Below are 144179 nucleotides of genomic sequence, written 5' to 3'. Positions count from 1 at the left end.
CTCTCACACCCACAATGTGTATGCCCAACTCGATTATCTCCTTATTGATAGGCACCTGTTCTCCATGGTCACTAGATTGATCTATGAAAGCATGGTGTTAGACCACGCCCCCATTAGGCTCTCCTTGATGCTGGTGCCTACTTGCAAAGTGTCGTCTTTGAAACTGTCCCCTCACTTATATACTGATCTGGATTTTTGTGCTTTTTTTTTTTTTTGAGGGTGCGCAGGGTGGATTATCAGCTTACCAACGATACTCTGGATGTGGGGCCTGTCAACTTCTGGTTTGTGTCAAAGGCAGTGCTGTGCAGGCATATTATTGTGTACATGGCTGGCAAAAGACGGGAGCGAGACTGGGAACTTTTGAGGCTGACCCAGAGACTTCAGGTCTTTCAGCGATCTCATATCCAAATCTTGTCTGAACCGGTTTGCCTGGAATACCGGGACCTTCGACGCCAGGTGGAGGAATTGCTTAATACCCATGCAGAGCATTCTTTTTTTTACCAGCGCTTCCAGTTCTATCACTGGGACAATAAGACGGGGAAGCTGTTGGCTAACCTGGTGTGACCGCATAAAGAGGCAGGTTATTACCACTATTCAAGATGTTGGGGATACTAGAAATTGCTGAGCAGTTTGTTCATTATTATTCGACCTTTAATGGGTGTAAGCCCCTGGACAAGGATGCCCTGGCTCATTTTTTTTAGGGCCTTGGCTTACCCTGGTTGATGGCCCAGATAGCAGCATTAAATGCCCCTATTACTGCCACTGAAATGTCTGTCACGATTGGGTCCCTCACCCTGATTAAGGCCCCTTGTCCTGATGGTCTTGGCCTGGAATACTATCGTATTTTGCATGACCTGGTGGCTCGACCGCTTAGTGAGATTGGCAGAGGATGAGGGTGGTTTCTCAGAAAAATTTGGCCCATATTGTACTGTTGCCTAAGCCAGGAAAGGTCCCTGAGTTGGTGGGCTCTTTCTGACCCATCTCCCTCCTAGACCAGGATATTAAACTGCTAGCTATGACCTTGGCCCGTCGCCTTGTTTCTTACCCGATCTTATTCACCCTGACCAAGTGGGCTTTGTGCCAGGAGACACGCGTCTATGAATCTTCTGAAGGTTTTGGGGGCTATCCATGAGCAGGCCGGTAAGGGGGGGGGGGGGGTCAGTCAGCAGTGGCAGGCCTAGATATGGAAAAAGCCTTCAACAGTATCTCGTGGGAGTACTTATTCTGGGTTATGGACAGGTATGGCTTTACCGGTTTCTTTCTGGGGTTGGTACGGGCTTTATATCATAAACCTAGATCTCAGTTATTGATTAACGGGGGGCTAACTGATGCCTTTGGACTACAGCGGGATTTGAGGCAGGGGTGTCCGTTGTCCCCGCTACTGTTTCTTCTTGCTATAGAATCCCTCGCCATTAAAATCAGGAAAGCAGATAACATCAAGGGAGTGTGAGTAGGGGGCATGGAATGTAAAATCACCCTGTTTGCGAACAATATTCTGCTTTATTTGGAACAGGCATTGGTAGTTGTGTGTGATTCAGTGAGTTGTCGGGCTTGCAAGTGAACTGTAGTAAATCAGAACTCTTATTGTTGGCTGGTGGTCCTGCAGAGCCGTGGCACGCTCTTCTACCAATTGTACCTTCAGCTAAACCTATCCACTATTTGGTAATCTATTTGAGCACCAATCCTGCCACGTTTACACAGCCAATGTTCTTCACCATATAGAGGCTATCGTGAAACTGTGTCAGGTGTGGCAGGATCTTCTGATTGGTTTACTGGGTCGGGTGGCCTTGGCTAAAATGGTTTTGCTACCAAAGCTGTTTTATCCACTCCAGACGATGCCGCTTTGGTTTTGCCTTAAGGATGAGCTCCGGTTTAAATCTTTAATTACCAGATTTATTTGGAAATCTAAAGCTCCCAGAGTGGCGTGTGCCAAGCTTTGTTTAGCAAAGGAGGTTGGGGGCCTCAATGTCTCTGATATCTGACTATATAATGTAGCAGCCTTTCTACGTTGGATCCATGAGGGATTCATGGGCAGCACACGTTATTTTCCCCTGGGATGGGTTGAGGGTTGGAGCCACCCTTTCAAATTTCTCAATTTGTTACACTCTAAATCGGATCACGCAGTTCGCTCTGGCAATAGGTTGCGGTTTTTACTGCCCTTAAGGCATGGGTGGCGGCATAGATAGGGTTTGTGCCCTGACGTCTCCCCTTATGTATTGTTTGAAGGTAGCTCCCAATTTCTGCTGGGATGGGGGTGCTCTGTCTTTTGAGACTGGGCACAGCACGGTTGTACTTGCATGGCACAGTTACTGGACCTTTCAGACCCCTCTTTTCCATCCTTTCAACAGGTTCAAAAGAAATGGAATTTCCCTCACAGGTATTTGTTTTCTTTTCTCCAGCTTCAACATTATTGGGCATCCGAGCGCTGTGGACAATTGGGGGTGTAGGAGCTGGGGCCTTTGGACAAGATTTTTTCTGCCACTCCGGTGCCGCTCAACAAGCTATCTGATTGGTATGGAGTATTGTGGCTCTCTGCCCGGGTGCCGGGCATGAGCGCCCTTTAGGAGAATTGGAAGGGGGATCCGAGTCAGAATTACTCTGAACATCAGTTTTTTGAGTGTTTTAAGACACTCTATCTTTTCTCCAAATCTGCTGATTTTCAAAAACGTCAGTACAAGATTTTACATAGGGCTTATAACACTTGGCATCGGGGGGCCCAGCTTGGGATGTGGGAGTACAACCTCTATGTTAAATGTAATTGTCACCCTGGCATCTATATTCACTCCTTCTTGAATGTTCCAAGCTTACAATGTGGCAAGAGCTGTTGCCCCTTCTTGGGACCACTCTTCACCGCTCTGTGGAATGGGATTATGGGGTTCTCCTCTTGGGCGTGCAGGAGCCACTGCTGGAGCAGGGACTCACTGTCCCTCATTAGCAATTTCTTTGTAATGCTCTATTTATGGCTAAAAAAATAAATTCTGACTTATTGGATTTTGGAGGATACACCCCCAGCGCTCTAGTGGCAATGTCGGTTGTGAGAGATAGCTCACTTCGAGATTCACTCTTAAAGGGTCCCGACATTCAGATATGCAGTATTATGTTTCCTTCTGGAGGCGGTTGCTGGATTTGCTCTCCATCTGAGTGCCTTGCTGTTTGGTTTGATTCCCATCTGAGTGACCTGTTGCTTGGCCTGATGCCCATCTCACCTTGCTTCTTCATCTCTTTCTCTTTTTCTTCCTCTTCTGTTCTTTCTGGTAGCTTCTCTTGAAACTTCTGGGTCCTTACTGTACTCCAGGGGGTGGGGGTGCTTCTGTATGGGCTGTATGTTTGGTTTGCTGGTTGTTGTGTGCGTGTTGCTTCGGTCGGGGTGGATGGCTGGGGGTTAGTGGGCTGTGTGGTGGAGTGTTTGCTGGGGTTTATACTGTTAAAATGAACAGTTGGGTGGCAGCCTGACCTTTCTGTTTTGTTACAGAGTGGTGGTTCACTAATGGACTTTCACCTTTTATGGTTGACCTTTTTTCTTGAGAGTTCTGGTCTTGTCCACATTGCATTTTGTATTGCTGCTTTTGATACCTGTTGATTTTGTATTCTGCTGTACATGCCATCGACCATTTTCAATAAACATATATTTTTAAAAAAATAAAATAAGGCAATCAATTTTGCACTCCAGCAGAGAGATTTTCTATCCATGTTAATCAAACTTGCTTAACACTTACTGGCAGGCATCTTCCACAGAGGAAGCATTACATCAAGGGATCAAGATAGCCATAAAAACTGCATGGAAAAGTGGCATGAAGACTCCATAGGCACTGATGGAGGAGTACAGAAGTGCTAACACTGGCAAAAAACAGCCCCAAAATATCAGGAAAAGGGTAATGTAGCACCAACATTGGAGTCAATTCTCCGAATCCTACTGAAATATCTACTGTACATGAATTGGGGGGAGGAGGGGGAACAGCCCATGTTACAAACTAACTCTGAACGGCAGCACCATAAAATCATCCAAGGGGGGAGTGAGAAACCTATGAGTATGGGTAGACCCAAATCTGGACATGATAATACAAATCCAATGCATCATGAAAAACGTTTATGGCACACTCTACTGGGTCAGAGGGCTAACAACCTACCTAACCCATCAAACAATGTCCAACGTGGGAATAACCCTGGTACTCTCAGTCTTCAACTACTGCAATGCAATCTTGCTGGGTGTTCTTCAACCTTTTTACACCTATGGACCCACGGAAATAAAATAATTATTTTGTGAACTGGCAAACTACTAAGACTGAAATTTTTAAAAACCCGTCTCCGCCCCATCCCTGCAAGCTCGGTCCCCGCAATCCATCTGATCCGATCCTCCCAAGCCTCAAATAGTTATGATTTTATATTGAACGTATTTTATTAAAGTATAAAAAGAAACAATATTCTGTGCAATTGTCATTTTATAAATGCAAATAATACAGAGCAAGGATAAACAAAACTCTTGTCTCCCCTTCCCTCCCTCTACTATCATGAAAACTGAATAAGCCATATTATTACAGAATGCTACACAGAAATATCACGCTATCAGAATACCGCAGTCATACATGACAGGAATAGTGTTAGGGGAGTGTAACTAGGGCAACTGCCCCCTGGTCAGAGAGAGCCCTAAGCCAGCTGGAAGCTAAAGAAGCACTACTTGGGCTTTGCAGTCCCCAGTTATATCTAACATCAGCTCTAGCAGGATACATATTTTAAATCTGATATATTCTAATCACAAAATAGAAATAAAATTATGTTTTCTACCTTTTGTTGTCTCTGATTTCTGCTTTCATCTTCTTTTTACTCTCTTCCTTCCAGCGTCTCTTCAGTCCAGCATCTGCCCCTTCCATCCATTGTCTGCCCTCTTCTCCTTCCATATGGTATCTGCCTTCTTTCTATGCTCCTCTCCCCTTTCCATCCAGCCTGCACCCCCTCTCTCCTTTTTACATGATTCATTCCAGTTTCACTGCTCTCTTCATTTTTACCTCTCCTACACCAGATCTAGCATCTTTGTCCCTCCCTCCTTATTTCTCTGCTGACCCCCTTCCCAGCATCAATCTCTCTCTACTTTCTCATTCCTCTGTCTCTCCCCTTTCCCTCATCTGATCTCTGCATTCCACCCTGACCCCTTCACCTCCTCTAATCTCCCTGCTATCTGTTTCCTTCCTTTTTTCCTTCTCCCTTCCCTCCTCCCCCTATCCAACAGTAACTCTTCCCTTCCCTTTCCCTCCTCCCAGCAGCATCTCTCCTTCTCCCTCCCTCCAGGTCCAATAGCAGCTCTCCCTTTATTTTCCCTTGTCCAGCAGCTTCCCAGCCTCCAACAGTAGCTTCCTCCGCTCCCCTCCCGGCAGCTCTCAGTACTTGCCTGCAGCAGCGCAGTGATTCACTTAGGCAGCCTTGGGTCCTTTAATGGGTTGCACCAGCCTCTGAGGAAAGAGGAAGTTGCATCATCAGAGGCGGGCTGTAACTCATCAAAAGCCCCAAGGCAGCCTAAGTGAATTGCTGCGCTGCTGTAGGCAAGTACTGAATCGGGTCCCCCTGATCTCACCAGCCCTGCACAGACCGGCAGAAAATTTTTGTACACTGATCTCGCTGTCCCTGCATGGACTGGCAAGAAATTTCTGCGAACCGACACCGGTCCACAGACCAGCGGTTGAAGAACACTGTTCTAAAGTACATGATCAGACAGATCCAAATAGAACAAAATGCAGCAACTAAATTTCTGCTGGGAAAATCAAAGCAAACGAGTGTCACCCTGCTACTGAAAGAGTTACACTGGCTCCCAATTGAAAGCAGGGTGAAATTCAAGATCATGTTGCTGACACACAAAATCATTCATCTCTCAGAACCGCATCTAAATTAGACAACCATATACCAACACGCACTCTACGCTAGAGCCAAGAATATCTACTGGAAATACCCTCCTTCAGAGACATCAAATACAAAAGCATCAGGAAAAGAATGTTCTCAGTGATGGCACCAATATGGTGGAACTCCCTTCTGAAGGAATTAAAACTAGAAAAGGACACCAAAAAATTCAAGAAAGGAATAATGACACTACTCTTTACAGAACACTTTATCAAATAAAGTAACATTTAGGGGGATTAGCAAAATAGAGGAAACAGCAGGCTACACCCCACTTAGAACACAAAAGGGTGAACTCACAAATAATACAAAGAAAGACAAGTACAGTATATGACAATGCAGAAACAATAATTATAGTATATGTATAAAGATCAGGGGTATCAAACTCAGGCCTGTGGGCCAAATTTGGACTGCAGGGTAATTAAGATTTGGCCTGCAATTTGGCCCGAGACTTGGCCCTCGGTTCCTTCCTTCCCTCCATCCCAGCTTCCTTGTCTCACATTAAAGCAGCCTGCAGAGGATCGCTGGTCAGCTGTAGTGATCCTAGCTGGCTGCCATAGCCTCAGAAGCACGTTCCCTTTGCCGTGGTTCCATACGTCAAAGGAGAGGCGGGACCGCGGCAGAGGGAACATGCTGCAGAGGCCAATGGCAGCCTGTTAGGATCGCTGCAGGCTGCTTTAATGTGAAACCAGGAAGCCAGGATGGAGGGACAGCAGGAACCAGGGCAGGATTAATTCTTCGAGGGCCCCTAGGCACACAAGTACACTGGGCCCCCTAGCTCTGCCCTGCCCACACCCTACACCTGTGCCCCGCCCACATCCCACCCCCATTTATTTACCTGTTTTATTATTTCCACTCGTATTTCTTTTTTCTTTTATTATAAAATTCAAAACAAACAACAAAGATTATTATACCAGTGCACAGTTTTAGTTCTATGCAAGCCACACACATCTCTGAACAAATCCCCCCTTCCTTCCCTTCCCACCTACTTGCCCATGACTTTAACTCTGAACCCTTTCCATACGTATATAAAAGTGTTCAAATGCATTGTAAAGTAGTAATACTATCCAAAACATAAGTCTATATTAATAACCAAGTTTGCAACTTGTCTCAACTGCCTCACTCTATCATCCAACTTTAACCCATATGTATAAACAACCTAATCTGTAATTCCTCTGGTTCGTTCCACTCCATGTATGCTAATTTGTAACAAACAAGGCAAGCAGTCCACCAAAGAATCCAATGTGGAACAAAAGAAGATCAGCAGACAAGGAGATTCAAATCACTTTACAAATTAACAAATAAAACAAAAAATGGAAAATAAGATATCATTTTATTGGACTAATACATTTTTTAATTAGGTTTCAGAGGTCAAACCCTCTTTCCTTAGGTCAGTAAAGTATTCTGCTGTTACAGTATCCTGTCCTGACCTGAGGAAGAAGAATTTGGCCTCTAAAAGTTAGTAAAAATGTATTAAAATTAGTCCAATAAAACGATCACCGTATTTCCATTTTCTATTTATACACATTTAGCAACACAGCTACAATACTACTTTATCCTATAACAAAAAAATATAATTTTTTTCTACCTTTGTCGTCTTGATTTTCATATAGGCTTTCTATAAGCTGAATTATGTGTTTGGGTATTCCCATTTGCACTAGAGTTCTCCATAGTCTATTGTAATCCACAGTCAATACCTTTGCTGTAGTCAATGAAGCAAAGGTATAGAGGGTTTTCGTGTTCTTTGCTCTTCTCCAATATTCATCTAACATTGGACTAGGACTCAAGCACGAGTTGATGGCACCTAACAACTTTTGTCTCTCAGTTTCTGCTTTCCTCATCTTGTCATTTTCTTCCTTCCATCCACTGTCTGCCAATCCCCTTCCATCTTTCCATTTCTCCTCCTGCCCCTTTGATCTGGCATCCATCTTCTTCCCTCTGTTCCCCTCATGGCCTGGCATCTCTCTCCTTCCATTTCCCTTTCTCTTCTCATTTCTTCCACTCAGATCTGATATTTCCGTCTCCTTTCCCCCATGCTCTGGCATCTCTCTCTTTTCTATTTTCTTCTTCTGTCTAAATTAAATTCTCTCATAATATTCAGTCCTCAGTTTCCCTCTTTTCACTGTGCCTACCTATAGATTGCCACCCCTTTCTTTCACCCCTCCACTATCTCACTAACTCTCTTCTTCCCCCATTCAGCATATGCCTTTTTCTTTCTCCCCGCCTTCCATCCTGTATGTGTTCTCTTTCTCCACATCCATTCAGCATCTGCTCTCCCATCTCAACTGCCCTCTTCTCTTTCTCCCTTCTCCTCACTTCCATCATCTGAATAACTGCCCCTTTCTCTCTCCCACTCCGAGCCTTCACCCCAGACCCATCTTCTTCCCTTCACGCAGGTCACCACTTACATTATTCATTGGAGGGTTTGCGGCCTGTAACCCTCCCCACCATCACCTTCTCCTGTTCTTCCGAGGGTTTACGACCTCTGCTCCTCCACTTCTCCCCTTCAGCTCTTCGAGGTACTTGCAGCCTGCCCTCCTCTCCAGCTCCTTCTTCCCCACTGCATCCAGGCCCTGCACCCCCCTCTATGACTTCTCAGAGGACCTGCAGTTTGTAGTACCCTTGGCGCCACCAGCTACTCCTCTTCATCTTCCCTACGCCCAACACCTGCAGAAAACACCCCCCTCCCTGGAACTCCCGCTTCACGCATCCTGGAGCTGCTCCTTCCATGACGCTCACCTGCTGCAGAGGCTCCCGCTTCCATCGCATAGACACAGCGAAGAACACTCTTACAGATAGTGGATAGCAAGATCATTCACAGCACCTGCAAGCGGTGCTCAGCCCAAAGCTTCCCTCTGAAATAGGCAGAAACAGGAAGCTGCGTCGGAGGAGAACTTTGGGCTGAGCACCACTTGCTATCGATGCTGTGGCTGATCTTGCTATCGATGCCGTGGTGGGGCCCAATCTTGCTAGGAGGGGGGCCCGATCTTGCTGTCATGGCCGTTAAAAAAAAAAAATTGGAAAGGTGATGGTGAGTGGGCCCCCCTCACAATTTCAGGCCCTAGGAACATGCCTACTGGGCCTATCCGTTAATCCGGCCCCGACAGGAACAGAAGGACAAATCTCGGGCCAAAAGGAAAGGTGCCAGACCTCCGGGGGAGGAAAAGGAAATGGAATGGGGAGGACAGAGATGGAAGATGGATGATTAGCATGGAGAAAGAAGAAAGAAGGAGACCCTGGCAAGCGAGTTATCCGAAGACAACCAGAGCCTGGGACCAACATGATTTGAATAATGACCAGACAACAAAGGGTAGAAAAAAATATTTATTTTCTATTTTGTGATTACAATATGTCAGATTTGAAATGTGTATCCTGCCAGAGCTGGTGTTAGCCAGCAAGCGTGAACTAGGACCTAAAAGAGAGATGAAAAGTCTTTTTATTTACACTTCCCCCTCTGTATTCGTGAATTCCATATCTACGGATTCGCTTATTCACAGTTTTAGATCAAAAAATACATTTTCATTCTATTTTAAGCCCTGTAAGCCCCCCCCCTTAAGACTTACCTGGTAATCTAACAGATTTTCGGGGCAGGAGCAATCTTCCCATGCTCCTGCCCCTTGCAGATTGCTCACATGAAATGTCTCAAGAGACTACGGGAGCTCAAGGCAGCCATTTCCTATGAGCAGTCTGAACAAGGAAGGAGCGTAGGAAGATCACTCCTGCCCCGAAAACCTGTTAGACCACCAGATAAGGCTTAAGAGGGGGAGGGGGCTTTCAGGGCTTAAAATAGCCAGGGGAAGTGAGGGTTAGGAGCAGAACTGGCCCAAATATTATTCGCAGTTTTTTTAAATATTTGCGGGCCAGCTCTGCCCCGAACCCCTGCACTTCTTATTCAATCCTGTAACCCTATGAACCTTTTAGCTTTCATATTCTTTATTATGTAAGACTGTATTGCTGACTTCGATTATAACCTCTTCGCTGATTTTCCAGCGCCTCTTGCTGTAAACCACCTCGAACTTATATGGCTTTAGCGGTATATAAGAATAAAATTATTATTATTACATCACAGAGCCGATGTGGGGTTGGAGAGGTTGTACTTCTAAGACTAAGGGGTCCTTTTATTTTTTATTTTTTTAATTATTTATTTAATTTTATAAATATACATTCATACAGTATGTATATAGGAAAGAGAGATTTAAACACATTAATTAAAAAGAAAAAGGAAAATTAAACAACTTCCATTACAGTATCAATCATCTCTCAAACAAAAGTCCACATTATTGGAAATGCAATTCACATTAGTAGGGTCTTATATTGTACAGAATTTTATAATACAAAAATGCAGTGTTACTTCTAAAAATAAATGAAAACTAGATCTTATTCCACTGTGGGAGCACTGGACAGCGTTACCCCTTTAGCCTCAAGAAAAAATCGTAGTTGGGGGGGATCAAAAAAAATATATGAATGTTGATCCAACAAGATCAAACATTTGCAGGGATATCTGAGTTGAAACTTAGCCCCCAAGAACAATACAAATTGTCTCATTTCCAGGAACTCTTTCCTTCGGGATTGAGTTAATTTGGATACATCCGGAAACATAGAAATCTTAGAGTCCATAAAGGTCACCTCTTTAAGCCTAAAGAACAGCCTAAGAAGTGCCTCTTTATCTTGCTGAAAAACAAATGTCACCAGAAGTGTAGAATATGAGATGACTTCATCCTCTGAGGTTTCCAAAATTTTCGTAACATCCATAGGGCTTAAATTTATTGAAGCCTCAGTTTTAGAAGCCTTCTTTGAAACTGGAAGGTAATAAACTTTGTGTAATGGAGGAAAACCATTCTCAGGGTATTTAAATATCTCTTTCAAAAATTTGTAGAATAAATCTTTGGGCGTCATTGCTAAAGTTTTAGGAAAGTTTAGTAATCTTAAATTCAACATTTTAGTATAATTTTCCAAGTTTTCTACTTTCCTAACTAATAGCAATTTGTCCTTCATTAAGGTAGTCTGTGTTAATTGAATGCCTTGAACCCGTTGATCCAGGCAGTCCATCTTTTCCCCCTGAGATTTTATTTCCTCCTGCATAGAGTTAATCCTTATATTATGTGCATTTACCAAAGGAAGAGTTCCTGCACATAATTTATATAATGAGTCTAAAGCAGTCCAAATGGATTCCAGAGTGAATTCAGTTGGCCTTACCAGTGGGGGGACTGATGGAATTTGTCCCCCAACCTCTGATGCCAACTCTGCCTTCTCCAACGCTGAAGTCTCTGCCTGAGCAACTAGGGATACCGGTGAGACCTCCAGCTCTCTCGGGGTGGATCCTTCCTGTCCCTTCAGAGCCGCCGTAGTTCCCTGGTCTCGCGGCTATTGGGGAGGCTCGGGTCCTGCAGGGCTAAGTGAAATATCACTCCCGATGGCCGAGACTTCCCTCTGCCTCGGCTCAGCCGGTTCGCCCCAGAGTGAAGAAGTAAAGAAGCTCAGGATCGTCTCCTGTCTTCCGGGGGTAAGTTCAGCCTGCCGGGCTGTGGCAGCCGCTCTTCCCCTTCTTTTCGGCATGTCGAGCTAAAGAAAATTAACCCGACTCTCGAGGAAAATGGTTAAAGCAGGAGAACCGATACTGAGCGTCCTCACTGCACCGCGGCCATCTTGCTTCTCGGGTCCTTTTATTAAGGTGCACATTTAGCGTGCACTAAATCGGTTAGCGTACCTTAATAAAAGGACACCTAAGTATCTTTTTCAAAAAAAAAAAAAAAATAAGATTTACAATAATTATCCAAGAATCAACTCTTGTACAGAAATAATGGAAATAGTCATTAACAATTGTAACCAGGAAAACACAAAGTTACATACATACATCCTTCTAAAGTCCACAAGAACAGGATCCAAGAGTAAAATAAAGCAAATTATTCTTTATCAGAAAAAAAATATAGGAAAACAAGGCTAACTGAAATACTGGAAGAAGGACCTAAATACCAACTAAGACCTAATTATTACTCCCCTCAAGACATTTAGAAGATATGAAAGTTGTCAATTGTGCGGGTTCAAGAAACACATATTTAACAGAACCAAAATTAACTAAACATTTACATGGATACTTAAGGAAAAAGGTCCCACCAATTGAAGCGACTCCTGGTTTTAGGAGTAAAAATTGCTTTCTATGTTTCTGAGTTTCACAAGAAACATCAGGAAATACTTGTATACGAAAATCCAGGAAATCTTTTTGTCTGTTTGACACCTAAGTATCTTAATAAAAAATTTGGCACGCGACTTAGCCTATGTTTTTTTTAATGTCAATAATTCTTTATTAAGTTACATATATTTCTATAATAACAGAAATCATCATGAAATCAACAGTTTCCATGGGAAATATAAGTAGGAAAAAGATATAATATAGAAATCTATGTTAACTGCTTGTTAGTCCACAATAAATGAAGGAGGAGATTTAGAAATAAATTGGAGAGACATTGAGAAAAATCCATAGGAAACCTAGTGGACATCCTGAAGTGGGCCTAAAATTAATTAAAAAGTTTATTCTTGTCTATTGGTAGGGATACTTGCTGTTACCACACCCTTCTCAACAATAAATTTAGATAATTGCGATGAATCAAAGAAAATATACCTAGCTCCATTATAGTTAACCAAACATTTATAAGGATACCTTAATACAGGTCAAAGAGCTAGACAAAACATGGGAAAGAAAATGAAGTATAGGGGTTAAGGATATGAAATTCATGCAAGGTTATTAATAAATCTGGGTCATAAGGCTCATGCTGAAAATATAAATACGTTTAAATTGTGACCAGCCAGGCATTCTCCCTGCCAAGCTCCCAGTTAGATCCCAAGATCAGACCCAAAAGAAATCCCGGAGAGGAATCAGGAATGTACATGTGGTTCCTGATACTGATTATATCTCCGTTGACCACCAGAGGGAGCCTGAACTTGCTGACAGTGAGGCAGATGAGTTATATCCAGGTCACCACCGGGGGAGCCCAAGAGCCTCATTGCACACTGCTGACTCAGCCAGGGTAGGGCGTGTCCCTAGAGTATTTAAGCCAGCAGTGGAGAACAGACAAGTAGGCCGGTTAGGGAGAAAGTTTAGGCCTTGTCTCCCTGAGGTACTCCCTGGGCCAAGCAGGTGCACTAACCCTACACCGATGGAAGTGGAGGAGTCAGGACCAGCTGAGGAGCTGTCTTTGTTGGACGCTGAACTGCCCATGGAATGCCAAGAGAGTTTTCCTGAAGGGGATACCAATTTTCCTGAGGCCATGCAGGTGGGCCTGACTTGCGGCTGCAAGCAGTGAGTTCTGGTTTTCAAGTGACTGTTTGCCTGTTTTTGGACTATTTGGTTTTCTGTAAAGCTAAGAGTGTCATTTTGGGGAGAGGTTTTGTTGTCACCCTGGGTGGGAGTTTTGAAAGCCATTCCTGAGGCTTTAATTTGCAAAACCTAAGACACTCTCCTTTCCTGGCAGTGGACTAAATCTGCCAGAGGCTTTATTTAAATTTGAGCACTGTGAATTGCTGGAACCAGTGCACTGAACTATATTGGGATAAATTGAACAACCTGTTTGGGAGCAGGCTTGTGCTGACTCTGAGGAGAGCTGAAACCTCAGCTGCCATTTTGACTTTATTTTGTGCTGCTTTATTTTCCTGCCTTTTTTGCATTTTGGCTTTGCTGTTGTTTTGCCTACTGACATTTGCATTTTTATGTATGAACTGCTTATCTTTGTGTTTGGAACAAGTAAAGCTGAATTATGTTCCTATAAACCTAGTTTGTGTGACTTTGATTTTTGGTTCCTGCCTGGAGTCCAGTCTAGTCCAGTCCTGCAGGGTGACTCCATCTCGGGTCACACGCTGGTGTACTATTTAGGTGTAACCACTTGGTGGAGCTGTGGAGTCCCAGTTGGGCCACAGTCCCGGTTACAAAATACATAATGAAGAATTTAAGGCAGTAAAGGCTATTCAACGTAAACCAGTTTTAGTGTAATGTATCAAGTCCACTGGGACGTTAGGGAGACAAGAGAGAGATTTAGAAATTGGGTTAGAAGGTTCATAAAATATGCAGTAACACAAACCGCTTCACAAAGGGGTAAGATAACATAATTCATCTACAGCAAGTCATATCTATATATTATAGATAATAAAATACAAAGTAGGATTGAAAATAACTAAGAGAATATACTTTGATGACAGAACATATTCGCACATTAGATTAAGGGAGGATCTATAGGTTAGAGAGGAACGATAGTAAGGACACTAGTAGGTAGGAACTAGGGAAATATGAAGTGAATCGACAGAGAAATTCAGTATTGGAACTAATGCACTATTCAACAGAGGAGAGGGGAGAGCAGCCTAACGGGGATCAAAGGGAAAATGCATAGTTAAAATCAGGGCAAAAATTCATTTAAACAATTATGAGATGATAATAGAAATACAAGGTAGATACAGACAAGAAACAAGAAACCTTTGAGTAATGATAAAAAAAAATACAGCAGTAAGACAGCATGGAGTATTGCTTGCGCGGGAAAACACCAGGCAAGGCAGGAGCCATATTTAAGTAGCAGTAGCATGATAAAAAGGGGCAGAAAAGAAAAAAGAAAAAGTCCTTGAAGCACGGAGCATACTGTGCAGGAGTTCAATACGAGGAGTAGCAGGGAAATGTCGGCATCAGGAAGCAGAGTTAGCAATGTAGTGGAACAGTGGAACAACAAAACAGTTTTAGTTCAGAGGCAAGAATCGCTGAGCCGTCTGCATCGGCAAACTACTGGCAGCTGCAGAAAGAAGGAGCCTGCAAGAGCTGAAAGGACAGTCACAGTCCCAAACTTTTCATTTGAAGTTGATCCAGGTAGGCTTGCAGGAGCTCGGGTGACTCAAAGACTTTTGTAGAGTTGTTTATGGTAACAACCATCCGTGCTGGATATTGAAGACAAAGGGTGCGTTGAGGGACTTCAGTCGCGGTCTCAATGCAAGGAAAGACTTTCTTTTCCTAGCAGTTGTTTTTGCAAGATCGGGTACTATTAAAATCTTCTGTCATAAGAACATAAGAGTTGCCTCCGCTGGGTCAGACCAGAGGTCCATCGCGCCCAGCAGTCCGCACACGCGGTGGCCCATCAGGTCCACGACCTGTTAGGTGGGTCCTGCCTTTTCCTATAACCTATCTCTAAATCTATCTGTACCCTCTAATTCTATCTGTACCCCTCAATCCCCTTATCCTCAGGAATTTATCTAAACCTTCCTTGAACCCCCGTAGCGTGCCCTGCACTATCACAATCTCCGAGAGCGCATTCCATGTGTCCACCACCCTCTGGGTAAAGAAGAACTTCCTAGCATTCGTTCTAAACCTGTCCCCTTTCAATTTCTCTGAGTGCCCCCTTGTACTTGTGGTTCCCCACACTCTGAAGAATCTGTCCCTGTCTACCTTCTCTATGCCTTTCAGGATTTTGAAGGTTTCTTCATATCTCCTCTAAGTCTCCGCTTCTTCAGGGAGAAGAGCCCCAGCTTTTCCAACCTGTCAGCATATGAAAGGTTTTCCATACCTTTTATCAATTTAGTTGCCCTTCTCTGGACTCTCTCAAGTACCGCCATGTCCTTCCTGAGGTACGGCGACCAGTACTGGACACAGTACTCCAGATGCGGGCGCACCATTGCCCGATACAGCGACATGATGACTTCCTTTGTCCTGGTCGTGATACCCTTTTTGATGATACCCAGCATTCTGTTTGCTTTCTTGGAGGCTGCCGCACATTGTGCCGATGCTTTCATTGTTGTATACACCAACGCACCTAGGTCTCTTTCAAGGTTACTTACCCCTATCAGTGATCCCCCCATTTTGTAGCTGAACATCGGGTTCTTTTTCCCTACATGCATGACCTTGCATTTCTCTATATTGAAGCTCATTTGCCACTTTTTTGCCCATTCTTCCAGTCTCGCAAGGTCCCTTTGCAGGTCTTCAGTCTTCCGTGGTTCTAACCCTACTGTAGAGTTTGGTGTCGTCTGCAAATTTAATAACCTCGCATTTCGTCCCGGTCTCCAGGTCGTTTATGAAGATATTGAACAGGTGCGGTCCCAGTACCGACCCCTGCGGAACTCCACTCGTGACCCATCGCCAGTCTGAGTATTGGCCCTTCACTCCAACCCTCTGTTTTCTGCCCTCCAACCAGTGTTTAATCCATTGGTAGACATTCCCTTTCACCCCGTGGTTCCCAAGTTTCTTGAGCAGCCGTTCATGGGGCACCTTGTCGAAGGCCTTTTGGAAGTCAAGGTAAATGATGTCAGTGGATTCCCCTTTGTCCATATGGCTGTTTATCCCTTCAAAGAAGTGCAGTAAGTTCATAAGGCATGACCTTCCCTTGCAGAAGCCGTGTTGGCTCGCCCTCAGCTGTCCATTGTTTTCTATGTGCTCGCAGATGCTGTCCTTTATCAGTGCTTCCATCATCTTTCCCGGAACTGAGGTCAAGCTCACCGGCCTGTAGTTTCCTGGGTCACCCTTCAATCCCTTCTTGAAGATAGGCGTGACATTTGCTATTTTCCAGTGCTCCGGGATCTCACCAGTTTTTAAGGATAGGTTATATATTTGCTTGAGTGTTTCCGCTATTTCGTTTCTAAGTTCTTGGGTGGATTCCGTCCAGGCCTGGTGATTTGTCGCTCTTCAATCTGTCTATCTGTCGGAGGACATCCTCTTGGCTTATCTCTATTTGCTCCAGTTTTTCATCTTGATCCCCACTTATGATCTCCTCGGGCTCCGGAACATTGGATGTGTCCTCACTCGTGAAAACCGACGAGAAGAACTTGTTTAACCTGTCGGCTACATCTTTTTCCTCCTTTACCATTCCCTTTCTGTCTCCATCATCCAGCGGTCCTACTTCCTCCCTTGCCGGTTGCTTCCCTTTTACGTACCTGAAGAATGGTTTGAAGTTTCTCGCTTCTCTCGCCAGCCTCTCTTCATATTCTCTTTTTGCTTCCCTAACCACTCGGTGACATTCCCTTTGATGTTTTTTGTGTTCCTTCTGGTTGTCTTCCGTCTGGTCCTCCTTCCATTTTCTGAATGATATTTTCTTGTCCCCTATCGCCTTTTTCACCGCATCCGTTATCCACACCGGGTTTTTTTGCTTGTTTCTTTTTGCACCCTTTCCTAAACCTGGGGACATACAGGTTTTGTGCCTTGTGCACAGTGTCCTTGAGTATGGACCAGGCCTTCTCAACGGTCTCCAGCTTCCCTGAGCCACTTCTGAGTTTCTTTCCCACCATTTTCCTCATAGCGTCATAGTTCCCTTTTCTGAAATTGAGAGCTGTTTTCTGAAATTGATCAGGTTCGGGTGACTTTTAGCTGCAGTGAGGAGTTGTAGAGCTTGTGGAAAATGAAGGAATTTAACCACTACAGGGCGTGGAGAGGGTTGATTTAGACGCTTATGAGAGGGTACTCTGTGAGAGCGCTCAATATCCAGATCCATGTTTCATATTTTTGGTAGCCATTTTTTTAAGAAATGCAGTCATATCAAACCCTTCAGTATTTTCTTTTAAACCAATAATCCGTAAATTATTGTGTCTGCTCCGGTTAGCCAGATCCTGTTCAAGCTTCTTTATTCGTTTATCAGTAAAATCTTGGAACTGAACCGATTCTAAGGCAGCAGAGTCAGCATGAGATTCGAGTTGTTCTATTCTCAGCTGAAATTGAGAGAGAGAGGAGTTGATCCCAGCTAAATCTTCTTTTAGTTCTTTTGTGGTTTCAAAGTGTTTTGTAGTCAGTTCTCTGAGGGTTCTAAGCTCTTCTAGCATAACATCACTGGAGATTGCAGACTTTTTCTCAGCAGCCATTTTTTCTGGTGTCAGTGGATCCTGTTTGGTTCTTTTTAAACTAGCTGTTGAGCTAGGAGAGGTATCCATTTTGCATGGTTTAGAAGCTGACATTTTATTCTTTCCAAAAAGCAGTGAAAAAATATTTAAAAAAATGAAAATAGGCGTCTGGCAGACAATAATCTGAGCAAGGAAGGAGGAGAGTGAGAATTAAGTGTCCATCTCGTCTGTGGCTCAGACACGCCCCCTATCATAATGGCTGGCGACTTTAATTTACCTCTAGATATTTGGCTAGATAGACATTCTCCTTCCCTTATCACTCCAAATAAAGCTACCTCTACTCTACATTCTTTTATCAATCATTACAATCTGATTGAACCATGGAGGTTGCAACACCCAGATGACAGAGATTACACATACTTTTCTTCGCCACATCAAAGTTACTCGCGAATTGATTACTTCCTTATTTCCTCCTCACTAGTTCCTCAGATAACGACCACTAAGATTAATACTATAGTCATCTCAGACCATGCCCCAATATCAGTTACATTGTGGTGGTCTTCCGTTAGTTTGACCAAATCTCCTATTTGGAGGATGTCTAATTCCTTGCTAATAGATGAAACTGCTAAACAATGGTTAGCTAAATTTATTGACAAATTCTTTTTATTCAATATGACTGATTCAATGGACACATTAACGGTATGGGAGGCTTTTAAAGTCTCCCTTAGGGGTGAGCTAATCTCCATCCAAGCATATCAAACAAAACAAAATAGACGAGAATTCCTTAATATTGAATCTCAAATAAAAAAACAAGAACAAATCTTCTTTGTGTCCAATGATAAAACTAGTATACCGGAAATATACAAATTGAAATATTCATATAACAAACTAGTCAGCCTTGCTGCACAAAACATTTTCCTTACCTCTACTAAATACTACGTAGAAATGAATAAAAGCAGTAAAATGCTGGCTAACTACCTTAAGAGAAAACGGGTTAAAATTCAGATTCCAGTTCTAGTGGGCAGCTCCTCTCTACGCATTCTTCTATTTCTAATGCTTTTCATTCCTTCTACTCTCAGCTCTACTCCTCTGATACATCTTTATTTCTGACATGTCAGAAATAGTCTCCTCTATAAAACATCTCTCTTCAGGAAAATCACCTGGTCTGGATGGACTTGCAGTAGATTTCTACAAAACCTTCCAAAAACAATTGTCTCCTATACTCACTTCCCTATTTAGCTCTTTCAATCTTTTCAAACAGTCACTTCTTGGATGCTGTAATCACAGTTATTCCCAAACCGAATAAAGATCCCCAGCAAATTTCCAATTATAGGCCCATATCACTCTTAAATGTTGACTACAAAATTTATGCTACAGTTCTTTCCCACAGACTACAACACCATATAGCAAAATTGTTTCCTCTCATCAGGTCGGCTTCATGCCAGGCAGACTCATTACAGATAATTCTCGTCTTTTTTTCCATTTAAGTTCTATCGCCCACTCTTTTCCTAAACCATATGTAGCTCTCTTTAGATGCTGAGAAAGCGTTTGATAGAATAGAATGGTCCCACCTATTTCAAACAATGCATTGGTTTGGCTTTCATTCAAAATTCTTGGAATATGTTAAAATTCTTTACTCTAATCCTAGGGCCTCTATTATTACAAATAATGTTCTATCACCCTTTTTCACCCTACAAAGGGGCACTTTTCAAGGATGTCCCCTTTCTCCATATCTTTTCAATCTGGCCCTTGAATCTCTTCTTTTGGCCATCAATTCTCAAAGACATCTCAGGCATCTTACATAACAAAACGGAGTATAAACTTTCAGCATATGCCGATGATGTTCTCCTATATCTTACTAACCCAGATAGGTCTCTACCAGCTCTCTTTAACCTAATTCAGTCCTTCTCTACATTTTCTGGTTACAAAATAAATAAGCAAAAAACTGAAGTACTGCCCCTCAATACACACTCATGTCCTGATTTGATCCAGTCATTTAACCTCCTTTGGTCCCCGTCGCATATTAAATATTTGGGAATCAACCTCTATACATCCCTCCCTGCTACTATTAAACATAATAGTGACAACCTCATTAGTATCCTTAAATCATTAATACAATCCTGGCACCCTCTTCACCTTTCCTGGTGGGGTAGAGTAGAAACTGTTGATGGTAATAGCGCCTAAAATCAATTTTGTGCTAAGTATGATCCCTCACCTCTTTTCGCCACATTTTTATAAAGTGGTAGATAAACACATAAATGCTTTTATATGGAATAATAAACCACCTAAAATAGCTATTAAAAAACTTAAAGCTCCAAAAGAAAAGAGCGGGGTTTTTTTTTCCAGATTTTTTACAATATCATAAAGCATTTATTCTACAGCAGTCTACCCATTGGTTCTCAACTTCAGATGCCTATGTTCCTCTATGGCTTCAATTGGAACATGCTCTTTATCTGACTCTAATATCATTATCTTCTCTATTAACTTCTGATGCCTTACTTTCCTCTGCAAATCTCATCATCTCTCAATCTATTGCCTGTCTCCTCGAATTCGATAACCTGTTGGAAGCACCGGCTAGAAATTCAACATATGTCTCTCTCTGGTATAATTCATCTTTTCTTATTGATAAAAAAACCAATATTCTGGTCCCAATGGGCTAAGCTTGGAATACAATACTTGAAGAACATCTGTACCCCCTCTCTACATCTTTTGACATTTTCGGAACTGCAAGACAAATTTGCCCTTCCGGACTCGCTCTTTTACCAATGGCTTCAACTTTCTTCCATGATTAAAAAAACTAAAGCCCTCCAAAAGAAAACTACTGGAATTCCCACTAAATTCACCCTATTCCCCAAACTTATCACTATAGGTCATATCGCTTCTCACATTTATAAAATACTCCTGAACTCCAGATCTGATGTTCATACCCCCCTGCGAAAATCCTGGGAGTTGGACTTAAACTGCCATTTACATGATAGACAATGGGAAAGTTTTTGGTCAAAAACCATTCGCACTATCCCATCTGCTAACTCTATGCAGTCCATGTTCTTCCTTCACCATAAAACCACCAGGACACCCCAAAAACTACATGTATCAGGACTGATATCCTCTAACACAGTGGTTCCCAACCCTGTCCTGGAGGAACACCAGGCCAATTGGGTTTTCAGGCTAGCCCTAATGAATATGCATGAAGCAAATTTGCATGCCTATCACTTCCATCATATGCAAATCTCTCTCATGCATATTCATTAGGGCTAGCCTGAAAACCCGATTGGCCTGGTGTTCCTCCAGGACAGGGTTGGGAACCACTGCTCTAACAAATGCTGGAACTGTAACTTACACCCAGGTACCTTACTCCATATGCTAGTGGAATGTCCCTGCTTACAGAATTTTTGGACAAATATATGGTCAACTATCCAAAGAATATTTAACTTCACTTCAGACTTTTCCCCTTTAGTAGTCATATTAAAATCAGAGACTCCTTTTCTCAATCTGCCAACATCTCATCATGCCTTATTCAATACACTTCTCATTGTCGCTTTGCGACTCATACTATCTAACTGGAAAACATTCGGCTCTCTAAATGTACCCTTTTGGTTTCAATCTGTCCTGTTACAACACAAACGTGAAATGTTGATCTCTGCTGCTATGCCTCTGACCTCTAAAGTACATGTTAAATGGGCTATTTTCAACGATTACTTGAATTCTCTTTATACCTCATTACCAATACGTCCATACTTATATATCATGTTTCTCTCTCTCCCTTTTCTCCTCTTCTTCTCTCTTTCTATGGCCTCTGGGTGACTCTTTTCTCTCTCTCGTTCCCTTTTTCTTTCTTACTCTTCCTCCCCTTTCCCTCTTTAACCTCCTTTTTCTTTCCTTCCTCATCCTTTTCCCGAAATTTTTTATCTATTTAATTTTTTTTTATTATTATTTTCATATACACTACAATATTTAGAAGATATTTTCTTATCTTTCTATTATATGTATCTCAACATTTCTTGTTGTAATAGATTGCTAGTTTTCATCCGGTTGTTGTTATATAACTTTGATATTAATATGGATTGATTCTTAATTTTCTTTTACTGTATTTGATAAAATCTTTAATAAAATTTCATGGAAAAAAAAAGGATACCTTAATACAAAAGTAGCTCCCAGTTTTAAGACCTGGGGTCTCAAAAGGAAAAACTGTTTTCTCCTTTTTTGTGTTGTTCTAGATATGTCTGGGTACATTCTAATTTTTTGATTCAAAAAGAGTACATCTTTTTTCTTTTTCAATATTTTTATTGAAAATTTTACAAAATGAACAAGACATACATAACAGAGTATAAAGCCGAAACAATTATACAACATGGTATAACGGTCACAGAATGAGCCTGTCAGATCAAGTATATGAGAAGGAAAGAAATATACATGACATTACATATGTTATTCGGTTACAGGTAAAGTCTGAAGATGGAAATCAAGCCAAAGTTACTAGTTGTCACAGTATTTAACTAAAGGTGCCCAAATAGACCTATAGTTAGAAGGGAGAACAGATCTTTCAGCTATTAATTTTTCATATTTATGTATTATACATAGGGAATTCCACCATACATGAAATTCAACTTGCTACAAATCCTTCCAACAATGGAGCACAGTCTGGATAGCTGTTGATAGCATGATAGTTATTAATCTGCCACCTGAAGTGTCCAAAGAGCTACTTAAACCTTTGTCCATGAGTATAACTATCCGGAAGGAAAGTGGCTCAGAGATATGTAATATTTCACTTATAACCTCCCATACTCTATTCCAGTATACAGTGAGGTGGGAACAAGAATATAACATGTGTTCAATCGTGCCTGAGTGAAGCCCACATGACCAACAGTTGGGAGAGGCAGATGGGTCAATTTTATGGGATAGTATGGGTGTCCAAACTGCCCTATGCATGAGAAAAAACATAGATTGTAACAGGGAAGCAGAACAAATGGATTTGAACAGCATGGCCCAAACTGTGGACCAATCAATGGCGCCCGATGGTAGGTTCAATTCAGCGTTCCATTTGTTTTCAGTTGTGTTAGCAGGTCTACCATCAGAGTATAAAACAGATCTGTACCAAGTAGAAGCTCTGTTATTCCGTGTGGATATTTTTTGATTAAACGTATAGAGACTTGGTAAAGGTGAGGACATTGGGCAGAGCTGACTTTACACAATGTAGTAGTTGCAGCCATTGATATCTGTGCTGATTTGAAAGATTCCATTTGAGCATCAGGTTTTCAAAGGACAGCCAGTCATTACCCTCCATCAGGTCTTGGACAGATCTTATATCACATCTCTGCCATTTACTCCATGATATGGTGGTATCTTGAATTTGAAACAATGCGTTATTCCATAATGGGATCAGGCTAGAGTCAGCCCACTTGATAGATAATGTGGATTCAGCCATTAGAAGCGCTTTCATGTATGAAAAGAGAATTGGGTCAGCTTTTTCTTTCTTAGACAAGAGTGACCCTGGTAAGAGCGATAGGCGGGATTCTCCATATAAAGACCGCTCGAGTTGAAGCCAAGCCGGCATGTCTGCGTTCCTGTTGTCATTGTGTGTCTGGAACCACTGACGTATTAAGAAGGCATTGTGATACCGTAAAAAATCTGGAAATCCAGCTCCACCATCTTCCCTGAAAGCTTTCAATTTCAATAAAGCAATATGGGGTTGCTTCTTGTTCCAGAGGAATTTAGAAAGGATACCATCAATATCTTTATAGAAAGAGGTTGGTAAATGAAATGGAAGCATGCTTAAAACATATGTGATTTTTGGTTGAATCATCATTTTGATCGTTTCCAATCGACCCCACCAAGACAGATTTAGCAGAGACCAATTGCATCTTTATGTTTAAAGAACATCTTTAGAAGCCAATCTCTATCTGAGTCTAATACTAACTGGACAAAAAGTGTAGCTACAGTGAGTTGGTCTATTCCTGATGACTCTAATAAATTTGTTAAATCCAATAAGTCCATTTCTGGTTCCTGTTGTTCTTCTGAAGTCTTCTTCTTTCCCAAGGAAATATAATAAATCTTTGTAATAGGCGGAAAAGAATTTTGTGGGACCTTCAGAATCTCCAGAAGATACCTTTTAAACATATCCAGAGCTGAGATATTAGATGATTTAGGAAAATTAATCAATCTTAAATTCTGTTTTCTTGTTGTATTTTCTAATACTTCAAATTTAAAATTAATGTTGCTATTTTCTCTCATTCCAATTTTTTCCCTGTTCCACAGCTATATTCTCTAATTTATCCACTCTATTTTGCAGTACTGCTGTCTCCGATAGCATTCCAGAGCAATTTGTAGCTAGCACTTGCAATTGAGATCCCAGAGATAATTGTAATGTTGAAATAGCTTCCCAAATAGAATTTAAGTCTATAAGTGGGGGCTTCTGCAATGGAGCTATTACAATTTTAAAGTCCAAATCTTTAGCTTTCACTGTACCTGAGAGCAAACTGTCCAATGTGGGTCCTTGAGTACCTTCTGCCAATTCCATGGGAACACTCGGTGGCAGTTGTACTATTGAAGCAGCTGAAATCCTCCGCACTGCTAGTTCTTCCATCTCCTCTTCACAGCCCTCAGAGGCTGCTGCTGAATTCCCCTCACTCCTCACTAGTGCAGCACTAGTCGGGGGAGTGGCCGCACTGGCGTTCTCCGCTCTTCTGGAAAGAGGCTAGCCGCCTCAAGAGAGGTTAGAGAGCTCTCAGACATGCTCTCCCTCTGAGCCGAGGTCTTCTCTTCCGGATCTTATTTAGGCCTCGCTCAACAAAAGTGTCCATCAGGCCTGTTAGGTGCAGTTGTGACCCGGGATCAGAAAGAAAGACCCGGGTCTTCGATTTCCGTTTTACAAAAAAAAAACCTCGATGGCGTTCTGGCAAGCTCCTTCAGGACACCATCTTAGTTAAGCTCCTCCTCCGCATAAGCTTCCTATGTTTTAGATTTTGGCCCCTTATGTGATTGAGTTTGATACCCTTGATATAGATGGTATAAATAGGCAAGATACACAGTACCTATCTTATTTATTTAGTTTTTATTGTATCTTTTAATGCATTCATTTTTGTAAACCGCTTAGAAACCTCACGGTTATTAGCGGTATATAAGAATTAAATTAAATATATTTAGCTCAAGTGATGTAACACTATAACTGAAGCTCATATATTGTAACATCATTACTAGAGCTCATGTATTGTAACACCACTACTGCAGAATTGATTCCACAGTCATTAGTAGCGGTATAGAAGCTTCCAATAAACAATAAAACAATGTAACTCATCTTGACCTACTACTGGAAAGGCATAAGTGAAATACTAACATTAAATAAAAAAAACATCTGAGCACTGGGCAAAGAAGCATCAACATAGAAAGGTTAGAGTTAAAGTTTTAAGGGAAAATGAGCATATTAGATAGGTTTGTCCCCCTCCCCCCCAAAAAAAAAAATTGACAGCAGCTTACTTTTAATTATACTGCCAGAAAGATGGTATAAAAAGACCTAGGTCTCCTACTTTTGAAGGAAGATTAGAAAGCAGCATAAACATTCTTCTGTCACCAGTCCCCAAGTACAGCTTCTAGGGCAATAGGACCATAACAAGTGAAATCAATTTAAAAAAAGAGTGGCATAAAAACCCAAAAGCACAAGAAGAGAGGTAAAACAGCACCTACAAAAATTTCTAAATGTATCTTTTCAAGTAATGAAAGCTGATCCTCTAACTCTGTGCTCCATTGCCCAACTTGAAACTTAGCTAAAACAAGCCAGTTTGCTGTACTTACATGGGTATACCACATTCTTACAGTAATTTGTAATTTTTTGCAGTATATGTTTACTTTTTGCCATGTCTAGTATGGATGTGGTTACCCGATGTCCGGATTTCCCTGGACATGCCTTCACCTTGATCCTCCCAGTGAGAGACAAGGGGAAAGCCAGGGAGGAGCGCATCCAGAGGACTAATGAGTGGTTACAAGGATGGTGCAAGGAGATGAACTTTGGATTCCTTAACCACGGGGAGGCACTGCAGGGTCTTCAGGGACCAGACAAACTACACCTAACCAAAAGAGGAAAGAACGTCTTCGGACATCGACTAGCCCGCCTACTTCGTAGGGTTTAAACTAGGTAAGTTGGGGGAGGGTACCCACTCAGATACCAGCGCAGTAAGGAACTACCCTGCGGAGGAGAATCGCAACTCCACTTCTGAGTCCGAGGTAAGTGCATACACCGACAATAATACTCTAGGAGTCCCACTAACTCAGACGGGGAACCCCCCACAGGGACTTAGCAAACATAAGGTATGGAGGGCTATATATATTAATGCACACAGTTTGGGCAATAAAATTCTGGAATTGGAGACGGAAATAATGAACGCCGATCTAGACGTGGTGGCGATATCCGAAACTTGGTTCACGGACTCAATGGGTGGGATATGCTTATACCAGGTTACAACTTACTTCGTCGGGACAGAGAGGGCAAGTTAGGAGGAGAGGTAGCACTATACACTAAAGAAGACATCAAAACTACCAGAATCACAGATGTCAGATACACTGGGGAATCCCTCTGGGTGAACCTGGCCAGAGGGAACGAAAAATGCTTGTATCTTGGTGTGGTATACAGACCTCCAAGACAACAAGAAGACAAGGATATAGAATTAATCAAAGACATAGAGAACATCACATTGCGTGGTGTCACAACCCGCAGGCTCCTGATCCTTGCAGCGAGCCAGGACCTCAGTGATTGTACCTGCACACAGCGTGTTCCCTCTAACCAGGGAATCCTTCAGGCCTTTTCTGGCAGATGCCCCAGGTAAAAATAATAGAGACACTGTCCTTGGGAAAAAATCAGGCAAGGGAAACAAAAAGCCACACCACTGCAAGCATGTCCAGAAACTAATAAAGGTGCATTTTATTCTTATACTTGTGATTTCTTTGTCAAAGTTCTTATAGTGAGAGTAGCAGTTATGTTGTACAATACAAGGTGTAGTACAACATAAAACTTCAGGCCAAATTAACCCCTCTGGCTTAGCAAACACCAGCTTAGCTCTAATGTCCAAAACATTAAACCAAATAAACCCGAGTAGGCTGGACTCTAGTCTTTTATATCACAGTCCTCTTCACCAGCCTTCTGGGTGCTAGGATAACCTCAGCAGAATTCCCTCTCCAGAAAAAAGGCAGAAGGAAAAACAAAACAATATTCCTGCAGTTCAGGCAAAATAAAGTTTACAAAAACAGAACATACAGCTGCTGCGTTGCTGCCCTGCTTCAGAGTGTCTGTAGATAAGGAATTCCTCTAACAGGAGCTCCCCTGTGCTTGCCGTTCTAGCTAAGCCTTATCTTCTTTAATTAATCACCAGCTGGGCTGAAAGGGAACAAACAAACGCTCAGTGCTACAGTCAAATTCCACAGTTCAATTATAGCAGTGCTTCTGGGAACAGAGCTGACAAGCAACTTCAATCTCAAAACTATCAAGCAGAAAAAAGAAACAAAGGTAAGAAGAAAATTAACAAAACAGCAAAACACTTTCAAACCTCTGCTTAGTTTGTATCCATTGCCTCCAAGCATTCACTAGGAAGACTAGATACTCCAATGTCCCTTGTTCCCAGTTTGGTAACTCTGTCTCAGCTTCAATATCCAGCACATCAGACATGTCCACCATGTCCCAGTCGTGGCTTAATTCACCAGGCTTCAGTTGAGGAGGAGAGTGTTCTCTTGCGAGCTCACCCTGGAGCCTCCCCCTTTCTTTGTCTCAGCTGCTCTGTTTTAACTCCCTCTAACTCACCCTTCCCTGTCCTGAAGAGGGGGAAGGGAAAAAAATATCTGCAGCTGAGCTTGCTTCTGTGACCACTTCCTGCTCTGAGCCTGGCCTTCTGGGAGCTGTAGTTTCTTAACCCCTAACAGCTCTTTGGCAGATACTATCTGGCTCAGCAGAAATAGCCCAAGGGAAGTCGGCGTTTCATACTCTGCAGGGCCAACCTAGTCAGCTCTCCTGCCTCGGGGACTACCAATCTTCTCCAACCCTGTGTCAAAGCTAGGGAGAGAGCTAGGTTTGTCACAGTGGGAACACAGTTCTGTTAGGGGATTTCAATATGCCCGATGCAGATTGGAACACACTTTCCACGACAACCAGCGGCAGCAGAAGGCTATTAACCTCCATAAAGGGAGCACGTCTCAAACAATTGGTATTGGAGTCCACTAGGGACCAGGCTATACTTGGCCTGGTACTCACAAATGGGGAAAGCGTCTCGGAAGTTTCGGTAGGTGATACGCTAGCCTCTAGCGACCACAACATGGTATGGTTCAACCTCAGGAAAGGTTTCACTAGATCGAACACAACAAAGGTCCTCAACTTTCGGGGTACTGACTTCAAGCGCATGGGTGAATTCGTCCATCGGGCGCTACAAGACCAAGTTGAAACCGATAATGTAGAAACTATGTGGTCAACCCTGAAATCTACCTTGCACGAAGCAACAAACCGCTATATAAAAATGGTAAGCAAACAACGGAGAAACAATAGACCCAATGATTCACTGTGGAGATCTCAGAAAAGAAAAAGGCATTTATTTCCTACAAACAATCAGGAAAAGGGGAGGCAAGAAAAGACTATCTGGCCAGGTCTAAAGCTGTCAAAATGGCAGTCAGAGGCCAAGCTTCGAATAGAAGAAAATCTAGCAAAGAACATTTAAGAAGGGGGATAAATCCTTTTTCAGATATATTAGCGATAGAAGAAGAAACACGAATGAGATAGTACGCCTTAGAACACCAGACGGGAATTATGTAGAATCGGATTCCGATAAAGCCGAACTGCTAAATGATTACTTCTGCTCGGTCTTTACCTGCGAGGTGCCGAGGTCCGGTCCACAGCTGCAAGCAAGGCAATGCACGGAAGACCCGTTTTGGAATTTCAAGTTTACACCCAGCAGCGTCTACTGCGAACTATCAATACTCAAAGTTAACAAGCTATGGGTCTGGACAATCTACACCCCAGGGTGCTTAGAGAGTTGTGTGATGTTCTGGCAGAACAATTATCAGCACTCTTCAATTTTTCCCTGAACACGGGAAGAGTCCCATTGGCCTGGAAAACAGCTAACGTCATTCCACTTCACAAAAAGGGCTGCAGGACGGAGGCTGCAAATTATAGACCGGTGAGTCTCACATCCGTAGTGAGTAATCTAATGGAAACACTAATTAAATGTAAACTAGATACGGTCCTGAATGAGGAGAATCTATGTGATCCCCACCAACATGGATTCACCAATGGTAGGTTCTGCCAATCCAATCTGATTAGCTTCTTTGACTGGGTAACAAGGAAGCTGGATGTGGGGGAGTCCCTAGACATCATGTACTTGGACTTCAGTAAAGCTTTTGATAGCGTCCCACACCGCAGGTTATTGAGCAAGATGAAATCAATGGGACTGGGAGAAACTTTAACTGCATGGGTCAATGATTGGCTAAGCGGTAGACTTCAGAGGGTGGTGGTAAATGGTACCCTCTCCAAAACGTCGGAGGTGACCAGTGGAGTGCCGCAGGGCTCGGTATTAGGTCCGATCCTATTCAACATATTTGTAAGTGACCTGACTCAGGGGCTTAAAGGTAAAATAACATTGTTCGCCGATGACACCAAACTCTGCAACTTTGCCCTACAGTATGATGCAAGACCTACTTCTACTGAAACATTGGTCCTCGACTTGGCAGCTCGGCTTCAATGCAAAAAAATGTAAGGTCATGCACCTTGGCAGCAGAAATCCGTGCAGAACTTACACACTAAATGGTGAGACCTTAGCCGAGACTGTAGCAGAACGGGATTTAGGAGTGATAATCAGTGAAGACATGAAAACTGCCAATCAGGTGGAGAAGGCTTCATCCACGGCTAGACAAATGATGGGTTGTATCCGCAGAAGCTTTGTCAGCCGGAAGCCCGAAGTCATCATGCCGTTGTACAGATCCATTGTGAGACCTCACCTGGAATATTGTGTACAATTCTGGAGGCCACATTCCCAAAAAGATGTGCTGAGAGTCGAGTCGGTTCAAAGAATGGCCACCAGGATGGTCTTGGGCTTAGGGATCTCCTGTATAAGGAAAGGCTGAATAAATTGCAGCTGTATTCACTCGAGGAACGTAAAGAGAGAGGAGACATGATTGAGACATTTAAATATATCACAGGCCGTATTGAGGTGGAAGATGATATCTTCTTTCTTAAAGGACCCCCGGCCACAAGAAGGATCCGCTAAAAATCAGAGGAGGGAAATTTCATGGCGACACCAGGAAGTATTTCTTCACTGAAAGGGTGGTTTATCATTGGAACGAACTTCCACTGCAGGTGATTGTGGCCAGCAGCGTGCCAGATTTTAAAAGTAAATGGGATACGCATGTGGGATCTCTAGGGGGGTAAAGTCGAGGGGGTGGGTCATTAGAGTGGGCAGACTTGATGGGTTATGGCCCTTTTCTGCCATCATTTTCTATGTTTCCTTTTGGCAGTCTATCGGGGCATCCGGGCAGCTTTTGTTCGAGTTTCAATATTTAGGGGGGGTGGCAGTTGCAGTGGTGATGGGCGGCTTTGTGGTAGTCAGTGACTCGCCAATTGACAACTCCCTCTCCTTCCCCCCTTCAATTTTTGGGCCTCCTAAAAGCAGCGGTGAACAGGCTGCTCTTGGTCTGCTCGCCAGGGCCTTCCCTCTGCCGCATCACTGATGACATCACTAATGATGTCCTGGTGGGTAGGCCAGGAGCAGCCTTATCTTACCATGTAGCGGTATTGGCAGCAATTCCCATACTGTCTGCCACTATCCCAGAAGTCTCTCCGCGGCAGAGGAGAGACTTCCGGGTTAGCGGTAGGCAGCATGTTAGAGTCACTGCCAATTCCACGACCCGAAGAAGCAAACCTGGAGTACAGGGGAGGAGAGAAAGGAAAGCTGGTGGCACAGGGGGAAGGAAGGGGTGAAAGGAACTTCAGGAAGGAAAGCTGGTGGCACAGGGGGGTGGAGTGGAGGAAGAGGAAAGGAAGTTGGTGGCATGTGAGAGGGAAGGGGTGAAAAGAACTTCAGGAAGGAAAACTGGTGGCACAGGGGGAGGGAAGAGGTAAGAGGAAGGAAAGTTGGTGGCACAAGGGGAGGGGAGAGTGAGGTTTTGTGGCCCTTATTTGGTGTGCTTTCCTATATATGATTTCAGGGATTGTTTCTCAGCGCCATTCAGGTGCTTTATGCCTCTCCGGTGGCGAGTGTATTGGTAAACGGTATTAGGCCTGCCCCTATTTCCATAGCATGGAGCACTAGACAGGGATGTCCTCTTTCTTCCTTGCTTTTCCTCTTAACTCTGGAACCTTTACTTAGATGTATAAAACAAACTACTGAAATAGCTGGAGTTCCCCTACCTACTACCCCTGAGTATTGGCTTATGCAGATGATCTGTTGGTCAGTCTGACTGACCCTCAGCGGTCCCTTTCTACTTTATTGCACGCTATTTCTCTTTTTGGTACTCATTCAGGGTTCACACTGAATTACAGTAAATCCTATGCCCTTCCTCTGTTATCTGATGTGCAAGCTTCTTGACTAGGGCCCTTTCCTCTCCAATGGGTTTCTGACTCTATACATTACTTGGGGGTTATTGTTCAGCTAAGCTCTCTGCTTTATATGCATTGAATGTTAAGAACATAAGCAGTGCCTCTGCTGGGTCAGACCAGAGGCCCATCATGCCCAACAGTCCGCTCACACAGCGGCCTATCAGGTCCAGGACCTGTAAAGTAATCCTCTATCTATACCCTTCTATCCCCTTTTCCTTCAGGAAATTATCTAATTCCTTCTTGAACCTGTCTTATCACACCCTCTAGGAGCGCATTCCAGGTGTCCACCACCCTTTGGGTGAAGAAGAATTTTCTAGCATTGGTTCTAAATCTGTCCCCTCTTAATTTTTCCGAATGCCCTCTCGTTCTTGTAGTTTTCGAAAGTTTGAAGAATCTGTCCCTCTCCACTTTCTCTATGCCCTTCATGATCTTGTAAGTCTCTATCATGTCCCCTCTAAGTCTCCACTTTTCCAGGGAAAAGAGCCCCAGTTTCTCTAATCTTTCAGAATATGAAAGGTTTTCCATATCTTTTATCAGTCGTGCCACTCTTTTCTGAACCCTCTCGAGTATCGCCATATCCTTATGGTACGGCGACCAATACTGGATGCAGTACTCCATATGCGGGCGCACCATTGCCCGATACAATGGCAGGATAACTTCTTTCGTGTGAGCTGTTTAGAGTTTTTTGCTGGCTATTCACTCGATCCCAATTTGATATAGCCATTTTTCACTCTAGTTGTCGGCACTTACCACATGCACAACGATACGCTTAGCTAGTTTCATTATCCTTTTTTATCATGCAATTCCAGGCCTCCTTTAAGTTTCTTAATTTGTTTTTAATTTGCTGTTGTTAACATTAGTTTTTTTTTTAATACATATTCAATATTTATTTTGGTCTTATTCATTTGTGATAAATAGTCTAACCCAGGGGTGCCCAACACGTCGATCGCGATCGACCAGTAGCTCAGGAAGGCAACGCGAGTCGATCGCGGAGCCCATCTCGGGCTCCGTGATAGACTTGTGTTGCCGTCCTGATCTACCTGGCTGATCAGCCTTCCTCTCCAGTGTTCTCTCTAGGGCCTTTTAGCTGGACGGTCCACCCAGCTGTCATCTGCTGCTGCCGCCGCTGCTGAACATTAAAAAAAAAACCCAAAAAAAACGGCTTGGAGATTTCAGCCCGTAGTGAACTTATGCTCCGTGGCTCTAACGTATGCGTGCCGGCTTCCCTTCTCTTCCCTCCGAAACCGGAAGTTATGTCCGGGAGGGGGGGGGAGAAGGGATGCCGGCACGCACATGTTGAGAGCCCTGAAGCAAGTGTTCGCTACGGGCTAAGGCGGGAGACAGGTTAGTGAAGCATTTGCTCTTCTTGCTGCCGGGTCCTGCCTACTTTCTGTTTCCGCGAAGGCAAGACCCGGCAGCATTTCCCCCAATAGGTCGATCGCGATCTTGGGCCAATCAGCCTTCCTCTCCCCGACGGCAGAATTGACGTCGTGGAGAGGAATGCTGGTCGGCTGAAGCAGGGAGAGCTTGGGGCGTCGTCGGCTTTCGGGCCTGTTATTGGTGGCGGTTTGGGTCCTTGTCCCCGATGGCTGTGGCTTGGGGGAGGGCAGGGAGAAAGAAAGAAAAAGGGCAGGCAGGGAGACAGAAGGAAAGAAGAGAAACAGGAAAAAAAAGAAAGGGAGGCAGAGAGAAAGAAAGGACAGGGAGAGAGGAAGGAATGAGGTCTGGAGGAGAGGAAGCATACAGGCTTAAAACAGCCACCTCAGAAGCAACAGAAATCCCAACCTTCTGCTGCACCTAAGGCTTCTCGGCCTTTTTGATTGTTTATACCAGAGCACAACCTCCACTGTTCTATCTCTGTCTCCTTTTCCCCCTATAGGAGGTCGTCTCCATCATTTTTACAACAGATGGACAATGATTACATCCAACCTCTGGGTGCTTACCATCATCAGGGAGGGATACTCTCTTCATTTTACTCAGGTTCCTCCAGAACTTCCTCCAAGAGAATATCCTTCGAATCCATCCCAGACCGCCCTTCTTTTTCAGGAAGCTCAAGCTCTGCTTCGCCTCCATGCCATTGAACCAGTTCCTTTGGACCAGCAGAACAGGGGCTTTTACTCCCGTTACTTCCTTGTTCCGAAGAAGACGGGCGATCTGCGACCCATTCTGGATCTCAGGGCTCTCAACAAATTTCTAGTCAAAGAAAAGTTTTGCATGTTGTCCCTGGCATCCCTTTATCCCCCTCCTTGAGCAGAATGACTGGTTATGCTCTCTGGATCTCAAGGAGGCCTACACTCATATTCCCATCCATCTGGCCTCCCATCATTATCTCAGATTTCGGGTGGGGAATCTGCATTACCAAAACAGAGTTCTACCCTTCGGCCTGGCCTCGTCTCCCAGAGTGTTCACCAAGTGCCTGGTAGTGGTAGCCGCAGCTCTAAGGAATCATGGTCTTTAGGTATTTCCCTATCTAGACGACTGGCTCATCAAAGATTCCACATCTCAAGGGGTTATTGTAGCGACCCAACAGACTACCTGGTTCCTACAAAGTTTGTGATTCGAAATCAACTTTCCCAAATCTCAACTTCAACTCTCTCAGAATCTACAATTCATTGGAGCTGATCTGGACACTGTCCAACTCAGAGCATTCCTTCCACTACAACGTCTGGAAGCTCTGCTTCACCTCTGTCACACAGTGTCTTCTCGCTCTTCCATCTCTGCGAGACACATGATGGTGCTTCTGGGTCACATGGCCTCCACAGTACACGTGACTCCTTTTGCCAGACTTCACCTCAGAATTCCTCAGTGGACCCTGGCATCTCAATGGATGCAGGGTTACGATCCTCTTTCTCGACACATCACAGTCACTCCTTCTTTGAAGAAATCTCTCCATTGGTGGATGCTCTCTTCCAATCTTTCCAGAGGCTTGCTTTTTCAAACGCTCCCTCATCAGAAGGTCCTCACGACAGACTCGTCGACCTACGCTTGGGGCGCTCATCTCGATGGTCTCCGTACTCAAGGCCTCTGGACCATTACGGATCATCAGTGTCATATCAATCAGTTGGAACTCAGAGCGATCCTCAAAACTCTCCATGCTTTTCAACATTTCCTTCACGACACAGTAGTCCTCTGCACAGACAACCAAGTCGCCATGTATTATGTCAACAAACAGGAAGGGACAGGGTCTGCCTCCTTTTGTCAAGAAGCTCTGGAAGTTTGGGACTGGGCAATCTGTCACAACACCTTCCTCAAAGCTGTCAACATTCAAGGGGCTCAGAATTGCTTGGCAGACAACTTGAGTCGTCTCCTGCAATCTCATGAATTGACTCTCCATTCCTCATCTCTTCATCCCATTTTCTCACAGTGGGGAACACCTCAGATGAATGAACTCCACCTTCTCAAGAATGAGGGAGAAGGGTGCGATTTGCAAACTGTTTACATTAACCGAGAGGACACAATAGTGGCCTTTTGGCTAGTTCCTGACGAAGCCCCCATACAATAACATTGGGAGCGAAACGGAGATCTTCCGTAGTAAGGGAGAGAAAGAAAGCTAAGTAAACTTAAAGCATTAATATGATATATGGAGTTTAATATTGAATTTTATGGACAAAAAAAGATAAAAAGGTACATAAAAAGTTTAAAATAAAGTCACTACTGAGGGGTTATGAGTACTTAGACGGGACCGATGATAGCTCACAATATCAGTCACTGGCAGTGAGATAAATATCAAACCTGTGGCTGTGAGCACTTGAGACCCCCAGTCTACTCTATAATCCTGTTTTTGAGAGTACAATTACATGCTTGTATGACACCATACGTAATTTATAGTCCACCATATCCTTATATGCCTCTCTTAAGGAGATATGCATCTAGTTTGCTCTTGAAGCCTAGGACGGTCGATTCCGCAATAATCTCCTCTGGGAGGGCATTCCAAGTGTCAACCACTCTCTGAGTGAAGCAGAACTTCCTGACATTAGTCCTGAACCTGTCCCCCCTTAGCTTCATTACATGTCCTCTAGTCCGTGTCAAATTGGACAATGTAAATAATCTTCTCTGCTCTATTTTGTCGATTCCTTTCAGTATTTTGAAGGTCTCGATCATATCCCCACGCAGTCTCCTTTTCTCAAGGGAGAACAATCCTAGTGTTATAAGTCTGTCCTCGTATTCCAGTTTCTCCATACCCTTCACCAGTTTTGTTGCTCGTCTCTGCACCCTCTCCAGCAGTTTTATATCCTTCTTTAGGTAGGGAGACCAATGTTGGACGCAGTATTCCAAGTGTGGTCTGACCATTGCCCTATAAAGCGGCATTATAACTTTCTCCGATCTACTTGAGATTCCTTTCTTTATCATGCCCAACATTCTATTTGCCTTCTTTGCCGCTGCCGCGCATTGTGCCGACGGCTTCAGGGTCCTATCTATCAGTACACCCAGGTCCTTTTCTTGTTCACTCTTCCCCAGAGTTGCACCTGACATTGTATACTCGTATTCCTTATTCTTATTGCCTAAATGCATTACCTTGCATTTCTCCACATTGAACTTCATCTGCCATTTCTCCGCCCATGTTTCTAACCGACACAAGTCGCTCTGGAGTTTCTCTCTATCCTCCTGCGATCTGATCGCCCGGCATAGTTTTGTATCGTCTGCAAACTTGATGATCTCACTGGATGTTCCTTCCTCCAGGTCATTGATATAAATATTAAAAAGGATCGGCCCAAGTACCGAGCCCTGGGGTACACCACTAGTCACTTTCTCCCAGTCGGAGAACTTCCCATTTATGCCCACTCTCTGCTTTCGGTTTTCCAGCCATTTGCCTATCCATCTTTGTATATCCCCCTCTATGCCAAGGCTTTGTAGTTTCCTGAGAAGTCTTTCGTGTGGAACTTTGTCGAACGCTTTCTGGAAGTCCAAGTATATTATGTCCACCGGCTTCCCACTATCAATTTGCTCGTTCACGGTCTCAAAAAATTGGAGTAAATTCGTCAAACATGATTTCCCTTTCCTGAATCCATGTTGACTGGGTTTCATCAAGTCGTGTGCGTCCAAGTGCCGGACTATGCTATCCTTGATCAGTGCTTCAACCATCTTGCCGGGGACAGACGTAAGACTCACAGGTCTATAGTTGCCCGGTTCCCCTCTCGATCCTTTTTTGAAAATTGGGGTGATGTTCGCTATCCTCCAGTCGTCCGGTATCTGTCCAGTTCTGATTGTCAGGTTTGCAAGTTTTTGCAATAACTCTCCGATTTCAACCTTCAATTCCTTTAAGACTCTCGGGTAAATTCCATCCGGTCCAGGGGATTTGTCACTTTTAAGTTTGTCGATCTGATAGTATATCTGGTCTAAGTCCACTTCAACTGTGGTGAGGCTGTCTTCTATTTCTCCTGCAAACACTTTCTCCGCTTCAGGTATTGTTGAGGTGTCCTCCTTCGTAAAGATGGACGCAAAGAAGGAATTTAGTTTGTCTGCGATTTGTTTATCTTCCTTGATGTACCCTTTTCTTCCCTGGTCGTCCAGGGGTCCCACTGCCTCTTTTGCAGGTTTTTTCCCTTTCACGTATCTAAAGAAGGGCTTGAAGTTTTTGGCCTCCTGGGCTATTTTTTCCTCATATTCCTGTTTTGCATCCCTCACCGCCTTGTGACATTTCTTCTGATCATCTTTATGTTTGTTCCAGGCTTCGGTTGTCTTTATGCATTTCCATTTTTTGAAAGAGTCCTTCTTTTCTTTTATGGCTTCCTTCACCTGTATGGTAAGCCATGCCGGTTCTCTTTTGCTCTTTGTTCTCCGATCTTTGGAAATCCTCGGAATGTAGAGATCTTGTGCTTCTGTGATAGTATTTTTCAGTAGGGACCATGCCTGATCTACCGTTTCAAGTTTGTCCACCATCTTCTCGAGTCATTTTTCTACCATGGCTCTCATGCGATCGTATTTACCCTTTTTAAAGTTCAAGGTGGTGGTTAAGGTTTTGGCATGTTTCCCTTTCCCGATGTCAAGTTTAAAGTTGATTACATTGTGATCACTCGTTCCCAGTGGAACCATGACTTCCACTTCTGATATCGGTCCCGTGAGGCCATTTAGGACCAAGTCCAAGGTGGCGTTGCCTCTTGCCAGCTCTTTTACCATTTGTTCCAGGAAGCAATCCCCTAGCACCTCCAGGAACTTGGCCTCCTTGCCGCAGTTGGAGGTTGCTAGTTTCCAGTCTATCCCTGGGAAATTGAAGTCTCCCAATATAATTATATTGCCTGTCTTGCATTCTTGTTTGATTTCCTCCATCATTTCTGAGTCAGTTTCCTCCGCCTGTCCTGGGGGACGATAGTAAAGGCCAATTTTCGTATCTGCGCCATATTGACCAGGAATTTTGATCCAGAGTGACTCAAGCTTCTCTTTCATTTCTGTTGTAACCATTTCAACAGAATCTATTCCCTCCTTAACATATAGAGCAATACCTCCACCTTTCTGCCCTACTCGATCTCTTCTATACAGTTTGTATCCCTGTAGTACTATGTCCCATTTGTTTTCTTCATTCCACCATGTTTCTGTTATGCCAATGATATCCAATATGTCATGTCTTGCTATTGTCTCTAGTTCCCCCATTTTGTTACCTAGACTTCTAGCATTCGTATACATACATCTAAGTTCCCTTCGTGTTACCTTTTTGGACCTTCTACTCTTGGCCGTCCCTGTAGTTTCAATTACGGTATCCTTTACTGCTCCTGTGTTATCACCCTTGTTTGCTGTGTGGTCATCCCCTCCTGTGTCTGAGTTGTCCCTTCCTGCTTTTTCTCCCTTATTGGCTGTGAGGTCGTCTTCTCTTGTGTAGGAGTAGTTTTCCTTGGCTTCTTCGTCGGGGCATCCTGCTATCCGTGCCATCGACCGGTGGTCGACTGTCGGCTTTCCCCTATCTTTCAGTTTAAAGCCTTCTCGATTGCCTTCTTCATGTTGCCTGCCAAAACTCTTGCTCCTTCCTTGTTGAGGTGTAGTCCGTCCCTTCTGTAGTACTTGCTTTTTCCCCAGAACGCTGTCCAGTTGCGCACGAAGTCGAAGCCTTCTTCTTCGCACCATCGTCTCATCCAGGCGTTGATTACTTGCAATTCCCCTTGTCTCTTTCCATCCGCTCTTGGTACTGGGAGGATCTCAGAGAAGGCCACCTTCACCTCCCTGATCTTCAGTTGTCTTCCGAGTGAGCGGAGCTGGCCCTTCAGCTCTTCCCTGTCATACTTCCGCCCGCTCACATCATTTGTTCCCACGTGGATAAGCACAGCGGTGTCCTCTCCCCCTGCGCCATCTATGATCCTGGAGATCCTGTTGGTCACATCCTTCACTCTTGCTCCAGGCAGACAGGTGACGACTCTGTCCTCTCTTCCTCCTGCGGTGTGGCTGTCCACATGTCGTATAATGGAGTCGCCTACGATGATCCCCATCTTCTTTATTTGGGAGTTCCTTGGGGGGCGTAGGTCCACGTCCTTGGAGTAGGGCCAGTCTTCTTCCTCCAATGATACTCTTGAAATTGTTTCCTGTTCTTTGGGTGGGGCGATGTCTTCCTGTGCTCTCACTATTCCTCCTGATGTGCGGTTGTCTCCTACCTCGTCTTCGGTTTCTTCTGTGTTTGCATGGGTGTCTTCTCTCCTCACATCGGTTTCCTGAGTACAGTTTTCCAGCCCTGGGATCTCTACGTGGTGCTGATGAGCTTCCTCTATGAACATTTCTAGTTCCTTGACCTCGTCGTTTGGGCTGTACTCCACTAGAATCTTCTCCTGTGCTCGGATTCTGTCTTCGAGTTCCATCACTGTTCCTTCCAATAGTCTTACCTGACATTTCAAGCTATCTATCTCCATGCATCGATTGCAAATGTATGCCTGGATCCCCGAAGGAAGGTAGTCATACATATTGCAGCCGATACAGAAGACCGGAAAGCTCACCTTCTGACTTCCTTGGGCTTCCATTTCTTGCTTCCCTTGTGTGTGCTTGTGTCCCTTGCCTGCTGCTTCCTTATGTTGCTTGCCTTGCTGTCTCTTTTGTGTGTGCTGTCTCCGCTCTACCTCACCTTGATTGTATGTGTGGGTTTGTTCCCTTGGCGTCTGTCTCTTCCTTACCTTTTGTGTTTGTCGCTTCCTTACCGTTCAGTCCTCCTCGGTGTTCTTGATAGTAGATACTCATCCCTTGCAAGGCCCTTCGCAAAGGCGCTCTCGCTAAGGCGAGCGCATTTACCGCTCGCCTTCGCCACGCGCCGAATGGCTGGGCGCCGTTGGCTCCGCCCCTTTTAAGGGGGAGTTTGGGCTCTGACCTCGCCGACGCGGTGGGGGTGGGCGGAGCTAACTCTCGCCGCTACCCCTAGCTCTGTCTCCTTCCTGCTCTTGCCTTCTGCCTCCTGCCTCGCTCTGCAAGTCTCCCCTCCTCCTTCTGCCTGCTCCACTGGTTTCAGCTGCTGCTGCTGGTGCTCTCCGATCAGCGAGTGCCTCGATCCGTTGGCTCCGCCCCTTTTAAGGGGGAGTTTGGGCTCTGACCTCGCCGACGCGGTGGGGGTGGGCGGAGCTAACTCTCGCCGCTACCCCTAGCTCTGTCTCCTTCCTGCTCTTGCCTTCTGCCTCCTGCCTCGCTCTGCAAGTCTCCCCTCCTCCTTCTGCCTGCTCCACTGGTTTCAGCTGCTGCTGCTGAAACCTTCATGAAAGGACTTTTCAATGTCAAACCTCCTCTCAAACTGCCTCCTGTGTTTTGGGACCTCAATGTTGTCCTTTCTCAACTCATGAAGCCTCCATTTGAACCAATTGATAAGGCTCATCTGAAGTATTTCACTTGGAAAGTGGTATTTCTCATTGCCCTAACTTCTGCTCGATGAGTCAGTGAGCTACAAGCTTTAGTTACTGACCCACCATTCACTGTGTTCCATCATGATAAGGTGGTTCTTCGTACTCATCCGAAATTCCTACCTAAAGAGGTCTCAGAATTTCATCTCAACCAATCCTTCGTACTTCCAGTGTTTTTTCAAAAGCCTCATTCTCACCCTGGAGAATCAGCTCTTCATATTCTGGACTGTAAACGTGCTTTGGCCTTCTACTTGGAAACCACCAAACCACACAGATCTGGTCCTCAACTTTTTGTCTCCTTCGATCCAACTAAGTTGGGACATCCTATTTCTAAGCGTACCATCTCCAACTGGATGGCTGCTTCTATCTCTTTCTGCTATGCCCAGGCTGGATTACCCCTTCACAGTAAAGTCACAGCCCATAAAGTCAGAGCAATGGCAACTTCAGTAGCTTTCCTCAGATCTACACCTATTGAGGAAATTTGTAAGGCTGCTACTTGGTCCTCGGTTCATACCTTCACTTCTCACTATTGTCTGGATACTTTCTCCAGATGGGATGGACAGTTTGGCCAAACAGTATTATAAAATTTATTCTCCTAAGTTGCCAACACTCCCACCATCCCATTTTGGTTAGCTTGGAGGTCACCCATATGTGAGAATACCTGCCTGCTTGTCCTGGGATAAAGCACAGTTATTTACCGTAACAGGTGTTATCCAGGGACAGCAGGCAGCTATTCGCACAACCCACCCACCTCCCCTGGTTGGCTTCCCTGCTAGCTATCTGAACTGAGGAGACGCACCCTGTGCTGGGCGGGAAGGTACTCGCGCATGGCAGTGCGGGTGACTCGAAACTTCTAGTTTCTTCAAGCAAGTCTGCTTGTGAGGCGTCCGCATCGGGGCTCCATCGGATGACATCACCCATATGTGAGAATAACTGCCTGCTGTCCCTGGATAACACCTGATATGGTAAGTAACTGTGCTTTTTGGTTTAAACTATTTATGTTGATTCATTTGATTTTAGGAATTGCCATTTTAATATGTTTATTTGCATTATTTTTCTTTATGTATCACAAGCGTAATCTTGTTTTAATATATTTATATATGTGTACTGATTTCCTGTATGTATTTTTATGATTCATTAGACTCTACAAAACACTGTCAGTATCGAGTCTACAAGTTCGTATGGTGTTGCCATTTAATAAAGTGCATTTGTGACAGTCCACTGCTGAGTGATCAACATCTTTTCCTCAAGACTTTCTTCCTTGGATTATTATCAACAATATTATACAGCAGAAATCGCACTAAATTATACATCTCATAGACACATACAGGCATTTTTGTAATCTGACAGGATAAAATAATTCACTTCATATTTCACAGAAGCAGTAGCAAGGCAGAAAACAAACAGGAATACAAACCAAAAGAGTGAGAGGGGAAATGGAAGTACATCTCATAAAATGCTGTTTAATTTTTCTTACAAGACAGTTGAGGAAAGTTAGGGACTTTGGTAGATCTTTCTCATTTCTTTCTACAAAAACCAAAGCTCCTGTAATTAGAAGGATGGCTGGGGAAACATCATAGAAACATAGAAAGGTGACGGCAGAAAAGGGCTACAGCCCATCAAGTCTGCCCACTCTACTGACCCACCCCATTAAGTCTGAGTGCTGCTCGACCCACGTAGGGATCCCACGTGGATGTCCCATTTATTCTTAAAGTCGAGCACGCTTGTGGCCTTGATTACCTGCGTCGGAAGTTTGTTCCAGTGATCTACCACTCTTTCTGTGAAGAAATACTTCCTGATGTCACCTCTAAATTTCCCTCCCCTGAGTTTGAGCAGGTGCCCCCTTGTGACCGAGGGTCCCTTGGGAAGGAATATATCGTTTTCCACCTCGACACGACCTGTGACGTACTTAAAAGTCTCAATCATGTCACCCCTTTCCCTGCGCTCCTCTAGAGAGTACAGCTGCAATTTGCCCAGTCTTTCCTCGTATGAGAGACCCTTGAGTCCAGAGACCTTCCTAGTGGCCATTCGCTGGACCGACTCAGCTCGAAGCACATCTTTACGGTAATGTGGCCTCCAGAATTGCACACAGTACTCCAGATGAGGTCTCACCATGGTTCTATACAGTGGCATTATGACTTCAGGTTTGCGGCTGACGAAGCTTCTATTGATACATCCCATCATTTGCCTCGCCTTGGATGAGGCCTTCTCCACTTGTTTGGCAGCCTTCATGTCTGCACTGATGATCACTCCCAAGTCCCGTTCCTCTGAAGTCCTAGCTAGTGTTTCTCCATTCAAGGTGTATGTTCTGCATGGATTTCCGCTGCCGAGATGCATGACCTTACACTTCTTAGCATTGAAGCCCAGCTGCCATGTCGTGGACCATTTTTCCAACTTGATCTGATCCTGCGTCATACCATCCGTGGGATTGCTTCCACCCACTATATTACACAGTTTGGCGTCGTCGGCGAACAGCGCTACTTTACCCTGAAGCCCTCGGGTCAAGTCTCTTATGAATATGTTAAAAAGGGATGGTCCCAGGACTGAGCCCTGAGGCACACCGCTAGTCACCTCCGATGTCTCAGAGAGGGTGCCATTGACCACCACTTTCTGAAGTCTTCCACTCAGCCAATCGTTGACCCACGCCGTTAGTTTCTCACCTAACCCCATCGATTTCATCTTGTTTAATAGTCTACGGTGTGGGACACTGTCAAAAGCTTTACTGAAATCCAAGTATACTATGTCCAGAGACTCTCCCGAGTCCATCTTTCCTGTCACCCAATCAAAGAAGCTGATGAGATTGGACTGGCATGACCTGCCCCTAGTGAATCCATGTTGACAGGGATCCCTCAGATTCCCCTCATCCAATATTGTGTCTAATTTCTCTTTAAGTAGAGTTTCCATGAGTTTACACACTATTGATGTGAGACTTACTGGTCTGTAATTTGCGGCCTCCGCTCTGCAACCCTTTTTGTGCAGAGGAACCACGTTGGCAGTTTTCCAGTCCAGGGGGACTCTCCCCGTATTTAGGGAGAGATTGAAGAGTATTGCTAATGGTTCCGCCAAAACATCGCATAGCTCTCTGAGCACTCTTGGGTGCAGATTGTCCGGTCCCATGGCTTTGTTCACCTTGAGTCTTGACAGTTCTTTGTAAACATCAGCTGGTGTGAACTCAAACTTCTGAAATGGGTCTTCCATGCTTTGCTTTGCTGCTAGCCGAGGCCCGTGCCCTGGTGCTTCGCAGGTAAAGACTGAACAGAAGTAATCATTCAGTAGTTTGGCTTTATCGGAGTCTGTTTCTACATAATTCCCGTCTGGTGTTCTAAGGCGTACTATCCCGTTTGCATTCTTTTTCCTGTCGCTAATGTATCTGAAGAAGGATTTGTCCCCTTTCTTGATGTTCTTTGCTAGAGTTTCTTCCATACGAATTTTGGCCTCCCTGACTGCTGTTTTGACCGCTGCAGACTTTTTCCTGTATTCAATGTTTGCTTCTTTTTCCCCCGTGCGTTTGTATGAGAGAAATGCTCTTTTCTTCTCCTTGACGAGGCACGATACCTCATCTGTGAACCATTGGGGTTTCTTTTTTCTTTGTTGTTTGGTTACCGATTTTATGTAGCGGATAGTTGCCTCATGAAGGATCGATTTCAAGGTTGACCACATAGCCTCCACATTAGTAGTTACTTCTTGAACCTGCAGCGTCTGATAGACGAAATCTCCCATGCGTGCGAAGTCAGTGCCCCGGAAATTGAGTACCTTTGTTTTTGTTTGTGATCTAGGAAAGCCTTTCTTAAGGTTAAACCATACCATGTTATGGTCACTGGTGGCTAGCGTCTCTCCCACCGAGACCTCTGAGACGCTTTCCCCATTCGTAAGTACCAGGTCCAGGATGGCCTGGGCCCTAGTGGGCTCTAGTACCATTTGTTTGAGCCGTACTCCCTTCATGGACGTTAATATCCTCCTGCTATCACAAGTTGTCGCTGATAGTGTGTTCCAGTCTACATCAGGCATGTTGAAGTCTCCTAATAGTACAGCCTCCCCCCGTAAGGTGATATTCTCAATGTCTTCAATTAGTTCTGCGTCCTTGTCCTCCGATTGTCTTGGAGGTCTGTATATCACACCAAGGTACAGGCATTTTTCTCCGCCTCTGGCCAGGTTTACCCAGATAGATTCCCCAGTATACTTGACATCCGTGATCCTGGTTGTCTTAATGTTTTCTTTGATGTATAGTGCTACCCCACCTCCTAACTTACCCTCTCTGTCTTGTCGAATCAGGTTGTACCCTGGTATAGTTATATCCCACCCATGAGAGTCTGTGAACCATGTTTCGGATATTGCTACTATGTCTAGATCTGCATTAACTATTTCTGTTTCTAGTTGTAGAAATTTATTCCCTAGGCTGTGTGCGTTAACATACATAGCTCTCCACTCTTTCTGTTTACTAACCTCCTGTAGTGAGCCTCCCATTTGAGTCAAGGTGTCTCCTAGCAATTCTTTTGCAATAAGGGTACTTACCTCAGACTTAGAAGCGTAGTGTTGGTTCTCCACATCAGGATAGTTACTTACTGCTCCGGTGTAAAAGTGGGTACCCACCCCCGACTTACCTAGTTTAAAGCCCTTCGAAGTAGGCGGGCTAGTCTGTGTCCGAAGACATTCTTACCTCTGTTGGTCAGGTGGAGTCCGTCTGGTCCCTGTAGTCCCTGCAGTGTCTCTCCGTGATTCAGGAATCCGAAGTTCATCTCCCGGCACCATCGTTGTAGCCACTCATTCGTCTTCAGGATGCGTTCGTCCCTGTCCCTTCCTCTGCCCCTAACAGGAAGAATGGAAGAGAATACTACCTGTGCTCCTGTCTGCTTCAGCCTCTTTCCCAGAGCTCCGAAGTCTCTAGCTATGTCCTCCAGGGTGTTCTTAGCAGTGTCATTCGTTCCGACGTGGATGAGCAGCATGGGGAAGTGGTCCTGGGGCCTGAGAAGTCTATCGAGACAGGTGGTCACATCTTTTATTCTGGCTCCGGGTAGACAGCAGACCTCCCTCGACTGCATATCCGGTCTGCATATTGGTCCCTCAGTGCCTCTCAACATGGAGTCCCCAATGGTTATTACTCTACGCTTCTTTTGGGGGTGTCGATCCATCGTCCCTGGAGATGGAGATATGCGTTGATCCTGGTCCATCTCCCCGTCGGTAGACATCATGTCAGCAAAGCCATGTTCATTGTTACTACTTCACTTCTGCCTTTCCCAGACAGATATCCTGATGTGCACAGATGAGCCATCTCTCCTGCCGCAATTGTTGCAGCGGGGATGGGGTGGGGGGTGGATTCTGTAACCGGTTACAGAATCCAGCTTTTAGGCGAAGGACTGGCTCCTACTTTGCCTAAAAGCTCTTATGTTGGGCGTTTGGCACTTAGGCTTTTTTTTTTCATTGATTATATGTGGTAAGTGTAGACGTTGTGGTGGTCTGGGCGTGGCACTTAGGCTTTTTTTTTTCATTGATTATATGTGGTAAGTGTAGACGTTGTGGTGGTCTGGGCGTTTAAACAGCTGAACGTAGAGGCAAGCCATTATCAAAATAAACCTCCTTTTGGATGGTCCGCACCGGGTGCACGCCTTGGGGGATGCACAGCCGGCCAGGTCAGGGTCCTCCTGCCCTACTGTGCAACTGGACTTGCACCTCCTTCCTTTCCCCCGGTCCACACCACTGCAGTCTTACCTACCTGCTGCTGCTGCTAATCGTTGACAAGAAGTCTTCTTTCTGACGTCAATTCTGACGTCGGAAAGGACGTTCCGGGCCAGCAAATCACTGGAACGTCGGAAAGAAGACTTCTTGTCAGTGATTAACAGCAGCAGCGGTGCGAACCGGGGGAAAGGAAGGAGAGAGGCTTTTTTTTCCACAGCAGGGAGGGAAGGATGTAGGCAGGCAAGCTGGATGGCTTTGGGGGTGAACAAAATCTGGAAGGCAGTGGGGGACATAAGGAGGCACTGGGGGCACTAAGGACATGGGAAGGGGCGTTGGGGCACTATGGACACAGGAAGGAGGCATTGGGGCACTAAAGACACTGGAAGGAGGCACTAGGGGCACTAAGGACATGGGAAGGAGGCACTATGAACACGGGACGGAGGCACTGGGGGCACTATGGACATGGGAAGGAGGCACTGGGGGCACTAAGGACATGGGAAGAAGGCACTAAGGAGACGGGAAGGAAGCACTGTGGGAACTATGGACACAGGACGGAGGCAATAGGGGCACTAAGGACATGGGAAGGAGGCACTGGGGGAACTAAGTACATGGGAAGGAGGCACTGGGGGCACTATGGATACAGCACGGAGGCACTGGGGGCATTAAGGACATAGGAAGGAGGCACTGGGGGCACTAAGGACACAGGATGGAGGCACTGGGGGCACTATAGACACAGGACGGAGGCACTGGGGCACTATGGACATGGAAAGGGAAGGATGTAAGCAGGCAAGCTGGATGGCTTTAGGGGTGAACAAAATCTGGAAGGCACTGGGGGGCACTAAGGACACGGGACGGAGGCACTGGGGGCACTATGGACACGGGACAGAGGCACTGGGGGCACTATGGACATGGGAAGGAGGCATTGGGGGCACTAAAGACACGGGAAAGAGGCACTAGGGGCACTATAGACATGAGAAGGAGGCACTGGGGGCACTAAGGACACAGGATGGAGGCACTAGGGGCACTATGGACACAGGACGGAGGCACTGGGGGCACTATGGACACAGGAAGGAGGCACTGAGGGCACTATGGACACAGGACGGAGGCACTGGGGGCACTATGGACACGGGAAGGAAGCACTGGGGGCACTAAGGACACGGGAAGGAGGCACTGGGGGTACTAAGGACACAGGAAGGAAGCACTGGGGGCACTAAGGACACAGGATGGAGGCACTGGGGCACTATGGACATGGAAAGGAGGCACTGGGGGCACTAAGGACACGGAAAGGAGGCACTAGGGGCACTATGGAAACGGGAAGGAGGCACTAAGGACATGAGAAGGAGTCACTGGGGGCACAAAGGACACGGGACTGAGGCATTGGGGCACTATGGACACAGGATGGAGGCACTGGGGGCACTAAGGACAAGGGAAGGAGGCACTAAGGACACGAGAAGGAGGCACTGGCGTACTATGGACACAGGACAGAGGCACTGGGGCACTAAGGACACGTGAAGGAGGCTCTGGGGGCACTATGGACACAGGACGGAGGCACTGGGGGCACTAAGGACACAGGATGGAGGCACTGGGGGCACTATGGACACAGAACGGAGGCACTGGGGGCACTATGGACACGGGAAGGAAGCACTGGGGGCACTAAGGACACAGGAAGGAAGCACTGGGGCCACTAAGGACACAGGACGGAGGCACTGGGGCCACTAAGGACACAGGACGGAGGCACTGGGGGCACTATGGACACAGGACGGAGGCTCTGGGGCACTAAGGACACAGGACGGAGGCACTGGGGGCACTAAGGACACAGGACGGAGGCATTGGGGGCACTATGGACACAGGACGGAGGCACTATGGACACAGGACGGAGGCACTGTGGGCACTATGGACATGAAAAGGAGGCACTGGGTGCATTAAGGACACGGGAAGAAGGCACTAGGGCACTATGGACACGGGAAAGAGGCACTAAGGACATGAGAAGGAGTCACTGGGGGCACTAACGACACGGGACGGATGCATTGTGGCACTATGGACACAGGACGGAGGCACTGGGGGCACTATGGACATGGGAAGGAGGCACTGGGGGCACTAAGGATATGGGAAGGAAGCACTGGGGGCAGTAAGGACACGGGAAGGAGGCACTGGGGCACTATGGACACAGGACAGAGGTACTGGGGGCACTAAGGACACAGGACGGAGGCACTGGGGGCACTATGGACATGGGAAGGAGGCACTGGGGGCACTAAGGACATAGGAAGAAGGCACTAAGGACACGGGAAGGAGGCCCTGGGGGCACTATGGACACAGGACGGAGGCACTAGGGGCACTAAGGACATGGGAAGGAGGCACTGGGGGAACTAAGGACATGGGAAGGAGGCACTGGGGGCACTATGGATACAGGACGGAGGCACTGGGGGCATTAAGGACATAGGAAGGAGGCACTGGGGGCACTAAGGACACAGGATGGAGGCACTGGGGGCATTATAGACACAGGACGGAGGCACTGGGGCACTATGGACATGGAAAGGGAAGGATGTAGGCAGGCAAGCTGGATGGCGTTGGGGGTGAACAAAATCTGGAAGGCAGTGGGGAACATAAGGAGGCACTGGGGGCACTAAGGACACGGGAAGGAGGGACTGGGGGCACTAAGAACATGGAAAGGAGGCACTGGGGGCACTAAGAACACAGGAATGAGGCACTAGGGGCACTATGGACACAGGAAGGAGGCACTAAGGACATGAGAAGGAGTCACTGGGGGCACTAAGGAGACGGGATGGAGGCATTGGGGCACTATGGACATGGGGCGGAGGCACTGGGGGCACTATAGACACGGCGCGGAGGCACTTGGGGCACTATGGACACAGGACGGAGGCACTGGGGGCACTATGGACATGGGAAGTTGGCACTGGGGGCACTAAGGACACGGGAAGGAGGCACTGGCGTACTATGGACACAGGACAGAGGCACTGGGGTACTATGGACACAGGACGGAGGCACTTGGGGTACTAAGGACACGGGAAGGAGGCACTGGGGGCACTAAGGACACAGAACGGAGGCACTGGGGGCACTAAGGACACAGAACGGAGGCACTGGGGGCACTATGGACACAGGACTTAGGCACTGGGGGCACTATGGACATGAGGAGGAGGCACTGGGGACACTAAGGACACATGAAGGAGGCACTGGGAGCACTGAGGACATGGGAAGGAAGGAGGGGGGACTAGAATGGGGCAATTGTTGAGCCTAAGTGCAGAAAGAAATGAAAGAAGGGATGCACAGTCAATTAATAGAAGTCCCCTTTTGATGAAAAAAATATATGGTCACGTTACCTCTGACTTACTTTCACTGCAGCAGAGTTGATAGCCACGCTGAGGTGCAGGAATGTCCCATGATGACTCGGCTGCCCACTCTGCTCCGGAAGAAGTAAGTTATGTCGGAGGGAGTGGACCCGGCAGAGCAGTCATTGAGGGACTTTGACGTAACTCCCTGCGTCTGCTGGGTCCACCCCCTCCAATGTAACGTACTTCTTCTGGAGCAGAGCCAGCAGACGAGTCATCATAGGACCTTCCAGCATGCGGCTGCCGAGTCTGCTCCAGAGCAAGTACGTCAGAGTGGGGTGGACTGGCGGCCGGCAGCTACAGTCATCATGGGACCTTGCTGCATGAAGGGAGAGAAAGGAGCAGGACTGCTGGAATGGAAGAGTGGTAGAGGGAAAGAAAGGGCAGGGTGGTATGGAAGGGTGGTGCTGATGGAATTGATGTACAGAGAAAGGGGAGACACATAAGGAGGAAGGATATTGGAGGGAAAGAAAGGGGGCAGATGCTGATTGAAGAGGGGTGGATGGAGAAAGAAAGGGCAGATATTGGATGGTAGTGGGGAGCCTATGCTGGATGGAAGTGCAGATGGGAGAGATAAGGGAGCAAATGCAGGAAGGAAATGGGAGGAGAGAAAGAGGGGAGCAGACGCTGGATGGAAGTGGACAGAAGAGAGAGGAGAAGGTACTAGATGGAAGGGTTAGAGCAAGAGGGTATATATATATATTTTTTTTTTATTATTTCTTATATACCGCTATACCGTGAGGTTCAAAGCGGTTTACAATGAAGATAGATTAAAGATACATTAAAATAAATAAAAATGGTACTTTGGATTTCCCTAGCTGTCCCGAAGGCTCACAATCTAGCTAAAGTACCTGAGAAAACAATAAATAAAAATAAAATTAATGAAATAAAGTAAATTCCAGTCAGACAATAGGATCTGATGTTAGAAGTTCATAAAACGATATGCCAAGGAGCGAAAGCTGGTATGCTCCTTGAGCCCCGATGTATGCAGCCAAGCCAACACAAAAAATTTCAGCCATGAGGTTTCCCAGGAAGTAGTAATGAGTGGAAGGAGGGGATAAATAAAAGGAGGGCATATGATGGGGAGAAAACGACTGAGTTAGGGAAACACTGGAGGGGTGAGAGAAAGAATTGGCGAGCTGTAGGTAGACAGTAAAAAAGGAAATTGATGAGAGGGTAGTAAGAACATAATCTAGACAGATGCAGAAAATAAATTGAATAGGAAAATGAAGTAAAAAAGGGAAAGGGGTTGCAGAGGAGAGGTGTGGGAGAGGGAAGGAGAGGAGAGAGATGCCAGACCAATGGGGGTGAAAGGAGAGATGGAAGGGGAGGCATACAGTTTCTGGAAGGGGCATAGAAGGAGAGTAGATGCCATATAGGGGAAGAGAGACGGCAGACAGTAGATGGAAGGAAGAGAGTTACAAGAAGATGAGGAAAGCAGAAACCACAGAAGACAAAAGGTAGAAAAAATATTCTATTTATTTATTGCTTTAGGAGACATAAGAACATAAGAAGTGCCTCTGCTAGGTCAGACCAGAGATCCATTGTGCCCAGCAATCCACTCACGCGGCGGCCCAACAGGTCCAGGACCTATGTAGTAGTCTTCTATTTATACTCCTCTATCTCCTTTTCCTTCAGAAATTTGTCCAATCCCTTCTTGAACCCTAATACCGTATTCTGTCCTATCACGCCCTCTGGAAGCTCATTCCAGGTGTCCACCACCCGCTGGGTGAAGAGAAACTTCCTAACATTGGTTTTGAATCTGTCCCCTTTCAGCTTTTCCGAGTGCCCTCTTGTTCTTGTAGTTTTTGAAAGTTTGAAGAATCTGTCCCTCTCCACTTTCTCTATGCCCTTCATGATCTTGTAAGTCTCTATCATATCCCCTCTAATCCTCCTCTTCTCCAGGGAAACTAGTCCCAGTTTCTCCAGTCTCTCAGTTTATGAAAGGTATTCCATACCTTTTATCAAACATGTCACTCTCCTCTAAACCCTCTCGAGTATCGCCATATCCTTCTTAAGGTACAGCGACCAATATTGGACGAAGTACTCCAGATGCGGACGCACCATCGCCTGATACAACGGCAGGATAACTTCTTTCATTCTGGTTGTAATACCCTTCTTGATTATACCTAGCATTCTATTCGCTCTCTTAGCAGCTGCTGCGCACTGTGCGACAGCTTCATTGTCTTGTCCACTATTACCCCCAAGTCCCTTTCTTGGGTACTCTCAGTCAATAACATCCCTCCCATTGTATAGCTATACCTCGGGTTTCTGCTTCCCACATGCAGTACTTTACATTTCTCTACATTGAACTTCATCTGCCATCTCGTCGCCCACTCCCCTAGCTTATTCAGGTCCCTTTGTAATTCTTCGCAGCACTAAATACTTTGGTATCGTCTGCAAATTTGATTATTTCGCACTTCATCCCTGTTTCTAAATCATTTATAAATATATTGAATAGCAGCAGTCCGAGCACCGACCCCTGCGGAACACCACATGTGACCCTCTTTCAGTCTCAGTAGTTGCCTTTTACTCCTTCCCTCTGCTTCCTTCCCGCCAACCAATTTCTGATCCATCAGTGTACGTCTCCTTCCACCCCATGGTTCCTCAGTTTCCGAAGTAGGCGTTCATGGGGTAACTTGTGAAAGGCTTTTTGGAAATCTAAATATACGATGTCTATGAGTTCCCCTTTGTCCATCCGTTTGCTAATTCATTCGAAGAAGTGCAGTAAGTTCGTTAGGCACGATCTCACCTTGCAGAAGCCATGTTGGCTTGTGATTATAAGTTTATTTCTTTCAAAATGCTTATTGATGCTGTCTTAGCACTTCCACCATTTTCCTCGGAACCGAGGTCAGACTCACCAGTCTGTAGTTCCCCGGGTCACCTCTCGATCCCTTTTTAAAGATGGGCGTAACATTGGCTATCTTCCAATCCTCCGGGATCATGCCTGTTTTCAGGGATAGATTGCAAACTTGCTGTAGTAGTTCTGCTATTTCCTCCTTTTGTTCTTTCAGAACCCTTGGGTGGATTCCGTCCGGGCCCGGCGATTTGTCAGTTTTTAATTTTTCTAACTGCCTGCGTACGTTTTCAATGCTTACTTCCATGGATTTTAGTTTATCTGTTTGAGCTCCTTTGAAGATTTGCTCATGTTCCTGTATGTTGGATGTTTCCTCTTTTGTAAATACATTGTATGCAGAGTCCAGCTTCTTGCTGGTTCAATTTAACCTTTGTCTATGTATTTCTATTTTATCCCCCCTTTTACAAAACTGTGGAGCGTTTTTTAGCGCCAGCCGTGGTGGTAGCAGCTCTGATGCTCAGAATTCTATGAGTGTCAGAGCTGTTACCATTGTGGCTAAAATCCACACTACAGTTTTGTAAAAGAGGGAGAGGTTAGTTTGTGATTACATATTCCATACTAGGCGAAGGTGTTTTGTGTGTTCGAAAGACATAGTTTTTTGTTAGGATTGACTGCAGGATTGATCTATACTAGTCTGGCTTGTTTAGTTTTACAATGGGTGTATTGATGTTGTACTGCTCATTGCAGTATGTAAGATGTTGCCTTTTCCTAGGTACTCATGTGTGACGTGTGGATTGTTACTAAAAATCATGTTTTCATACAGATGGGGGGGGGGGTGTCAAAAAATGATGGGCCTCGGGGTCACATATGCTAGGTACACCACTGGCTCAGGGAACAAAAAAAGCCAGACAGGACACATTTTAACTTAATGATTTACATGTTGTCCCCCTAAAATTTGCTTAATTGTTCTGTTTTCACAGATAACCAACTGATCAATCAGTTCTAAGTACCGGTAATTCATTCTAATCCATATATATACATGCTTTTAGCCACATTTAAGGGCAGCAATTTATAGTCTAGACATTTTCTCTGGATATATGCTTTTGAAAATTGTCATCAAAATGTACTTCAGTGCTGGGACTTGCATAGCTTTTCAACTATACTAAATCAACCCACTGAATATTGCTGACACACACATACAACCTGTCTCCTCTCTAACACTGTCCTCTGTTCTGCCCCTGACTTGCCTTCTTTTTCTGCCTGCTTTAATGCTGCTGAACTTTTGGGGGTTAGGTGGTAGTAAGTGATTTGATTGAGCAGGAGAGACTCCTGTCCATTTAAATCACTTTGAATATCAGCTGGACCAGTTTTATAGAATCCAACATACACTGTATTTCAAAATGTCCAGGCTTTTTTGTCCAGCCTTTGACCTCAGGCTCATATTTGCGCTAAAAAATGAGAATCAGTGAAATCATGAATGGCTCAGATTTTGGAATTCTGCTTCATAGTAACATAGTGACATAGTAGATGACAGCAAATAAAGACCCATATGGTCCATCTAGTCTACCCAACCTGACTCAATTTAAAAAATTTTTTATTTTTTTCTTCTTAGCTATTTCTGGGCAAGAATCCATAGCTCTGCCTGGTACTGTGCTTGGATTCCAACTGCTGAAGTTTCTGTCAAAGCTCACTCCAGCCCATCTAAACCCTCCTAGCCATTGAAGCCCTCCCCAGCCCATCCTCAACCAAAAGGCCATATACAGACACATACCGTGCAAGTTTGCCCAGTACTGGCCTTAGTTCTTCAATATTTACTATTATTTTCTGATTCTAGATCCTGGGTTCATCCCACGCTTCTTTGAACTCTGTCACCATTTTCCTCTCTACCACCTCTCTTGGGAGCGTATTCTAGGCATCCACCACCCTCTACGTAAAGTAGAATTTCCTTACATTGCTCTTGAATCTACAACACCTCAACCTTTTAACATTTTCCTTTCTCTGGAAAAGATTTTGTTTTATGTTAATACCTTTCAAGTATTTGAATCATATCTCCCCTGTCCCTCCTTTCCTCTAGGGCACATGTGTCAAACACAAGGCCTGCGGGCCGAATCTGGCCCGCCTGGCCTTTTAATGTGGCCCATGGCAATGCTCTCGAACTTCCCCTTCTCACAGCCCAGCTTGTCTTCCCTCCTATGCCGGCCTGATGTCGCCGTCATGCTGGAAAGTTTGCCGGCGTCGGCAGTGATTCAGCAGTGTTGTCTGCTTTCCGTCTGCCATGGTCCACCCGAGTGGAAACAGGAAGTTGTGCGTCATTGGAGACAGACTGTGGCAGGTGAAAAGCAGGAGGGGGAGTCACGTACAACATTGCTGAATTGCCGAGGCCAGCAGATTTTTCGGCTTGGTGACATCGGACCGGCGCAGGAGGGAACACATGCTGGGCTGTGAGAAGATTGGGACTGGTGCTGGAGGGAAAGACATGCTGAGCTGTGAAGAGGGAAAGAGGTTGGGCCTGGGATGGTATGGAGGAAGAGTGGAAAAGATACTTGAAGGAAGAACTGTTGGGAAGAGAAAGGGAGAAATGGTGGGCCTGGGGGGAGGGAGGCAGGCAAGCAGACAGGGGGAGAGATGGGATGGGGGGCAGTTGGGAAGAGAAAGGGAGAGAATTTGGATCTGGAGATGGAAGGGAGGGATTAATGTTAGGCCTGGGGGTGGAAAGGAGAGAGAGAGAGAGAGATGCAGCATCTCTCTTTTTTCCTTCCATCTCATTGTTCAGCATCATGGGGGGAGGGGAGAAGAACAACAGAAAAGAGAGGGAGCAAAATGTTGGACCAAGAGGAGCGAGGAGGAGAGAGAGAAGGAAATAGGAGGCTGGGAAAGGAGTGAGATGGGAAATGGTAGAGCTACAGAATAAGAGAAGATGGAAATTGATAGGTAGCTGAAATTTTAAAAAGGAGAAGGATGAGAAAGAGGGTGAGATTTGAGTGGATAGAAGCAGAAAAGAAAAAAAGAGAAAAGTTGAAAGGGAAAAATCAATATTTGGAGACAGGGACTGGAACAAGAGAGAAGATGAAGAAAAGACACTGGAAAAAGAATTAGAAGATAGACAAAATCAGAAACAGAAACTGGGACCAAAAGCAAAATGGCCAGTCAACAAAAAGTAGAAAAAATAATTTTATTTTCTATTTTGTGATTACAATATGTCAGATTTGAAATGTGTATCCTGTCAGAGCTGGTGTTAGACAGCAAGCGTGAACTAGAACCTAAAAGAGAGAGGAAAAGTCTTTTTTAATTTATTTTGTATGTAACACATAGCTGGTGTGGGGTTGGAGAGATTATATCCCTATACTTCTACTAAGACTAACCCCCCTTCTTTGCTGGCGCGTAGCATGGGTTTTGGTGCCGGCGGCGGTGATTGATCCGATGCTCATAGAAGTCCTGTGAGCGTTGGAGCAGTTGCTGCCACTGGGGCCTACGCTGTGTGTTAGTAAAGGAGGGGATAAGTATCTTAATAAAAAACTCGGCCCACAACTTAGCCTGTGTTTTAGATTTCGACCCCTTATGTGATTTGAGTTTGACACCCCTGTTCTGGGGTATACATATTCAGGGCTTCCAGTCTCTCCTCATACGTCTTCTGGCGCAAACCTCCTATCATTTTTGTAGCCCTCCTCTGGACTGCTTCAAGTCTTCTTATGTCCTTCACCAGATACTGTCTCCAAAACTGAACACAATATTCCAAGAGGGGCCTCACCAATGACCTGTACAGGGGCATCAACACCTTCTTCCTTCTACTGGCTATGCCTTTCTTTATATAGCACAGCATCCTTCTGGCAGCAGCCTCTGCCTTGTCACACTGTTTTTCGCCTTTAGATCTTCAAACACTATCTCCCCCAGGTCCCTCTCCCTGTCCGTGCACATCAGCCTCTCACCTCCCAGCAAATACGGTTCCTTCCAATTATTCATCCCCAAATGCATTACTCTGCATTTCTTTAAATTGAATTTTAGTTGCCAGATATTAGACCATTCTTCTAAAGTAAGTTCAAATATAATATATGCCACATTCAAACCTTTGACAGCTGCAGCTGAGATTAATCAAAAGCACATTAGACCCTGTGGCAAGCCTAGGTCACATCTAAACTGACTGGCTGATCCCTAGTTTGTGTATAATTGGAACAGTCTACATTTGAGGGTAAATATGTGATAGTAAGCCTGTGTCTGTATGTGGTAAGGAAGTTGAGGCAGGGTGGGATGGCAGTTCATAGTTCATAACATTTTACTTAAAATGATTCCAGATTGCATTACAAATGAATAGCCTGCATGTGTCACCACATCTGGGGAAAGAACAATTCATACAGCCTCATGTGGGAAATTTTGACACACTGCCCAAATTGTGAACTGAGCCAGGCACGTGGCTAACAATTCAGTCTGCCAATTTACATTCCTTAATGCTCATTGACTTGAAGAGAAATGGGGAATTTGGAGCTTTTCCTTCATGACTTCTGAGAACAGACATGACCTTTTATTCTCTTTTATCAGAAGTCTGCCAGTTAACACACCTACAATGACTATTTAGATTATTTTTTAACTTGTTTCTTGTATTTTTTCCTCCCTCAGTTGGTCTTGCTCTTTAACTGCCTTCTTTTTGTTTCCAAACCAACTTTAACTGGCTGGTTTAATTGTTTGTGTGAGGTTATCTGCTGATATTCAGCAGCACTTAACTGGTTAATGCCAATGAAATATCACCACACACAGCTAGAATTTTGTGGGAGGACCAGGGGGTAGAGTCAGCACTTATGCAGCCTTTTAAAGGGCACCAATGGCTCATCTTTGAATCTCAGCACAGTGAGGGGAAGGGAGGCCAAATCATCCCCCTCACTGCACTGATTCTCCACCTCTGACCAGCTCTATTCAGCAGGAAGCCACGCTCCCTTCTTCCCCATAGCTTGCCCTGCTTCATTTCAGCCTTTCTCAGCCTTTTAAAGGGCTCCAATGGCTCATCTTTGAATCTCAGTACAGTGAGGGGAAGGAAGGCCAAATCGTCCCCCTCATTGCATCGATTCTCCACCTCTGACCAGCTCTCTTTGGCTGGAATCCCTGCCCCCTTCCTCCCCAGAGCCTGCCCTGCTTCATTTCAGCCCTTTAAAGGGCCTGGAGTAGAGAGCTGCACGGGAACGGGGACGACGGGAATCCCGCGGGACCCGCGGGTTCCCCCTTTGGGTCACGGGGATCCCGTGGGGACGCCCCCTAGGGTCGCAGGGATCCTGTGGGGACGCCCCCTAGGGTTGCGGGGATCCCGTGGGGACGCCTCCGAGGGTCGCGGGGTTCCTGCGGGGTTGGATCGCACTCGAGCCGCGAGGCTAGTCTCCTACTCCTTACCTGCCCTGCCGCAGCACACAGTTGAACGGAAGTCTTCCCGATGTCAGTGCTGACGTCGGAGGGAGGGCTTAAGCAAAGCCCTCCCTTCCTCCGACGTCAGCGCTGACATCGGGAAGACTTCCGGTCGGCTGTGTGCGGCAGGGCAGGTAGGGAGAAGGCAATGGTGTACCAAAGAGGGGGGGGAGGTCCGCCCCGGGTGCAGCCATGGGGGGAGTGTGCACAGCCGGTCAGGTCCCCTTACCCTTTTGGCACTTCCCCCGACCAACTGACAACAGTCCCAGCCGACAAATCTCCCTGTCCTGTAGCCGCGAATCTAAATTACCTTCTTACAGCAGCTTCAATAATTTAGATTCGCGGCTACAGGACAGGGAGGTTTGTCCGACCGGGCCTGTTCTGTCGTCCGTCAGGTGGGGAAGCGCCACAAAGGTAAGGGGCAGGGAGGGAGAAAGGGAGGAAAGGTGGAGTGGAGAAGAAAAGACGCTTAAGGGAAATGGGTAAAACTGAGGGGGCAGAAGGCCGCTGAAAGCACTGGGGAAGACAAAGGGGTGGAGAAGGATGCTTAAAGGACATGGGGAAGACAGAGGGGGGAGAAGGACCCTGAAAGGACATGGGGAAGACAAAGGGGTGGAGAAGGACACTGAAAGGACATGGGAAGACGGGGGGAGAAGGACGCTGAAAGCACATGGGGAAGACAGAGGGGGAAGAAGGACGCTGGCAGGGAAGAAGACAGAGATGCCAGACTATGGGGGGAGCGGAGGGAAGAAGATGTAATGTAATGTAATGTAATTTATTTCTTATATACCGCTACATGGGTGCCAGACCAATTTGGGAGGGGGGAGAAAGGGAGAGGCACAGTAACAGAGCAAATGAAAGACGCAGAGAGAAGAGAGACAGTGGATGGAAGGAATTGAATGAGAACATGAGGAAAGCAGAAACCAGGCAACAAAGGTAGGAAAAAAATTATTATTTTTTTTTTTTTGCTTCAGGATAAAGTAGTATATTAGTTGTGTTGATAAAAATTTATAAACATTAGAGGCTCTGGTAGAAACCCGTTTACAAAGTATATATTCTTCCCAATTAATATTTCCAAATTAATAAAGTCTTTTTTTTGCTTATTTTTAAATGGGTTTCTACCAGAGCCTTTAATTCAGTAGCATAATTAAATGAAATAACTACTAAAGCTAAAGACTTGATCCAAGATGGCCGCGAGCAGATGAGAGTGAGAGAGACGCCGCCAGAGACTCCAAGTAACAACGATTACTCACAGCTTTATCGATGCCGAAAAGGAGAGGGAAAGGTGCTTCTGGAGCCTCGAGGCGCCCGGAGACTCCTCTTCAGATGTCCATGGAGGATTTCTTGCGGCGTCTAAACCAAGAGGCAGCAGCTGCATCGGGGAGTCGCCCGCTGGAATCGCCGGGAAGGAGTGAGGTCGCGGCAAGCTTCCCTGGGCTAGAGTCCACTCTGAGCCCCGACGCCAGAACCCCGCCCCCTCAGCCGCAGCGTGCTAGCTCTCCACGGGAGAGTAGTCAGTCCGAGGAGGCAGACTTCGTCTCCCGGGAGGCTGAAATGGGCGTAGCACCGGAGGAAGAGGAGACTGCGGTGAGAACAACGAGGGAACATGAAATAGAACAAGGCTCCCAGAGGGAGAAGACTGTCATTGCTGTGGAAGCTGGGACAATGCAAGCAAGTATATTTTCTGTTCCTAAACCCATGAATGTTACCCTAGACTCTATTTGGGACTTGGTAATTACTCTGGGACAAACATTGTCACCACAAATTAAAGCACTAGAAGATAAATTCCTAGAACAAAGAAATGAAATAAATGGACTTAAACAGGAAAATACATTGATGAAAACTAATGTGGAAAAAATAGATAAAAAGATAAGTGAAGTAAATCAAGTTCAAACGACACTGATTAAAGACAATATCAATCTTAGGAGAAAGGTGGAAATGATGGAAAATAATATGCGGTTGAATAATCTTAGATTTTTGAACTTCCCAAAGATTCCTTCTTTATCAGCAAAAGAAGTTTTGAAAAAGTACTTTTGTGAAGTTCTTAATGTTCCTAATGATGCCTTTCCTCCCTTTTCCAAAATATATTATTTGCCAACATCAAAAAATTCGGAAGAACAGCGTCTACCAGAACAACAAGGTCAGGGTGAACAAATGGACATAACATTATTATTGGAATCTTCAATGAGGGAGGTAGCTATTCCAGCTACCCTATTGGCTACGGTGGTTTTATCACCAGATAAAAATTGGATATTACAGCTTTATTTTAAGAATAGACATAAAGAATTTCTTGGATGTAAAGTTCAAATATTTCCGGATGTGACAAGGGAATCCCAGAAACGAAGGAAGGAATTTTTGCTTCTTAAGCCTGGGGTTGCGGCAATGGGAGCATCATTTCTTTTACGATATCCTTGTAAATGCATTGTAAAGTATAAATCTTGCAATTATATTTTCTTTGAACCTTCGCAGCTGACAGGATTTCTCTCCAGGAGGGGCCTTGAAGGGGATCAAGAAAATCTCAATGCATAAATTTACTCTTGGTCCATTCTCATCTGACCGCCTAATTTGTAATTTGAATTTCTCTTTTTCCTTTAAATAGTTTCTCACTCAGGAACATCTTGGATCTCAAATTTTGGGACTTTAATTTTGATTGAGTAAATAGTAATTTTGTTATATAAATGTTACTTCATTTGTTTTATGTTATGTTGACTTAATCATATTCTGTACAAGAAGTTTATTCTTGATAATATATTCAAAATAAATAAAGAATTATAGATATAAATGAAATAACTATTTCTGTAGTTTATAGGGACGGGCGGGGACGGATGGGAACAGAGGGATTCCTCGCGGGGACGGGTGGGGATGGGTGGGAGTCCTCACAGGGACGGGTGGGACTTTGGCGGGGACAGGTGGGGACGGGTTGGATTTCTGTCCCCACACAACTCTCTAGCCATGTTTTCTTGCATTAAGACATACTTTTTATCTCCACCACCTCTACCAGGAAGCTGTTCCAAGCATTCACCACCCTATTCAAGGAAAAGTAGTTTCTGAGGTAACTTTTGAATCTATCCCCTTTCACCTTCATCCTATGGCCCCTCATTCCAGACTTTCCTTATGCCTCATATACATTTATCAATCCAGGAATGAAGATCAACATTCAGTACAAATTAACAAAAAAAGGCAGCACAAAGGGCCTTCAAAGCAGTCAAAGTATGTTTATTGTAAGACCTCAGGAACTCACAGGGAAAACAGTATCTAGGTCACCACTGGGGGAGCCAGAGGGGGAAGCAGATCCCTGCTGGCTCAGGCAGGGCAAGGCGTGTCCCTGCCTTAGAAAAGCCAACAGTCTGGAACAAGCAAGCAGGCAGATCAGGGAAGAAACTTAGGGTGCTCCCCACTGAGAACCTGCCTGGCTTAAGCAGTGGTAATGGCTGTGACCCTATGGAGGTTGAGGATGCAGGAATGTCCTCAGAATGGCCAGTAGCTGATGAGGAGGCTGCCATGGAGGTACAAATGGAGCTTCCTCCGGAAGAAGTATGTGGAGCCGTGGAACCTATGGATGTAGGAATAACAGTTCGCTCAGCCTGTGCTGAATCATTGTGAGGTTTTTTTTCTTCTATTTTTGTGGCTAGGTTCCTTTTCCCGCTCCTAGTCACTGCCAAAGTCTTTTCTATACTGGACAATTGTTTCATAAGCTAAGAGTGAGTGGGGAGAGGTTTGCCAACACCTGGGAGGGAAGTTTGAAAGCTGTTTTGTGTGCTTTTGATGGCAAGCTTAATAGACTCCTCTTTACCCAGCCCTGCTACAGTTTTAGGCTGGAGGCTTCATTTTAGTATGTGTTTGCCTAGAGAATAGAGTGAACAGGAATATCTCTGGGAACTGTTTTTGAATGTCATGAACTTACCTGAGTTCTGCTGAGGAGCAGACTTGAGAGGAAAGAAAGCTATAGTGTAAGCTGCTCTGTGAGAGTGCGAATCACAGAGAGAACTATTTCATAAGGAATACAAATCCTGAAGGCTGCCAGAGTTTTCCTCTGGCCTTATTTTGTTTCCAGTTTGAACATTTGTTGGTTACTGTGAACTTTATGCCATTTTGACTTTGATTTTGAACAAGTAAAATTTGCATTTTTGCCATTCTAACCACCGTGTTTGAGTTTTGATTAAGTTCTGTGGAAAACCTGCAGGGTGACTCCAGTCTGCTAGTATACATTTGTTGGTAACCACTGAGAGCGCTGTTGAGTCCCGGCTTAGGGCTGCAGTGTGGTTACCATACCCCCATTGCACACGTCGCAGCAGCCCTAGTGAATGCCAGATCCGTAAACGACAAAGACCTAGTTCTCACAGATGCCATCACAGAGTACAACTGGGACCTCCTACGGAAACATGGCTCAAAGACTACGATGGAGCCACCTTGGGTGCGTTATGCCCTCAAGGCTACCAAGCATTGGCATGCTCCCATTCCAACAAGAGAAAGGGAGGGGTGGCAGTGATCGCCAAATCCAAGTTAAACCCACGCCAAATACTCTCCATAACACTACCAGACCTAGAATGCTTCGTTTTCTCAATAGGCCACAACAAAAATATCATGATCATACTAGTCTACAGAGCACCCTCCTCTCCTATGTCTGCGCTTGACGAACTGCTAACCATTATAAACAACCTGTCCATAAACCATAAACAAATCATAATCCTAGGAGACCTCAACTTTGCGGACTACCCAGAAGTCAAGGGCGCCCCACGAGATTTCATCAAAGCACTGTCAGATCTGGGACACACTCAACAATCACCTCTCCCACTCATTCTTCTGGAAACACACTGGACCTAATCTTTCTCTCAGACGGCCCACAAATTAACCAGAAAACATCCTCGCCGACAAACATCGTGGTCCCTGGACCGATCACCATATAATCACCAGAGTTAGAGGCAGCAGATCGAACAAATTTCCAGGAAACAATTACGTTCAACCCAAAGTCAGTAAACCCAACCACATTTTCCCGTGGCATCTCCAAACTACAATTACGCACAAAATCCCTAGAAGAGAAGGCACTGACCTGGCACTCAGGCATTAAAACACTCTATGAGAACCTAGCAAAAGACAAGATGACCAAACCTAACTCAAGACCATTCTCTTCACGCTGGTTTACAGAAATCCTGAGAGTACAAAAAAGGAGAGTCAGAAAAGCAGAAAATACTTGACGCAAAACTCTCAGTGACGAGGACAAATCCTCCTGGAAAAACTTGCTGCAAAACTACAAATTAGCCACACAAGAAGCAAAGAAAGCACATTTCACCGCTCTACTATCCAAGGTCCCAAGCAGATCGAAGGCCATCTTTTCAATAACGAAAAACCTATTATCCTCATCCCAAGGTCCAATGCATTCCCATCAAATGAACCTAGACTGCGAATCCCTCTCCACCTTCTTCCACGACAAAATATCAAAGATACGTGCAAATCTGGACTCGAAGGCCAAAGCACTCCCATACATCCCAGAGACCACGCAAGATGGCAATCCACTCAAAATGGAAACTTTGAACAGTTTCAAACAAATCTCCCACAATGACCTCAAAACCATAATCAACTCCATATGCCTCACAATCTCGATCCTGGACCCATGTCCCTCCATTACACTCCTAAACACAAACAAGGTATTCCTAGAATCTATCCTACCCCTAATAAATGAGTCCCTTATGACAGGTGTAGTTCCACGGAGCTGGAAATCTGCTATAGTAAAACCACTCTAGAAAAAAAAAAACCAACCTTGGACCCAGACAACCCAAGAGTCTTAGGTCTCAAACCTCCCATTCATCTCAAAAATATTGGAAAACACAGTACTCATGCAATTGCAAGACTTCATGGAGACAAATGCCACTCTCTCCAACTTCCAATCAGGAAACACCACAGCACAGAAACTGCTTTTGGGCATCCTAGATGACTGCAGGAAAATCTTAGACGACAGAAATGACACACTGCTGGTACTATTAGACCTCAGAGCCGCATTCGATACCATCGACCACTCTCTCAGAAAGCAGAGAGTGGGCATAAATGGGAATTTCTCAGACTGGGAGAAAGTGACTAGCGGTGTACCCCAGGGTTCGGTACTTGGGCCAATCTTATTTAATATTTTCATCAATGACCTAGAGGAAGGAACATCCCGTGAGATCATCAAGTTTGCAGATGACACAAAGCTATGCCGGGCAATCAGATCGCAGAAGAATAGCGAGGAACTCCAGAGCGACTTGTGTCAGTTAGAGAAATGGGCAGAGAAATGGCAGATGAAGTTTAATGTGGAAAAGTGCAAAGTAATGTATTTAGGCACAAAGAACAAGGAACACGAGTATAGAATGTCAGGAGCAACTCTGGATAAGAGCGAACAAGAAAAGGACCTGGGCGTACTGATAGATAAGGCCCTGAAACCGTCGGCACAATGCGTGGCGGCGGCAAAGAAAGCAAATAGAATGTTAGGCATGATAAAGAAGGGAATCACGAGTAGATCAGAGAGGATTATAATGCCGCTTTATAGAGCAATGGTTAGACCACACTTGGAATACTGTGTCCAACATTGGTCTCCCAACCTAAAGAAGGATATAAAACTGCTGGAGAGAGTGCAGAGACGAGCAACAAAGCTAGTAAAAGGTATGGAGAAACTGGAATACGAGGAACGACTTAAGAGACTGGGATTGTTCTCCGTTGAGAAAAGGAGACTGTGAGGGGATATGATCGAGACCTTCAAAATACTGAAAGGAATCGACAAAATAAAGCAGGAAAAAAAATTATTTACAATGTTCAATTTGACACGAACAAGAGGACACGGAATGAAGCTAAAGGGGGACAAGTCCTGGACAAATATCAGGAAGTTCTGCTTCACACAAAGAATGGTTGACACCTGTAATGCTCTCCCAGAGGAGGTTATAGCGGAATCGACCATCCTAGGATTTAAAAGCAAACTAGATGCACATCTCCTTACGAGAGGCATAGAGGGATATGGGTGACTAAAAATTACACCAGGTGTACACCTGACTGGGCCTCCGCGTGTGCGGATCGCCAGACTTCATAGAACGAAGGTCTGATCCGGAGATGGCTCTTCTTATGTTCTCTCCTCTTGTCCAGGCTAAAATCCATTGGAATCCGTGACAACGCACTTCAATGGTTCTCTTATGAACATAAGAATTGCCGCTGTTGGGTCAGACCAGTGGTCCATCGTGCCCAGCAGTCCGCTCACACGGTGGCCCTTGGACAAAGACCAGCGCCCTAACTGAGACTAGCCCTACCTGCGTACATTCTGGTTCAGCAGAAACTTGTCTAACTTTGTCCCTGGAGGGTGTTTTTCCCCACGACAGACTCCGGAAGAGCGTTCCAGTTTTATACCACTCTCTGAGTGAAGAAAAACTTCCTTACATTTGTACAGAATCTATCCCCTTTCAATTTTAGAGTGCCCTCTCGTTCTCCCTACCTTGGAGAGGGTGAACAGCCTGTCCTTATCTACTAAGTCTATTCCCTTCAGTACCTTGAATGTTTCGATCATGTTCCCTCTCAATCTCCTCTGTTCGAGGTAAAAAAGGCCCAGTTTCTCTAATCTTTCACTGTATAGCAACTCCTCCATCCCCTTAACCATCTTAGTCGCTCTTCTCTGGATACTTTCAAGTAGCATCATATCCTTCTTCATGTACAGTGGCCAGTGCTGGATGCAGTACTCCAGGTGAAGGCGCACCATGGCCCGGTACAACGGCATGATAACCTTGTCCAATCTGTTCTTGATCCCCTTCTTTATCATTCCTAGCATTCAGTTCACCCTTTTTGCCGCCACCACACATTGCATGGATGGCTTCATCAACTTGTCGATCATAACTCCCAAGGCTCTTTCCTGGGAAGTCTCTCCAAGTACTGCCCTGGACATCCTGTATTCGTGCATGAGATTTTTGTTACCTACATGCATCAATTTACACTCATCCACGTTGAACCTCATCTGCCATGTTGATGCCCATTCCTCGAGCCTGATTATGTCACGTTGCAGATCTTCACAATCCCCCTGTGTCTTCACTACTCTGAATAACTTTGTATATTCCACAAATTTAATCACCTCACTCGTCGTACCAATTTCTAGATCATTTATAAATATGTTGAAGAGTACGGATCCAAGCACCGAGCCCTGCGGCACCCCACTGGTGATGCTCTTCCAGTCCGAGTATTGTCCATTTACCCCCACTCTCTGTTTCCTATGATCCAGCCAGTTTTTAATCCACGTGAGTAATTCACCCTCGATTCCATGGCTTGTAATTTTCTGAAATAGTCATTCATGCGGAACCTTGTCAAACGCCTTCTGAAAATCCAGATATACAATGTCGACTGGGTCGTCCTTGTCTGTCTGTCTGTTTACTCCCTCAAAGAAGTGCTGCAAATTCATCAAACACAATCTGCCTTTGCTAAAACCGTGCTGACTGGTCCTCATCAGCCCATGTCCATCAAGGTGATCAATGATGCTGTCTTTTATCAGTGACTCTACCATCTTTCCTGGTACTGAGGTCAGACTCACCGGTCTGTAGTTTCCCGGATCTCCCCTAGAACATTTCTTGAAGATCGGCATAACATTTGCCACCTTCCAGTCTTCTGGAATCTTTCCTGATTTGATCGACAGATTGGCTATTAGTTGAAGCAGTTCAGCTATGGTCCCTTTCAGTTCCTTGATGACCCTTGGATGGATACCATCCGGTCCCGGGGATTTATCGCTCTTAAGCCTATCAATCTGCCTACACACCTCCTCTAGACTGACCGTCAATCCTGTCAACTTTTCATCTTTATTTCCAGCATATAGCCTGATGGGATCCGGTATCCTGTGTACATCTTCTTCGATAAATACAGACAAAAATGTGTTCAGTTTGTTGTCGATTGTTTTGTCCTCCTTTAGTGCTCCCTTTATTCCATGGTTATCCAACGGTCCCACCGCTTCCTTCGCGGGTCGTTTCCCCTTAATATATCGAAAGAACGGCTTGAAGTTCTTCGCTTCCTTGGCTATTTTTTCCTCGTAGTCTCTTTTGGCCCCTTTTACCGCCTTATGACACCTGCGTTGATGTTGTTTGTGCTTGTTCTAATTTTTGTCCGTTTTTGACCTTTTCCATTCCTTAAACGAATTTTTCTTGTCTCTTATCGCTTCCTTCACCTCTACAGTGAGCCACACCGGTTCTTTGTTCTTTTTCCTCTTTGATCCCTTGTTGATACACGGTATATATAGATTTTGCGCCTCAGTGACTGTGTCCTTAAAAGTGGACCAAGCTTGTTCTAGCGTTTTTACAGTGCTTATCCTCTTCTTAATCTTCTTCCCTACCATGAGTCTCATCCCTTCGTAATTCCCTTTTCGGAAGTTCAGTGCCGTGGCTGTCATTTTGGACTGATGTTTCTCCCCTGCTTCCAGAGTGGATCATATTGTGATTGCTGTTTTCCAGCTGTTTCTTCATTTCTGACTGACAGATCGCAGAAAGTCCTACAAGGAAAATACTTATCTGAACCCAAACCGCTCCACTATGGAGTGCCTCAGGGTGCCTTACTATCACCTCTCCTCTTCAACCTCTATGTCAAACCAGTACTGGACATAGCAGGAAAACACCGAATCAGAATCCACTCCTTCACTGACAACCTACAACTCTATCTTCCCCTAGGCCGTCATCAAGACACACAAATCTACAACTTCCAATCTTGTTTAACTGAAATAAAGACCTGGATGATCAGGAACAAGTTACAGTTAAATGAATCCAAGACAGAACTTCTCTGGATCCACAAAGATCTATGTGTATACCCCCATCCGTCCTTTTCCTGGGCCACAAACACCCTTACACCCAAAGACGTCAGCAGCCTAGGAGTAACTCTTGACTCTAACTTATCAATGACAGATCACGTATCCAAACTAGTATCATCCTCCTTCTACTACCTCCACCAGCTAAAAACCATACGTACTTACTTCTCAGAACCCGAATTTGCCCAACTACTCTACGCTTTTGTACTATCCCGCGTAGACTATTGTAACACTCTACTAGTGGGCCTGCCTACCAAAACTCTCTCCTGCCTCCAAAGGGTGCAAAATGCTGCAATCCGCCTTCTGAAAAACTTAGGCATCTGGGACCATGTTACCCCTGCATTAGCTTCCATGCACTGGATGCCCATTCAAAAACGCTGCACCTTCAAGGCCCTGCTCCCCACTTTCAAAACCTTCCATGAAACAATTTCGTACTACATGAAAATTAAACTGCAAATCTACTTCCCAAAGCGACCACTGAAGTCCCATGGAGATAAACGACTGACCATACCTCCTGGCCGCTCCCTCAAAACTGAAACAGCCCGCAAACGCTCCTACTCATATTTCATACCCATACTTTGGCGCACAATCCCCCCATCTGTCAGATCATTAAATGGACTCTGGAACTTCAGGAAGCCATGAAAACCTTCCTCTTTACTAACCAGCGCCTTAAAGTCATTCACCCAGAAATGCCACTCAGTCAGCACACCTACGCCACCTAATCTCACCAGATGCTACTTGCTGCATATGTTTTATTGTCATGTCTATATTGTAATTTATGTAAATTATGTCATCTCTGTTCTGTCTGGATTATTATGGATGTACTTTGTAACCTGTTCTGGGCTCCTTTGGGAGCTTGTAGAGAAGGCAGGAGACAGCGAACCTGCGGGCACTGTAAGCAGTAGTCTTATTTGAGTAAAAACAGCGATGGAAGGCTATCTCAATCGCAGGCAGCGAGGGGTAGGCGAGAGGTAGCTCCGCCCACCCCCAGCGCGTCACCAGAACCGTGACTCGGCTCCCCCTTAAAGGGGAGAACCGCGGAGAGACAAGCCAACTTGTAGAGAAGGCAGGAGACAACGAACCTGCGGGCACTGTAAGCAGTAGTCTTATTTGAGTAAAAACAGCGAGGGAAGGCTATCTCAATCGCAGGCAGCGAGGGGTAGGCGAGAGGTAGCTCCGCCCACCCCCAGCGCGTCACCAGAACCGCGACTCGGCTCCCCCTTAAAGGGGAGAGTGCCAACAGCGCGCAGCCGTTCGGCGCGCAGCGGCAAAGGCGCTCGCCTTAGCGAGAGCGCCTTTGTGAAGACACCTTAAGAAGGAGCAAGGAAGCAAGGCCAACAATTTAATCTCACTCAGACGGTTGGTTGGGACAAAGGAAAAACAACTAATTGGTAGGTGGACTCACTGGTACTTACTGGTACAGAGGGTTAACATATACATCACACATACAACAAAGGCAGCTCGGAGGAGGAACAGGTTATGAGCATCTACGGAAACCAGAAGATGAGCTTTCCAGTCTTCTGCACCGGCTGCAGTATGTATGAGTACCTCCCCTCAGGGACTATGGCATACATTTGCACCCGGTGCAGGGAGCTGGAAAGCCTGAAACAGCGAGTCTGGTTGCTGGAGGGAACGGTGAAGGAACTAGAGGAACTTCTCATCAGCAAAGAGGTAAATCACACGAAGGAAAGGTTGATTGTGGAGTCCAGCACTAGTGATGTGATTGAAGAACTGGAGAGATACATCGAAGATGCCCACCAGCAGATTGTGGAGACCCCCGGGCTTGAGATCTGCGACCGAACAACCCAGGAGGGTGGAATATTTGAAGCAGAAAGTGACCGAACAACCCAGGAGGGTGGAATAATTGAAGCAGAAAGTGACACCAATCCAATCAGCACAGACGAAAGACCATCTGAGGAGGCGACACAGAAGAAAGAAGCTATGACTTACGCCGAGGATACGGATTTAAGACCCCCGAGGAACCTCCAACTAAAGAAGATTGGGATTATAGTCGGAGATTCTATAATAAGAAATGTGGACAGCCACATTGCAGGAGGAAGGGAGGATAGATTGGTCACCTGCCTGCCTGGAGCAAGAGTGAAGGATTTGGCCAGCAGGATTACCAGGATTATAGAAGGAGCAGGTGGAAAGGATACTGCAGTGATAATCCACGTGGGAACCAACGATGTATGCGGACGGAAGTATGACAGGGAAGAAATGAAGGACCAGCTTCGCTCACTTGGAAGGAAGTTGAAGGTCAGGGAGGTGAAGGTGGCTTTCTCGGAAATCCTTCCGGTACCGAGAGCGGATGCAAAGAGACAGGACAAACTGAGAGCTGTGAACGCCTGGATGAGGCGTTGGTGCGAGGAGGAGGGTTTCGACTTCGTGCGTAACTGGACAACATTTTGGGGAAGAAGCAGGTTCTATAGAAAGGACGGATTACACCTCGCCAAACAGGGAGCGAGAGAGTCCTGGCGGAGAACATAAAGAAGTCCATGGAGAAGGCTTTAAACTAATGAACAGGGGAGAGCCGACAGTCGACTATCGGTCGATGGCCCGGGCACCAGGATATACTGAGGAGGCAACTTCAAGCAACCACACTGATATAGGGCAAGAACACGAGGATACAACAAGAGACGATAAAAAAGATCTAATGGATACAAAAAAGGATGGGAGACCCACTAAATCCAGTAAATTGGCAAAAACAGTAATTAAATGTATGTACACGAATGCCAGAAGCTTAGGAAACAAAATGGGCGAGCTGGAAGAATTAGCAAATAGAAAACAACTGGATATCATAGGAATAACAGAAACATGGTGGAATGAAGAGAATGAATGGGATACGGCGTTGAAAGGATATAAAGTCTACAGAAGAGACAGGATTGGGCAAAAGGGGGGAGGTATTGCCCTGTTTGTCCAAGAAGATATAGCGACTGTTAGAGATGGTGAGACAGAAGCAAATGGTAAACTAGAGTCACTCTGGATAAAGATTCCTGGACAGAAGGAAGCAGACATACAAATTGGACTTTATTATCGACCCCCGGGACAGACTGAGGAAACAGACCAAGAAATGATGGAGGGAATTAAACGAAGATCTAAATCAGGAAATACGACAATCATGGGAAATTTCAACTTTCCGGGGATCAACTGGAAATTGGCAATGTCAAACTGCGGCAGGGAGTTAAAATTCCTTGAATTGTTAGGAGATTGCTTCCTTGAACAAATGGTAGGAGAACCGACAAGAGGAAATGCAATCCTGGACTTGGTCATAAATGGCATTGCTGGTAGGGTAGCAGATGTAGAAGTTACGGCCCCGCTAGGGACAAGTGATCACAATATGATCAACTTTACCATTGGCATCGGAAAGGGGAAACCAATTAAGTCTGGAACTACGACCTTTAACTTCAAAAGAGGAAATTACGACAGCATGAGAACTATGGTTAGAAAACGGCTCAAGAAGGGCAAAGCAGACATCCAAACAGTTGATCAAGCATGGTCTCTACTGAAAAACACCATCATAGAAGCACAGAATCTTCACATACCGAAGATATCCAAAGGAAGGAGAAAAAAGAACAAAGGAGAACCAGCTTGGTTATCCAAAGAGGTGAAAGATGCAGTGAGGGAGAAGAGGAACTCTTTTAAAAAATGGAAACGGGAGAAAACGACGGAAGCCTGGAACTGTCACAAAATCGACCAAAAAAAGTGTCATAAAGTGGTAAGAGACGCCAAAAAAGGCTATGAGGAAAAGATAGCGCATGAAGCCAAAAATTTCAAGCCTTTTTTTAGATATATAAAAGGAAAGAAACCAGCAAGAGAGGCAGTGGGCCCTCTCGACGACCAGGGAAGGAAAGGGTCAATTAAGGAGGACAAACAGGTTGCCGATAGATTAAATTCATTCTTTGCCTCAGTCTTCACAAATGAGGACATTTCAGCAGTACCAACCACAGGGAAGATATTCACCGGGGCCATAGAGGAAAGACTCACAACAGTTAATGTGACGTTGGACATGATACACTTTCAGATTGACAAACTAAAAAGCGACAAATCCCCTGGACCGGATGGAATTCACCCAAGGGTATTAAAGGAACTTAAGGTGGAAATTAGTGAATTATTACAATCCGTAGCTAACATGTCTATTAGAACTGGGCAAATACCAGAAGACTGGAGGATAGCAAATGTCATCCCAATTTTCAAAAAAGGATCAAGAGGCGATCCAGGAAACTACCGACCTGTGAGCCTCACATCGGTTCCAGGGAAGATAATTGAAACACTAATAAAAGATAATATTGTACAACACTTGGAGGATCACAATCTAATAAGGGCTAGTCAACACGGCTTCAGAAAAGGGAAGTCATGTTTGACAAATTTACTACAATTCTTTGAGAAAGTGAACAAACAAATGGACAGGGGAGATCCAGTGGATATAATTTACTTGGACTTCCAGAAAGCGTTTGACAAGGTTCCACATGCAAGGCTTATGAAGAAACTACTAAGCCATGGAATAGGAGGAGAAGTACACAGATGGATCGGCAATTGGCTAGAAAGCAGAAGGCAGAGGGTTAGCATAAATGGGAAATTCTTGGACTGGGAGAAAGTGACTAGCGGCGTACCTCAGGGCTCGGTTCTTGGGCCTATCTTGTTCAATATTTTTATAAATGACCTAGAAGAGGAAACAACATGTAATATAATAAAGTTTGCGGATGACACAAAACTATGTCGGGCGGTTGGTTCTCAAAGGGACTGCGAGGACCTCCAGAAAGATCTGAACCACCTGGAAATGTGGGCGACAAAGTGGCAGATGAACTTTAACATAAGCAAATGCAAGGTGATGCATCTAGGAAAGAAAAACAAGGAACATGAGTACAAGATGTTGGGGGTGACATTAGCAAAATGCGAACAAGAAAGAGATATAGGGGTACTGATTGACAATACCCTAAAGCCATCGGTACGATGTGTGGCGGCGGCGAAGAAAGCAAACAGGATGTTAGGCATAATTAAGAAGGGGATCACGAGTAGATTGGAAGATGTCATAATGCCACTTTATAGAACAATGGTCAGACCGCACTTGGAATATTGTGTCCAACACTGGTGTCCATACCTCAAGAGGGATATAATTCTGTTGGAGAAAGTGCAGAGGTGAGCCACGAAACTCGTCAAAGGAATGGAGCATTTGAGCTACAAAGAACGACTCGGGAAACTGGGACTGTTTACCCTCAAGAAGAGAAGACTGAGAGGGGATTTGATAGAGACTTTTAAAATATTAAAAGGATTTGATAAAATAGATCAAGAAGCAGAAATGCTAACATTTTCAGATGTGACACGGACAAGAGGTCATAGCCTGAAACTGAGTGGTAGCAAGTTTAGGACAAATCTCAGGAAGTTCTGTTTCACTCAGTGAGTGGTGGGTGCTTGGATTGCACTCCCGGAGGAGGTTGTGGCGGAGACTACGATACTGGGATTCAAGCGCAAGTTGGATGCACACCTTCTTGCATATCATATTGAGGGATACGGTAAAGTCGGGTCTCCAAAAAGGAGTACCTAATTTGGCCACCAAGTGTGCGGAGCACCGGACTAGATGGACCTCGGTCTGATCCGGTGAGGGCATTTCTTATGTTCTTATGGGCTAAAAAATTGAATAAATAAATATTTAGCACCTAACCACTTAAATTAAACAACCAAATAGAACTCTATAAATGTCAGTTCTATCTTTACGAGATGCTGCTTAGCTGTTTAAGTGCTGAATATTGCACTGAATTGCATTAGAGATAGCTGGCTGCATAAACTGTATACTCAATGCCAATGCCAGGATTGGCATTTGATGGTATAAAACTATCACTGCAGATGAGTGAATATCTACCCCTATGAGGTGAACTGTTAAAAGGCACTTAGACACCCAGTATTACACTGAAGGCATTATGCATGTTGAGTGGCATTTTAGAAAGGATGTCCAAAATAAGTAGAGGGACATAATCAAAAACAACGTAAGAACATAAGAATTGCCACTGCTGAGTCAGATCAGTAGTCCATCGTGCCCAGCAGTTTGCTCATGCGGCAGCCCCTAGGTCAAAGACCAGTGCTCTAAATGAGCCCAGCCTCACCTGCGTACTTTCCCGTTGAGCAGGAACTTGTCCAACTTTATCTTGAATCCCTGGATGGTGTTTTCCCTTACGACAGACTCCGGAAGAGTGTTCCAGTTTTCTACCACTCTCTGGGTGAAGAAGAAAACTGGAATACTCTTCCTGAGTCTGTCGTAGGGGAAAACACCCTCCTGGGATTCAAGAAAAGTTGTACAAGTTCCTGCTCAACTGGAAAGTACGCAGGTGAAGCTGGTCTCATTTAGAACACTGGTCTTTTGACCTAGTGGCTGCTGCATGAGCGGACTGCTGGGCAACATCTAAGTCCCCTTTTGGCCTAAGGCCCTAGGTGCACAAAGTAGGCAGCAGATATATGTCTATTTAAAAAAAAAAAAAAAAACGACCAAAATTGTACATTCAGCAGTTTAATCGCCCAGACTGCCACTATGTGTATGTTTAAATCACATTCCCAACCAAAAATCGCCCAAGTCCCAAGAAGACCTTTTAGGTGAAGGAGGGGCCAGTCCTTCACCTAAAAGCACAATTCTCTAACCAGTGTCTGTCATAAACAACGCTGATTAGAGAATCCTGGAACTGTCCCAACCCCCCCCCTCCCGCACTGATCGCGGCAAGAGGGATGCCCAGTTCCTCTTGCCCAAAGCCACTGCGACCCCCCCTGAATGTTCCCTGGCAGGAGGGATATCCAATCCCTCCTGCTGGCCACCCCCAACCCCTGCTGGACCTTAGGCGCCTGGGCCAATCAGACCTTAGGCCCCTCCCAGGTGCATCCCACAATGCATCGGGAAGGGGCAGGCCTGCCATTCAGAGGAAGGCCAGCCTGCCGGCTGGACGGAGGAAGGACCTAGCCAGCAAGCCATCATAAAAAAGTTAGAGAGGGTCCGGAGTTTATGGGGGTCCTGGTGGGAGAGTCTGGAGGTGGGCTGGGTGGTCCGGCAGGGGTTGGGGGTGGCCAAGAGGGATTGGGCATCCCTTCTGCCTGTAAAGAGTTTCATTAGGCGTGGGGGTTCGGGAGGGATGTGGCTGGAAGGAAGGATTGGGCATCCTTCCTGCTGATGAAGAGTCATCGCGTATGCGGGGTTTTCGGAGGTGGTGACTGGCAGGAGGGATTGGGCATCCCTCTTGCTGGTGAAGAGTTTCACTGTGTGGTGTTTTCGGGGGGGTGCCGGCAGGAGGAACTGGGCATCCCTCCTGCCGGTGAAGATCGCACCAGTTCAGGGGGTGGCGGCAGGAAAGAGTGGGCATCTCTCCTGCCAAGGAACATTCGGGGAGGGTTCGGGCGATTGCAGCAGAAGAGATTGGACATCTCTCCTGCCGTGATCGTTACAGGTGCAGGGGGATGGGTTGCCTGGGCCGCTAAACAGATTGTGGAACTTATACCTGTTTTGACTTGGTCTAAGTCAAAACGTATAAGTTCCGTCTAGCAATCTATCAAATTTTTTGGTTATGGCTGCTGGACAACTAAGTCTAGGTCGGCCCACATCCCGCCCACCTCCCTCCCTATCCACTCCTCCAAAAATGCCCCTTTTTGCTCTAGGCATAAAGAGGCAGGGTAAAGGCCTAAGCTGATCTTAGATATGCCTAAAACCAATTTTGATTATCAGTACTTGAATGACCTGTCTTTTTGATCGTCCAAGTACCGACTTAGGCCAGTTTTTGGACTTTTTATATTATTATTATTATGAGCCCTTAACTGTTCAACTATAGACATATGGGCCAGCAGTCATATTTCAAACACCCAGAGGTCAATATTCAAAGCAATTTGAGAAGAAATGAGGATGATTACAGAAAAGTTTCTATTTATCCCTTTGCCAAAGCTAAACCTTACTTGAAGAGACAACCATATGATCAGAAGAAAAGGGTGATATAAAAATCTACAACTGATATATCTACAGTAAATAAGGAAAAGAGCAGGAAAAGGATGAGGAATGGCTCAGGCGACCTGTATACATCTCCATTAAGCAGTCCCATTGAGACCCCCTAGACCAGTCTCTCAGGATGATCCCTCCACTTCCTTTTTAGAAAGAATTTTGGACCAGGAGCCACACAAATCCCATTTACAGAAGTCAGTCTACAACAATCATATAAAAGACAGGCCATGGCTATGAGGAGGCCATGGATATGAGAAAGGGTAAAGGCAGGGAAGCTTACAACCACCTTCAGTACAGGAACAAAAGTCAGGGAGTTAAAGAAGTTGATTGAGGAGGTATACAGAGAGGCCGTAGAACAACAGAGGAACTGCCAAGATACATCCACAGAGAGTGAGGACCACCTGGAGGACAATCACAAGAAAGGACTAGATGACACAGCAGCAGGACCTGGAAACAGTGGGGGAAACCCACAGGAAGGCGAGTCCAGTGCAGGCCAATTCCAGGAGGAGGAAAGATGGAAATACAATGAGGCACTGACCTGTGGCTAGAGAGACAAGAGAAGATAGAGAAGACAGCAATCGTCATGGGAGACTCGATCATCTGACAAGTCGACAGCCACATAACAGGAGGAAGACAGGATCGACTGGTAACCTGCCTACCAGGAGCCAAGGTGGAGGATATAGTGAGCCGCTTCAACAGGATCATTGACAGTGTGGAAGGAAGAGATACGGCAGTGGTGATCCACGTTGGGACAAATGATGTGAGCAACAGGAACTACAGCAGAGAAACACTGAAAAACCAGTCCGGATGCTAGGAAAGAAGCTGAAGATCAGAACGTCATTGGTAGTGTTCTCGGAGATCTTGCCGGTACACAGGGGCAAGGGAAGAGGTAGACGGAACTGCAAGCAGTCAACGAATGGATGAGACGGTGGTGTGAGGAAGAAGGATTCCACTTTGTGCACAACTGGACGGCGTTGGGGGAAGAGCAAGCTATACAGAAAGGATGGACTCCACCTCAGCGGAGACGGAACGAGGCTACTTGCAAGCAACATCAAATGAGAAATTGAGAAGTTTTTAAACTAAGAAGAAGGGGAAAGCCGACAGTCGACCAAGAGTCGATGGTTCGGGAAACAGAATACCCAGAGATTGCAAGGAAGACTCACCGGATCATAGGCAAGATAGAAATCCCGATGGATCGAAAGGGACAGAAGCAAGGGAGACAGGAGGAAGAAAGTGCAAGAAAGTAACAGGCCACAAACTTAAGTGTATGTACATAAATGCAAGGAGCTTAAGGAATAAAATGGGGGAATTGGAAGCTATAGCACAAAAATATAACCTAGACATCATCGGCATCATGGAAACATGGTGGAACGAGGACAAGGCTGGATTTCTGTAATTCAGTGTATTTGGGTCTTTCAAAGATCAGTCTGCAGAGACTCCAATTAATACAGAACACTGCAGCTAAACTTATCTTTGGTAAAAGTAAATTTTGATCACGTAACCCCTCTTCTCAAGGAATTACATTGGCTTCCAGTGTATCTCAGAATTAAATTTAAGTGCATTTGTATTGCATTTAAGATCCTATTTGGCATTTTTGCCATTTTGATTCCTTTAGATTGGAGTGTTCACAGATCTATTCTTGCCAGAAGTTCTCAAAAATTAAAACTTACATGTCCTTTTCTCAGTGGTAAAACCAGAACATTTAAGAAATTTAGTTATTCTTTTACTTTTAAATTAACCAAATTCTGGAATGCTTTACCACTTACATTAAGAAGTTTAGGTTCTTTTGCTTTATTCTGGAAAGTTCTGAAAATTGTTTTTTGTTTGCTAAACATTTTGGAAATTAACTATTTCAATCTACTTTTTCTTGTCAAATTTATGTACTATGTTTTACATTATTGTAAACCAAGTTGAGGGTTGATGACTAAAAGCCTAAAGGGCTCTTCTACTAAACCGTGCTAGCGGTTTTAGTGCAGAGAGCCGCACTGGATGGCTCATGCTGCTCCCGACGCTCATAGGAACTTAATGAGCGTTGGGAGCAGCGCAGCTCCCCGCGCTAAAACTGCTAGCGCTGTTTAGTATAAGAGGGGGTAAGTTTTAGTTTAGTTTACTGGAATACAAGCTATACTGCAAAGACAGAGTAGGACAAAAAGGTGGGGGTATTACCCTATACATAAAAAAGGGATTTGAGTCTACAGAGAGAACATGCCGGAAACGAACAATAAGATAGAGTCTCTATGGGCCAAAATACTGGGAACAAATGGAACGGATACGAAGATCAGCATCTACTATCAACCCCCAGGGCAGTCTGAAAAGACTGATGAAGAAACAACGGATAAGATTATACACGAATGCAAGGGAGGCAACCCAGTTATCATGGGCGACTTCAATTATCCGGAGATAGATTGGAACCTAGGCAACTCCAGCTGCAATAGAGAGACCAAGTTCTGGATGCTTTAGGCGATTGCTTCCTGTAACAACTTGTCATGAAAAATATGAGAGGAAATGCAATTCTAGACTTAATTCTAAATGGACTACGAGGACCGGCACAAGGTATAGAAGTAGAAGGGAAACTGGGAAACAGTGATCACAACATGATCTACTTCAATCTAGACACCAGAACAAAAAAATCGATCCAGAATGACGGCCACGGTACTGAACTTCTGAAAAGGGAACTACGAAGGGATGAGAGTCATGGTGAGGAAGAAGATTAGGAAGAGGATAAGCACTGTAAATATGCTAGAGCAAGCATAGTCCCTTTGTAAGGACACAGTAACAGAGGCGCAAAATTTATATATACCGCATATTAACAAGGGTTCCAAGAGGAAGAAGAACAAGGAACCAGCGTGGCTCACTGTAGCAGTAAAGGAAGCGATCAGAGTCAAGAAGACTTCGTTTAAGGAATGGAAAAGGACAAAAATGGAAGAAAACTGGAAAAAGCACAAACATCATCAAAGCAAGTGCCATAAGGCAGTGAGAGGGGCCAAAAGACACTATGAAAAGAAAATAGCCAAGGATGCCAAAAACTTTAATCCATTCTTTCGATATATTAAGGTGAAATGACCTGCGAAGGAAGCGGTGGGGCCGTTAGATGACCAGTGAATAAAGGGGACAAAGCCTTCACCGACAAATTGAACACATTTTTAGCGTTTGGATTTACCGAAGAGGATATATCCAAAATACTGGAAGCCGACAGGCTATACACAGGAAATGAACATGGGAAACTGACAGGGACAACGTTCAGTCTAGAAGAGGTATGCAGACAGAGTGATAGGCTTAAAAATGATAAATCACCGGGACCAGATGGCATCCACCCGAGGGTAATCAAGGAACTGAAAGGGGTTATAGCTGAACTGCTCCAACTAATAGCCAATCTGTCGATCAAATCAGGTAAGATTCCGGAAGACTGGAAAGTGGCGAATGTTACGCCGATCTTCAAGAAAGGTTTGAAGAGAAATCCGGGAAATTACAGACCAGTGAGTCTGACTTTGGTACAGGGAAAGATGGTAGAAGTGCTGTTAAAGGACCGCATTATCGATCACCTTGACGGACACAAACTGATGAGGACCAGCCAGCACGGGGTAAGCAAAGAAAAATCTTGTATGAGAAATTTACTGCTCTTCTTCGAAGGAGTAAATAGGCAGATAGACAAAGGTGATTTTCAGGTGTTCGACAAGGTTCCGCATGAATGTCTACTTCAAAAAACTGCGAGCCATGGAATCAAGGGATATACTCACGTGGATTAAAAAGTGGTTGGCGGATAGGAAACAGAGAGTGGGGGTGAATTGACAATACTCGGACTGGAAAAGCGTCACGAGTGGAGTGCCGCAGGATTCGATGATCGGGTTTGTGCTCTTCAACATATTTATAAACGACCTAGAAATTGGCATGACGAGTGAGGTGATTAAATTTGCGGACGATACAAAGTTATTCAGAGTAGTGAGGACACAGAAGGATTGTGAAGACCTACAAAGAGATATAAATACACTCGAGGACTGGGCCGCGATATGGCAAATGAGGTTCAACATGGATAAGTGCAATGGATACATGATAGTAAGAAAAAACATATGCACAAATACAGGATGACCGGTGCTATATTTAGAGAGAGCCCCCAGGAAAGAGACTTGTGAGTACTTGTAGACAAGTCAATGAAACTGTCCGCATAATAATAATAATAATAACAATAATAATAATAATAACAGTTTATATACTGCAGGACCGTGAAGTTCTATGCGGTTTACAATGGTTAAAAGATGTTACAAATTAATTTGAATTAACAAGGTTAGAAGCTAGTTATTAACAGCACTAGAGATCAGTTATTGTGGAGTAGGATTATACAGGTTAGCTGCCTAAATACTTCAGGAACAGGTATGTTTTTAGGTGTTTCCTAAATGTACATGTGTTTCACTTTACAAACAGCGCTAGAGATCAGTTATTGTGGAGTGGGATTGTACAGGTTAGTTGCCTAAATACTTCAGGAACAGGTATGTTTTTAGGTGTTTCCTAAATTCCCCATAAGTAGTATGCATGAGCAATTGTTCCAGATCTTTGCCCCATAATGCCGCTTCATGTGAGAGAAGATGTTGATGGTGCGGCAGCGGCGAAAAGGACAAACAGAATGCTAGGAATGATTAAGAAGGGGATCACAAACAGATCGGAAATAGTTATCATGCCATTATACCAGGCCATGGTATGCCCCCACCTAGAATACTGGGTCCAACACTGGTTGCCGTACATAAAAAAAGACATAGTACTACTCGAAATGGTCCAGAGAAAAGCAACAAAAATGGTTAAGGGACTGGGGGAGTTACTGTACAATGAGAGGCTAGGTAAACTGGGACCCTTCTCCCTTGAAAAGAGGAGACTGAGAGGGGACATGATCGAAACATTCAAGATACTGAAGGAAACTAACTTAGTAGAGAAAGAGAGATTGTTCACCCTCTCCAAGGTGAAGAGAATGAGAGGGCACTCGCTAAAGATGGAAGGTAAAAGATTCCCTACAAACATAAAGAAGTTCTTCATCCAGAGAGTGGTAGAAATCTGGAATGCTCTTCCAGAGACTGTTATAGGGGAAAGCACGCTTCAGGGATTCAAGACAAGGTTGGATAAGTTCTACAGGAACAGAACATACGCAAGTAAGGCTAGACTCAAATAGGGCACTGGTCTTTGACCTAAGGACCACCGCGTGAGCCGATTGCTGGGCACGATGGACCACTGGTCTGACCCAGCAGTGGCAAATCTTATGTTCTTATGTACCCCCGCAGGGACAGCTGGAGAAAGATATTCCAATATTTAATCTATCAAATATTGCACAGACAGACAAGAAGTAGAAGTTTCAAAGAAAGGTTTGAGTTTTATTCCCTCAAGAAATATAATACCTTTCAAACTAAAATTGACCTTTTTCGGTTCATACATAAATTACAAATCATACATTCATTCAGAAATATACAAAGCAATCATATTGATTTCTCACCATCTAAATGGATTCTACTGAGCAACAAAGAGTAGTTAATAGAGGCTTTTTCTTCTTGCATAGAGCATGATATTGAGAAGTTGTAAAGTAAGACAAAACAAAGGTTTTTCAACTACATCAAGGAGAAATATTCAGCAATACGGTCCCTATCCAACAATGAAAATATTGTGATCAAACTGGCCGATGTGGGAAGGGGTTTGTGATACAGAATCAAGTAGATTACATATGTGAAGTCATGAGACAGTTAGAAAATACACAATATTATAGATCCCTCCCTACTGATCCTACTAGTTGATTCCAAGAAGAAATTGCTGAATTAGTTGGCATAGCCTTCAGTGTTGGTTTTCTAACTGCAAAAGAAAGAGATTTTCTCAAATTTCAACATTCCATGAAGCCTACAATATATATATTACTCAAAATACATAAATCCATTGTTAGACCACCATTGGTTGTTTCTGCAAATGGTTCCATTTAGAACCCTTCTCCATCTTAGTGGATCACTTTCTCTGGACATATGTTCCCAAAATTGAGTCACGTGTCTGTGATTCAGCACCTATGATCAGTCTTTGGATACATATAAATGACCTCACAGATATCATTTTAGTGACTCTAGATATTGACTCTCTTTACACTAATATTCCTCAAGTTAACACTTTAGCTATCATTGAGAACACAGTAGGATGAGATTTTGATTGCAGAATTCCTATTCGCTTGATATTACAATTGTTCTAACCCAAAATTATTTTAAGTTTCAAGATGTCTATTACCAACAGATTAGAGGTACAGCTATGGGTGCCGCCATGACTCCTGATATTGCTAGCCTCTACGTGGCACACTTTGAAAAACCTATATGCAGGATCACCCTTTCAAGAACAATAATTTTTTCAATTGCAGATATATTATTGATTTTTTTAATTATTATTATTATGGCTTAGGGAATGTGTCAGTCTCAAAACTTTTTTTCATTGGCTTAACGCTAGAGACTAGCATATTTCCTTCAAGATTAATTTTGATAAATAGATTAGTTTCTTAGATTTGTTGATTCATAAAGAGCCATACCAGTTTTCTACTACCATATACAGGAATGCCTATCTACATTATACCAGTTTTCATTTCCATCATTAATGTAAGCCCCCTAGGGTTAATTTTTTTTAAAAGAAATATGTGGCCGACTCATGGCTCCTGAGCTGGCGCGGTGCTCAGCTGGGCCATCGTGAAAGATGTTGGGACCACAGTATTGAAGCTGCTTTGGGTCTGCTGGATGTGAGACTGCTTCAGGCCACAGCCACAGTTGGGAGGCATGACCAAGAGTAGCTTTGAGTCATAGAGGCAAGGTCACAGTGGTGGCTTTGGAGCTGAAAGGCAGGAGAGTTCCAGGGTGCAGAGGAGGGGAGAGCTGCGGTAACACTGCAGTAGCAAAAGGCTTCAGTTGAATTTGGCAGTCATTACACATGCACAGAAGTCAGAAGAATACCTCATCTTGAAATTTAAGCAGTATAATAAGAAAAGGCAAGGGAGGTATCTTTTCAACCAATGATAAAGTCTTTATTTGACAAATCAATGATAAAATCTATGTTAAAAACAATAGTCCCAACAAGGAACCCAGTTTCGGCAATTAGAAGATGCCTTCTTCAGGGGACACTATGAAAGATATGCAACATAAAAGAGAAAATTAAAAAAGGCATGATATAAATGCAAAATGAATAAAAGTATCAGTGAAAATAGTAATGCTTATAAATAACAATAAAACCTAAAACAGCAAATATTAAAAAGGAAAAAATCAATTTTAAAAGCAGGAGCATAAAACAGCAATGCAATCATAAGAACAATAAGCATGTAATAGCAATAAAATATAGAAACAGCAATTATAAACAAAACCATGAAGTATAATGAAGTAACTTATGGCAGACTGAATTAGATAGAACGGGGGGTAAAATACAAAATAAGGAAGACAGACCCAAGATAGAAATAACATATACAGAAAATATCAATTATGAAACAGTGAGGACCAGATACTATAAAACCAAATGCATTGCTAGTGACAAATGATAAAACCAAAATAAAAAACAATCATATGCAAAGAATCAAGTAAGAAATAAAATGCTCAGAAGGTGCAGCCATGGCAGTTATGAGATGATAAATGCCAGAAGCTATAAAACCTTTATGCATTTCTAGTGGCAAATGAATAAAACTGTAATAAAAGCAGAGGTGAAAAAACATTTTAAAAACCCCTCTAAACAGGAGGAACCAGGAGACCAGAGAGTGCAGGCAATACAAGTGTAAGCAGTGACTCCTCGGGTAAGCATAGATTTAAAATGAGCATAAGAACAAACGTAGAGAGAATACTCAAAATGTTGTGCAATACCTTTGCTGTAACGACGCTGAAATTAAAAGCACTAAAAAGAAAGAAAAAGGATCCGTAGCAATTCATATGACCAGTACACATCACCATTTAGCAGTCCAACAGATGCTACATGATCAGCCCAAGGTGCTTGTGTAAGTCCTGCTTTTTTAGACAGGATTTGGGGGGATCATCTCCCTACACACACAGAAGTGATCATATCAATCACAACAGAACTGGTACTGGAGCACACCGAGGGGCAGAGGCCAGGGAAGACAGTATCAGACAGGATTTTGGGGCTCAGGAGTGAAAGAAGCCACGAGACAGTGCTGGCTGATATGGAGAACTCTCCAAAGATGGCAAAGCCTAGAACTGAAGTCAGGCAGAATATTTACATGGCACATGTGCACCAAAGAGCATACAGTCAACGTGGGTGGCTGCTAGTGCTGCCCAATTCAGGGAAAAAAATTCGATTCGATTCAGCCTATTGAATCGACTTTACGATTCAATTCGATTTGATTTTCCTGCCCAATAGGGTGTTTTGGGTTGTTTTTTTGTTTTGTTTTTTCAAACATCCTGGTGGGTTTATTTTATAGCCTCTTCACCCCCTTTACCCTCTCCTACCCACACTAGTCCTGTGGTTTAAACAAAATAAACAAACAAAAAAGACTTTTTCTCTCTCTGTTAAATCCTAGCTCACATTTGCGGTCCAACACCAGCTCTGGAAGGATACACATTTCAAATCTCACATATTGTAATCACAAAACAGAAAATAAAATTACTGTTTCTACCTTTTGTTGTCTGGTCATTATTCAAATCATTTTGATCCCAGGCTCTGGTTGTCTTCTGATAACTCGCTTGCCAGGGTCTCCTTCTTTCTTCATAGGGATGAGCCAACATGATGTTTCTAGCTCAAAACCTGATTGGGCTCCCCCTAAGCAGCTGCTCTTCTTACCCACCCCTTATCAGAATTCAAGCATGCACAGGACATTTCTGCAGAAGCAAGTACTGAGAGAGCAAGGTAGAAAGATTACCCGACATCTAAAGGAGGGGGCTGGTTGGAATGGGAGACAATTTGGGGATTTTTAGGCCACCTTTCTAGGCAGCTGGGTTTGAATCCTATGGCAGCTCTGGGCCTTCATTGCTCCAGGCACATTTACTTAAATTATTAATCCACTGGGGACAGAGAACGTGCCTCCATATAATTAGTCAACAGCGAAAGGCAGTATATAAAAAACCATTATCCTTACTCTTTCTACATAAAACTCCATGGGTAGGATGGGAGGAACTCATTTACTAACAAACTACCATAATAATCTCTGCACACAATAAATAAACTTTGCTGCTGCCTTAGCTACTTCTCTTGATCCTGCTGGACTAGCTGCAGACTGCCACGCCCTTCACCCGACTTTTGTAAGCTCACTTCCGTTCAGTCCTTTCAGAGTCCCACCCCCCTCTCAGGCATGGTGGGGAAGCATGGACTCCTTCAATCTTTTCCGTAAATTGGGAGCTGGCACAAAGTTGGACGGGACACGCTTCATTACAGATGCCGAGAGGTTTCAGGTAAGGGATTCAATAGGTGGCCGTCTCTTCTATGCTGCTTGACACCTCTATACTCTATACTCTCGATCAAACAGGCTGCATGCAAGCTAGATGTTGTAGTTCTGCTGTTTTCAGATGCAGTACTGTGCTGGCTGCTGCTACTATTGACACAAGTACTGCAAGGGGGGAGCCGGAGGACACTGTAACACTTCCAGACAAACCCTCCCCCCTTAAAGCCCTCGCCCCTTAAAGCAGGAACGGCAATGGATGGCCAGCAAGAGGTAGCGCTGCCGCTCCTGCTTTAGGAGACATGGGGAGGAGGGTTGGTCACTGAATCGGCCAGACCAATTTTTTTACAAAATGAACCGATTTGAATCAATTCACCCAATTCGAATCGGAAATCGGGCAGCACTAGTGGCTGCTGGTTAATATGCAGAAGCTGAGGACAGCATAGGAAGCCAGAAAGAAAAGGAAGAATGGAGAAGTAGGAACAAAGGTTGTTTTTTGTGTTTTTTTTAAAATCTTTGTGGGGTTATTTGGTCAGAGGTTCTGTGAGAGTAGTTAGGTCAGGGCTATCTGTATTTTGAAGTATGAGCTGTGCAATGAGTATGGAATGCTCCTGGAGAGTTCTTAACTGCCAAATTAATTGGATGGACATGCACTGTGTGGCAGAAGCTCTAGAGATTTTAAAAGTAGTAATTTTGATAAGTTTGGGTTTCTGACGGTGTTTGTGAGTAAGCACTCATTGTATTAGTTAAATTTGTGAAACCTGCAGAATTATGGCTTTCAAGTTTGTGTGGGTGAGGGTAAACGTGGTTGGCATAAGGTTTTCAGAACTTTTGTCTTGCTCTTAAATTAATTGAGCAGCCAGAAAACAAAATTAAATCTGTTTTCGTCAAATTAATTCATTGGAATAAGGGACAGTGAGGCTGTGTTTTCAATATCTGTGACAGCTTCTTTGAACTTGGGAATTTTAAATTATTGACATCGACCAATATATTGCAGCATTGGAGGTCTGCAAATCCCCCTTCTTTATGGCAGTGGAGAACCCAATTTCATATGCTGGTTCTTTGGGAAGCACGGAAGGTGGGGGGATCTCTTAAACGCAGGCGTCATTTTTTGTTGCTTTGGGACCCGTATCTGTGCTCCTTATCTCCTAAGGGCCACAGTCTAATTTTGAATACCCTTGTTTAATTGTTGTGTGTCATCTGGCTGCTTCGGTTGCTCCGGTTCTTCGTGTCTCTCTGCTTGGGGGGGGTTTATTCCTGGAAGGGCAGGTCCAGTTCTGGTGGGTGCTCTAGGGTCATCAGAATCCAGACCCTAGGGGGGGGTATTCTTTTGGCTTGCCTAGTCTTTGTCTGGACTTTCTGCGTTCCCCCCATACACTCGGGAACCCGCCGCCTTGGGGGGTTGACCAAAAAGACGCATGATTTTGTATAGTTTAATCTTTTGTTCATCTCCCGCTCCTTTCAGTTGTATTGTGTACTTTGAAGTTTTGTAATTGTTCCGCTCTGTTGTAGTCAATAAAAAATTGTTTAAACATAAATAGTATCGAAAGTCATAAGAATTAAGAACATAAGAATTGCCATATTGGGGCAGACCAAAGTTCTATCAAGTCCAGTATTCTGTTTCCAACAGTGGCCACCCCAGGTCCCAAGTAGTAAAATAGATTTTATGCTGCTTATCCTAGGAATAAGCAGTTAATTTCCCCAAGTCATCAAAATAATGGCCTAATGACTTCTCTTATAGGAAATTATCCAAATCATTTTTAAACCCTAAGCTGTAGTTAGCTTGTTATCCTGAGACTAAGGGCCCAATTCACTAAACTGCCCGATCGTGACCGATCCGGGCAGGGCCAATCAATTCTGGAAGCAAGAATATTCTAATGGGGGCGATCGGAGGCAAGCCCCATCCACTGACACGGATCGCTAGGTAGCAATCCCGACGCATGCACAGAACATTTACTTTGCCTATAGATGGTCTGCGCATGTGTTTGCTATCTGTTTTTTGGGGTTTTTTTTACTGTCCCCGACCCACCTGCTCTCTGTCACCCTTCCCTGCAGTGCAAGCCCGTGGTTTTAACCCACGGGTTTAAAGCGGGTTAAAACCACAGGCTTGCACTGCAGGAAAGGGTGGCAGAGAGCAGAAGAGTTGGGGGAGGCAAAGAGTAGAAACATAGAAAATGACGGCAGAAAAGGGCCACGGCCCATCTAGTCTGCCCACACTAATGGCCCACCCCCTAATTACATCCATGAAGAGATCCCACATGCCAATCCCATCTTTTCTTAAAATCTGGCATGCTGCTGGCCTCAATTACCTGTTGTGGAAGATTATTCCAGTGGTCAACCACCCTTTCGGTGAAGAAATATTTTCTGGTGTCGCCATGAAATTTTCCACCCCTGATTTTCAACAGATGCCCTCTTGTTGCCGTGGGTCCTTTAAGGAAAAAGGGATCCTCTTCCACCTCGATAGGCCCGTGACATATTTGAACGTCTCGATCATGTCTCCCCTCTCTCTGCATTCCTCGAGTGAGTACAGCTGCAACTTACCCAGTTGTTCCTCATACGGGAGATCCTTGAGTCCTGAGACCATCCTGGTGGCCATTCGCTGAACCAACTTAACTCTCCGCACATCTTTTTGATAATGCGGCCTCCAGAATTGTACACAGTATTCCAGATGGGGTCTCATCATGGATCTGTACAACGGCATTATGACCTCGGGCTTACGGCTGACAAAACTTCTACAGATACAGCCCATGAATTGTCTAGCCCTGGATGAAGCTTTCTCCACTTGATTGGCAGTCTTCATGTCTTCGCTAATAATCACCCCCAAGTCACATTCTGCTACAGTCCTTGCTAGGATCTCACCATTTAGGGTGTAAGTTCTGCATGGATTTTTGCCGCCAAGGTGCATGACCTTGCATTTTTTGGCATTGAAACTTAGTTGCCAAGTCTTTGACCAATGCTCCAGCAGGAGTAGGTCTTGTGTCATAATGTCGGGCATTGAGCTTTTGTCGGGCACTATGCTTTCATCTGTTGTGCGGTTGCCTACTATGTTGCATAGTTTGGCATCATCGGCGAATAATGTAATTTTACCTCGAAGCCCCTCATCCAAGTCTCTTACGAAGATGTTAAATAGGATCGGGCCCAAGACCGAGCCCTGCGGCACTCCGCTGATTACCTCCGTCGTATCGGAGAGGGTACCGTTTACCACTACCCTCTGAAGTCTACCTCTAAGCCAGTCCCTAACCCATGCGGTTAATGTTTCACCCAGTCCCATCTAACCCATCTTGCTCAATAACCTGTGGTGTGGGACGCTATCAAATGCTTTGCTGAAGTCCAAGTACACGACGTCCAGGGACTCCCCTATATCCAGCTTTCTTGTTACCCAGTCAAAGAAGCTGATCAGATTTGATTGGCAGGATCTTCCCTTTGTAAAACCATGTTGATTGGGATCTCGTAGATTCTCCTCGTTCAGGATCGTATCCAATTGGCGTTTGATTAGTGTTTCCATAAGTTTACTCAGTATCGATATGAGACTCACCAGTCTATAATTCTCAGCTCCGTCCTGCATCCCTTTTTGTGGAGTGGAATGACGTTAGCCATTTTCTAATCCAACGGGAATCTTCCTGTACTTAGGGAAAGATTGAAGAGTGCGGATAACAGTTCCGCCAAGACGTCACTCAACTCCCTGAGCACCCTGGGGGTGTAGTTTGTCCGGTCCCATAGCTTTGTTCACCTTGAGACTTGATAGCTCCTCGTAGACACTCCTGGGCGTAAACTTGAAATTTCGAAACAGGTCTTCCGAGTTTTCCCTCGTCGGCAGCTGAGGGCCAATTCCTGGTGCCTCGCTAGTGAAGACCGAGCAGAAGTATTCATTTAAAAGTTTGGCTTTGTCGGAGTCCAATTCTACATAGTTCCCATTGGGTTTCCTAAGGCGTACTATCCCATCTGTGTTTCTTTTTCTGTCACTAATATACCAGAAGAAGGATTTATCACCCTTCTTGATGTTCTTCGCAAGATTCTCCTCCATTCGGAGTTTGGCCTCCCTGACTGCCGTTTTGACCGCTTTTGACTTGGCCAGATAGTCTTCCTTGGATTCTCGCTTTCCTGATAGTTTGTAGAGGATGAACGCTCTTTTCTTCTTTTTTATAAGGTCTGAGATCTCCTCAGAGAACCACTGCGGTCTATTGTTTCTACGCCGTTTACTTACTGATTTGACGTAGTGGTTGGTTGCTTCATGTAAGGTTGATTTCAGAGTTGACCACATTACCTCTACATTATCTGTTTCTGTATGGTTTTGCAGTGCCCGATGGACGAAATCTCCCATGATTTCGAAGTTTGTGCCCTTAAAGTTGAGGAACTTGGTTGATGTGCTTAACTTAGTGAAACCTTTCCTGAGGTTGAACCATATCATGTTGTGGTCACTGGAGGCCAACGTATCGCCTACCGAGACCTCTGTGACACTTTCTCCGTTGGTGAGTATTAGGTCTAGTATCGCCCGATCCCTAGTGAGCTCTAATACCATTTGTCTGAGTCTCGCTCCCTTTATAGAGGTTAATAGCTTCCTGCTGCTGCTGGACGCAACGGAAAGTTTGTTCTAATCCAACAATACTGTGTCTCCACGCAAAGTAATATTCTCAATGTCTTTGACTAATTCTATATCCATGTCCTCCTGTTGTCTTGGAGGTCTGTATACTACAAAAAGATACAGGCATTTGTCCTTCCCCCTAGCCAAATTCACCCAGAGGGATTCCCTGGTGTACTTGACATCTGCGATTTTGGTAACTTTGATGTCCTCTTTAGTGTATAGTGCTACCCCTCCTCCCATTTTGCCCGCCGAAGTAAGTTGTATCCCGGTATAGCCATATCCCACCCATGGGAGTCCGTGAATCAAGTCTCGGATATCGCCACCACATCTAGGTCGGTGTTCCTCATTTCCGTCTCTAATTCCAGAATATTATTGCCCAAACTGTGGGCATTAACATACAGAGCCCTCCATACCTTATGTTTTCTATGTCTCTGTGTAGATATTCCTGCTTGAGCTAATTGGACTCCTATGATGCTGTTTGCAATCTGTGTACTTACCTCTGACTCATAAATGCAGTGTGTACTTACCTCGGACTCAGAAATGGATTGGCAACTTACCTCGCCAAATTGGTTACTTGCGCCAGCACGTGAATGGGTACCCTCCCCCAACTTACCTAGTTTAAAGCCCTACGAAGTAGGCGGGCTAGTCGGGTCCAAAGACTCTTCGCAGCGGAGAGTCAGGGAGCGAGAGAGAGAGTCGGGGGAGGCAGAGAGTAGGTTGCAGCAGAGAGCAAGAGAGCGGGGAGCCAGAGAGAGACTCGATGAGGCAGAGAGAAGGTTTATTTCAGGGCTGTAGGGCAGGCAGGACAGTCAGAAAGGAGGTGAGCGACTGGTTCGCAACAGTCGCTTCTTATTGATTGGCCAGCCCAGTCAGTGTTAAAGATTTTTGTTTAGTGACTCGTGTCCCTGCCTACTTTGCATGCCGTTTCCTTCATTTGCATGTACGGATCGGAATCAGATCGGTACACAGGTTAGTGAATCGGGTCAGAGGGAAATTGGGTCACAAAAGGCTCGCAAACCAATCGGTATACGATCGGTTTGCTTAGTGAATCTAGCCCTGAGTTCTTTGATAAGGGTTAAAGAAACTGCTTTAAAAAAACACTTTTGAGAGGAAAGCTTAATCCTAAACATATTTAAATGGGCTGATAAGCCTGGTTTAGGGTATGGTCTTTGCTGAGCCTGATTGCGACCACTGAGTTATTTAATTTATTTTTTTAAACAAAACCCAATAACTGTCAGCTCTGGTTTGAGTGGTTAAAAGAAAAATATTGCTCCTGAGGTTTTTAAGGAAAAAATGTGTGTCTTGACTATTGAATGTGTAAGGGAGAAATAACTTTTATGAGAGGTTTTTAGAAGGAATTTTATTTATGTGTTCTTTTAATTAGTTAGGGAATTGGGATTTTAGTGAGTTGGAGGGGCAAAATAAAAAAATATGTCTATGTCCGTTTTGGGCCTAAGTCGCTCCAAAGTTCATTATCGAAAAATACATCCAAAATATATATATATTTTTGGGCGGGGGGGGGGGGAAATCGTCTACATATATGTCCAGCTGTTTGATCTCTTATATATGTCCAGCTGTTTGATCTTTTCCAAAAATTCATCCAAGTCAAAAATGCCTAGAATAAGATCTTTTGGATGTGGGAGGGGTCAGCAAAGCGATGGACTGGCCCCAGATATTGCAACAGAGTAGTGGGGCACCTTACACGGCACTGCTGTAAACTTCACAAAAAGGGTACCACATAAATATCTCACCACAACTCCCTTATAGGTCATGGTGAGCCCCCAAAACACCCCCAAAACCTACTATACCCACCTGTCTACCACCCCAATAGCCCTTATGACTGCAGATTTGTTTGTTTATTTATTTCTCACCTGCCCTTATCCAGGGCGAGATACATATTAACATACAAAATGAAAGATTTACATTTATCGTACAAAACACTTCAGAGACACACTATAACAAATTACATTTTTACATATCAAATCAAATTTCATATAACATACATGTCGCATCAACGACGAATTTCAATTTAAGGCCAAAACTGGCCAAAACACACAAACATCAAAATATAAAAGTCATACAAGATGCCTCAATAACAAGACATCAATAAACCACATAAAACAAATCATACTATCGAATACCTCCGTGACCAGCACTCAAGAGTCATCACTCCTTCACCCTCAACCAAACTCAAACCCTATATTTCATTTTACAAAACAGATATCTTTTCAGCAGTTTCCTAAAGCTCTGAACATTTTGCTGCTGGCAAATGTATCCTGAAAGATTGTTCAACTCCCAGGGGCCGATGCAGTGAAAGACACTGTTTCTGGAGGAGGAAAACCTTAACTCCCGCACTGATGGTACACACAGATCACAATGCTCAAATGAGCGGAGCAGTCAAGCCAACTTACGCGGCAAGATGCTCTGGACCAGGTGGCACCTATATGGCAGTACAATAGGGTTTGGAGGGTTTTTGGTGGGTTCACATGTTTCACCATGAATGCAGTGGTTAGAGTGGCTTATGGGCCTGGGTCCTCCTTTCTATGGTTCACTAGCCCAACCTCCAGACTACTTAAGCCACCTCTGTGCAGCTCTAATAGGCCAGGTACTGATGTTATGCAAGCAGGTATGTACTTTTTTATTCTGATTTTTATGGCAGTGTGTGGGAGGGGAGGTAATTGATCACTGGGGGAGTGTGTGGGGGTCTGTATTTTGTGTCTGCAGTGGTTATCTGGTCACTTTGGATACCTTCGGGGTATTTAGACCTGGGTTTAGATTGCCTAAGTCACTACGTATATGTTCCATCTAGGCAGTCTCGTTAAACTTTCAGTTATACTTGTAGTACGACTAAGTCTAGGTCAGCCCACATCCCGCCTACCTCCCACCCTAACCATTCCTTCAAAAATGCCCCTTTTCACTCGGTGTACAGCAGCACTGAAAAGGCCTAAGCTGTTTTTAGATACATCTAAAACTCGTTTCAATTATCAGCACTTGGACAACCTGTCTTTTTGATCGTCCAAGTGCCGATTTAGGCAAGATTTTAGACATATTTCCATTTCGATTATGAGCCTCTTAGGTTTTTATCCTTTGAATTATTTAAGATTGAGAAGTATGTAGAAAAGAAGAAAACAGAAGAAGATAAGCTCCAACATTAAAGAAAGGAGAAAACAAATGTACTAATTCTTATCTGATATTGTTCTTGTTCTTTAGTTCTGTAAACCAGATCAGGTAAGGGTACTGAAAGCAAAAAGTAAAAGAGAATTGTTTCAAACATTGTTTTCCATGCTGGTTGAGATGATTTATCAAACATGTGGAGGGGCATAATCAAAAGAAAAAAATGTCTAAAAAGTGTCCTAAATGGCTACTTGGACGATCAAAACGCCTGATCGTCCAAGTACCCATAACCAAAGCTGGTTTTAGACGTATCTAAAACCAACTTAGGCCTTTCCCCTGCCTCTAGACGCACAGAGAGAAAAGAGGCGTGTTTAGAGGAGGGGAAACGGCGGGCAGTGAGTGAGAGGGGGCCGACCTACACCCAGGCGTACAACAGGTATAACCAAAACCTTAGGCAGGTTGCCAAGTCGGCACTTATTTGTTTTTGACTTAGACCAAGTCAAAACACATGTAAGTGCTGAAAACGCAACCTGCCTACCCCTCCACCGCAAGCATTGCGGCAGGAGAGATGCCTCATCTCCCCTACCGCGATGCCATCACTCCTCTACCCGAACTGCCGCGACCCACAGCAGGAGAGATGCCCTATCTCTCCTGCTGCGGGTCGCGGCAGTTCCGGTAGAGGAGTGATGGCATCGTGATAGGGGAGATGAGGCATCTCTCCTGCCGCGATCCATCACCACCCCCCCCCCCACACACACACACACACAACATCGAGCTCAAGCCCTCTTGCCCCGTCCAACACGTGACCCCCCCCTCCCCGACAACATCGGGGCAAGAGGGAGCTCAAGCCCTCTTGCCCCACCGATTAACATCGGGCCAGGAGAGAGCCCAAGCTCTCCTGGCCCCAGTGACCACCCCGCCGTGACTGGATTGGGCCAGGAGGGAGCCCAAGCCCTCCTGGCCCTGGCGACCCCCTACCCCCACTCCCCACTACATTACGGGCAGGAGGGATCCCAGGCCCTCCTGCCCTTGACGCAACCCCCTTCCCCAACGACCACCCTCCCAGAACCCACGATCGCCCCCCGCCCACCCGCGCCCCCCCGGCCGGCCCCATGACCCCCCACCCCCACCCCCCTTCCCCGTACCTTTTAAAGTTGGCCGGACAGACATGTGCCAAACCCGCCCGTCCGGCAGGCAGCCGACGCCAGAATGGGCCCGCATTGGCCCAGCCGTCCCAAAGCCCCGCCCACATGTGGGACCTAAGGTGACTGGGCCAATCAGAATAGGCCCAGGAGTCTTAGGCCCCTCCTGTGGGTGGGGCCTTAGGCACATGGGCCGGGTTGGCGGGTTTAAAACTACTTTGTTCAGAAGAGGGTTTAAAACTACTTTGTTCACAAAAAGTACTGACAGGAACAGTTTACTTCGCAATCATAATTTTCATCTGCAAAGGTTGAGGGATAGCTTACCCATCAGCCAATTCTTATGTATTAGATGAATTTGTTCGTCTTTCGAAGAATTTAAGAAGCAAGCAAAAAACATGAAAGAGAGATTTTATCAACCGGAGATACCCCAAAGCAATTATTCGTCAAGCATATATCTGTGCAAAATTTGCTCAATATCTGTGCAAAATTTGCTCAACGTGATCTACTACTGAAATATCATGAAGAAAAGGAGAATTCTGGTCTATTCTTTGTTCAAAAATACACTCCTCTCTCCCATAAAATCAACATGATTATACGAAAACATTAGCATGTAGCTAAGATGGCCTTAACAGAATTTCCAGAGATGCCATTTTTTTCATATAAACGCACTAAGAATATAGGTGAGATGGTGAGTGAGTTGAAATGACCACTGGGGGACACATAACATATGTGGAAGGTGTCAATGATGTGCACTAAGTATGACAGGATTTTTGGAGACATCCTACCACAGGAAAAAAAAATTTTTCATCATCCAAGACAACCTATGAGTCCACATATGTGATCTATCTTATACAATGTCCCTGTGATAAGCTATATGTGGGACGCACTATCCGCTCTATTAAAGTCCGCCTGAATGAGCATAAATCAAAGGTGTGTACAGACCGTACATACGTGGTCTAACATTAGATGGCGGATTATTGACTCAATTTCTGTTGGGTGGGAGGGTGGAAATATAAAAAGAGCTTTGGCAATGAAAGAACAGAGATGAAGTTTTCAGCTGAAATTGCTGGAACCAGAAGGTCTCAATGAAGAAATAGAATGGCTCTCTATTATTTGAGCTTGAGTTCCGGTGCTTCAGTGCCGGCAGTATGTTTAGGTTGCCTAGCAATGGGATAGCCTAGTCACTGACGTCAGACGCACAAACGTGGAGTTCTCATCTGTTTTATAACCAGCAGATTACAAACTGCGGCCATGTTTGAATCGAATGACTGCTCCCTTGATCGGTAAGAGACAAGTTCATGCTTGACAAGTTTGTGTTGGAAAGGTTTTTGCTTGAATTGCTCTCTGTTTCTGATCAAAACTTTTTGAAAAGAATCCCCAGTCTTGCAAGCTGTAGTCAGATTGCCTCCACTATGCTAAGTAGAATATAATGACACAATGCTTTAACAATAGATAGGTCACTAGCATCTGTAATGATTTGATGAGTTTTAAGAAGCAATTGACTGAGAAGAGAATTGAATTTTAAAGTTTTATATATATTTTTTTCAGTTCCCCTCAACCCTGAAGAAAAATTCTGTTTGAAACATGCATGTCGGGTGGCACTGATGAATTTTGAGAACTAACCTCAAAGCTAAGTAGCTAACTAAATATGAAAAAAAAATACATTAAAAAATTGAATAAGAAATGAAAAATGAGAGAAGAAATAGGAAGTTTACAAAGGAATATTAGTAATATTAGCATGAATTATGAAACTTAAAATGGATTTTAGAGTTCTGATTGAAATAAACAATAAAGTGGACTGACGAAGACAAGAGATAGCTGGGCATAATTTATGGTCCAGTTAGTATCTGAAGGTCCATACATAAGAAAAGAAGAAACAAAAAGAAAAATGTGTATACATAAACCTATAGATTCAAGTTTATGTTTGGAATAGGATTTACAAAAGTAGTCTCTTAGCAGTGTATATGATGCCGCTATATGTGAGATAGCATAGCTGGTTTTAAGAAAGGTTTGGACAGCTCTCAGAGGAACTACCCCCCAAAATTATTAGCATGCCAAATTTCAAAATTCCTGAGTTTGTTCGTGTGTTTGGATGTGTGCAGTTTCAGTACAGCCTTGACTTTTGCTGGTGATGTAGAATGATTTTTTCCCCCTGATGCAGCTCAGCGAAATGGAGAGCTCTCCGTCGGGCAAGATTGGCTGCAGGGCCGGGCAGGCTAGCATCTTTTTGGGTGCTTGGAAGGCAGCTTGAATACCATCTACAGCTAAGTTTTTTCTGTTTTTTTCTGTTCTCTATAGACATTGTTTGAGACTTTAATGATGTTGTGCTCACACACTTGACATTTTGAAATTTGGCATGCTAATAATTTTGGGGGGTGGTTCCTCTGGGGGCTTCTACAGTGTTTTGTTTTTTCACTGCTGATAAGTTGCCACACGTGTGTTTGTGACTGTACCTATTTTGGTCCTATAAGCGGAGTTTTTTGCCATATGAAGCTAAACAGGCTTTTTCTCCACTTTTTTTTTCTTTTTTCTTTGACTGAATAGGTGTGTTTGCCGCATGTGTTTGAGTGCAGTGGGCACGGGGTGGGGCCCTTATGGTTCCTGATAGGACATATTTTGAGAAGCTTGAGTTATTATATATGTTCTTTCCTTAATATTTTGAGTGGTCATTGAAATCATCTATTATTATACTGTTGCTCAATTCTCCAGCTTTCCTAATCTCTGACAACCATTTCTTCATCTATCTGCTCATTTTGTCCTGTATCTTTATATTCCTTCCCTTCACACATGGAATTTCTATCTATGTCATGCAGAATGTTTATTTGATTTGATTCCGATCCCTCTTTAACATATAGCGCAAACCACCACCACCACCCCTCCAATTTGATCTACTCTATCCTTGCAATATAATTTGTACCCAGGTAACACAGTGTCCCATTAGAAACATAGAAACATAAACATAGAAACATAGAAAAATGATGGCAGAAAAGGGCCAAAGCCCATCAAGTCTGCCCATTCTAGTGACCCTTCGCCTTGAATTTGTTCACCACCCCCTGCCTTTACATCATTAAAGATCCCACGTGACTATCCCATTTATTTTTAAAATCTGCCACGCTGTTGGCCTCAATCACCTGCAGTGGGAGTTCGTTCCAATGATCGACCACCCTCTCAGTGAAGGAATACTTTCTGAAGTCACCATGAAATTTTCCTCCCCTGATTTTCAGCGGATGCCCTCTGGTGGACGAAGGTCCTATAAGACGGAAGATATCCTTTTCCACCTCGATACGGCCCGTGATATATTTAAATTTCTCAATCATGTCCCCTCTCTCTCTTCGTTCCTCAAGTGAGTACAGCTGCAATTTATTCAGCCTTACTTCATACGGGAGATCCTTGAGCTCCGAGACCATCCTGGTAGCCATTCGCTGAACTGGCTCAATTCTAAGCACATCGTTCCAGTAATGTGGTCTCCAGAATTGAACACAATATTCCAAATGAGGTCTCACCATGGATCTGTACAGTGGCATTATAACTTCTGGCATCCTACTGATAAAACCTCTACGGAGGCAACCCATCATTTGCCTTGCCTTGGAGGAAGCCTTTTCCACTTGATTGGCAGTTTTCATGTCATCACTAATGATTACTCCTAAATCCCGTTCTTCCGTGGTCCTAGCTAAGGTCTCACCATTTAACGTGTAAGTCCTGCACAGATTTCTTTTACCCAGGTGCATCACTTTACATTTTTTAGCATTGAAGTTGAGCTGCCAAGTCGATGACCATTGTTCCAATAGTAGTAGGTCCTGCGTCATACTGTCAGGCATAGTGCTTTTACCTACTATGTTGCACAATTTGGCGGTGTCGGCGAACAATGATATTTTTCCTCTGAGCCCTTGGGTCATATCACTTATGAATATGTTGAATAGGATTGGACCCAAGACCAAGCCTTGTAGCACTCCACTGGTCACATCCGATGTTTTGGATGGGGTACCATTTACCATCACCCTCTGAAGTCTACCGCTCAGCCAATCCTTAACCCATGCAGCTAGTGTTTCCCCTAATCCCAACGATTTCAACTTGTTCAATAACCTGTGGTGTGGGACGCTATCAAAAGCTTTGCTGAAGTCCAAATACACTATGTCCAGGGACTCCCCGGCATCTAGTTGTCTTGTTACCCCAGTCAAAGAAGCTAATCAGATTTGATTGGCAGGACCTGCCCTTGGTAAATCCATGTTGATGGGGATCACATAGATCTTCCTCATCCAGGATTGTATCAAGTTTCTGTTTGATCAGTGTTTCCATGAGTTTGCATACTATGGATGTGAGACTCACCGGTCTGTAATTCGCCGTCTCTGTCCTGCAGCCCTTTTTGTGGAGTGGAATAACGTTAGCTGTTTTCCAGTCCAAGGGGACTCTTCCCGTGCTTAGGGAGAGATTGAAGAGCACGGATAATGGTTCCACCAGGACTTCACTCAACTCTCTGAGCACCCTGGGGTGTAGGTTGTCTGGTCCCATGGCTTTGTTTACTTTGAGTCTTGAAAGTTCACAGTAGACGCTACTGGGCGTAAACTTGAAGTCTTGAAACGGGTCTTTCTGGCTTTTCCTTGTCCGTAAATGTGGACCGGATCCCGGCGCCTCACAGGTGAAGACCGAGCAGAAGTATTCATTTAGTAGTTCGGCCTTAGTGGAATCTGATTCTGCATAATTCCCGTCCGATTTCCTGAGTCATTCTATCCCATCTTTGTTTCTTTTCCTGTCACTAATATACCTAAAGAAGGATTTATCCCCTTTCTTAATGTTCCGCGCTAGATTCTCCTCTATTCGGAGTTTGGCCTCTCTGACTGCCTTCTTGACAGCTTTAGACCTGTCCAGACAGTCTTCTTTTGCCTCCTGCTTTCCTAAATGTTTGTAGGCAATAAATGCTTTTTTCTTCTCCTTAACGAGGTCCGAAATTTCAGTACTGAACCACTGGGGTCTTTGTTTCTCCGACTTTTGCTGACCATTTTTACATAGCGATTTGTTGCTTCATGCAGGGTGGATTTCAGAGTCGACCACATATTCTCCACATTGTCAGTTTGTGCTTGGTTTTGCAACTCCCGATGGACAAAATCTCCCATGCGTTTGAAGTCTGTGCCTCTAAAGTTGAGTACTCTCGTCACTGTATTCGATCTAGAGAAACCCCACCTGAGGTTAAGCCATACCATGTTATGGTCGCTGGAGGCCAGCGTATCTCCTACCGATACTTCTGTGACGCTGTCTCCGTTGGTGAGTTACAGGTCCAGTATCGCCTGGTTTCTAGTGGGCTCCAGTACCATTTGTTTGAGTCGTGCACCCTTTATGGAGGTTAATATTCTTCTGCTGCCAGAGGTAGAGAGTGTGTTCCAATCTGCATCGGGCATGTTGAAGTCCCCTAGCAGAACTGTGTCCCCACGCAAAGTGATGTTCTCTATATCTTCGATCAGTTCTATATCCCTGTCTTCCTGTTGTCTTGGAGGTCTATATACCACACCAAGGTATAAGCATTTTTCGTTCCCTCTGGCCAGGTTCACCCAGAGGGATTCCCCGGAGTATCTAACATTGATTATCCTCCTTCCACCAGGTCTCCGAGATGCCTACTATATCTATCTCATTATTATCCCAGGACAAGCAGGCAGCCTATTCTCACATATGGGTGACATCATCGACGGAGCCCCGTTGCGGTAGCCTCGCAAGCAGACTTGCTTGTAGAAACTAGAAGTTTCGAGTCAGCTGTACTGTGCATGCGCGAGTGCCTTCCCGCCCAGCACAGGGCGCATCTCCTCAGTTTTCCGTGGAGCCGAGAAGTCCTTCTTTGACTCTCTGGGTTTAACTTACTTCGTGCCTTCTCTCACCGCGGTTTGTGTTCTTTTTCTTCACAAATCGCTGTATTTCTTTTATTTCTAGTTTAAAAAAAAAAAAAATTGATTTCTTCCGTTTGGCTGCCGGGGTAGGCCGATTGGCTGCAGCCCAGGGGCTTCGACTTTGCAGCGGCTGTTTATCCTACTATGTCCTGGCCAGCAACAGGCTTCAAGAAGTGTAGCCAGTGTCAACGTGCGATTTCTCTCACGGACCCACATGGTGCCTCAAGTGCCTTGGGCCAGACCATCACCAAAGTCGTGCAAGCGCTGTGCTATTCTTCAAACTCGAGCCCTTAAACGTCGTCTACTTTCAGTGGAGAAGCTCTTCGGGATGGATTTGACCACTTCTTCGACTCCGAAGCCGACCTCTGTCTCACCTTTGACTGAGGGTCCTCCTACCTCCACTGCTTCGATCTTGAGCCTCATCAGACCTTCTTTGTTTGCAGCGGCTCTTTCCTCAACGATGTCTGCTGTATCTTCCCCTGTATCATCAGATCAAATAGCTCAGCAGAAAGTTCCAGCGGTGGTGCTTAAGGTGCCTAAGACTTTCAAGTCAAAGCACATTTTGACTGCCTCTGTGGAACCTCCAGCCAAAGCAGGTGGTCCAGTTTCAGACTTGGATCCATCCTTGCTGGCTTCTTTCCAGACCATGTTAGAGAAGCAATTCATTCAGTTCCTCACTAATATGGGACCGAAGCATGTTACTCTAATCCAGCCTGGGCATTCTGCAAACTCCTGCGAGGTCGAGCCTCTTCCTATGTCTCCGTCAGAACCTACACACTCTATGCAGGAAGCAGAGTCTCTGCGAGTGTCTGGTCTGGCATCTATGCACGTGAAGCAAGGAACAGATTCTTTGCAAGTGCCTCAACAGGAATCCTCACACTCCATACAACGAGCAGAGTCTTTGGGAGTGCATCGAGGTTCCTCCATCAAGCCTCTGGAGCTTCAATCCACAGCTTCCAGCCCTATCCATTCCTTGGTGGCATCGACTGCTTCCATCTCCGGGCGAAGTATCCTCGACCTTCGAGATCTGCTTCCAAGCACCATTTTCACTGACGATTGAGGTCTTCCAAAGAGCATCCTTCTTCAACTAAGCCTAGATCTACACCTTCCAGTTCTACTAGACCACAGTTCTTCAACCGCCGGTCCGCGGACTGGTGCCGGTCGGCATAAAATTTCTGCCGGTCCGTGCAGGGCCGGCAAGATCAAGTCGGCAGTTAAATTTCCTGCCGACTGCAGTTCCTGCTCATTAATGTTCCTCCCAGCCTCAGGCAATTAAGATAGGCTGCCGACGTCGGGGCCTTCCCTCTCTGAGTCTCGCCTGTTCGGAAACAGGAAGTTGAAACAAAATAGGCGGGACTCAGAGAGTGAAGGTCCCGACGTCGGCAGCCTGTCTTGATCGCCGCCCCTGCCGAGTTGCTGAAGAGGGCCACGGGGAAGTTACAAGTAGAATGGAGAGAGCTGCAGATACAGGAGCAGGTGGAGGGAGATGGTCAGCGTGTGCGAGCAAGATCCTGAGGAGCCTTCACAGTGACTTCCTCCCCTCCCACCAGCTCTCCTACTTGCCAGGGCAATTATTTACCGGCAACTTCCTGCAGGCAAGTACTGAGAGCTGCTGGAAGGGGAGACAGCCACTGTAGGAGGCAGGGAAGCTTCTGGATAAAGGGTGAGCTGTTACTGGACTTGGAGAGAGTTAGAAGGAGAGATGCTGCTGGGAGGGGAGGAGGGAAAGGGATGGGAAGAGAGTTAATGTTGGATAGAGGGAGGAGGGAAGGGAGAAGGAAAAAAAGAAGGAGGGAAGGGAGAAAGAAAAAAGGAAGGAAACAGCTGGCAGGGAGATTACAGGAGGGGACGGGGGTCAGGGTGGAATGGAGAGATCAGATGAGGGAAAGGGGAGAGAGAGGAATGAGAAAGTAGAGAGACATTGATGCTGGAAAGGGGGTCAGCAGAGAAATGAGAGAGAGATAAAGATACTAGATCTGGTGTAGGAGAGATAAAAATGAAGAAGGCAGTGAAGCTGGAATGAATGATGTAAAAAGGAGAGAGGAGGAACAGGCTGGATGGACAGGGAAGAGGGGCATAGAAAGAAGTCAGATACATATGGAAGGGGGAGAGGGCAGACATTGGATGGAACGGGCAGATGCTGGAAGGAAGAGTGAAAAGAAGATGAAAGCAGAAACCAGAGACAACAAAAGGTAGAAAAAAAATAATTTTATTTCTATTTTGTCATTAGAATATATCAGATTTGAAATATATATCCTGCTAGAGACATAACTGGGGACTGCAGTATTCTGTTAGCATGATATTTCTATGTAGCATTCTATAATAACTTGGCTTGTTCAGTTTTCTTGATAGTAGAGGGGATATATGTGAAGGGGAGGGGAGACAGGGGTTTTGCTGGTCCATGCTCTGTATATTTGTATTTATAAAATCACAATTGTTCAGAATATTGTTTCTTTTTATACTTTAATAAAATACATTCAATATAAAATCATAATTGCGGCTTGTGCAGATGGGATCAGATGGTTTGTGGGGACCGAGCTCGTGGAGATGGGGCGTAAACGGGGTTTTTAAATTTTAGTCCTAGTAGTTTGCCGGTCCACAAAATAATTCTTTTATTTCTGCCGGTCCACGGGTGTAAAAAGGTTGAAGAACACTGTACTAGACCACTGACTCCTTGATCGAGGTCCCCACTTCCACACCTTGAGGACTCAGCAGTTTCGATTGCTTCGTCCAAGTCTCCCTATTCTTTTGATGCCTTTTTTCCTGCCGAAGCTTCATCTTCGACCCAGGCTGCCTCAATGACCTTGAGTCCTTCTCGAGGCAAGGCAATGGCGGATCAGCTATCTTTCTCCTCTTTTCTTCATCAGATGGCTATTGACTTGGACCTTCAATTGGATGCTGGTTCCAAAAACTCTAAGGAATATCTCGAAGTCATGCATTTTCCTCAACCTCCGGCAGAGTCACTTAAGCTTCCTCTTCACAAGCTTTTGTCTCAGACTTTTACCAGATGCCTGGAGACTCCTTATGCAATTCCAGCTGTTCCAGGCAAATTAGACTCCAGATATAAAACTCTCCATTGCAAAGGATTTGAGAATTCACAGTTATCTCACCAATCCCTACTTGCGAGTCCTCCTTGAAAATGTCCTATCCTTCCAAGGTTTATGCTACCGTTCCTCCTGGAAGGGAAGGGAAAACTATGGACAAGTTCGGACGTTGCATCTATCAAAATGCCATGATGTCCTCTAAAGTCCTTAATTACAATTTCCATTTTATCACTTATTTTGAGTTCCTTATTGCTCTTTTGCCTAAATTTCTCAGTTATTTAGATACTCAAAAGTACTTTGAATTTCAAGAAGTCATAGCTTCTCTATCACAACTCAGATTACATCTACTTCAGTCTTCTTATGATGCCTTTGAGTTGTCTGCCAGGACGGCTGCTTGTTCTGTAGCAATGCGCTGCCTTGCCTGGCTTCGTACCATAGACATGGATCTTAATCTTCAAGACTGCTTGGCTAATATTCCTTGTGCAGACAATGACCTCTTCGATGAATCTATTGAGGCAGCCACCAAGAAATTGTCTGAGCATGAAAAATCCTTTGCTCCTATTGTCAGACCTAAGCCAAAGCCAGCTCTTGCCAAGCCTACACGCCCTCCTCCTATTTACCAGAGGCATTTTGCTTCGAGAGCGGCTCCTTACACTTGCCCTCCTCCCAAGAAACAGCATAATCAGAAGCAACAGAAATCTCAACCTCGGCGGGAAAATCCAGATCGGAGCGGAGAGGCAGAGGAGAGAAGCCAGATCGGAGCGGAGAGGCAGAGGAGAGAAGCCAGATCAGAGCGGAGAGGCAGAGAGGAGGAAGCTGGAGTGGAGAGGCAGAGGGGAGGAAGCCAGATCGGGGTAGCGGCGAGAGAAAGCTCCGCCCACCCCCACCGCATCAGAGGTTGCATCGGCGCCCGGGCTCCTCTTTAAGAGAATTGAGCCGGAGCACGAGGCGGATCTCAGCGAGAGAAGCCAGATCGGAGCGAAGAGGCAGAGGGGAGGAAGCCGGAGCGGAGAGGCAGAGGGGAGGAAGCCAGATCAGGGTAGCGGCGAGAGGAAGCTCCGCCCACCCCCACCGCATCAGAGGTCGCACCGGCACCCGGGCTCCCCTTTAAGAGAAGGGAGCCAGAGCACGAGGTGGATTTCGGCAGGAGAAGCCAGATCGGAGCGGAGAGGCAGAGGAGAGAAGCCAGATCAGGGTGGAGAGGCAGAGGGGAGGAAGCCAGATCGGGGTAGTGGCGAGAGGAAGCTCCGCCCACCCCACCACATCAGAGGTCGCATCGGAGCCCGGGCTCCCTTTAAGAGGAAGGGAGCCAACGTCGCACAGCTGTTCGACGCGCAATGAACGCGAATGGCAAAGGCGCTCGCCTTAGCGAGAGCACCTTTGCGAAGGAGTCTAAGAAGGAGTCAGGACACCAGGCCAACCAGCAGATTAACCTAGAAAGTAAGTCACAAATACTTCTTTCTTCTCTCATTCTTTCTTTTTCTTTCTCTCTCTCTTCAGCCAGCTGCACAGCAGGAACCACTTTCGCACACCACACACCAAGAGACTAGAAAGAGAAATGCAGAGCGCCAACAAACAATCTACACCACCACACCTGTCCCATGGTCAGACCACCACCTCATTGAATTCCAACTCTCACTCGAAACTACCCAAGCCCCGCTTAAAGATCCTAACCCTCCCACCCTACGCCAACTCCCTAACTCAGTCAGCCCTCCAGCCATGGCCACAGGCGTTCGCACCCTGAATGAAACCTGCACCCAACATCCCCACTCCTTCGACCTAGCAGCCTCCACGTGGCACTCCAACATCCAATCCCTCTATAACAGCCTTGCCCTGACAAAAACAACTCGAATAACCACCAATAAAACACCTGCTCCCTGGTACACCAGTGACCTCCGATCCATAAAACGATCTCTGAGGAAAGCAGAAAGGAATTGGATCAAACACCCAAATTCAGAAACCAAAGCCCACTGGAAAAGCACATCCATCACCTACAAAGCTGCCGTCCTAGAAGCGAAGAAAGCCTACTACTCTCGCCTCCTACAATTAGCCCCTGCTAGATCCAAACAACTATTCACCCTCACAAACCAACTCTTCATCAGTGCCCAAAGAAAAAGCCACAACAACCAAACAGACTTGATAGTGAGACTCTATCAAACTTTTTCCAGTCCAAAGTACAAACCATTCGCAACAATCTTGACACCAACACCAACCCCACTCCTGCATACCCCCAGCCTAACCCAAATACCCCATCCTCTACCACTCTCCCCCAACTTGATATGGCCACCCATGCCGAGGTTCTCGAGACCCTGAGAGAACTCAAACCCTCCAACACCATCCTCGATCCCTGCCCATCCAGCCTCCTGCTGTCCACAGAAGACGCCATGGCAGAATCCATCCTCCCCATCATTAATACCTCCCTCTCCACAGGGACAGTTCCCTTCAGCTGGAAATCAGTTATTATCAAACCCACTCTCAAAAAACCCACCCTTGACCCTAACAAACCCGGCAACTATCGCCCGGTCTCCAACCTCCCATTTGTCTCCAAACTCCTAGAAAGAATTATGCTCCACCGACTACACCCTTTCATAGAAGAACAAGCGGCCCTGTCCCCTGCTCAATCCAGCTTCCGAACAGGCCACAGCACAGAGTCAGTACTCCTAGATATCATCAATGACAGCTGGTCAATACTCGACAAAGGCAGCGATGCCCTACTAGTCCTACTTGACCTCAGTGCTGCCTTTGACACGGTCGACCATCACCTCCTCATATCCAGACTCTATGACCTTGGAATCAAGGACTCTGCCCTCCAATGGTTCAACTCCTTCCTCCACCAAAGGACCCAAACTGTCCTACTAGGGACGCACAAATCTAACCCCAAGCCTATCAAATATGGCGTTCCCCAAGGCACCCTTCTATCCCCCCTCCTATTCAACCTCTACATCAGACCTGTCATTGATATAGCGCAGAAGTACAACATTAAAATTCACTTCTATGCCGATGACATCCAGCTGCTCCTCCCTCTAGGCGAAAACCGATCGTCCCAAATTGCTAATCTCCAACACTGCCTCTCTGACATGAAAATCTAGATGACAAACAACAAACTACAACTGAACGCCCCTAAGACCGAACTCTTATGGATCAGGAAAAAACACCAAATACACACGCCCAACACTATCATGGGACTCCACTCTACTAACGGCAACAGATCAAGTACGCAGCCTAGGAGTAACCTTGGACGGACACCTACCCCTATCCACCCACATATTCTAAGTAGTCTCTACCTCCTTTTACTACCTCCACCAACTGAGAAGGATCAAACCCTACATCTCCACACCTGACCTAGCCCAACTCCTCTACGCATATGTCCTCTCCAGAATGGATTACTGCAACTCCCTATTTAATGGAATAATAATAATAACAGCTTATATACCGCAAAACCGTGAAGTTCTATGCGGTTTACAAAGAGTAAGCAAAGGTACCAATTGATTGACTTTAAGAGGGGAGGAAGAAAGAGGGTTAATAGGACATGAAATCCATTTTTGAGGAGAGAGTGATCAATAGAACAAGTTAATCGCTATAGAGGGGAGAGAGAAGAGAGGATCAGTTGTCTAGATACTTTAGGAACAGGTGTGTTTTCAGACGTTTCCTAAATTCCTCATAAGTAGTGGGCGAAAGCAATTGCTCTAGGTCTTTACCCATGATGCTGCTTGGTGCGAGAGAAGATGTTCATGGTGTTTTTTCAGTTTACAACCTCTCACTGGGGGGGAAACAAAGTTGGAATGTGAGCTTCTCTTGTGTCTGTTGGCTGAGAAGACGAAAAGGTCAGTTATATATTTAGGGGCAAGTCCGTGTAGTGCTTTGAAGCAGAAGCAGGCAAATTTAACTTTACGCGCGCCTCCATTAGCAGCCAATGCAGCTGCCGGTGGTAGGGTGTCATGTGGTCAAACTTCCTCAGCCCGAAGATCAGTTTGACCGCTGCATTTTGCATCAATTGTAAACGCTGCATGTTCTTTTGGGAAATTGCTAAATAGGCGATGTTACAGTAGTCAAGTAGACTCAGTACGAGGGATTGGACTAGGGTTCTAAATGCCACTCTATCGAAATAAGCTTTAATGGATCTGAGTTTCCAGAGAGTGAAAAATCCCTTTCTGATCAAGGAGTCCCCCTGATCTCTCATGGTTAGGCACTGATCCAAAATTACACCTAGTATCTTTATGGTAGGTTGGATAAGGTAATTAAGATTATTGATACATAGTGGTGATTTGGTGTCAAGCGGATGTGGCGAAGCAACGAAGAAAGTTGTCTTTTCTGAATTAAGTTTGAGCCTAAAGGTTGTCATCCAGTGCTCCATCACGTTTATGGCTTCTGAAGCTTTAGGAATAGTTTCAGAGATAGAATTAACGAATGGGATGATGATCGTAAAATCATCTGCATAACTAAATAGTTTTATCCCTAACTGGGTTAGCTGCGTGCCTAGTGAGAACATGTAGACGTTGAAGAGCAATGGAGATAGCGGAGACCCTTGTGGCACACCGAATGGATTGCTCCAGGTATCTGAAAGTTCATAATTAAAACGTACTTGATAAGTGCGGGACATAAGGAAGCCACGGAACCAATTCATCACCTCGTCCCTGATACCAATGGCGTCTAGGCATTGCAGCAGTTTCCCGTGGTCTACTAGATCAAAGGCAGAACTCATATCGAATTGCATAACCAGGGCATTAAGGCCCTTACTAAACAGTAGGCGCATATTGTCTAAAATAGCTGCAATTACTGCCTCAGTACTGAATAACGGTCTAAAACCGGATTGAGTTTCATGTAGGAGAGATAACTGATCCAGATAATCCATCAGTTGGGTGTGTACCAATCCCTCCATAATTTTTACAATAAACAGAATGGATGCTACTGTAGTTGGATATTATAGCTGAAGATTCTTTTCGATTTTTTAGAATTGGGGTTATTATGATGTGACCCATGTGAGAGGAACTTCCCAGTTTTTAGGTTATGAGCCAAATATTGCATCAACGATAGTTTAAATACTAAAGGTGCCGCTTTCATGATTTCTAGGGGGCATGAGTCCAGAATGCAATAGGATTTAGAGTATTTGTTATATAGTCTGTTGTAATTGCTCCACTCTAAATCTTGAAAGGAGCTCCAGATCATGTCTGCCGGTGTATCATTTCCTTGGGTGATAGGTATCGGATTATCACTAGGGTCATTTGTTGAACAATGAATTCTAAGGTTTTTAATTTTCGAATCGAAGTGTAGCGCTAAGTCATTTGCAGAGGGTAACTTAGAGCTGTGTGTGGGTGTGGTGTAGTGAGCGGTGTCAAATAAATTTGTGATCAGGTTGAATAGCTCTTTTGTATTGATTCCTTGTGAACCATTACAAGATGAGTTGATTTTAATTGAGTAGAATGCTTTATGTTTGTCTTTTATCATTTGTTTGTAGATTTTTATGTTAGCTCTCCATTTGTTACGGTCTGTTAGTTCTCCTGTTTTTTTCCAAGTTCTTTCTAGTTGTCTAGCTAGTTGTTTCAGTTTTAGAAGTTCGGTGTCAAACCATTTGTTATATTTATTTGCATTGCTTTTGCTATTGCGTATAGGGGCGATTTTATCTAAAATGGATGTGCTGGTTGTCATCCAGTGATCCCAGAAATTGATTCCTTCTTCTATCTCTGATTGCAATTCATATTGTGACCAGAAATCTATTGGATTAATATAGCCTCTGGTGTGATGTTCTCTTTTTATTATTGAACGTGTTTTAGATTTAGAATAAGACCAGATTAGCTTGAAATAATAAGTAAAATGATCAGACCAGATATCATGACACCAGGTGCCTTTAGAGATGGCAGGGTTTGGGATGTCCTTTATGGACATGGCTACCATATCTAACTGATGGCCTTTTTCATGTGTTTGTGTGGGTAGAGGGAGGATGTAATTGAGTAGGGATAGAAAGTTTTTTAACTCTTTCGCGCTTGTATTGTCCTCTTCATCTAGGTGTAAGTTTATGTCTCCTGCGATGATATTGTAAGAAGAACCGAGTGAATTGTTTAGGACAAATGCACAGAAGTCTTCTTTGGCTTTTGGCCAGCTTTTTGGTGGGACATAGAATAATATGCATGATAGGGATTCTTCTAGATGACGGTTGCTAATTTTACAGGCTAGAATTTCTAGTTGGTCGGTCATTTTGGAATCTAATAGTTCGAACTCAAATCCATCTTTAAGAATAATTGCTAGACCTCCTCCTTTTTTTCCCATGCGGTTTAGCATAAGGATTTTAAAATTGTCTGGTAGGAGGTCAATTATTTTTGGATCATCTTCTGATAGTAACCATGTTTCAGTTAGTAAAAGGCAGGCTATTTGCTTGTTAATGATTCAATCATGAATTAGGAAGGCTTTATTAATTAGGAAGGCTTTATTCCTGACAGATCTAGTATTAAGGTATGCACAGATGTGGGTGTGATAGGTTTGGTAGCGGCATTGGTTTTGATGGGTTTTACTTGCCTTATTCTTTTTTTAAGGGTTTGTTGGTGTCTTCTTTTATTTGAGATAGCAGTAATGTGATTTGTTATGTTTTCTTGTGGAATAGAGATGTGTAAAAGTGAGAGATCCGGGTAGTTGATTGATTGTGATTGTGGGTGGAGGGAGTTAACATTTTTGATGTTGCCAATTAGCAGACAGATCAGGAAAATCAGGAGGAGATTCATGTTTGCAGGGTATGGTATTTCTTCCTAGCACAGAAGTGTAATGGTTTCCCTGTAAATTCTTGAGTTATTGTTTGTTTGGTTGTTGACTGGATTGGTGTAGGTTTTGAAGGTGGTCCAAAGGGATATAGATCTTAAGCAGTTCTACGACAAGTCTCTAGTAATTACACATGCAGCTATCAGTTACTCATGCATTTAACAGCTATTTGTGTCTCTGATGATAACATATGCCTCAAAAATTCCTAAGTAGTCCTAATTCAAGACTTCACCAATTACACATACATCTAGTGGTTAAATTTTCATCTAGCAATTGTATGACTCTGATGGTAACATATGCCTAGCAGTTACATATGCAGGCAGGCAGTTCTTAATCTCATGATCGGGTCGATGGGCTCTCTGTAGTGGCGATGGCTGATCCCGCTGCTTGGAAATAAAAAGCAAGTAGTTATCGGGCGGAGCACAGATACTCGGCAGGATCGGGTCGATGGTCTCCCGATAGTGGTGGCTGATCCCTCCGCTTGTTTTTAAAAGAAAGCAGGCAGTTGATTCTCCCCAGCGGACTGTGGGGGGGGGGAGGAGCTCAGACACCCGGCAGGATCGGGTTGATGGGCTCCCGATAGTGGTGGCTGGTCCCTCTGCTTGTTTTTAAAAGAAAGCAGGCAGTTGATTCTCCCCAGCGGACTGTGGGGGGGGGGGGGGGGAGGAGCTCAGACACCCGGCAGGATCGGGTTGATGGGCTCCTGATAGTGGTGGCTGGGCCCTCTGCTTGTTTTTAAAAGAAAGCAGGCAGTTGATTCTCCCCAGCGGACTGCGGGGGGTGGAGCTCAGACACCCGGCAGAATCGGGTTGATGGGCTCCCAAAAAAGATCTCAAGCACCTCCAACGGGTCCAAAATACAGCTATCCACCTCCTATACAGCCTCAACTACCATGATCCCATCTCCCCAGCACTCCGCGCTGAACACTGGCTTCCAATTAGCCAACGCTGTGCATTCAAGGCCCTGGCAATAGCACACAAAAGAATTTATGCCACCACCCTCCTACATAAAATCCAAGCTACCCATCTACATCCCCACCCGCACCCTCCGCTCAGAAACAGAGATACGCCTATGCATTCCCCCCCGGAAGGTTCCTCCTCTCAGAAACCGCCCGCAAACGCTCCTACAGCCACTTCATTCCCAAACTCTGGAACCAACTCCCCCCTCAACTCAGACTACAGAACTCACTAATGACATTCCGGAAAATGGTAAAGGCCCTCCTCTTCAACTAAAGGTCACCCTCAGTCTACACCCAACCCCCTTAAACCCCACCTCTATCCTTCTTTCTCCATTCTAATCTTCTGCCTAAATTTCTGTAGAGTCCACTCAGCCTATACTCAAATAACTTGTATCTAAACTAAACTACTTATATTTAACTTCTGTTCTTAATTTGCTGTATAGTCCCTATATCCAAACTAGAGAATGACACGGTGGTGGGTTACCCGCGGCTAGCCGCATTTAGCCGCGGGTAACCCGCCAAAACGGGGAAGAAAAAATAGTGGCCTCTGCGGGACAGGGACAAGGCCATTCACTGCCCCGTGGAGCGGTGAATGGACTTGTCCACGCAGTGAGGCGATCAAGATCGCGCGGTCCCCACCATCTCCCTCCCTCCACCTCACCTTTGAATTGGAAGAGCACCGCCGGTTGAATTTCTGCCGGTCCGCATGAAGAAAAAATAAAAAAGCCTCTCCTTTTCTCCTGCTCTTATCGCCATGCTGCAGCTACTAAAGCCGACAGGAAGTCTTTCCGACGTCAATTCTGACGTCGGAGAAGACGTTCTGGGCCAGCCAATCGCTGCCTGGCTGGCCCAGAACGTCCTCTCCGATTTCAGAATTGAGTCAGAAAGAAGACTTCCGGCTTTAGCAGCTGCAGCATGGCGGTAAGAAAAGAGGAAAAGAAGGGAGGCTTTTTTTTTTTTTTTTGAGCGGCAGGGAGGCAGCAGGCTAGCTTTGGCTAGGGAGGGAGAAAGGTAGACAGGCACAGGCAGGCAGGCAGGCAAGCTTCGGGGGTGGGGGTGGGACAAAGTGTGGAAGGCAGTGAGAGGGACATAGGAAGGAGGCACTAGGGGCACTAAAGACATGGGAAGGAGGCACTGGGGGCACTAAAGACAGGAAGGGGCACTTAAGGACATGGGAAGGAGGCACTGGGGGCACTAAAGACAGGAAGGGGCACTAAGGACATGGGAAGAAGCACTGGGGCACTAAAGACATGGGAAGGAGGCCCTGGGGGCACTAATGACATGGGAAAGAGGTACTGGGGGCACTAAAGACAGGAAGGGGCACTAAGGACATGGGAAGGAAGCACTGGGGCACTAAAGACATGGGAAGGAGGCACTGGGGGCATTAAAGACATGGGAAAGAGGCACTGGGGGCACTAAAGACAGGAAGGGGCACTAAGGACATGGGAAGGAAGCACTGGGGCACTAAAAACATGGGAAGGAGGCACCGGGGGCACTAAAGACATGGGAAGGAGGCACCGGGGGCACTAAAGACATGGGAAGGAGGCACCGGGGGCACTAAGGACATAGGAAGGAAAGAGGGAGGGAATAGAAAGGGACAATTCTTGGGCCTGAGTGCAGAAAGAAAGAAATGAAAGAAAGGATACACAGACAGAAGGAAACGCAACCAGAAACTCATGAAATCAATCACCAGACAGCAAAGGTAGGAAAATGATTTTATTTTCAATTTAGTGATCAAAATGTGTCAGTTTTGAGAATTTATATCTGCTGTCTATATTTGTCTATTTTTCTATAGTTACTGAGGTGACCGAGCTTGCGGAGATGTGGCAGAAACAGGGTTTTAAAATTTTAGTCCTAGTAGTTTGCCGGTCCACAAAATAATTCTTTTATTTCTGCCAGTCCATGGGTGTAAAAAGGTTGAAAACCACTGATGTAGAGTATGCCGGCTTTCTTTTTCGCCAAGCCGCGCTCGCATTGATCAATCTTCTCTTCTCTTGCAACTTCCTGTTTCCGGTTGCATCAGAGGAGAATATTGAACAAATAAACACCCGCACATGCGGCTGGGTGAAAAAGAAAGCCGGCATACTCTACATCTAAGGTGAGATGGAGGGAGGGAGATGGCGGAACACTGCAGTCGGTCGGGTGTCTGCTGTTTTTGTATCACTGCCTGCCTGCGCTCATGTTCCAGATACTCCTGCATTTTTAGTGTGCACAATTGACCTGATTTGAGCTATAGGTGAACATGGGGGACACGTCATTGAAAGGGAGGACAAGTTAATTGATTTATTTTATGTTCGGTTTTTACTACAGAGCAGAGGCACTGAAATAGATTCTCAGTGCAGTAGTAGTAGTGGCAGAACTCTCTTCTGTCATCATGGTGTTTCGCAGTACTGAGGCTTATATGGATGCTGCGGGGACGGTGACGGGGCGGTGAATGGGATGGCAGTGGAGGTGATGGGGCGGTGAAAGGGGTGACGGTGACGGGGCGGTGAAGGGAACGGCGGGTGACGGGGCGGTGTAGAGGATGGTGGGCCGGGGACGGTGCAGTGACGGGGACAGATTATTTCCCCGTGTCATTCTCTAATCCAAACTGCTGCACAGTCTCGTATGTCCAAGTATTTAAATCTACTGTATAATCTTGTATGTCCAATTCACTCCATTGTGAATGTTTACTTGTAAACCGTTCTGAGCTACTGGGAGGACGGGATAAAAATCTAAATAAATAAATGGAAGCAGCAGGAACCCTAAGGAGCTTCCCAATGTACTTCACCGAGTGTCATATGTACGACTACCTCCCCTCGGGAAGGCAGGCGTTGTCACACCCACGCTCCTGCAAGGCGCAGCGAGCATGCGGGACCGTGACCAAAACTCAGATCCAGCGTGTCCCTTATCACCAAGGGATCCCCCAGGTCTTACTTCAGGCACAGTATCTGCCTCATGGGCCAGCAAGGTAAAAGAGTCCCAGTCAGAAATGGCAAAATCAAAATAGTTTTAGTCCAACCACCGGTTGAACAAACTACAAACACAGGTTTCAGCCTTATAATTCAGGATGAACTTGCATTGCATGAAATTATAACCCAAAACAGGTGCAGCTAATACACTCAGTAAGACAAAGCTTGATCCAACATGAATGAAGTACAGTTCCCTGCCTCTGGACTTTAATCAGGTAAGAAAACATAGTCCTCTTCACCAGAGCAGCAATGTTTAAACAAATAATAGCTCTTCACCCAGTACATCTCCCACAATCACTGTGCTGATCAACCTTCAGTATCAGGCATACATTTCCTCTGCAAACGCTCCTGCAGTTATTAGGCACAGGAGCAGGAGCAACGAGGTTCTCTAGCTAACATTTCAGCATACAGGAAATACATTCAAAGAAATGGTGCTCAGCAAATCACATCTGCCTCACTATTGCTCTCATAGCATCGTAGTTCCCTTTCTTGAAGTTGAGCGTTGTCGCTGTGGTTCTCTTCACTTTTGATTACTACTTCTAATTTGTACTGGATTATGTTGTGATCACTGTTTCCTAGCGGTCCTACTACTTCCACATTCTTTGCAGGACCCCCTAGCCCGTTGAAGATGGAGACTGTATAGAAAGCCTGGTCCCTATTCAAGGGCACGGTACAAGAAGCACAAAACCTGTACATCCCCAGGTTTAGGAAAGGGTGCAAAAAAAAATCGAACAAAAGACCCGGTATGGATAACAAATGAAGTGAAGAAAGCGATAGGTGACAAGAAAAAATCATTCCAAAAATGGAAAAAGGACCAAACCGGGGAGAACTGGAAGGAACACAAAAAACACCAAAAAGAATGTCACCGAGTGGTTAGGAATACAACGAGAAGCTGGCTAGGGAAGCAAGAAACTTCAAAACGTTCTTCAGATACGTTAAAAGGAAGCAACCGGCGAAGGAGGAAGTAGGACCGTGGATGATGGAGACAGAAAGGGAATGGTAAAGGAGGAAAAAGAGGTAGCTGACAAGTTAAACAAGTTCTTCTTGTCAGTCTTCACGAGCGAGGACACATCCAATGTACCAGAACCCGAAAAGATCATAAGTGGAGATCAAGAAGAAAAACTGTCACAATTAGAGGTAAGCCATGAGGATGTCCTCAAACAGATAGATAGATTGAAGAGTGACAAATCACCAGGCCCGGACGAAATCCACCCAAGGGTACTAAAAGAACTAAGAAATGAGATAGCGGAAACTCCGACAAATTTGTAACCTATCCTTGAAAACTGGGGAGATCCCGGAGGACTGGAAAATAGCAAATATCACACCTATCTTCAAAAAGGGATCGAGGGGTGACCCGGGGAACTACAGACCGGTAAGCTTGACTTCAGTTCCGGGCAAGATGGTAGAAGCACTGATAAAACACAGCATCTGTGAGCACATAGAAAAAAATGGACAACTGAAAGCGAGCCAGCATTGCTTCTGCAAGGGAAGATTGTGCCAAATGAACTTACTGCACTTCTTTGAAGGGATAAACAGCCAGATGGACAAAGGGGAACCCATAGACATCATTTATCTTGACTTCCAAAAAGCCTTTGACAAGGTACTTCATGAGCAGCTACTTAGGAAGCTGTGGAACCACGGGGTGGAAGGGGACGTATACAGGTGGATTAAACACTGGTTGGCAGGCAGAAAGCAAAGGGTTGGTGTGAATGGCCACTACTCGGACTGGAGGAGGGTCACGAGTGGTGTTCTGCAGGGGTCGGTGCTCGGACCGCTGCTGTTCAATGTATTTATAAATGACCTAGAAATAGTGACAAAGTGTGAAGTTATAAAATTTGCGGATGACACCAAACTCTGTAGCAGGGTTAGAACCGCGGAAGATTGTGAAGACCTACAAAGGGACCTAAACAAACTGGAAGAGTGGGCAAATAAATGGCAAATGAACTTCAATATAGAGAAATGCAAGGTCATGCATGTAGGGAAAAAGAGCCCAATGTTCAGCTACAAAATGGGGGATCAGTGCTAGGAGAAAGTACCCTTGAAGAAGACTTGGGTGTGCTGGTAGACACAACAATGAAATCAACGGCACAATGTGCAGCAGCCTCAAAGAAAGCAAACCGAATGTTGGGTATTATTAAGAAGGGTATTACAACAAGGACGAAGGAAGTTATCATGCCGCTGTATCGCATGATGGTGCGCCCGCATCTGGAGTACTGTGTCCAATATTGGTCACCGTACCTCAAGAAAGACATGGAGATACTTGAGAGGGTTCAGAGAAGAGCGACGAAAATGATAAAAGGTATGGAAAACCTTTCATACGCACACAGGTTAGAAAGGCTGGGGCTCTTCTCCCTGGAAAAGCGGAGATTCAGAGGAGACATGATTGAGACCTTCAAGATCATGAAGGGCATAGAGAAGGTAGAAAGGGACAGATTCTTTAGCCTATTGGGAACCACTAGAACAAGGGGGCACTCAAAGAAATTGAAAAGGGACAGGTTTAGAACCAATGCTAGGAAATTATTTTTCACTCAGAGGGTGGTGGACACCTGGAATGTGCTTCTGGAGGTTGTGATAGGACAGAGTACACTACCGGGTTTCAAAGAAGGATTGGATAAATTCCTGAGGGATATGGGGATTGAGGGATATAGATAGAGGTAGAGATAGGTTATGATAGGGTATAGATAGAAGGACAAGAGGGATTAAATGATTTAGACAACGATCACCTTACAGGTCATGGACTTGGTGGGCCGCCGTGGGAGTGGACTGCTGGTCTGACCCAGCGGAGGCAACTTCTTATGTTCTTATATTCTGCTGCACCTAAGGCTACGCAGCCTTTTTGACTGTCTAAAACAGAGCATAATCTCCACCGTTCTGTCTCTGAACTATCTTACCCCCTATTGGAGGTCGTCTCCATCATTTTTATCACCGATGGGAGACAATCACATACGACCTCTGGGTGCTGTGAATCATCAGGGAAAGATACTCTCTTCATTTCACTCAGGTTCCACCAGAGCTTCCTCCAAGAGAGTATCCTTCCAGTCCATCCCAGACCACCCTTCTTCTTCAGGAAGCTCAAGCTCTGCTTCGTCTCCATGCCATCAAACCAGTTCCTTTGGAACTGCCTGGTTTGATGGCAGGTTTACTCCTGTTACTTCCTTGTTCCGAAGAAGACGGGCGATCTGCAGTCCATTCTGGATCTCAGGGCTCTCAACATATTTTTAGTCAAAGAAAAATTGTGCATATTATCCCTGGCATCCCTTTATCCCCTCCTAGATCAGAATGACTGGTTATGCTCTCTGGATCTCAAGGAGGCTTATACTCATATTCCCATTCATCCGGCCTCCTGCCAATATCTCAGATTTCGGGTGTGAAATCTGCATTATCAATACAGAGTGCTGCCCTTTGGCCTGCTTTAAATTGTGTTTTTTCTTTTGGGAAAATTTGAGTCTTTTACTCTACTTTCCTCTTAAACCCTCCTGGCTTTCTTTCACCATTATTGGAACCTCTCTACTAGGACTCCCTAAATATCCTATTTCAATAGTATCCGCCAAGGATACCTCATACCGATTCATTCACTCCTGGGAGACTGTCGGCTTTCCCCCCATCTCAGTTTAAAAGCTGCTCTAGAAGCCTGGTTCCATCCCGGTTAAGCTGGAGTCCCATCCTTTCAGAACACGCTCCCCCTTTCCCAGAGGATGTCCAATTCCTAACAAATCTAAATCCCTCTTCCCTGTACCATCATCTCAACCATGAACAGACAAAAGTAAATAGGCCTGCTGCTCAGTTTAAGACAAATGATGTACAATGATTGAAGCATAAGACATAGCTGATAATTTATTCTCTGTAATGGTCTCATTTTCTCTGAGCACATTATGAAAGGATATAGGCAGAGTGGAGGCAGTATTAACAGTGTTCATGGAATTTGCCCAAGTAATTTAATAGTAAACAAGGTGAATTCCTTGGGCTGTAAACTTCCCTCCACTTAGAAAGTGCATAGATATCAATAAACCTCTCTATTCCAGCCCAGATTTTCGAAGGGAAGTTTTATTTATATGAATTTGTCTATTCCAGAGACACATAAACTAGTGCATGCACTCTCTAGCTCCCTTTCTAGTGCTGTCCCATTGCTCATATGCTTCTTCAGGCAATGCCTCCACCCTTTACCAGGTCTGCCCACCATCATATAAATTCTGGCTTTTGCTGCCATTTCTTTCAGGATATCCTTCTTGCAAAAACACAGTAATTTTGAAACACATGGGAAACTTAGTGATAATTATCTGAAGTAAAAAATCAGTGTCTCTAATTGTTATTCTAAAAACAAAGGGGGCAGCATTCATTCAAATTTCACATGAATTTGGTGAGAACAATTGAAACTGTATTACACTCTAAACTAAAAAAAAAAAAAAGCAAAACTTAACCACTGCTATTGCTTGAATGATTGTAAGGCATGCATAAAGGGATGCTAAGAACACTAAAGTTAATTAGTGGTTAGTAGTTTGCAGTAGTAGCAAAGCTCTGAGCAAAACTGGCTAAAAATTTATTTAAAGTAACTAGTTTTCAGGAAAACAGCAATCCTAGAACACACAGGATTTTCCCCAGTTTTACTTCCCTTTCCTGATTCAATTACTAATTTGCTTTCTAACAAGATTGTATAATGAGTGACTAATTCTTTAAATAGCAGGGAGCTAAGACTAACCCACAAGATGTTTGTACACTGGCGATGAGCTTTTGAACTTTGCTTCAGCACCAGTAAGCCTTGGGGGGGGGGGGGGCATTTGCTTAATGGTGCTTTTAAAAAGTAGTACTTCCTTTATAAACACTACTTACCGGTAATATGAATGGGATTTAAACAAGGCCTTGTGATTAGAATATTTTGCCTTAAATTTAAGAGAACAATGGATGCCTGTTTTTACTTTGGATGGCTGTCATATTTTCTTTTAATTGTGCATTAATGAAACAAAAAACTTGCATAAACTGAAGGAGACATCTGTGCTAATACATGGAACTAATATATTAGTATCTTGCCAGTGTGCAATACAAAGACAAAAATCAACTAATAAGATGTAAATCATGTTTTTTGTTGTTGTTTTATTCGGCTAACAATACAATTTTGACTAGCTTTGAGACTTATGGACCCTTTATCAGGTCAATGTAGAATAAGCTACAACTAATGTTGCCCACATAAAATCTGGGGTCAATTTTAAAAATTATATGGCTTCTTAAATGTTTGTATTTAAATTTCTTTGCAAGCCAAATGCATACCTTTTTACCACATACTTTGATATATAGCCAACAGTTAATTTTTTTTGAGACCTTGCTTACTAACATTTGGGAACTGCTAATGGGAACTGACCTGTGCATTCTGGCCCTGACTCTACAAAGTGTGTCCCGATTATAGGCAGCTGTAGGTGTCCTACAGCTGTCTACTCAGCCAATCGGGATGCATGTTTTGTTTTTTTTAAATGCTCCCAGGGCAGGCCGCCTATATTGTAGGCACTTCTGGGAGCCTAGGGAGGCCCGCCTGACCGCCTAAGCTCGCCTAAGGGCCTTAGGCGAACCTAGGTGGCCCTATGCATCTCCCTAGTAGAGGAAGAAATGCTTACAATGTAGGCCAGCAAAATGCTGGTCTACATTGTATGTAGACGCCGCTGTACTTATCGCGGCAAGGGATCTCCCTGCCGCAATAAGTATAGCGGCCGCCTGATCCCCACCCCGATCACCAGCAGGAGGGTGCCCAACCGCTCCTGCTGGAACACTGCCCATCTGACACCCCTGATCGCCGGCAGGAGGGTGCCCAACCCCTCCTGCCATAGGACGCCTCCCCTGGACCTCCCCCCCCCACATTAATGCCCCCGCCACACTAACACTCCCTGATGACCCCCCCTAACTTCCCCCCCCCCAAAAAAAAATAACCTCTTAATTGTTGGCTAGCTGGACGGGTCTTGGTACCATCCGGCCGGCAGGCCCGCCTGGTCGAAATGAGGCAGACCCGCTCTTTCCCAGCCCATCCCCACTAAGCCTAAGGTCTGATTGGCCCAGGCTCCAGAAGCCTGGACTAATCAGGCCTTAGGCATAGTGGGTCTGCCCATCCCCACTAAGCCTAAGGCCTGATTGGCCCAGGCGCTTAGGCCAGTCAGGCCTTAGGATTTGGGGAATGGGCAGACCTGATAAACCTAAGGCCTGATTGGTCCAGGCTCGTAGAGCCTGGGCCAATTAGGCCTTAGGCTTAGCAGGGATGGGCCGGGAAGGGGCAGGCCCGCCTCATTTCGATGAGGCAGGCCTGCCGGCTGGACAGCACCAAGACCCATCCAGCCGGCCAATTAAGAGGTTAGTTTTGGAGGGAGGTTAGCGGGGTCATCGGGGAGTGTTAGCGCAGCGGAGGGCATTAGCATGGGGGGTCCGGGGAGAGGCGTCTCTGGCAGGAGGGTTTGGGCACCCTCCTGCCGGTGATCGGGGGTGCCAGGTGGGCGGTGTTCCTGCAGGAGGGGTTGGGCACCCTCCTGCCGGCGATCGGAGGTGTCAGGTTGGCGGCGTCTACTCTAACCCAATTCTGTAACCGGCATCTGTAACATGGATGCCGATTACAGAATCGGGGTTAGTGTAGGCCCAATTATGTTTAGGTTGCCCCTCCCGGGTGTCCTATACAGAATTCGGGTCTCTATGTCTTCTTCTGTTCTCTCCGGGGGGGGAGGGGGGGGAAACAAGGTAGATTGTTTGTTTAGGACTGTTACGGATCTCAGGTGCCCTTTTGTAACAGGAGTCCTAAGAGCACTGGCTCCTGCTTTTATGGGTAGTATCCATCCTTTTATTAGGCATCTCTTACCTTGGGCTCCGGGGGCTATGTTGGAGTGGGGTGGTCGGGGTGAGGCTTGGTATCACTTATATCATAAAATGGATGACTGTCTTTTGTTTTGTTTTTTGTATTTCTTATTGTATTGCACTGTTCAAGTTATCAATAAAAATTGTTGAAACATTTTTTTTTTTTTTTTAAAGGGATAAAATTAGAAGCATGCCAGGAATGAAACAAAAGTTATCTGAATACCAGTGATATAAAGTCATTATTATCTAAATCAATTGCAGTAAGATTTTAAGTTTGAATGTAGAAAATGTAGCCCTAACTGTAAACCTTAGTTTGGGTAGATCATCAGTGGGGGCTATACATAGAGTTACCATATGGCTCCAGAAAAAGGAGATCGGATTGAGCTATACAGGTTCTATTTCCATTGAAAGCTAAAAGTAAAACCCAGATGTCTCAATCGGTCCTCGTTTTTCTGGCGCCATATGCATTTTTATTTGGACTGTTTGAAAGCAGAACAGGGATTAGCAGAGCTAAAAGGTTGGCTGGCGCAGAATCCATTCACTCCATGTTCCTTAAAGTGGTCCATACAGTAAGAGTAGCTTCAAACTTTAAATGGTTTACTACATCTTGGATAAACAATTAACTGGGACAAATGCTTTAAGCAATTATTTACACCACTTGTATACAATAGAACAGTTAAACAAATAGAAATAGTAACAATCCACTCTTTAGGATTTTCTGTATAATTCTCTAAATTGGATTACCATCCTTAGATGCTTTTCCCAAATTCTGCTTTCTAATTACAGTTTAGAGTATAAAGTTGATTCTTCCCTCAGAGGGATATATCTAGTGTTTTGAGGCTTTATCTTAGTTGTCCTATTGTTCCAGCTTGATTATATAGCACTTCTCCTTCCACTGCTTTAGCTTCTTTCAGGCACTAGTGGAAGACATCACAAACCACATTATTCCTGGAAAAATACTACCAGTAAAAGATCTTTTATGGCAGCTTGGCCACTATGGTTATCACCATCATTTTGGATAAGTAGCTGAAAAATGCAAGAGTGACTGAGAATTGCTGCTGCCCGGACCCCAATATACCTCATGAGATTAGCAAAGCAGGCTCGAGAATGCCTAGAAGAGGGTGTATTGAGTTGGGGATAGAGTGGGAGCATTCTTTGGGAATCAGATATGGGAGGCATTCAGGAGGGTTCAGAATTGGAGAGGGGAGTGGTCTAGTCAAAAGGTTAGAGAGGGAAAAAATTTCTGCCCTGTTTCTTTTCTTTAAGAAGCAGCCTAAGAGCATCAAGCTGTAGCTTTGCGGTGCTATGCTCCTGGATCAGAAAAATTGCAAGATTGGCTGCAAGCAGCATTGTTCTTTTTCTGTGGAAGTGATTAACCTGTGGTACTGAGATACAGCAGGTTAGTCAGATCTGCAGAAATTAAGGTGTGGTAAAAACTCAACTTTTTTGCACCTTAATAAATACTCCCTAAGTAAGCTAATTAACATCCAAGTGTTTGTAGAAAATGGAATTGTTTTGTTTTAATTGTTAAAGAGAAAATAACTTCAAAATGTCAGCACCACAAAAAATGCATCCTGAATTATCCACAAAAAAATGTTGAGGCTGAAAAAGCAAATGGCTCTTTTTGTCCAAAATCACATTTTGGAAGAAAATTTTATGATGACTTAAAGTAAAAATAACCACATTCTTTGTAAAAAAAAAAAAACAACAACAACAAAAAAATACCCAGCCAAAACTTTAAATAGTATATAGCAGCTGCTACTGCACAAACCTTTTCCATCAATTGCAATTTCCCCACTAAAATGCTGAAATGTCTGTGGAAAGTTGGAATATCAAGCCAATAGGTGTCTACCCACTACACAGAGGGTGTACCAGAGAACACCTCTATGTTGGGCTAGGCCTTGTGTCTCCCAACCCTCCACCTACACTTGGAAAGGCAGTTGAACCCCTTCAGTCCAAGGAGACTCTCAGCAAAAGAGGGGGGATCCAATTCACCTGGCAGGCCATGTGAGTTAAAGCTGAGGCATTTGCCAGAGTCTTCTCAAGTTATGACATCTGCGTCATCCTACCCTGGTAAAACCTTCAGTAATGCGTATGCAACAGTGGACTCTGCATAAATTTAGCACAATATTTGTTCAACTTTCTTCTCGGACAATGGATAAAACTCAGCTAGTAGTGTCTGAATCCAATGTGATCAAAGAGACAGTTACAACTCTGGAGCAGGGTCGGTGTTAGGAAGGGCAAACAGGGCAGTTGGACTGGGCCCCACACCTATAAGGGGCCCCCAACTGCCTGGTGAGGTGAGCTTCCCTCTCTGGCACTCTCTTAACTGCCCTCTCTCTCCCAGTGCCACCGCAGCAGTATGCAAACAAATCTAACCCATGCAGTGGGGCCATAATGTGCGTGCTGCTACTGGCTTTCCTCCTCTTCCCTCTATGAAATATGAAGTTACATCATGAGGATGAGGGGGAGGAAGAAGGAAGGAAGTCTGTAGCAGCACGCACAGCGTTAGGGCCCTGCAGCATGGGTTACTTTTGTTTGCAGTGGCAATGGGAGGAAGAGCAAGTGAGCAACAGGCAGGGAAGGGTGGGAAGCTGGCAGTGGTTAGGGTCCCACAGCATCGGTGACAGGCAGAAATGTCAGCTCTCAATTCCTACAGGCACTCCAGAAAGAAGAGGCCAGGAAGAGGTTTCCATGAATGACTAGGAGGAAGAGGAAGAAGAGGGTGGACCATGTGGCAAGATGGGGAGGGGGGGAAAGAACGGGATAGGAGTATTGGGGTAGAGACAGATGATTCTGAATGGTGGGGGAAGACAGACAGGGTAATGCTGGGGAATGAGAGACAAAAGGGCATGTTACATGGGGAAGAAATAGAGAAGATGTTAGATTGTGAGGACATAAGAGAAAGAGATACAGAGGCAATCCTGGGTGGCTGTAGTGCAGGAGGGGAAGAGAGAAGAGATTCTGGGTGGAAGGGGAGGAATGGGATGACACTGAATCAAAGTGAAGAGAGGAAGGCAGGCCTGCTGGAGGGCCTTGGCGGGGGGGGGGGGGGGGTTGTTTGTGCTGCTGGACCTGCAAAGGGGAGGGGGTGGCAGAATTTTGCTGCTGCTGGAGCCAGAGGGGAGATTCTGCTGCTGTTTTGTTACTGGACTCTTGTGGGGGGGGGGGGGGGGGAAGGGGTGCTGGTTGGCTCCAGAGCTGGAGCTAAAGGGAAGGGAGAGAGAAGTGCTGGACCTGGTTTGGGGTCTGAGGGAGAGGAGTAAGAGAACCTGGAGCACAAAGAGAAAGAGGGTGCTAGACCTGCAGGGAAAGGAGAGAGAGATGCCGGACCTGGACTGGGTGCTTGGTGGAAGGGAGAAAGGTGTTGGACCACAGGAGAGACTGGAGGAAAGGTAGAGAGGTGTTGGACCCATAGAACGGGAACTTGAAGAGAGAGGTGCTGTTGAATCCTTGGGTGCTGAGGGAAGGAAGAGAGGGTGCTATACCTGCAAGGAGGAGGAAAGAGGAAGGGAAGGAAAAGAGAGATGCTGAACCAAGGAAGAAGGAAGAGGGAGTGAAATACAAACACAGTGGAGGGAGAGAGGAAAGGAAGATACATTGGGATAAGGGAATAAAAGAGTGGAGAAGCTAGACACAGGGAGGTATACAAAAAGAGGGGAGATGGGGGCATGGATGGGAGCATAGGGACAGGGACACAAAGGAGAACACTGCATGAGGGTAGTATATGGACAGAGGAAAGATGGCTAGACATGAGGGAAAATAGGAACGCAGAGTGGAGCTGCTGGACTTGGGGGCATATGGACACAGAGGAGTGATGTTGGACACAGGGGCACAGGATGGGAACATGGAATGATGATGATTATGATGAAGAGATGGACACAGGGGAGATACTGGAAAGGGAAGTACATAATAATTGCCATACTGAGACAGACTAAAGGTCCATCAAGCCCAGTATCCTGTTTCTAACAGTGGCCAACCCCGGTCCCAAGTACCTAGCTGGATTCCAAGTAGACAAAGAGAAGGGAGATGCTGAACATGTGTAAAAATAGGTACACAAATATGGAAGATAGATGATGATTGGGCTGTGAGGTGGTTTTTCTGGGGCTCGCCCCAGTTTTCCCCTCCTTGATTCTGAGCAAGTTTTGGTGAACTGAGTTACATTATTCATACAACGTTACTCTTTGAACAGGTCTATAGAGTGATTTTTTCTTTTTCTAACATCAAAATGATGCGGCAGAGGAAAAGCCCTGCCAGGGCTGGACGCAAGCAACTGCCGGCTGCTGCTGTTGCTTCGGGTAAGTGAGGATGGGTTGGAGGTTCAGGGCTGCTGCTGCTATGGGGCTGGGGGGAGAGAGGGAGGGGGTTGGTGGGTCAGGACCACCATCATTGCTGCTTTGGGTAAGTGAGGGAGGGGGAGGTTGGGTCAGGACCGCTGCTGCTGCTGCTGTGGGGGTAGGGGTTGTTGGTCAGGTCTGCTACTGGTGCTCCATTCTTAGGAGCCCTTTTACTAAAGTTTAGTGTGCATTAACAGAATTAGTTTTATACTTATGGGCTCCTTAGTACACACTAAGTTGTAGTAAAAAGGACCCTTTATTTGGTACATTGCAGTTAGTTTAGCAGGGTTTTAAAGAGGTTTGGATAATTTCCTAAAACAGAACTCCATAGGTCATTATTGAGAGCTGCCATAGGTCATTATTGAGAACTGCCATAATGGGACGGACTACAGGTCCATCAAGCCCAGTATCCTATTTCCAACTGTTGCTAACCCAGGTCACAAGTACCTGGCAAGAGAAAACCAGATTTTTATACTATTTATCCTAGGAATAGGCAATGGGGAAATACATTGCCTATTCCTTGTATTTTTGGAAACAGTAAATAAGCAATTCATGTCTACCCATTTTACTCTACTCAGTATTTTATACACCTCTGCCATATATCCCCTGAGCTACTTCTTCTCCAAGCTGCTTTAGCCTTTCCTCATAGGGAAGAAGTCGTATTATACCCTTCATCATTTTCATTGCTCTTCTCTGTACCTTTTCTACTTCTTTTTATATCTTTTTCAAGATGTGGTGACCAGTATTCAAGGTGCAGTTACACCATGGAGCAATACAAAGGCATTGAAATATTCTCATTTTGTTTTTTATTCCTGATAGCCTAATAACCTTGGGTTCTGCATCCCCAATCCCTCTATGTCATGTCTGTCCAAGTTAAATTGTAAGTTATTCCAAGGAGGGACTGTTTCTTTATTGTCAAAATGTACAGTGCTGCGTACATCCTTCAGCACTATAGAAGTGTTTAGTAGTAGTAGTAGGGGAGGGTGGAGGAATTGGAAGACTTAGTGGTACTGAGATTGGGCCTGGTGTGGTAGGTGGAGAAAATAGGAATGGAGGAGGGCAGAACATGAGGAAATATTCTGTTTAAGAAGATGGGGGAATGTGGAAGAGTGAACGTCTGATATATCATAGGGAACAGGGTGGGGGCAGTGCACGAAAGGATGGGGGTGCAATGGAGGGCAAGTCACACGGGGTGCAATTATAGCTTGCTACAGCCCTGACTGCACACAGCAGGTGACCGCCTAGGAGAGGGGCAAGGCTATGCTTGGGCCGGGGGCAGGGCTCTGGGTGTAGGGCTCTGGGCATGGCCATTTTTGTCATCAGTTATTCAGGGCTTCTTTGCAAAGAAAGAATATGAATTTTTAACCTCTCAGTTTTTCAAAATTCCAGTATTCTTACCTTTTACCCAAAATACATAAGAGCACCCACCGTCCCCCCGGTCAACCAATCATGTCAGCACTTGAATCTCTTTTAGAAAGGATAAGAAAATATATAGATTAAAAAACTTTACCCTTTTTTTAAGACAATTAATTCATATATCCAAGATACAATGCATTTTTTAAGAAATCTAACAGAACTTGAATCAGATATTCCTCAAAACACTATTCTAGTTACGTTAGACATCTGCTCTTTGTACACTAATATCCCTCAGGATGAAGCCCTCCAGGTTTTGGAATTGCTTTGGAATTCTAGATCAGATCCTCTTGATGTTTCAACTCAATTCTTACTCAAACTATGTTCTATTACATTGAAGAATAATTATTTTATCTTTAACAGAGATTTTTTTTTTTTTTTAAACAACTCTCATGAATAGTGATGGGGGCATCTTTTGCCCCCACTATAGCAAATTTGTTCATGTCATGGTTTGAGGACAATTTAATCTATAAACTGCCAGAATTTCAACATGTATTTAAATGGTAGAGGTTTATTGATGATTTTTTGATTTGGGGCGGCATGATACAACAACTTCTAGAATTTGAAAGGGTCATCAATCAGTGCCATACCTCTATTAAATTCACCATGTCTTACAGTACAGCTCAAATTAATTTTTTAGATGTTTTGATTCAATGGAAAGAAAATAAATTAATAACCACTATTTACCGCAAAGGTACAGATAGAAATATTTTGTTAAGATTTGATAATATGCATCCTGTCCATTTAAAAACAAATATTCCATTTGCACAGTTTTTAAGATATCGTTGAATATGTAATTCAAGAATCAAAAACTCTAGAACAGAGATTCATATCTCAGGAGTATCCTCGCCTCTGATTTAAAAAACGGGTATTGAATAATCCCAGGGAAGCCCTCTTGGAATATAGACAACCTCAAGAAGAGAAAGATATGATTCCCTGCATTATTAAACAAACTCAGATGTCACCAAAAATCATTAAGAAATATAAGAAACATCTTCCTTTGCTTAAAACCCTTCCATACTTTGTCAATATGGAATTAATTTTTTTTCAGTCTAGAAATAGAAATTTGGGAGACTGGCTGTGCCATACATCTAAATAAGTGTTTAATAACGAAGAAGTGACTACTGTACAGGTTCATAGCCCTTGTGGTCATTATGTTAATTGTAGCATTATGGCTACTATCTCTGGTTTCATCAGTCCTACGGATGGTAAAAACTATAAGTTAAAACACAATTCTAATTGTCAATCATCTAATGTGATCTATGCGATCAAATGTTTATGTGACCTTTTATACATAGGTCAAACCTCATGAACTTTAACAGTTAGACTGACTGAACATAAGAGTTGTTTAAACACTCGTAGAATATCAGCTCCTATGATAGCTCATTGTATAGATCAGGTTCCCACACTTTTTGGGCTTGCGAGCTACTTTTAAAATGACCAAGTCAAAATGATCTACCAACAATAAAATTTAAAAAAACACAAAGCACACTGTACCCAGAGAAAATGTTAATTATCATTTATATTCTGCGGGTTTTCAAAGAGGTCAAGGTAGCTGACTTCATCCAATGTCACCTCAGTAACAACTATACAAAAAATAGACAAATATACCCCCTCCCTTTTTACTAAACTGCGAATGTCCTGCACTGCTCTTGATGCTCATAGGCTCCCTGCGCTAAAAAACGCTATGGCAGTTTAGTAAAAGGGGGCCATAGTGCAAAATATAGACAGCAGATATAAATTCTCAAAACAGACACATTTTGATCACTAAATTGAAAATAAAATCATTTTCCTACCTTTATTGTCTGGTAATTTCATCAATCTCTGGTTGCATTTTATTCTTCTGACTGTGCAGCCAATATTTCTTCTCTTCTTTCAGCCTTCTGTATGCTTTATCTCCTCCAGATCTCATTCTCTCCCCCAACTTTTTTTTCCTTTCTCCCTGCCCCCTTCTTTCTTTCTGTCTCCCTTTCTTTCTTTCTCTCTCTCTCCATGCCCCCTTTCTTTCTTTCTTTCTTTTTTTTCTTCAAGTTTATCATTTATTTACTACCACGCCCATTGGGAATCATTCTAGGTGGCTTACAATCTAATAATAATTGTTGTACATTAAAAACAAATCTGACATAGACATGAACAGGAGGGAAAAAGGGAAGAACTACAATAAATTCAGGAAAGCAAGTGGGATAATACCATTGGGAGTGGCTCCTTGGCCCAGAACTGCATTCTCAATTAAAAATCCTACATATCATTCAAAATAGAATAGGCATCACAAAATAAGAGTTTTTGTATCTATAACTAAAAAATGCAATCTTACTTATGGTCAAATAGGGAATGAAATAGCATATTGGTCAAATAAGGCTCTTAATTGCTCCAGGCAGTCTTTTATAGGAAATTCTCAGCAAATCTGGAGACCAAGTTGTTAACACCTCTGCAGCTCTATGGACTGGTAGTTTTGCCTGATAAAAGGAAGTGGTTTGCTGTTGTCTTCTGTGAAAAACTGATGAAGTCATGAATTATTGCCTTTACTGTTTTTAAAGCCTTTGTTTCCAAGAGAAGTACTATTTTATAGTTGATGGGACTTTCGCCTGATGGTCGCACACGGTGCCATCTTCCCCACAGGCACGTAACGGAGTCGGATCATAGCTGGTTGGTACGTGAGAACCACGGCCCATCCTGGTGGCCTGCGCATGGCATTCATTTGTGTGGGCGCAGCAGCGGCGGTGGCGACGACGGACATGGCAGCGCCCGTGATAGAGTCCCGTGGCCAAGCGAAATTGAGGTGCATGGTAAAAATGGAAAGAGTCTAGGCATCAGAATTGACATCGTGGAGCGGAACACTGGTCAGCGAGGCTTCTGCAGGAAGAGCTTGCGGCGAAGGTGGGGGACGTCGGGAAGAGGAAGACTGATCGGCCGGTCAATCGGGATGGCAACACGAGTCTATCACGGAGGCCGGGATGGGCTCCACGATCGACTCGCGTTGCCTTCCCAATCGACCGGTCAATCGCGATTGACGTATTGGGCACCCCTGGTATAGATCATCAACACACTTTTACCAATTTAAGTTGCTGGGTGTGATTTCTTGGCAAAATGATAACTGTTTCAGCAGTTCCTTTTACACAAGCAGGAATAGAAAAACTTACAGGAATTGAAAAATTAACTCCATCATTAAGAAGGGGCGACATCAGGAATGAAGAACAACAGTGGATCAATTGCTTACAAACTTTAAACCCCTTGGGACTTAATACTACATATGAGTGGCAACCATTTTACTGAACCAATAGATCTAGTTCTCTGAAATTTATGTATATCTTTCTTTTTGGATGCGTTTTTTTATATTTAAATTTTTATGAAAAGATGCATTAAATCAGGAGTATCCAACCGTTTGGCTTCCCTGGGCCGCATTGGATGAAAAAAATTTCTGGGGCCACACTAACACTAGCTGATGAGCAAAAAAAAGGTTGAACAGGACCCAAATTTGCACTCACTAATACAGAAGATGTACATATCTAATAATAAACCTTCATTAAAGGGACACTGTGGAGAGGAACCCAAAAAAGCAGTAATGCTTACCCTGACTGAGTGATCCTCCACATGCACTGCTGACAGTGAGAGCAGCCACAGGTTTCCACATCCCCACTCTGATGAGCAGGGATGCGCGCTCCTGGTTCTCCCATTCACTTCTATTACAGCTATGGTGAGCCTCTTCAGAGGTAAGCCTCATCAGAGCGGGGATGCTGAATCAGCTGTCAGGAGCGCATGTGGAGGATCGTTTAATCAGGGTAAATATTACTGCTTTCATGGGCCTCCCACTTTGAGCTTAGGCTCCCTCAAAATGAACATCTCCCCTGTTGTAGCTAGTAGGGATCCACAAGCCTCACCAACTGACAGCCACCTCCTCCAACTTCCAAAGTTCTGTAGCTGGCAGCAACATTGCAGAGCTGCTGCTTTCCTTCCTCCCTGCCCCCTTTAGCTTTCATGCATGCATGAAAGCAGGGGCAGCTTGAGGATATTGCCATTGGCTGCAAAGCTTGGAGATTTTGAGTTGCCAGACTGGAGGAAGATGTCTTCAGTTGGCAGGGCTTGGGAATCCCCATTAGCTCAAGTATTTATAAATTGCACTCAGGCGGGGAGAAACTTTGGTGCCCATCCACTAATTTTGGGCTCCAGTCCCTCCTCAAAATCAGCTGTATATGACTATGCCACTGATTACAAAAATAATTGTGATGTACATATCCCAAAGCTAACATATTCCAGTTAATAAATTCAAAATAAAACAATTTCTTCTACCTTGTTGTCTGGATTTTTTGTTTTTCCATCATGGTCCCAGTTTCTCTTTCTGCTTTTTCTCTGTCTTCAACTAATTCTCTTTCCAGTGTCTGCTGTCCATTTTTTTTCTCCTCTCGTTCCATTTCCTTCTTATGCCTGTCCAACATATTGAATTTTCCTTTTCAGTTTTCTTAACTTTTTCTTTTCTTTTTTGCCTCTGTCCACTCAAATCTTGCCTTTTTTCTCACCCTTCTTCTTTTAAAATGTTGAACTACCTCTCAATTTTCCATCTTCTCTCATTCCCTAGCTCTCCCATTTTCCATCTCACTCCTTTCACAGCCTCCTATTCCCTTCTATCTACTCTCCATTACTACATTTCTACCACTGTACTCACTGCTCTCTCACTCATCTTGTCATCTCCCTTTTGACCTCATCCACATGGCTCACCACTTTAAGAATCCCCCTCCCTCTCTCCTCTGGTCAGGCTATAACTCCCTGTCCCTTTCTTTCCATCTCCTAGCATCTTCTTATCCCAGCTTTCTTCTCCCCTGCCCTCCCATGGGTCCATCTCTGCTCATCCATCCCCATGGTCCAACATTTTGCTCCCTCTCTTTTCTGTTTTTCTTCTTCCCTCCTCCTTTGATGCTGAACAATGAAATGGAGGGAAAAAAAGAGATGCTGCATCTCTCTGTCTTCCATCCACAGGCCTAACATTTCTCCCTCCCTCCCTCCCTTCCATCCCCAGATCCAACTTCTCTCCCTTTCTCTTCCCAACTGCCCCATCCCATCTCTCCCCCTGCCTGCCTGCCTCCCTCCCTTCCCTAGGTCCACCATTTCTCCCTTTCTCTTCCCAACAGTTCTCCCTTCAAGTATCTCTTTTCCTCTTACTTTACACCACCCCAAGTCCAACTTCTCAGACCATTGCCCACAATCTCTCTCTGTGCTCTGTTTCTGGCCCCATAAGCTCTCCCCCCATGCCCAATCTAGCACTTCTTTTAATACAAGTCCAGGAAGCTTCCTCGGCCCAGTATGTTCTCCCCCTTCTCTCTGCGCCCATGCATCTCTACCTCACTCCTCTCCCACCACCAAGTCCAATAATCCTCTCTCTCTCCCTCCTCTCTCTGTCCAACAGTTCTCCTCTTTTTTTCATCTCCCCATGTGCACCATCTCTTTCCCTAGACAGACACCCAATTCTCCGTTTCTATTCTCTCCCTCACCTCAGCATCTCTTTCCCTTACTCCCTCCATTCTATCATCCTATGGCTCATGCTCCCCTCCCTCCTTCCCTTCTAAGTTAAAAAAAAATACCACATAACTTGTAGAAGTGGATTTTACACAACAGCAGGTCCTCCTTCATGTTTAAGAATGGAATAAATCAGTATTGAGATTTTGCTTCAGAGCGGTATTGTAAAAAGCCCTTGTTTCTGTTGTGTTAATTGTGCAAGGCATGGTACTTTGTATTTTTGGGAACCATTAAATCTCGTAATCTAATATGTGAGAAATATAAAGAAACCAAGCAAATTTGGCTAGTAATATGGGGTGAGGACACATCTCACAAGTGGCGTACCTAGGGTATGTGGCACCCGGGGCCCATAATTTTTGACACCCCCCCCCCCCCATGTAAAAAAATATTTTTTGTAATAACCATGAAACTGAATAAATGGTCATAAAAGAAACAGGCAGTGAAAACTTTCTTTTATTGAACCTCATATATGTAACCATTATTCCAAACATATCATAACATAACATAAATTATGTCTGAATTGTCATGACATCAGAAGTACATATGGAGTAGTTGCAGGTGATGCTTGGGACAGTTCTGATTGTGTTAGTTCGGTTTTATGTGTTTTTGAATAGAAGGGTTTTTATTTTTTTTTTGAAGGTTTTGTAGTTTGTGGTCGAGGTCAATAGGTTGTAGAGTTGGGGGTCGAGTGTTGCAGCTCGAATGGCTAGGAGGTTGTCGAACTGTTTTTTTCTTTTGACGTTTTTGGTTGGAGGGTGTGTGAATGGTGCGTGAGTTCTCCTATGTCTGGTTGAGGTGGATTGAATTATTTAGCTGAAGAAATTAGTTACCCCCCCATTCCACACACATTAATTCTCTTCCATTTTTGTTCCCATTATAAAAAACACTGATAAGTTCTCAGAAAAAAAATACATTAAAATAAGAAGTGAAAACAAAGGCCCCTACAGATGAGAACATAACATAAGAATAGCCTAACTGGGTCAGACCAATGGTCCATCCTGCCCAGTAACCCATTCTCATGGAAGCCAATCCAGGTCACTAGAACCTGGTCAAAACCCAAAGAGTAGCAACATTCCATGCTACCGATCCAGGGCAAGCAGATGTTTCCCCCATGTCTTAATAACAGACTATGGACTTTTCCTCCAGGAATTTGTCCAAACCTTTCTTAAAACCAGCTACGCTATCTGCTTTTACCATAACTTCTGGCCACTTCATTTTTAAGCTGAGATCTTTCCTTCCAAACAGAGACTTTGCTAGATGTCAAATACAGCACAAGGTAACTTCACACGGACTTAGCTGTGCAGGAAATGTGAATCTCCTCATATACCCACCATATAGTGCAAAAATATGCAAAGGTCTGGTGTTTTCTTTCGATCACTACATAGACTAATGCCACACAAGCAGCGCTGTTACAAACATATTCTGTAGGTCAGTGCTAAGGTTAACAAAGTTTCCTTCCTTGGACCAGAAGGAGATACTGACAAACCACTGGAAGAGATCCCAAAACCCAGGAACAACACCCAAAGACCCACTCAGTGTGTGAACCAGTTGAGTGGAGTGGACTAACTGGGGGGTGGAAATGGGCCCGGAGTTTGCTCAGCAGAATTTCCCAGATCACCTCTTCCTCTCAACACATTGACACGCTGCCCCCACCACAACTAGGAACACCTCACCGGGCAGGCCAGCAATGCTATAAACTTTATAAAACACATTATTATATTTTCTTATAAAGCACATATTTTAACTGAACTCTCTGACATTTTCAGCCTTTCCATTCACAAAAATAGAAGGAAGAAAAGTTCCCATTTCCTGCTGTCTCATGTCCCCGGCCTATACAATATTTTTCTTCTGCAGAGTGCAGACCCTTTAAAAATCTACCAAATCCTCATTTCACTTGCATTATAAAGTACTGAGGATGCCATCTCTCCCCAATCCCAGGTCCTAAAGTCTAAGACAGTAGCACAAACTAGTGCTGCCAGATTCAGGAAAAAAAATTTCGATTCGATTCAGCCTATTGAATTGGTTTATCGATTCGATTTTCCTGCCCAATTGGGTGTTTTTTTCAAACATCCTGGTGGGTTTATTTTATAGCTTTTTTACCCCCCTTTGGCTTCTCCTAACCACACTGGCGCTGTGGTGTAAATAAAATAAAGAAACAAAAAGGACTTTTCCTCTCTCTGTTAAATCCTAGCTCACGTTTGCGGTCTAACACCAGCTCTGGCAGGATACACATTTCAAATCTGACATATTGTAATCACAAAACAGAAAATAAAATTAGTTTTTCTACCTTTTTGTTGTCTGGTTATTTTTCAAATCTTGTTGGTCCAAGGCTCTGGTTGTCTTCTGATAACTTGCTTGCCAGGGTCTCCTTCTTTCTTCTTTCTCCGTACTAACCATCCATCTGCCATCTCTGTCTAAACTAAAGTAAAGTAAACTAAACTAAACCTTGGGTTTATATACCGCACCATCTCCACAAATGCGGAGCTCGGCACGGTTTACAGGAAGAAAGATGAGAGAGGAACTACAGTGGAGAGATTAAAGAGTTAGGTGTAAAGGGGGAAGGTGAGAGGCCTAAGAGGGGGGAAGTGTTACAGTTTTGAGAATAGCCAGGTTTTTAGGTGTCCTCCCCTTCCGTTTCCCTTCTCTCCCCCGGATGTCTGGCAACTTTCCTTTTTTTGTCTCCCTCCACAGATCCACCTTTTCTTAACTATCCTTTCATCCAGCAGCTCTCCCTCCTTCCCCACCACCCCAGGGTCCACCATCTCTCCCTTTCTTTTCCCAACTACCCTTCTAACCAGTATCTCTATCCCCCCCTCCACACCATCCCTTGTGTCCAACTTCTCTCCCTTTCTGATCCTTCCCTCCCTAAAACCCATGTCCATCATCTCTCTCTCTCTCCTCTATTTTCAGACCCATTATTTCTTCCCACCCAAAGTCCGGCATATGCACGTCTCTTTGAACCCCTCCCCCTTTCCCTCCGTGTACTTCTACACCAGGGCCCCCCCTCCCCTGAAGGCCTGTCCTCCCCTTAAAGGTCTGCATCCCACCCCTGAAGGCCTGTCCCCCCCCTTGAAGGCCTGCCCCCCCTGAAGGCCTGTTCCCCCCTTGAAGGCCTGCACCCTCCGAAGGCCTGTCCCCCCCGAAGGCCTGTCCCCCCCCTTGAAGACCTGCCTGCCTGTTCCCCTTGAAGGCCTGCCCCCCCTGAAGGCCTGCACCCCCCCGAAGGCCTGCACATCCCCGAAGGCCTGCATCCCCCCGAAGGCCTATACCCCCCTTGAAGGCCTGTCCCCCCCCTCCAAGGCCTGCACCCCCTGAAGGCCTACACCCCCCCTCGAAGGCCTGTCCCCTCCTTGAAGGCCTGCCTGCCTGTCCCCCCTTGAAGGTCTGTGCCCTCTCTTGAAGGCCTGTCTCCCCCCCCCCCCCGAAGGCCTGCCTGTCCCCCTTGAAGGCCTGCACCCCCCCCCGATGGCCTGTCACCCCCCCCCCCCGAAGGCCTGCCTGTCCCCCTTGAAGGCCTGTCTCCCCCCCTCAACAAAGTCTGCCTGCCCACTCCACCCTGAAGGCCTGCTGCCCCCCACCCACTACCTTGAAGGACCGCTCAGCCCCACTACCACCACCACCACGAAGCACTGCTCATTCCCCCGGCCTCCACGCTTCATTTCCCTGGGGAAACAGCCTGCAGCAAGATCGCGCGATGCCAGCGATCTTTGCTTGCTTCAGCTGTTTCCTCCGCCGCTGTCCCGCCCCTCCTCTGACGTCAGAGGAGGGGCTGGACCGTGCGGAGGAAACAGCCGAAGCAGGCAATGATCGCTAGCATCGCGATCTTGCTGCAGGCTGTTTTCAAACGCGACACCCGGCGCGGGGGGGGGGGGGGGAGAACCGGACCGGACAGGGAGCACCCCCTCAGGGCTTGCCACCCGGGGCGGACCTCCCCCCACGCCCCCCCTTGGTATGCCACTGCCTCTCACCATAAACTCGGGAGAGGAGATGGAAGAAAAATCTTATTGTGACTCTGTTTCATTCAGTATCCACAAATTCCCATATTTGCGGATATTGAATGAAACAGAGTCACAATAAGATTTTTCTTCCATCTCTTTCTCTCTCGAGTTTATGGTGAGAGATGTCCTCCTCTCCCCATATTACTAGCCAAATTTGCTTGTTTTCTATTTAAGTTTGCAGCAGTTTCAGGTTTTTGTTTTTTGCCTTTGTGGTAAATATAAAGAGCCATCCGTGATTGTGGAAAATCTTTGTTCATGTTCATTCTTGGTATCATAAGTACCTTCCTGGTGGTGGTTGTCTTGGCAGGACCAGCATTGGGCTTCCTTGCTGCAGTCCTCCGCGTGCGGCATTGGCTCCTCGCGAGCGATTCACAGCTGCTTCGAAAGCCTTCTCACATTCCCTTCTTTGCTTCCGGCGAGTGTTTATTTTATGGTTGGCTCCCTTGCTGCAATCCTCCGCGTGCAGCGTCAGCTCCTCGTGCACGATTCATGGCTGCTACGAAAGCATTCTCTCTGACGTCAGAGGGAACGCTTCTGACATTGCCGCAGATCGCACGGGAGGAGCCAATGCCGCACACGGAGGATTGCAGCAAGGGAGCCGACCATAAAATAAACACTCGCCGGGAGGCAAAGAAGGAAGGGAATGCGAGAAGGCTTTTGAAGCAGCTGTGAATCACTCGCGAGGAGCCGGCCAGAAAACTAAATACCCACTAGAGAGAGTCACAGAAGGAAGGGAGGGAGAAACTTGGGCCGCACGAAACTCCTTGCTGGGCCGCATGCGGCCTGCAGGTTGGACACCCCTGCATTAGATCTATCATTAAAGTTTGTTGTTGTTGACAGTCCTGTGCTTAGTACATCACACATCATGTAAGTGATGACATCATGACGCCTAGCTTCTTCTTTTTGAACAAGCTGGGCGTGTCTCTCAGTCTGGCGGCCTTTTTGAAGATTGCTATTGCCACTGGCTGATGTTGAAAAGAGTTTTGGGAAGAGCAATGCCGAATTAATTTGAATTTTTCCCCTGAAGTAGCCCTGTTTAGTGCGAAACAGAAATGCTTTCTGTCGGGAATATTGGGAACAAGTTCCAGCGGCTATTGGATGAACAGTTGCATTAAGAGAAATGCTCCCTGATATAAGTTTTGCTATTCCTATATTTGGTCTAAACATTTCAAAGTTGAACTAATGGTTTGCCTCCAACTGTAGCCATCACAATTTGTTTTACATAGAATTAACATTTATTCACACTATTTGAGAGATTTGACAGAAGAAGAAATTTGGAAAAATAATTTATGAAATGAGAGTTTGACTACTATAATATATTTGTACGGAGTTTTTTCAGACCTGTGATGAAACAAGTGACTTAGGGTACTGTTGAGTCCCGGTCACTCGTGGATGAGGCCCATTTTTCTCTGTTTTTTGATATCTTTTATTATTATTTTGATTTTCTGTCTGTTGATTAATGATTGAGTGTGAATGAGTTTTTCAGGTAAACTAACATCAGTACGTATTGTGAATTTTTTGTTGACTTTTTTACGACTGTACCCTTTTTCATTTTTGTCATCACAAATATGGTAACCCTAGGCTTAGGGCTCTCTCTGGCTAAGAGGTAGTTGCCTTAGTTGCACTCTGCCACTCCCCTAACACTATCCCTGTCATGTGTCATCTTTGTTTTGAACAATGTAGGAGGAAATGCATATTTCTATTTCTTTGGTGTTGTACTACATGCAAGGTGTGGCTTCTTGGGATTTGTGTTTATGTTTATCATTTTTAGTCAGCTACTATGGATTTTACATTTGTATTCTGAGTGTGTGACAGGTATTCTGTTTGCATGATTTTTCTATGTAGCATTCTGTAGTAATTTGACATGGTCAGTTTTGATAGTGGAGGAGATATTTGTGAGTGGAGAGGGGAAGGGAGGCAGGGGTTTTGTTGGTCCTTGAAATTTATTATTTGTGATTTATAAAATGATAGTTGTACAGAATAATGTTTCTTTTTTTACACTAACTAGCTGTTTACCTGGATATTTACTTGTCCCAATCTTCGGTATCGATAGACTTGTATTCAGTGCTTACGCCTGGTAAAATGGGAAGTATTTGATTGTTTATTTTGTGGACATCTTCATTTTTAGCAGCAAGAATGGCCCTGTCTATGGGGCTGAATTTAGAGTGAAATGGTATTGGGAGTGTAAGTATTCATTTCTGCGAGGCCAAAAACTATGGATTAGACACTACTATCTGTCATTTTTGATAATTTTTACATGTCACCCCCTTCCCACCCCCACCGTATTTTTACCCAGATAGTAAGTCATATGTATACCAAGTTTGGTTCTATCCATGCGATAGACTTTATGATGACAAAGGACAACATGAAGGTCTCTTGGTTTTTCAGCATGAGGAAGGAGTTTGGAGTGGAAGCTCTGGATGTGCTACTGCAGCTTTGGCCAACAGGGGTGCTTCTATATGTGTTTCTGCTGTGGTCAATGATAGGCAGAATTCTCATGCACATTGCTCACCATCCAGGTGCAGAGGTGCTGGTAGCACCAGACCTGCCCAGGAGACTATGGTTTATAGACTTGGTCAGGCTGCTAATGGCTGACCTGTTGCTTCTGGGTGGGGCAGCGGGGACTCCTGTCTCAAGGTCATGTGGGCAGGGCAGGATTAATTCTTCGAGGGCCCCTAGGCACACAAGTACACTGGGCCCCCCTGGCCCTGCCCCACCCTGCTCATGCTCCGTCCCTACCCCACCCATGTCCCGCCCCCATTTATCTGTTTTCTTCTTTACTTCTTTATTTCTACTTGTATTTCTTTATTTCTTTTTTTTTAATTCAAAACAAACAAAGATTAGTATACCAGTGCATAGTTTTTCTTCTATGCAACCCCTAAACATCTCTGAACCAGTGGCGTACCAAGGGGGGGGGGGGCGTGGGGGGCGGTCCGCCCCGGGTGCCAAGCCCTGAGGGGGTGCTCCTGGTCTGGTCCGGTCCGGACCGGTTCCCCCCCTCTGCGCCGGATGTCGCGTCTGGAAACAGCCTGCAGCAAGATCGCAATGCCAGCGATCTTTGCCTGCTTCGGCTGTTTCCTCTGCTACGGTCCCGCCCCTCCTCTGACGCCAGAGGAGGGGGCGGGACCGCGGCGGAGGAAACAGCCGAAGCAAGCAAAGATCGCTGGCATCGCGCGATCTTCCTGTAGGCTGTTTCCCAAGGGAAATGAAGCGGGGAGGCCAGGGGAATAAGCAGTGCTTCGTGGTGGTGGGGCCGAGCGGTCCTTTGAGGTAGTGGGGGGGGGGGGCAGCAGACCTTCAGGGTGGGACGGTAAGGCAGACCTTGTGGAGGGGGGGGAGACAGGCCTTCAGGGGGGACAGGCCTTCATGGAGAACAGGCAGGCAAACCTTCAAAGGGGGGACAAGCCTTCGGGGAGGTGCAGGCCTTCGGGGGGGGGACAGGCCTTCAAGGGGGACAGGCAGGCCTTCGGGGGGGGGGTGACAGGCCGTCGGGGGGGTGCAGGCCTTAGGGGGGGGACAGGCCTTCCAGGGAGGGCACAGGCCTTCAAGGGGGGGACAGGCAGGCAGGCCTTCAAAGGGGGGACAGGCCATCGGGCACAGGCCATCGGACACAGGCCTTCGGGGGGGACAGGCCTTCAAGGGGGACAGGCAGGCCTTCGGGGGGGGTGACAGGCCATCGGGGGGAGTGCAGGCCTTAGGGTGGACAGGCCTTCCAGGGATGGCACAGGCCTTCAAGGGGGGGACAGGCCTTCAAGGGGGGTGTAGGCCTTCGGGGGGGTGCAGGCCTTCGAGGGGGGTGTAGGCCTTCGGGGGAGCAGGCCTTCAAGGGGAACAGGCAGGCAGGCCTTCAAGGGGGGGGACAGGCCTTCGGGGGGTGTAGGCCTTCAGGGGGGGTGCAGGCCTTCAAGGGAGAGGGCAGGCCTTCAGGGGGGGCAGGCCTTCAAGGGGAGCAGGCAGACAGGCCTTCAAGGGGGGGGACAGGCCTTCAGGGGTGGGATGCAGACCTTTAAGGAGGGAACAGGCCTTCAGGGAAGGGGGGGCCCTGGTGTAAAAGTACACGGAGGGAAGGGGGAGGGGTTCAAAGACACGTGCATATGCCGGACTTTGGGTGGGAAGAAATAATGGGTCTGAAAATAGAGGAGAGAGAGAGATGATGGACATGGGTTTTAGGGAGGGAAGGAACAGAAAGGGAGAGAAGTTGGACACATGGGATGGTGTGGGGGGGGCATAGAGATACTGGTTAGGAGAGTAGTTGGGAAAAGAAAGGGAGAGATGGTGGACCTTGGGGTGGTGGGGAAGGAGGGAGGGAAGGGAGAGGGAAGGGAAACGGAAGGGGAGGACAGAGATGGCAGATGGATGGTTAGCACGGAGAAAGAAGAAAGAAGGAGACCCTGGCAAGCAAGTTATCAGAAGACAACCAGAGCCTTGGACCAACAAGATTTGAAAAATAACCAGACAATAAAAAGGTAGAAAAACTAATTTTATTTTCTGTTTTGTGATTACAATATGTCAGATTTGAAATGTGTATCCTGCCAGAGCTGGTGTTAGACCGCAAACGTGAGCTAGGATTTAACAGAGAGAGGAAAAGTTCTTTTTGTTTCTTTATTTTATTTATACCACAGCGCCAGTGTGGTTAGGAGAAGCCAAAGGGGGGTGAAAAAGCTATAAAATAAACCCACCAGGATGTTTGAAAAAAAACACCCAATTGGGCAAGAAAATCAAATCGATAAACCAATTCAATAGGCTGAATCGAATCGAAATTTTTTTTCCTGAATCTGGCAGCACTAGTTTGCGCTACTGTCTTAGACTTTAGGACCTGGGATTGGGGAGAGATGGCATCCTCAGTACTTTATAATGCAAGTGAAATGAGGATTTGGTCAGATTTTTGAAGGGTCTGCACTCTGCAGAAGAAAAATATTGTATAGGCCGGGGACATGAGACAGCAGGAAATGGGAACTTTTCTTCCTTCTATTTTTGTGAATGGAAAGGCTGAGGATGTCAGAGAGTTCAGTTAAAATATGTGCTTTATAAGAAAATATAATAATGTGTTTTATAAAGTTTATAGCATTGCTGGCCTACCCGGTGAGGTGTTCCTAGTGGTGGTGGCGGCAGCGTGTCAATGTGTTGAGAGGAAGAGGTGATCTGGGAAATTCTGCTGAGCAAACTCCGGGCCCATTTCCACCCCCCAGTTAGTCCACTCCACTCAACTGGTTCACACACTGAGTGGGTCTTTGGGTGTTGTTCCTGGGTAGTTGTTTTGGGATCTCTTCCAGTGGTTTGTCAGTATCTCCTTCTGGTCCAAGGAAGGAAACTTTGTTAACCTTAGCACTGACCTACAGAATATGTTTGTAACAGCGCTGCTTGTGTGGCATTAGTCTATGTAGTGATCGAAAGAAAAAACCAGACCTTTGCACATTTTTGCACTATATGGTGGGTGTAGGAGGAGATTCACATTTCCTGCACAGCTAAGTCCTTGTGAAGTTACCTTGTTCTCTCTGTATTTGACATCTAGCAAGGTCTCTGTTTGGAAGGAAAGATCTAAGCTTAAAAATGAAGTGGCCAGAAATTATGGTAAAAGGAGATAGCATTGCTGATTTTAAGAAAAGTTTGGACAAATTCCTGGAGGAAAAGTCCATAGTCTATTATTAAGACATGGGGGAAACATCTGCTTGCCCTGGATCGGTAGCATTGAATGTTGCTACTCTTTGGGTTTTGACCAGGTACTAGTGACCTGGATTGGCTTCCATGAGAATGGGTTACTGGGCATGATGGACCATTGGTCTGACCCAGTTAGGCTATTCTTATGTTATGTTCTCATCTGTAGGGGCCTTTGTTTTCACTTCTTATTTTAATGTATTTTTTTTCTGAGAACTTATCAGTGTTTTTTATAATGGGAACAAAAATGGAAGAGAATTAATGTGTGTGGAATGGGGGGGTTTACTAATTTCTTCAGCTAAATAATTAAATCTTGGCTGGCCGACGTGCCTCCCTCCATTTGGTATTGGAGAAATAAAATACATGAGTTGGTATGTTGGGAGGCCCGGCTGGCGTGTTCCTCCGCTCGTAAGAGCCGTGATTTTATCTGCACTTGGTCTCCTTACTTGGACTGTTTGCCCCCACGCAGTCGTAGTCAAATTGTGAATAGATTGCAACTGTACTCGGCACCACCTGTCTGACCTGGGACATTTTCTGTGGGGGTGGGGGGAGGAGGGGGTTGGGGGGGCTCAGGGGGGGTTTGGGTTAGTTGGGGGGAGTTTGGGCCTTCTCGTTTCCTGAAGAGGACATCAGAGTCCAGTCCTCTTGGGGGGGAGGGGGACCTCATTTGATTGTTTTTGAAAAAGTTTCTAATCCTTGTCTGTATTCTATGCTTGTGAGATGTTATTCCATTTGCCAATAAAAAAAGTTTTATAATAATAATAATTAAATCCACTTCAACCAGACATAGGAGAACTCATCAACTCATCAAAAACTGGTCATCAACCTCCTAACACTCGACCCCAAACTTTACAACCTATTGACCTCGACCACAAACTACAAAACCTTCAAAAAAGAAATAAAAACCCTTCTATTCAAAAAACACATAAAACCGATCTAACACAATCAGAACTGTCCCAAGCATCACCTGCAACTACTCCATATGTACTTCTGATGTCATGACAATTCAGACATAATTTATGTTATGTTATGGTATGTTTGGAATAATGGTTACATATATGAGGTTCAATAAAAAAAAATTTTCACTGCCTGTTTCTATTATGACCATTTATTCAGTTTCATGGTTATTACAAAAAATATTTTTTTACATGGGGGGGGGGGGGTGTCAAAAAATTATGGGCCCCGGGTGCCACATACCCTAGGTACGCCACTGCTCTGAACAAATCCCCCTTCCTTCCCTTCCCACCTACTTACCCAGGAATTTAACTCTGAACCCTTTCCATGCATATATGAAAGTGTTCAAATATTTGTAAAGCAGTAATACTATCCGAAATATGTCTATATTAATAACCAAGTTTACAACGCCTCTCAAATGCCTTTTCTCTACATCAACCAATTGTAACCCATATGTATGTATAAACAACCAAATCTGTAACTTCTCTAGTACGTTCCACTCCATGTATGTTAATTTGCAACGAAACAACAAGGCAAGCAGTCCACCAAAGAATCCAACGTGAAACAAAAAAAGATTGGCAGAAAATAAGAAGATTCAAATCAGGCTAATTCAATGTGCTCCCAAGAACCATTTCACCAAACAAGGCTAGTCAACGCTAACAAAAAACCATGTCTTTCATACAAACAGAACACAAAAAACACCTTTGCCTAGTATGGAATAAGTAATCACAAACTAACCTCTCCCCCTTTTTACAAAACTGTAGAATGGTGTTTAGCCACAGCCAGCGCTAAAAAAATGCTCTACAGTTTTGTAAAAGGGGGGATAAAATAGAAATACGTAGACAAAGGTTAAATAAAACCACCAAGACGCTGGACTCTGCATACAATGCAACACCACAGAAACAGCAATGCATGTCCCCTAAAGCAAAAAATAAATAAATAGAAACATTTTTTCTACCTTTGTCTTGTCTGGTTTCAGCTCTCCTCATCTTCTTGTCACTCTCTTCCTTTTATCTTCTGTCCTTCTGTGCCACTTCCAGAAACTGTATGCCTCCCCCTTTCATCTTTCCCTTCACTTCCATTGGTCTGGAATCTATCTTCTTCCATTCCCTCCTCCAATGGTCTGGCATCTCTCCTCTCCTTCCCTTCCCTCTCCCACACCACACCTCCATTTCACTTTCTCCTCTCCCTTCTCCCCACTTCCATCAGCATCAGCCCCCTTTCTTTCCCTCCAACCCAATTTCATCCAGTATCCTTCCCCCCTTATGTTTTCCCCCTTTCCCTGCACACCAATTCCATCAGCATCTGCCCCCTTTCTTTCCCTCCAACCCAAATCCATCCAGTATCCCTCCCCCTTTCCCTGCACCCCAATTCCATCAGCATCTGCCCTCTTTCTTTCCCTTGAACCCAGTACCATCCATTATCCTTCCCCTTATATCTTTCTCTTTCCCCTGCACACCAATTACATCAGCATCCACCCCTTTCTCTCCTTCCACCACCCTTCCATACCACCCTGCCCCCCTTTCTTTCCCTCCACCACCCTTCTAGGTCAGAGGGGGCCTGCTGAAGAAACAGAGGACTCTGTGGGGTTTTTCCTTGGCAACGCGGCCCCCTGGGAAAGATCGGAAGCGCTAGGCCTCCCAGAAATATCGGCAGCACTGGGCCCCCGGGAGATCGACAACACTACCCTCCCCTGGCTTCGCCATCAACCAACCTGAATAAGTGACGTCGGAGGGAGTGGACCGGCAGATGCAAAGAGTTGCTGCAAGGTCCCACGATGATTGCATCTGCCAGTCCAACTCCTCCGATGTCACTTACCTCTTCCCTGAGCAGAGCCGGAAGACGCAGTCATTGCGGGACCTTGCAGCAACTCTTTGCATCTGCTGGTCCACCCCCTCCGACGTCATTTATTCAGGTTGGTTGATGGCAATGCCGGGGGAGGGTAGTGTTGTCAATCTCCTGGGGGGAGGACCAGCAATGCCGATATTTCCGGGGAAGCCCAGCGCTGCCAATATTTCCCAGGGGGCCTGCGTTGCCAAGGGAAAAAAACAAACAAACTGAGTCCTCTGTTTCATCAGGCCCCCCTGACAACTTCAGGTCCTTGTGTCTCAAGGTCTCATGGAGGATCCCTCCCTCTTTGGTCTTATAGCCTGGTTCTTGAAAGGGAGAGTTTGTGAAAGAAGGGATATTTAGATGAATTCATCGCTACCCTTCTGCAGGCCAAGAAGTGGTCCACTTCATCGGCCTATGCTAGAGTGTGGAGGTCATGTCAGTCTTGGTGTGCTGATAGAGTGATGTCACCTTCAGTGGCCTCTTTAGTACACACCTGGTCTTTTTGCAGAATGGTTTGGATAAAGGGCTGGCCTACAATTTTTTGAAGGTCCAGGTGGCAGCATTAGTGTGATTTTGTGGGCGTCTTCATGGTTCCACTTTGGCTACACATCTGGATGTGTTGCACTTTTTAAAAGGGGTGCAACATCTCAAGCCTCCTAGAAGGGCAGATTGTCTGCTATGGAGCCTTATCCTGATTCTCTAGGCAATGCAGAGGGTTCCGTTTGAACCTTTGGATTACCTTTCTTTGAAAGATCTTGCATTAAAGGCAATATTTTTGGTGGCTGTTTCTTCTGCCTGGATGGTTTTGGAATTGTAGGTGTTGTCCTGTTGGGATCCATTCTTGCATGGAAGCTGGAGTCCTGTTGGGATCCAGCTTTATGGAAGCTGGGCTCTCTCTTAGAACAG

Source organism: Geotrypetes seraphini, chromosome 5 (assembly GCF_902459505.1).
Source record: "Geotrypetes seraphini chromosome 5, aGeoSer1.1, whole genome shotgun sequence".
NCBI lineage: Eukaryota > Metazoa > Chordata > Amphibia > Gymnophiona > Dermophiidae > Geotrypetes > Geotrypetes seraphini.
The sequence above is the reverse complement of the archived record's forward strand: the minus strand, read 5'-3'. Positions refer to the sequence as shown.